The sequence below is a fragment of the Odocoileus virginianus genome, chromosome 30, assembly GCF_023699985.2.
Source record: "Odocoileus virginianus isolate 20LAN1187 ecotype Illinois chromosome 30, Ovbor_1.2, whole genome shotgun sequence".
In the NCBI taxonomy this organism is placed as follows: domain Eukaryota; kingdom Metazoa; phylum Chordata; class Mammalia; order Artiodactyla; family Cervidae; genus Odocoileus; species Odocoileus virginianus.
This window is the reverse complement of record NC_069703.1, coordinates 41,493,600-41,616,013: the sequence shown is the minus strand read 5'-3', so window position 1 is coordinate 41,616,013 and position 122,414 is coordinate 41,493,600. Positions and strand designations below refer to the sequence as shown.

The following is a 122,414-nucleotide window of genomic DNA, read 5'->3' as shown; positions in this document are numbered from 1 at the left end:
GACTCACCGGCAGGGCGAGTTTCCCTTCATTCCAGTTCGTGAGAAAGTCTTCTAGATTAATTGGCCACCACGTGGGGTCTCCGATCCAAGCATGTAACTGACACTATTGCCAGTGAAAATGCCTTCATTACATATATGATGTTTTTCTTTGCAACAAGATTTTTAAAAGGAGTAAGTCTCTAGCTCAGACATCTTCTATATAGCTAGCTTGGAATAAAGACAGTCATCTCTATGTGTCTGCAATCTGGTGACCATCATGGGGCTTCGGGGTTGTCCATGGATCCCAGTCAAGGTGATGCTATATCATAATCATCTTTTTTCTTCATTTCACAAGAGGCCCCAAGAGCCCTGGGTCCACAGTGCCTGGTACATTCCTAGTCCAGCACCATGGCAACCACTGACAGAGAAGGCTCTCTGGAGCAGCCAGCCAGGGTTCAAATCTCAGCTCCCTTACTAGCTGAGTGATCTCAGACAAGTGACTCAACTTTTCTGTGCCTGAATTGCCTTATATGTAAAATGGTGATACATGACCATACCTCTCGTCAAATTGTGAGGACTGAATGAGTAAATATAAAGTGTTAGAAGTGCCTAGCACATGGTAAATGTTTAACAAGTGTTAGGTACTGTTACTGGCATTTCACCATCAGCTGTGCCCTTGCAGGCCAGCATACAGCGTGGGTAGAGGAGCTGGCTTTGCCCTCGTGTCTATCATTCACCCCCAAGCCCGCAGGCAGGGTGATGTGTGCAGGGGGGAGTTGTGTGGAGTAGGAAGGGTAGGAGAGATTATGCAGCCCAGATGAAGGGCAGCTGGACCTACCCAGCTGGGAGGGGCGCTGGCTCAGTGTGAAGCTCAACAACCGAGGGGCCGGTGTGCCTCGGTGGTGGTGGGTCTAGGCATGCAGCCAGCTTCCCCAGTGTGAGAACTATGCAGCCCAACAGGGCCCTGCACTCAGAAGGGCCTCACTTGTGGTTTAGTGCTTGGAATTCTTACTAATTCTTATTTTTCTTTTTAAATTTTCTTAGCAACTTTTAAACAAGGGGCCCACTTTGCACTGGGCCCCACCAATTATGTCACCAGTCAAGGGTTGGGGATATGTGAGCAGGCGTCTGGGTGTGTACATGAGGTCACATGTGGCTGAGTTACTGACAGGTTCCTGGACTGTGTAATCTACAGCAACTGATAAAGAGGCCAGATGAGAAATTCAGGCAAAGTTTTACTGGCACTTGTGCTGCAGCAAGAGAGAGCAAAAACAAGAAACAGGTTCCTTTGCTCACTCCCTGAAGGAGGGCAAGCTGGTTCCTTAAATGCGGTGAGGGTAGGGATGGGTTCATGGGTCGGGTCAGAGGGGTGGCTTGGGTAGTCTGCTCACCCCCCTTGGTGGTGCTGTGTCCAGGGACCATGCACAACACCCTGCTTTTTGCTCTTGACACCTCAGATGTAGCAGCTGGATTTCTGGCCTTTTTGTATCTTGTTTTTCATAATTTGCCCCAACTGTGCATGTACACAGTTATTTTTAGTCTCTTACAGTTTGTATTTTTTCGCTTGAGGAGAAATTTGTCCAGGTATAAGCACTGCAACAAAGGGTCTCAGGTCCCTGATCCCAGCAGTGTGTGTCTGAGGTGTCTCTTCCTCTGGACTTGGGGACTAGAATGCTGGTCTTTGTGAGAATTTCAGAAATACACAAAAGAGCTACAAAAAAGATCTTCATGACCCAGATAATCACGATGAAGTGATCACTCACCTAGAGCCAGACATCTTGAAATGTGAAGTCAAGTGGGCCTTAGGAAGCATCACTATGAACAAAGCTAGTGGAGGTGATGGAATTTCAGTTGAGCTATTTCAAATCCTGAAAGATGATGCGTGAAAGTGCTGCACTCAATATGCCAGCAAATTTGGAAAACTCAGCAGTGGCCACAGGACTGGAAAAGGTCAGTTTTCGTTTCAATCCCTAACAAAGGCAATGCCAAAGAATGCTCAAACTACATTTTGAGTTTGATTGCACAATTGCTCTCATCTCACATGCTAGTAAGTAATGCTCAAAATTCTCCAGCCAGGCCTCAACAATATGTGAACTGTGAACTTCCAAATGTTCAAGCTGGTTTTAGAAAAGGCAGAGGAACCAGAGATCATACTGCCAAAATCTGCTGGATCATCGAAAAAGCAAGAGAGTTCCAGAAAAACATCTGCTTTATTGACTATGCCAAAGCCTTTGACTGTGTGGATCACCACAAACTGTGGGAAATTCTTAAAGAGATGGGAATACCAGACCACCTGAACTGCCTCTTGAGAAATCTGTATGCAGGTCAAAGAAGCAACAGTTAGAACAGGACATGGAACAACAGACTGTTTCCAAATAGGGAAAGGAGTACATCAAGGCTGTATATTGTCACCCTGCTTATTTAACTTCTATGCAGAGTACATCATGAGAAACACTGGGCTAGATGAAGCACAAGCAGAAATCAAGATTGCCGGGAGAAATATCAATAACCTCAGATATGCAGATGACACCACCCTTATGGCAGAAAGCAAAGAAGAACTAAAGAACCTCTTGATGAAAGTGAAAGAGGAGAGTGAAGTAGTTGGCTTAAAGCTCAACATTCAGAAAACTAAGATCATGGCATCTGGTCCCATCACTTCATGGCAAATAGATGGGGAAACAATGGAAACAGTGGCTGACTTTATTTTGGGGGGCTCCAAAATCACTGCAGATGGTGACTGCAGCCATGAAATTAAAAGACACTTGCTCCTTGGAAGAAAAGTTATGACCAACCTAGACAGCATATTAAAAAGCAGAGACATTACTTTGCCAACAAGGATCCGTTTAGTCAAAGCTATGGTTTTTCCAGTGGTCATGTATGGATGTGAGAGTTGGACAGTGAATAAAGCTGAGAGCCGAAGAATTGATGCTTTTGAATTGTTGTGTTGGAGAAGACTCTTAAGAGTCCCTTGGACTGCAAGGAGATCCAACCAGTCCATCCTAAAGGAAATTGTTCCTGAATAATCATTGGAAGGACTGATGCTGAAGCTGAAACTCCAATACTTTGGCCACCTGATGTGAACTGTCTCATTGGAAAAGACCCTGATGCTGGAAAAGATTGAAGGCAGGAGGAGAAGGGGATGACAGAGCATGAGATGGTTGGATGGCATCACTGACTCAATGGACATGAGTTTGAGTAAACTCCAAGAGTTAGTGATGGACAAGGAGCCTGGCGTGTTGCAGTCCACAGGGGTCACAAAAAGTTGGACACAACTGAGCAACTGAACTGAACTGAACAAGGAGGTAACCACCCCACCCCAGACACAGGGAATAGCCTGTCTTCAGTTTCTCCCTACACCCCTGAGCCCACACTCACGCCCCAACCTCTGTCTCGGAAAAACTCCAGTGTCCCACAGCACCCCTCCTCCCACCCCTGCGGGAAGATAGGAAGGGCAGTGGACCTTCTAGATCACCAGTCCCAGGGAGAGAGAAGCGGAAGCCATGCTGGCTGGGCTAACATTATGCACCATCATCTCCACATGTGTCACCGCTGTCCTCCCTACCTCCCCAGACCCAGAGATCAGGGAAGGGTCAGTCTCCCCATTTCCCAGGTTGCTCTGTACCTCTTGATCAGGGCTTCTTATGGAGCGAAGCTGAAACAGGTGATCAGGAGTCCCTGTTCTGGGTCTGGCTTTGTCCCCAACTCATTCTGGGACCCTGGCTGCCCTCCTGGGAACCCCAAAAAGTTGGATGTTATAACCCCTAAATTCTTTTCAGCAGTTGCATCTTACTGACTCTTGGGTTCCCATGGCCTGTGACGGCCACTCTCAGCTCTACACAGTGGGACCCTGACCCCAGGCCAGCTCCAAACCCCTGCCCAGTCTGACCCAGACAGTCACTGACTCCTGGGTCTGAGAGCACTCAGTCCCCTCAGACAGATGGTAAAGTGTGGTCCTGAGAGGGAATGTGGTGGCGGTGGTGTAGCCTCTAAGTTGTATCAGACTCTTGTGACCCTGTGGACGAGCCTCCTCTGTCCATGGGATTTCCCAGGCAAGAATACTGGAGCGGGTTGCCGTTTCCTTCTCCAGGGCATCCTCCCGACCCAGGGATCAAACCCATGTCTCTTGCATGGCAGGTAGATTCTTTACCACTGGGCCATGAGGGAAGCCCCTGAGAAGAAACAAAACACACCAGTTTAGTTGCAGACCACAGGCTCAGAGTAAATCTTCCTGCCAGACCACCTCACCCCACCCCACCCTTTCCAAGCCTCTGATGCCACACCCACCATCCCTGCCTCGAATTCCAAGCAGGATTCCATCTCTCTTGGGAAACCCAGCGCCAACAGCACCATCTCCAGCCCCACCTCCATCTTTCCTCCAGTCACAGAGGGTTTAAGGGCATCACTGCATTCATCCCTCATCATACAGATGGGGAAAATGAGACCTAGAGAGGGGCAATGGCTGCTCCAGATCACCAGTGGGGGTACCAGGAGCCTCCTGACACCAAATCTTGTGGCTCCCCTTTATTTCCCATCTCATCCTTTAACGTGGGACTCCAGACCCAGTTAAGCATCCAGAGACCCTGGAATCCAAATCCCTCCCTCCAGCACAGGGACCCCAAGGGGGCAGGGAGCACTCTATCTTTGGGAGTGGGGCTGGGACAGAAAGGTAGCCCGGGATGGGCTCTGCCTCTTTGCCAAAACTCCTTAGACACCCATCTCCCCACCACCATCTCCGCCCCCACCTCCAGGCTGCAGAAAGAACAGGCAGGGTGGGGCAGCCAGCCCTGCCAGGCCCAGAGACCCAAGTGTCCACCCTGGCACTCTTTGCATCAGCCTCCCCAGTCCCCTGGATGACATAAGTATGTTCCAGGCCTCTTCCCGGCTTCCACCAGTTCGGCCCCCTTTCACTTGTTTCATCTCCTGGACTTCTACCTAAAAATTTGTTTGCAGTGTTCTCTGTTGCAAAATGGCTCTCAAACCACATTGCCCCCTCATGCTATTCAGATGGGGAGACAACTCCAGAAGGCAAGTGGTTTGTCCCAGGTCACAGAGCAGAGGGTGCCTTGCCTGGGACCCCGTCTCCTGCCTCCCAGGGCATTTCTTTCTGCCCAGGGCTGCCTTTCAGATCTTCCCCTAAGCAGAGTCTGGAAGCGTGTGTGTGTTTGGGGAGGCAGGGGGCAGGGGGCGTGTACAGGGCTTCATGAAGGCCAGGGGTGGGTGCCAGGTCAACCAACGAACTCTGACAGCAGACTTGTCTTCTGTGGGGGACTATTGGTGCCCTGGAAAGGGACAGAGAGATCAGTGAGGCACAGCGTCTGCCCTCAGCAAGCTCTGCATCTGGGCCTGAACATGGGGAACACGAGTCCCTCCAAAGCTAACTCTAGACACCTCCCCACTCACACTAAGCTTCCCATCCCTGCCCACGAGCCCTCAACCTTACCACCCTGCCTTTTTCCTGAAGTTGCTGTATCTTCTCCCCACTTCTCCCTCCCACCCCAGTCCTTCTTGGCTCTCCTCCTCTCCCTTCCACATCAGCGTTTATCCCACCCTGTTTCACAGTCAGCAGCCTGGGAAAAAAGAGCACAGGCCAAACAAGGGAAGAGGTAGGACAGGCAAGTGGCCCAGCAGGACCAGACTGCAATGCCCCCACTTTCCAGGAGGGGGCGCACTGTCGTCCACAGCCACCCATCCCTCCGGGAGCTCAGCCCTGCAGGTGCAACCCAGATTCCAGAGCCAGGACAGACATGTCCTCTTCACAGTCACGTGGCAGGAAGGCAGGGATAAGTGATCCCCAGCTTCCAAATGGGAAGACCCAGGTCCAGAGAAGGGTAATGATGGACACCTGGAGTCACACAGCAGGTATGAGGCGGAGTCCATGAGCTCTGCTTCTTCAAGTACCATGGACTCAAAACTACCTACCTCCTCCTGGTCCTGGCCAGATCTACTCTTGCGAGTGGGACTCCATGCTGGGATGCTTCTGGAGCTCCTGGGACCAGGGGTAGTTTTTCTTGGCCCATGTATTCTTGAATTTTCTCCAAGATTGACCTTTCTTTTCCCAGGACCCCCCTGTCGTGCTCCCAGTGTCCTCTGCCTCAGCTAAACCATGGGGTTTAAAGGGGCTAAATAGTCTTGGGCACCCCAGATATACATCAGCCCCCAGGGGGATCTCAGCTCTGCCAGGGGACTCAGGCAGCACCTGTCCCCCAAACACTCCCTTCTCTTTGGCTTCTGCCAAAGACAGCCCTGGGCCTCACTATGTACCAGGCTCTGCTCTAAGACATGGTGTATTAGCTCACTGAACCCTCAGGTGAGGCACAGAGAAGGCAAGTTACCTGCCCACATGGCCAGTGAGTGGCAAAGCAGGACTTAAAACTCAGGAAGTCTGATTTCAGAGAAAGACTGTTAACCACTGTATCAGAGACCTCTGGCCCCCCGACACCTATTCTCCCCTTTTTCTAGACTAACAGGCAGTCCAGAATAATGACCACGTTTTCAGTCTCGCTTGCACATGGATGTGTGGCTAATTTCTAACCCGGAGAGAGGAGATGTGTGTAGCTACCAGGTCATGCCTTTAATTAGGAGAGGTGTGTCCACTCTGCTTCTTCCCTTCCGGCTGTCTGCCAGCATGGCTGAGCAGATCATGATGGCTGCCACAGCCTCCACACGAGTGCCAGAAAACTCCTCCCTTAATATGAGTCAGAGCGTGGTGCTGCCCTGCCCCAAAACCATCAATGGCTTCCCATTCTTTCAGAAGAAAAGCCACTTCCTCCATGGTGGGCAAGACCTTCTCCTGCCTAGCCCTAAGCTATCCTCCCTTCCCAGATCAATCGGCAGGAAAATCTCACCCTAGTTTAACTCTCCCCACTTCCCCTGCTTTCCCACTTCCTCTCCCCACACCCCGCAGACTCTAATGTATTCACCAAGACCCAGCCCAAAGGGTAGGTGGGCATCATCTATGCCAAGCCTTTCCGGGCCCTACTGGCAGAATGGGCGGCCCCCTCCTGTGGGTTCTCACGGTCTGTGTACAGCCCGCTGGAATAGTGACAGTCTTTCTGTATTGTCATAATCTGTAGATGCACCCACTCCTCCCATCTCTCAAGAATGAGAGTTAAGTCTGGGATATCTGTTGGTTGTCAGTGACCTGCACAGGTCCAGGCATCACACCAGTGGCAGTCAGGTTCAATGAGTGAGAGAGAGAAGGATACAGGGTGTGAGTGCGTGTGTGTGGTGTATGTGGGTGCCCTGAGTTGGCTGAAGGCCCAGGCCTCGGAGACAAGAAGGACGCCTAGGAATAGCCCTGTCCCAAGCCTCAGGCCTACTCTTGCCTGGAAAATCCCATGGATGGAGGAGCCTGGTAGGCTGTAGTCCATGGGGTTGCTGGGAGTCGGACACGACTGAGCGACTTCACTTTCACTTTTCACTTTCACGCATTGAAGGAAATGGCAATCCACTCCAGTGTTCCTGCCTGGAGAATCCCAGGGACAGGAGAGCCTGATGGGCTGCCATCTATGGGGTTGCACAGAGTTGGACACGACTGAAGAGACTTAGCAGCAGCAGCAGCAGCAAGCCCCAGTCCAGGCCTGGTGCCCAGATAGACTGACCCTGAGAAAGGAGGTGGGGGCCCAGGATGGGTGGGTGGAGAGGTGTGGCTCCAGCAGGCTGTGGCCCTGCTGTCCTCTAGGGTCTGCTAGCCAAGGCAGACAGGCCCTGCCTGCCTGTTGTCAGGCATCCTGGCACTCGGATTTCAGTGACCGCCCCTTCAGTGACCAGCAAGTATTTCAGGCTGGGGCTAAACATCACCTGCTCCCTTGGCCCCACAACTTGTAGGGCAAAGGGGAATCTACCAGTCTATCCACTAAGGAGGGGCAGGGTTGGGGCAGAGATGCTGGAAAAGTTTGTCCCCTCATCCCTCTAGCCCCACCTCACCCTCTTCCCCACTTGGACGTTCCTTTCTTGAACTACTGACTGCCAAAGGTTGAAGGATTAAAGAGATTATCTGGTCCAACTCCTGCCATGGAGTTGGGGACACTGAAGGGAAAAGACGCCCAAGTTTGCAGAGCAAGACAGGGCAAAGATGGTCACAGGGAAAGGCAATGTAGAATAGTAGTTAAGTCATACAAACTCTGATGCTGAAGCTCCAATACTTTGGCCACCTGATGCAAAGAGCTGATTCACTGGAAAAGACCCTGGTGCTGAGAAAGACTGAGGGCAGGAGGAGAAGGGGGCAACAAAGGACGAGATGGTTGGGTTAAATGGCATCACCAAATCAATGGACACGAGTTTGAGCAAACTCCGAGAGGTGGTGAAGGACAGGGAAGCCTGACGTGCTGCAGTTGATGGGGTTGCAGGGTTGGACATTACTGAGCAACCGAACAACAACATACAAACTCTGAAGAAAGTATGCCTGGGTCCAAACCCTCACTCTCATGTGTAAACAGGTGATGGGGAAAATGCACATACATCCCTGAGTCGTCGTTAGGGTTGTAAGAGCTGAAAGACAGAAAGTTGTTAAGTCCAGTGCGCAGCACTTAGTAAGGGCTGCACGGACTTTAGTGGTCATCTTCTACACCACACTTTACAACATACCAAGCTTCTCTACACCCAGTCTTGTTTCCCCCCTTCCGGCAACCCTGAAAGGTAGATATTACAAGCCCCATCACACAGAGGAGACAGGCACAGACACTGACAGGCCAAGTTCACATGGCTGATCCGTCTCAGCTGCCCACCAGTGGTCTTTCCATATCCAGCTCCCTGCCTCCGACAGTTCACATACTGGTTCATCAAATAGAGGTGACGTGGCGAGCTGGCCCTTGGCTCCTGGCGCCTCCCCGGGCTCGTCTTACCCCTGCACTGGATGACCCCGGTGCAGGGAAGGCTAACGTGCTCATCTGACATCCCTCCTGCCTCTGATCCCAGGCTTCTAATTCTTAGTCTTGCCACCCCCCACCCCAGAAGGGGAAACTGCTTGCCACAGGCTCTGGTCCTGGTCTTCCCCCAGCCAACACAGCCCTTCCCACAAAAGACTCTTTCCTTTTCCTATCTGGTGTCTGTTCACTACAGACCCCAGGGGTGCTGCCCCTCACTGACTCCCAGCCAACCCCAAGATCCCAGGCCCCTCAAAAAAGGCCCAGCCAGGCTGACAGCCTTGGCTCTGTATCTGCTTCCTGGAACATGCCTGGCCCCAGACTCCCGAGGCCAACAGCAACTCCCTGCCAGGCCCCCTGCCATGGCCTGCCAGCTCTCCTCACCTAAGAACACAATCCAGCAGTCACATGTCTGCACCAGCCAGGTTCGCTGGGCCTCCTGGAGCTGCTGAAACTTCCCAGAATCTTGGGCAAGCTACTCCTGAATGAAGTGCCCTCGAGGGAGTGACCACTGAACCACCTGTTTGGCACCAGGTCACATGGCACATGGACACGACCCAGAACTCAGGGTGGTGTGAGGTGCTGTTTCGTAAGCACTAGGTTTACCTTTCTAATTATATTTTACTTAATCCAATCTTAATCATCTGTAATTTTTCAGAGGCACATTTTCATCTGGGGAAGGAGCAAGTCTGGGATCTGGTTTATTTCCTGGGAGCCTGCCTGTCCCCAAAGAGACTTGGGCTACACCTGTGTCCAGAAGGGCACTTCTCTCCTGAGAGGACTTGGGGCCCTACTCTACACCGGAAATGGCCCTCAGGAATGGAATGAGAAAAGAAAGAGGACAGGAGATGGGATACTTTGGCAGGAAGAAAGTTGAGAGCAGTCGACAAGGTGGGGGTGGGAGGGGGACTTTTCAAACAGAGAGAATACTGACGAGGACAAGTGGCTTTCTTTGCTCGAGAGAGCTCGTTTGTCTGCTCTTCAAAGCCTTGCCCATCCCTGCACCAGGCCCTGTGGGCACAGGGGGAGCCTTCACAGGGTTTCTGGTTTAACAGGAAGACAGTGTGTGTGCATGCCACATCGCTTCAGTCCCGTCCGACTCTTTGTGACTGCATGTACTGTGTCCCACCAGACTTCTGTGTCCATGGGATTCTCTAGACAAGAATACTGGAGTGGGTTACCGTGCCCTCCTCCAGGGGATCTTCCTGACCCAGGGATTGAACCCGAGTCTCTGATGTCTCTGGCACTGGCAGGTGGGTTCTTTACCACTAGCGCCACCTGGAAAGCCTCAATAGGAAGACAGGTTCTGAAGCAAAAGGATCCCATGAAATTAGGATAAGTGCTATAACAGGGAGGTTTAGGGCTTCCTAGAGGCAAAGAGAGTTAAGCTTAAAAGCTGAAAAGTGAACAGGCATTAACTAAAAGAACAGGGCCTGGGACTTCCTTGGTGGCCCAGTGGCTAGGACTCCACACTCCCACTGCAGGGGGCCTGGGTTCAATCCCTGGTCAGGGAACTAGATCCCACATGCCGCAATTTTAAAAATAAAAATTAAAAAAGAGATCCCACAGGCCAAAATGAAGATTGAAGATTTTGTATACCGCAACTAAGACCGGGGGCACCCAAGTAAATAAAACTTGGGAAATAAAATAAAAAAGAGCAGGGCCTGGGATGGAAGAGTATTCCAGGCAGATAGCAAGTGAGAAACATGGTGCCCCTTCAAGGCACAAAAGGGCAGAGAGGCTGCTGTGTAGGGGCCACAGCTTGGGGGCTGTGGGGCCTGCCTCTCCAAGCAGGCTGAGAAGAGAAATAATTAACCTTTGTAATTGCATTCCCAATCCAACCTTATCGTCCCAGAGTCCTTGGGAGGTCAGCTGGGTGGGGACTGCTTTAGGCATATGGAGAAAGAGACCCAGAGAGACGGTGATCTAAGCCAAAGTTAGTAGGTAAATAACAAGGGCAGGATAGGAATGCAAGCGAGTCTCACTCCTGAGACCCTAAAGCTGGGGAGGCAAACAGATTCACTCACTCACTCATGCGTTCATACACTCACTCCCTCAGTGTTCAGTAGTCATTCATTCATGCCTACTATCTGCCAGGCATGCCTCCTAGAGCAGCACTTAAGCAATAAATTATGCTCATGAAACAAATGAGATAAGGCTAAAAGAGTTTGGGCTGATTCTACCAGCAACAGGGAGGACAGCAGGTTTCTGAGAAGGAAGAGTGACTGCCCTCCACCAGGAGCTGCATCCCATCCACCCCACCCCACCCAACCTCCCACAAGAAGAGCCATTGTTCTCCTTCCAGGGAGCACTCTGCCACAGGCAGCAGTTTCTCAAAAGCAAAGCAGTGTTGAGTAAACCTCTGTCTTCTGCCATCATTTGTTCTCTCAGACTCACAGTGTCTAGAACTCTAGGGGAACGAGGAAGTGATTTCCCAGTGACAGAAAGAACACTCCATTCCTCCCACCGTGGCAGCTGTCCCCCCGGCACTGTGAGTTCAGGGAGTGCAGAGCTGTGGCTCTCCTGTCCCCCTGGGTCCCCACTGAGCCCAGCACAGTGCTGGGCACAGGCAATGCTCAATTTATTTAGAGACAGACAGAAAGGGAGAGATGAGGAAACTCCTCTGCAGCATCTGAAGGCCCCCAGTGACATCAATGAGGAGAAATAGATATATTTGGGTCCTCTCCTATGGGTCTCAAAGAGCCTTGGTTTATTCTTGAGCACTGCTGGGTCAACTGCCCTGGGGAGGAGACCCCGAAAGAAGGTGTGGGGGTGTGGTCACCATTCATTGTTAGTGTGTGTGAGGCTTACCATCTGTTATTTCTTCCATCCTCATGACAATTCAGAAAAGTAGATGGCCTCCCTCCATTTGGGAAGAAAGGAGATTCAAAAGCGGGAAGGCACTAGTTCAGGTCTCTAGCTAGTAAGTGGCAGGCTTGGGATTTAGGAGCCAGGCCTCTTCCCAAAGATACTGCTTCTGAACAGACCATGCAACAAGGGAGGGGCATGTGAGTGCAGAGGGAAAGTCTGTCTAAGACTTGATTTAGTGGCAGGCAGAGGCAGAGAACCCCACCACCGTAACGAGCCAAAAAGGAAAATTCCCAGTTATTGGGGGTGGGCTGAGGGTGGTCAGCATCCACAGACTTAGGCCCTGAAGGGGCAAAGGGAGGGTCTCCACGTCCCTGGGTCACTAGAGCCTCCGAGCTCAGCTTCTTTGGCCTCTACCTCTCGCATCTCTCCTATGCCAGCAGCACATCCCCTAGCGGAGGCGTCCAGATGGCAGGGAGGGCCAGGGAACAGCTGAAGATGCTGAGTAGGCCTCCGTCGCCCGCCTTCCCATGGCCCCACGGATCATCCGGCGCTGCCGGCCCATCTCATTGGTTCTCTCCTGGTTACTCATCTCTCCTCTTCTCCATCTTTCCAGCCTGTGGTTGCTGTGGAAACAGAACAGTGACATCACTATAGGGCGAGGGCTGGGGTGATGCTGCTCTTGGCAGGGACTGGTCCCTGCTGCCTGCTAGATGTTAAATCCACATCTGGATTTACCAAGGGCAACAAAACGGGGGGACAGGAAAAGGGACAGGGCTCACACATTCCCTCCCCTTGCCCCGCTTTCCCCCAGTGTAGTGAGCACAAGAGGGTGGGGAGGATGCAGGTAATGAGAGGGATAAGAAGAAGGCTGCATATACCTAGAAGGGAGGATAAAAGTCCTGTGGGAAGGAGACAGGGTGTGGCTTGGGAGTCAATTCCAGTGAGCCAGGTCTGAGCATGTCAGGTGCTGGGCGGGCAAAGATGGGGTAGAACTGCAAGAATAATGGGTCTGGGGTTTGTCTAGAGTTTCTCAAAGCACAGCTTAGACAGGGCCCACGAGAGGATGCAAAAGACTTCTGAAGATCTCTAGAGCCCCCTCCTCACAGCTACAGCAGTTTCTAATCCTGTCTCATAAATAAGAAAACTGAGGATCAGAGAAGCAAAGCAATCTGCCTTGTGTGGCCCGGCAGGTCAGGAGCAGAGCTGAGAGCAGGTCTCAGGAGTCCAGAATTAACCATGGAGATAATAATAATTATCCTATAATGATAATAACAGCAGCAGCATTGAACACTGATTCAGTCTACCCTGCTTAGCATTTTAAATGTATTTAAGAGCCTCCAACACCTCTGTGTGGTAAATACTGTCATTTCCCCCATTTTGAGAGGAAGCTGAGACTCAGCGTGGCTTAAGTGAATTGCCCACATCCACATAGGCAGCACCCACTGGAATCAGAACTGGAACCCAGATTTCTCTGCCAGCAGCTGCTCACCCAGCCCCAGCTGTCAGCACTGCTTTATAAAGACCATGTAGGGAGAGCGCTCTGGCCCCTGGCTCTCCGGCCACTCTGTGTCTGAGAGAGGAGGCAGCCCTGTGTCTAAAGGTTGTGACCTTGGGTTAGAAACCAGCTCGATCCCCTTCTCCTCCTGCACCTGCTCCGGCAGTGAGGTCACTGGGGCTCGGTGCCCAGCCCTGAGGCCTGTCCCTGCAGCTTTGGCAGAAATAGGCCTGCTCAGTTCTGGCAAGTGGACCTGTCCAGCAGAACCAAGAACTTGGGGGAGAAAGGGCTCTTCCTCCCTGGCCTGCTTCCCAGAACGTTAGGGGAAGAGAGGCAGATGTTCTCCACTTCCACATAGAGAAGCAGAGGTCCAGGGAGGTGCCCCGCCACACTGTACGTGTGTGGCCGAGCTAGAGGGATCCCAGGGCTCCTGGGCCCCACCCTGCAGATTTCTGCTGGTTCAAGTGCAGTTGGGCACCATCCCCTTCTGTTTTGCGTTTTCCTTCGTAAGTGCGTGTCATGTTCCCAGTTGTCTCTCCAGAGCCTAGCCCAGGGCCTGGCACAAAGTAGGTGCTTTAATAACCGTTGGATTAAAAAATGAAAGGATTCCTCTAAACCTCAAGTCTGCTCCTTTGTAAAAGGGATAATAATAACACCTACTTCAGGAACTTGGTTTTAAAAGTTCAATAAGACAATGCACTTAAAGCCCCCAACATGCAATAAACAGCAACACAAGGTGGATCTTATTATTAAAAGTGCTTTGGAAACTGTAATGTCAAACAAGGTAGATGAATGCCAGTCTCTGAAAGTGCAGGCTGCCTGTGGAAGGCTGCTTGCCGGTGGAAGGTCAGAGAAAGGACGGCAGCTGGGGGCCAGCGGCAGTCAGGCAGAACGGAGCTGTCCTTGAGCCTTGAAAAGCCGGCTGGAAGGACGGAATTTCGGAAGAAGGGCGAGGAGGCAACGGCCGACCGACGGGAGCAAAGGCTGGGAGCTGTGCGCAGAGGTCAGAAAAGCCTGGCGCACCGGCAGGGCGGAGGTGGGAGCTGGACGGCTGGGCGGAAAGGCGCGCGGTAGACATTCCGCAGGGAGGGGCGAGCACGTGTGGGGCAGACGAGGCACGACGGTCAGGGTCACGCTTTTGCCGGGAGCGGGCGAAGGACACACGCTGCCCCCGGTGCCTCTCCCCGCCATCGGGCAGAGTGGGGAGCGGTGGGAGAGCGCGGGGTCTCGGACCAGCTAGACCAGGCTCGCCATCTGGACTCCCCACTCACCGTCTCCTTATTTCCTGCGAACTTGTCAGCCCCACGCTGAGTCTTGGCTCCCCTCAACGGTAAAATGAAGATCGGGATGATGCCTGCGCCGCGAAGAGTCGGCCAGTGCTTTCCCGGCGTGGGCATCATGCCCAAAGGCGAGTTTCCTTTCTCCTCTGGTCTCTCATCTCTGTTCTGACCCCAAGCTCTGGGAGGGACCAGGGGACAGATGTCGGTGGCCTGCGCCCCAGCTCGCGGGCACCGTGCCCCCAACTGCTTCCTTCTCAGATTCCGAAGAGCCGCCTTGAGGTCAGGGAAGGGAGCAGGGCTTACCAGCCCGGGGCAGGGACTCGGACCTCCGGACCCGCGCTGACGTAGGCAAGCTGGGTGACACCGGCAGCCCCTTCGCCTCTCGGAGCACTGGGGGATGGGCGACCAGCCCCCGGCGAGAGAGGGCCCGCTTGGGGCTCTATTTCGGGCGCGGGGGTGTGGGCCACGCCCCCGTCACGTGACACACGGGCCTTTTAAAGCGGCAGCGCGGGCTGGGAGCTGCTGGTCCCAGAGTCCTTGCGCGCGTTCTCTGTCGTCTCTTTCGCAACCTAGCCCAGCTTCACCATGGTGGACGCCTTCGTGGGTACCTGGAAGTTAGTGGACAGCAAGAATTTCGATGACTACATGAAGTCACTCGGTGAGGACGGCTCGGGATGCTGGGCTTGGGATGGATGCTGTGTTAGGGAGGGGATGGCCGCGTGCCCGGTCGGAGCAGTTCTCTAGCCCTGGCTAGATCTTGCACGCCAGCTGCATCCCTCCTGGTCAACGTTGGGGAGCCAGGGGACGCAGAGAAGGTGGGAGCCTGGGCTAGGGCATGCGAGGCCTGTTGCGAGGGGGCTTTTTAAAATTTTTTTGCTTTCCCGAGGCGCATGTAGGATCTTGGTTCCCCAATCCAGGATGAACGGTTGCCCCGCTGCAGTGGAAGCGCGGAGTCCCAACCCCTGGATCGCCGGGGAATTCTGGGAGGGGACTTTAAGGGTCTGAATTTGGTCAGAGAAATTCGCAGGCAAGGAGGCGCCAGGGGGCAGCTGTGTCGGTTGATGTTGGGGGGCAGGGAGGCACTTTCGAGGAAGTAGGGCTTATGATCTGGAGGTAGGGGTGTGGGTAAAAGAGGAGCACTGATTAAAGGTGAGGAAGAAAAAGAAAAGAAGCATGGGCAGTTTAGGAACTGGAAACTGAACCGTGAATGGGAATAGAATGGACGGGAAGTGTCCTAAGTAGGTTGTCCCCAGGAGAAAGATGGAAGGGGGAACAGCTGTGAACAGGCTTTGAGGAGGAGGTTAGATGGGCCTGCAGAGTTAGCAAGAACCCCTGCTCCTCTGTGTTGGGTTAGTTAGGGTAGATTGTTGCTGGAGGTTGCCCTCTTTCTCACCAACCAGCCTAGTGGTAGGGTAGGGCAAGAAGCCCCATCACCAGCTGCAGCCCAAGGATAACTGCTCATTGGGGAAGTATCTGGTTAGGGGGTGCAGCAAAAAGGCCTGGAGCAAAGCCAAGACCTAGTAATGGCAGGGAGGGTCTTTGGCCTAGGAGGGTGTGGTGCCAGGATGGAGGATAATGAAGATTCAAAGAATCTTGCAGAGAAGGACTCCAGAGGTCCCTGTGCCTTGGTTCAAACAGATGGAGAAGCCAAGAACCAGAAAGAGTAGAGACTTGTCAAATCAATTCCACAGAGCTGATGTGAATACCTAGATTTCTAAATCCTAACTAAACTCAGAGCAGTTCCCACTATAGGCCCTGGGGGTGGGAGTAGTAAGAACTGCTTAATCCATCAATGACCTCAGCCCTTCCCCTTCTGATATGAGCTAGAGGGAGAAGATCATATCACTTCTCTGGAATCTCCAGCTATGAGATTATCCCAGTTCCCCAAGCTGGGATGGGGAAAACTGGAATGTTCATGGTTGAGCTAGGTTCTACACCTTCCTCCCAGGGGACTGCTGGATTATAGTAGTTAACCAAGGAGGGAGGGGGTGGGGGCTTGACCCCAGGCACTTCCCACCTGTTCCTGACCCCTGAAATAAGGACCACAAGTATGGACTTTTGAGGCCAAAGTGCTCAACTGCCCCTCTATGCTAAGCACTATGCCCAATGACTCCAGGAAGGCAATAATTCTTGGAGAAGTAGGAGGCCCAGGGCCGTTGTTAGGGAAGATGGGATGCCCAGAGCTAGCTCCACACCCCCAATCCCCCTAAGTCTCTCCCAGCAGACATTAGAACTGAAGACCTAGGTCCCTGAAGTGAGTCGCACCATCCTTACCACCCTTGATCTCTTATTTTGTCCCAACTTGGGTTAGGTCTAAGAATTCACCCAGCCTGTTTGTTGTACAGATAGAAAAAATGAGAAGCCGTAGGGGAGAGAAGACCCCCCCTCAGCTCTCAGTAAATAGCTTCAGCTTCATTTCTAAGTAGAATCCATCTCTTCCCGAGTCTCCTAATTCTGTAACTTGTTCTTAGCTCAGTCCCTCACTGACTCCACAGTGACTTCCTTCCTCAAACACTCCACACCTCTGGGTAGGTCCTAAGTAAACAGAGCTCCTTGCGCAGTGACAAGGTCCTGCTCTGTGCTGGGGAGTGGGATTAGCCTGACTCACTCTGATAACAGGTGCGTGATCAGTCGTGTCCGACTCTGTGACCCCATGGACTGTAGCCCACCAGACTCCTCTGTTCTTGGGATTTTCCAGGCAAGAATACTGGGGTGGGTTGCTCTTTCGTTTTTCAGGGGATCTTCCTGACCCAGGGATTGAACCTGCATCTCTTGTACCTTCTGCATTAGCAGGCAAATTGTTTACCATGTGCCACCTGGGAAGCCCCTGATAACAGGGGGCAAGGCCAGATCCCTCAGTGGCCAGGCAGGGTGGGCCAGCAGCAGCACAGCTGCAAAGGGTGCCTGAGCCCCTCTTATGTTAAACCAAAAGTTCTCAGAGGACGAAGAGGCCCAGCCTAGTTAAGTGTCAGTGATCTCAGGCACACTTGGCGGCCTCAGGACCTGGATGAAGTGCATGCTGGGAAACAGGATGGCCCAGGAGGAATAGTGAACAGTTTTGGAGGCTAAATTCAAATTTAGATAAACCACTGATCCTTTCACTTTGGACAAGTCACTTCACTCTCAAAGCCTTGTTTGTAAATTAGGGATAATAAAGCCAACTGTTCAGGGCTCTTATAAACATTAAGTAAAACCACCCATGTAGCCAGGCACATCCAGGGACTTTCCACCCACCACCTCACCAAAGCCTCTGCTCTTGGAGAACAGCTCAGCAGAGACCGTTGGAAGGGGAAGTTGGAGGCAAAAGGCCAGATACCAGGGAAACCACGACCTGCAGGGCTCTTTGTTCCATGCTCTCTGCAGCATTGGGGAAGCCTTGCTGAGGCCGAGGGGAGTCCCCACAGGAGACCTGGACTGGAGGTCTGACTGCCTACCACTTCAGGCCTCTCCTAAAACTGCACACTGAGACCAACACTCCCTCTTGCCTACCTCCTAGATCATGAAGAGGTTTTGAAAATGTCTTTGTTATCATTTATGGGGGATGAGCACCAGTGCATCTCAGAGCAAAAGCTTTCAGAAGTGGAAAACCCTTGTCCATAGGTCCCAGAAGGCAAAGTCCACATTTCTTTCCTTTCTCCCTCAGCCTGTGCTTGGAAAGCTGCTCAAGTGCCCTGGACCAGAGCCTTGGGCTCCAGCCTTTTTAGCTGAGCAGTAAAGTGAGCTCTGCAGTCGAACATTCTAGATTTGAATTCCAGATTTGTGACCCTGGGCTTCAACTCACTCTCAGTTTTTGCATCTGTAGAGATACTAGCATCAGTCCTGCAGGGAGACTGGAAGGACTGAATGAGACTTAACACGTGTGGTTTTTACCACACAGGAGGCACTTAATGGTAGCTTATTCTGCTCTCAGCTCTGCCACTGACTTGCTGTGAGGCACGCTTGTCCGTTAAGTTTCTCATGTCTCGTGGAATCAGCAATGTCTCTTTACTGCACAGAGCTAACGGGAAAAACTGAATTACAAAACAGCCACGCAACGCCTTTTGAAAGTTCTCACCCGCCTCTTCTCCCTTCCCCACATTCTGGTCTAAGAGTTGGTCACTGGGCCCCTTGTACCTGGCCTCTCACTCCAGCTCATGCTCACACCCTTTCCTCTGCCTCAGGGGTCGGTTTTGCTACCAGGCAGGTGGCCAATATGACCAAGCCTACCACAATCATCGAAGTGAATGGGGACACAGTCATCATAAAAACACAAAGCACCTTCAAGAACACAGAGATCAGCTTCAAGCTGGGAGTCGAGTTCGATGAGACCACAGCAGATGACAGGAAGGTCAAGGTGAGTTGAGGAAGGGGCCATGGGGGGTGGAAGGCCCTGAAGGGGAATAGGGCGGCACCCTATTGTTGCACCTTGAGGGGTGGGCTGTTGTGGGGATTGAAGCTGGCCTGTGGAGTGCTGGGATGTCCCAAGTGTTAAAGAAATGTGAGTCCTGTCCTCCTGTTCTCTTCCCTCTCTTCTTGGGAAGCATCTACCTGTTGCCTGTGGGACTGGATTGCACAGAGCCAGGATATTCTGACCTCAGCGTCTACACTAGCTCCAGCTGGGTGACCTTGCACATGGACTGCAACGGCTCTGGCATTCCTTCCCCTTCCATAGATGGCGGGGAAGTTATGTGGACATGGCTGTGACCTCAAGTACTTTAGGAACAATGCCCAGAAGTCAGGGTCCTCAACTGAACAGGTGATCCTGGCTGCCAGGAGCCAAGGAGACAGCCGAGGACAAGAGGTGGAGACCTACTCAGATGCTTCTTCAGCCTCCGCCTCCTAGACTTGGTCAGTGACCCTGAGAAACCATTTCCAGTGCTGCCAGCCTACAAGGAAGAAAAGTTATCTTCTGGATGGAGCACTGTCTTTGGTGTGTGTGTAGGATCTTCTCGCCAAGCCTCCACCCCTCTCCCTCGAGGGAGGGAGAGGGCATCCACCTCCAGTCTCAGGACTTGTCTTGGCAGCTTGTCTGCAGGTGGCTGTCTTGGCTGCTTGCCTCAGGCCTCCCAGCCCGAGCCAGGCATGGGAGAGAGAAAACAAAGGGGTTTTGCCCTTGACATCGTGTTCCTCTAGCAGTACCTTTCCACTAGACCCTATCTCTTCTTCCTCACAGCTGCCCCCGAGGACAGGAGAGGGTCTAGTATCCTCCCTGTGGAGGAAGCTGGAGCCCAGCCCAGGATCACATAGGAAGCTGGCAGCATAGAGGGGATGGTACCCCAAAATCACAGGCCACCTTGGAGAGAAGTGCTAACCCTACCATATACCTTCACCTCCTTGAGCTAGCCTATCTTCTTGAAGGGCAAGAACCCCAATTAAACCCAATAGTAGTTCTCTGGGATGCCTCGGCTAAAAGTAACTTGCTCTGAATGGACCAAAAACTAGAGGTATGGGAATGAGGAGGAAGGTGGTGGTAAGGGTGCACGTCTACCACCCCTCAAGCCCCAACCACATACACGCAGCCTCTTTAGATCTGCTGGCCAGTCAGGGTCCCCCAGTCTGCCTTAAAGCCCCCAAATTTCTAGAGAGACCTGGGAAAAGTTGCCAGATGAGAGCCAGCTGATGTAGGCTGGCAGCACCCAGAAGACAAAGTGGACATTTGACCAAGGCTGTGGAACACCCCAAGGGACCCAGTCCCAGGACCTGGCAGTTGATGCTTACTTAGCTGGAGGGGAGAGGTCACAAGATATGGACCAAGGAGCATAGGAATATGGACAGGACAGTCTTCATTTTCCAATACCTCGCATCTCCAAGGTTCTTTTAGACACTATGTGTGATCACCATCAGGGAGTCTCAGGATTATTCCTCCTCACCGGTCTTTCCCAGGGATTAGGCTGGTACCCGCCTCCTGTATCTTGGAGGGACTGGGGCTGTGGGCATCACCCAGGGTATGGGATAAGTGCCCATCTTGAAGGCTGGTGGTACTTCTCAGAGCCAGACTGACTTCACTGTATTGCCTGCTTCTCCCTTCTTGCCCAGCAGCTGAAGGCCCCTCTTCCAGCCAAGCAGCAGTGGTGAGCTAGGTGGCTCATGGGACTAGGCTGGAGGTGGGCTGGCTGAGCTCTGGCTCTCACACCATCAATAGTTCGGGTTAGAGGCTAAGTCCCTTGTGGCCCCGGTGACCAGACCTCTTCCTGCCCCTCAGTCCCAGCTCAGATCTCAGCTCAGGCCTCCACCCTCTTTCCACAGTCGATCGTGACGCTGGATGGCGGCAAACTTGTCCACGTGCAAAAGTGGAATGAACAAGAGACATCACTTGTGCGGGAAATAGTTGATGGGAAACTCATTCTGGTAAGATGGATTAACTTTGAAGCCTTACCCAATTGGTTTCTACTGTCCCTTCAGCCAAGCCTGTTTTGCAAAGCCAAGGTCATGCCCTGTGACCAATGGAGGGTGGAGGCAGGCCTGGGTGGTATTAGGGCTCGTAATACCGTGGCTTTGGGCTTGTACATGCCTCTGCGTAAATCTCAGCTTATAGGGTACATGATTTTGGACAAGTCGCCTTCTCGAAGTCCAACTGTAAAGTGGGTTCTAATAACGACAACCTTGTAGGACTGCTGGGAAGTCTGAAGGAGAGAGTGGTTGCAGAGCACAAAGCCTTGCTGGTGTGGGAGGACTGCAGTAGGCACACTCCACAGCCTTCGTTTCATCCTCTGCACGGGCCCACTGCCTTGCCCAGGGAGAGGTAGAAAGCATGGCCAAATGTGATTCCAGCCCTGTAGGAGAGGCTCCCCTCTCCTAACCCTTTGGGCAGGGACAGGCTGGTGATGGGTTGGGCCCCGACAGCACAGTCCTTTCTACTTCATTCCAGGCTCACTCACCTCCTCTCACTGCTTTCCATGCCCGGCCTATTCCAAGTACCTGACTGAGGCCTGGGTTGAAAGCAACAACCAGGCTGTCAGATCTGTCTAAGGACCTCACTCAAAGAATGTAGCCTTGACTGAACACCCCCCAAGGGTAGAGACAGCAGCCACTTGTGGTCTCTGCCTCCTTATTCTGTAGGGTCTCAGGTTTTCGCCTCAGCATCTTCATTGCAGACCTTCTTGGGTCAGTGTAACCTGCTCACTACATTCTTGCACTCACACAGGGCAGGGGTCCCTGCAGTTTAGAGTGAGGTACCTGGCTCTGCTGGGAATGTGATATACAGGACCAAATACTCTCTGGGCAATCAGGCGATGGTAAAACCATGGGCCTGGCTGTATGATGCCAGGCAGGATGATGGGGGCTCTGGCCTCTGGCCCTAGCACCACCCCAAGTTTGGGAAAGAATGGAGAATAGGTGGCCTAAGATAGTCCTTTCCCAAGAGTCTCTGGACATTTTTATTCACCTTTTCATCTACTATGTGTAGGCACCTTCTTAGGCACTAAGGATGGAAAGGAATGGTACAAGGGAAAGAGAAACACTCTGGGATCTTGAAGTTGCCTCCTCCCTGAAAGCTCATTTTCCCAAATCTCTGCAAGAAGAATTACAATACCTAACTTAAAGACTTGGGTGGATTCCCTATCTGTCAAGTACCTGGCGTATAAGTAGGTAGGCAATAAATGAAAATTATTAATACAGCAGCAGCGGGCTCTCCCCATCAGAATGGAGTGTTCCCAGTACCTTCCATGCCCACACCCTTGCCCTAATCTGACTGTCTTTCTTCCAGACACTCACCCATGGCAGTGCAGTTTGCACTCGTACTTACGAGAAAGAGGCATGACCTGCCCTCTCCCTCCACTGACTGCTGTTCCGCCAGTTGGCTGCTCCTGGACTCGGCACCAGACTGCCTCATTTTTCTCCTCTGGCATTTTGTATAAATCCACCTTGACTGGGGAAATTCTCCTGGGGTCAGGTGGCACCAGCCTGGATCCAGTTCCGTTCTCATTGTGTCTGTTTTTTTAACTGCATCCAAAGGGTGCTCTGAGGTCAATAAAGCAGAGCCAAGGCCACCCAGTTGCCTTTCCGCCTTTGGTGACATGATTCTGGGAGTCTCAGTTTCTGTGTGTGTCAGAGAGTAGGCAGAAAAGACTGCTACTCAGGAAGCGGTATCGGATGAGAGACTGAATGGACAGCCTCAGGGACAGTGACAGTTGATCACCTCACACGTACAAAAAATAAAACAGCTGTACCTACACCCTGCCTTCACAGTGCCCCCCACCCCCCAAGTCCAAATGAGCTAGTCCAACCTGGACTAATTGCTCAGTGACAGGACTTCTGAACCATCACCCCTGGCCCCCCTGTACTGAATGCCGGGGGTCTGGACAGTTGCTCCTCTGTGGAATGTTGTGGTCTCTCTTCAGAACACAAGATCCAGGCTTGTGCCAGTGGTGGTGGGAGAAAATGCCCACTGGCCAAGATGACTGCTGAGCTTCTGCATATGTGCCAGGCCATGACTCATGGTTACAAATTCTTACTGGTTCTCCAATCAGCCCTGGGGGAGAGGTCATCTGATCATTACAGAAGTGAGGGCTTATAAGTGATCTCCTAAGAAGGCTGTGACCTGCTAGTGCCTCTGGCTCTGTACCTTAGCTGGGCCACTCTCCAAGGTCTAAAGTGACATATTAAATGTTTTCCTGTCCCCTAATGCAGCCTCAGTGACTTTTAAGTCTACAGGAACTTTTAAGTTTACAGGAAGAAGGATTACACTAAAAAGGACTCTCAGCAAGTTTAAAACCAGACACACTTCCATTTAGTACCAGGAATTTAAACAGAAACCTGAAATGGGACCAACTGACTCACGCTGTAGTAAAGACAAAGTAAAGCAATGATTTCGGCTTGAGCCGTCTGGTTCAGTGGTCTGGCGGAATGTCACAAACAAGCTAAGTCACTGCAAACAATGTTTTTCTGGCTGTGACCACTGGCTGTCACTTCTAACACAGCAGAATCATGTTGGGGGATGGAAAAAGTGAGCACCGCTTCTTACCGTGTTCTCCCTCGTACTGCCAATCTCCCTCTGCCCGTGTGCTGGATGTAACAGAGACCATCCACCAATCAGGCCAGGGCAGGCAGGCCAATAGGGAGGGGCCAATCACTGTTCAACTATAGCCAGACTCACCCCCACAGCAGCTCCTGTGGCTCTAGCCTGGATGGCTCTGGCAGTGGCAGCTGGAGAGGGTAATACGACCTCCTGCTGAATGAAGTTGGGTGAATGAATGGGTGAGCTGCAGGGGTCACTTGCAAAGGGACCAAGAGTGATAAGGAAACAACTCATTCAGGCAGATGCTTTTGATACCTAACTCCCAGACTTGCCTGTGGCACAAGGGGACGCCATCTCCCATGGGAGAGAAGAGGGTGGGAGGCCGTATTCTCACACTGGGTCTTTCTAGGAGCCAGAGCTTCAAAGCACAGGCTCCGGATTCCTTCTCTCAACCACCCTCTCTACTCTCCACTCTCACTCCTTGTGCTTCTTCTTGTGCTTCTTCTTCTTTTTCTTCTTCTTTGCTGCCTTGCTGTCCTTTGACGTGTGCCTTGCCCTCTTGCCTGTATCACTCTCAGAGTCTGAGCTGTCAGAGTCAGATGACTTCCTGTCTCTATGTTTCTTTTTCTTCTTTTCCTGAAAAAAAAAAAAAAAAAATTAACAAGTCAACATTATGTGTATTTGCTTTAAAAAAACATGGCATGTAATCATTAGGGGATAACAATAAATTAGAAAACATTTATAATAAAATAAACTACATCTTTAAGTACTAACAAGAAAAAGTGCTCAAAACAAATGGAAAAGGATCAAGTCATAATGCAGTATGTATTCTAAATGCCAAGGTATATAACATATATACATACATATGTAATATACATTTACATATATAAATTATAATATTTTGCACAGTAAATTATAATACACATATTTAACATACTTGAATATACTTAAAATCACAGAAAACAGTGAAAAGGACACAAACAGGCAACAAGTGTTAGCTCAGGAATGAACTGAATACAGGGAAGCTGGGGCCCTTCACTGTCCTTTTCCATTTTTTTAAAATAAGCATTTACTACTTTCACTTTTAAAAAGCACACTATATTAATGCTGAAAGTCAAGTCCTTAGAGATCACCTAGTCTCTCAAGAGACAGTACCTCACATGGCCGAGAATAAGAGAATAATAGATTGAGAACTCCTGACTCCCAGACTGGTTTCTATCAGACCCAGCTGCCCGGGGAAATAACCGCCATCAACTAATAAGGCCCTACCTGCTGTCCTTGAATATTTATCATCTCTAACTTTCACAACCAACCTTAACAAGAGTAAACTGATACATAACTTTCTCTACACTCCACCCACCCCACCATGCTGCCAAATTAACAGCACAAATGCACACAAAGAATGAGACACAGACCCGTGGGCTTCTGTAGGGTACTCAGAGCAATTTTTAAGCATTGCATAAACTTTTCCTTGGATTGCAGATGTGTATGTTGCCTTGGTAAGGTTTCTAAGAAGAAGAGATTATGGGAGGAAGAAAGACAGCAGAAGAGGACAAGGCTGCACCTCCTCCCCCAGGCTTCCAGTCAGCATCCTGAGAGCTGTGAAGTCTACCTGAGAGACCGGGTCTCGGGAGCTGGCTGTGAGCAAACAGTGGACCAAACACAGAACCAGGTGTTAGACCCAGACTTGAGTTCTGGCTTTGCCACTTACACTACTCTTATGTAACCTTGGGCAAATCATTTTACCTCACTGTGGCCTAGTTCCCTCAAATGCAAAACAGAGATAAGACCAGCACCTATGTCACACGGCTATGATGAAGATTTAAAGAGACAACATCTGTGGCTGGAGAAGCTGAAAACCACTTGCCCCTGATCAGACAGGCAGGGCTGGGATCTGCATATAGATCATTTGACTGGAAATCTGAATTTTTGTCTGTAGCACATGGCCCTCTTCCTGTACAGTGATGGGAGGCCTCATGGTAAATGGTGGTCAGAACAACAATTTTGGAACAAGACAGAATTAGGTTCAGATTTCAACTCTGCCACTTACTATGTGACTTAGAACAAAATACTTAACTTTTTTGAACTTAAGTTTTCTTTTCAGTAAGCTAAAAATAATAAATGCCCACTTCAAAAGATGCTACGAGGATTAAACATGGTAAGAACAGTCATTAACTATAGCTTCTGACACACAGTAAGTACTCAGTGATAGCCAGAAGTATCATACTATTCTCTCAGAGAATTCCCAGGATGTTCTGACAGTCTGGCCAAGTATCTATAGCAGATAAGTCAAAGTTCTGAGAGAAAATTTTGGTTTAAAATTCTTTCTTGGAGTCTCCAGTGGAGCAGAGAGAGGGGAAGTTTGCCAGGCCCTGTTACCAAGCTGTTACCATGTTACCAAGCTGTAGGAACCGTGGCTGGGAGAAGCTGAGAGTCAGCAGATCCATGGTTTGGCTTATGGTGTTGCAATCTCCTGGATGGCAAGATCATGGACGCCAATCACAGGCTATATAGGCTTGGCAGCCTTGTCAGTTTCTGCCCCTCAGGTAGGACAGAGTCCTGGAAAAGTAAATAAGCAAGTGCAGAGTCTGGCACCAACTCCCCCAAGCCTGGCCCACCCTGGATAAATAAATAAGAAAGGAGAGTAATAATGCTACTTTACAACCAAATAGCACTTTAGTTTACCTAGCTTTCCACATCTCATATCTAGTAATATTAATCTGGTAAGGTCAAAATTCAGGAATTATTATTGCCATTTTACAGAGGTAAAAACAACTGAAAGAAGTGAATTGAGCTACACCAAAGACAAGAACAGGGCTTCCCTTGTAGCTCAGTTGGTAAAGAATCTGCCTGCAGTGCAGGAGACTCTGGTTCGATTCCTGGGTCGGGAAGATCCCCTGGAGAAGGGATAGGCGACTCACTCCAGTATTCCTGGGCTTCCCTGGTGGCTCAGACAGTAAACAATCTGCCTGCAATGCTGCAGACCTGGGTTTGATCCCTGGGTTGGAAAGATCCTCTGGAGGAGGGCATGGCAACTCACTCCAGTATTCTTGCCTGGAGAATCCCCATGGACGGAGGAGTCTGGCAAGCTGCAGTCTATGGGGTCGCAAAGAGTTGGACATGACTGAGCAACTAGGCACAGCACACACAGCAAAGACAAGAACATTAAACTTTCTAATCCAGAGTTTAGCATTATTTGTACTTTGCTTTCTCTCAATGATGAATGCGCAAAAGGAGGAAAGAGAACAAATCACTAGAGAACCCTGGCATACTAGAATGTGGCCTCTAGCTAGCAAGGAGGACTCAGGGAGATGGTCTTCTCGACCTCAGTCTTGACATAGAGGCTCTTTTGCACTCTGAACAAAGAAAATCTAGTCCTCCAGCAGGCTGGCACCATTTTCACTGTGTGTCTAATCTTCAGCTGGAGAACAAAACTTACTTCATATGTTGTAGTTCAAGAGAAAAGTTGGGAGTTGGGGTAGAGACGAAGATGGAAAGTCAGGGTAAAACTAGCCTCTGGTCCCTCAACTGCATTCAATGGGAAAGAGGAGCATAAGACAAAGGGTAGTGAACCAGGGGTGTGAGCTCATGGCAGACAGGCCAGAAGGACAGGGAAAGAAGGCAATGCTCAGAACCACTCTCAGAAAGGCACACACCCTGTGCTACAGCAGTTAGTCCATCCACGTTCTCTACAGTTCTGAAAAAGGATAGCAGTAACCTAGTGTGAGATAAAAACAAAAACTGAGAAAGGGGAAATAACAGCAGGTAACACTTATTGAGTACCTAGTTTTCTAGATATTGGGCTGGGCACTTAGCGTACGTACCTCATGACCTTCACAACAAACCTATTAAGTGGGTATAATCATCTCTATATTTTTAGGAAAGAAAATTCTAACTTCAGAAAGGCTTACTGAGATACAGTGCCTTGCCCAAGTGGTAGAACCTGGATTCAACTCAGGCTGGGCCCCAAATCAGATGTTCTTCACATGGCTTCCCAGCTGACTCAGTGGTAAAAAATCTGCCTACCAACGCAGGAGATGTTGGAGACACGGGTTCGATCCCTGGATTGGGAGGATCCCCTGAAAGAGGAAATGGCAACCCATTCTAGTATTCTTGCCTGGAGAATCCCATGGACAGAAGAGCCTAGGATGCTACAGTCCATGAGGTTGCAAAAAGTCAGACACGACTGAGCAAATCAGGTGTTCTTTATAGCTCCGTGTATATTAAAGGCAGCACCTAAATTAGCATTTTTTAACCCAAAAGCACTGATTAGCCAGAAATCAAGCAAGCAAGCATATTATTCTTTTTTTTTTTTTTTGGTTGCACCAGGTCTTCGTTCCTGCACACAGGCTTTCTCAAGTTGCAATGAACAGGATCTGCTCTTTGTTGCGGTGCGCAGGCTTCTCCTGTTGCCAAGCACAGGCTCTAGGCACACAGGCGTTAGTGGTTGCAGCACAGAGCCTCATTAGTTGTGGTCTGTGGGCCCTAGAGTGTGTGGGCTCCCGTAGTTGCAGCTTGCAGGCTCTAGAGAGCAGGCTCAGTAGATGTGGCACCTTGGCTTAGCTGCCCACAGCATGTGGAACCTTCTGGGACCAGGGATCAAACCCATGTCCCCTGCACTGGCAGGCCGATTCCTATCCACCGTGCCACCAGGGAAGTCTTTTTCAATTTATTCTTAAGAACTATTCTTGAGAAAGCACTGGTTATTTATTCTCTTATTCTTGAGAAATGACTGATTCTCAAGAGAAAATCTGATTCTCAAACTGCTTCTCCAGGGTGAATTTCTGTAAGGTAGGATGGAAGGTGATTCCTGGTTAAGAATTTGCCTATAAGCCCCACTTTATCAAAGCTGGAAAGGGTAAGACAGGAAGGAAAAGGCTTATTAATCAACTCACAAATATTTACTGAACTTTACTACCTACAAAGCATTTTAGAAAGCCATAGTTACATACAATGTTGCTTAGGAGATAAGAACACACAGATTTTTAATATAATTCAGACAAACAGAGTACCTTCTAAAACCATAGTAGCAGATGCAAAGTAAACACATTTAGTAGCTCAGTAGTAGTGACGGGCGCCATTCTTCCAAACCTGAGCTAACTTCGTCAAACAAGGGAAAGAATAACTCCCTATAACCATACAGTACATTCATTCAACAAATATTTGTTGAGTACCTTCTATAAGCCAGGAATATCTACTAATTTATCTCTTGTAATACTTGAATGATGTTAGAAATCAGGGATCAGAAGCCTTCAAGGTACACACTAATCAAGGAGAAACACTAATTAAGATACTAGGCAATCAATGGAAGTGATGTAAGAAAAGTACAAGTCACATACCACAGACACATAAGGGAAAAAATCAATTATATCTGAGGAATTTGGAATGGTCTCATGAAGGACAGGTAATGTATTGTACTTCTAAAGGATGAATATGGCTTTGGCAGGTGGAGTAGTGGTGGTAATGCTGACAGAAGAAGGGAAGTGAGGGTCTTCCAGACAGAGGGAAGACAGATGAGGTAAATGCCTGAAAGATCCCATGTGGCTTATTTACCATGTACTGGGTCCCATCACTTCTTTCTTACTCAAAGACATCAGTCTAAGAATTGTCCCCTCTCTTCTGCATCAAATTTTCCTTTTTCAGTGGCTCATTCCTAGCAGTAAACAAATGTGCTCTTATAGTTCCCATTAAAGAAGAAAACAAAACCCTCCTAAGCAATTTTAACCAGGTTAAAATTGTTAACCTGGTTAACACCACTCTACTGAAACAGGTTTTGTCAAAGTTACCAATGATCTGCACACGGCCAAATTCATGATCAATCCTTAGGCCTCATTTACTTGATCAATCAGCTGCATTTGACGCAGTCTATCTTCCATAAAACACACTCCTCACTTAACTTCCACCACATTCTCTCACCCTCCACCAACCTCCCTAGCTGTTCTTTTTCAGTCTCCCTTGCTCATTCCCTTGCTTTATAACCTCTAAAAATTGAAACACTCTGGGGCTCAAGTTTTCCAACCTGTTCTCTTCCCTACATTTACTCTCCAGGCAATCTCACATATGAACTCAAATACCATCTATCTATAGATGGCTCCCAAATTTATATCTTACCTGAGCCTTTCCTTTGAACTCCAAAACTACACATCCAACTGCTCACTCTACACATCCATGTGTGTACATGATAGGCTTCTATGCCTCACCCCCTCCCAAACCTACTCTCCTGCCCCTTCAGCTTTCGCTCCCATTTTCATTGATGACAACTCAAACTAAACCCAACTGCTGTCCATTCCCAAACTTACTTCTGTATTCCTTCTCTTAGCTCAGTTAGTTAACCCAAAACCTTGCAGTCATCTTCAATTGTTCTCTTTCTTATCTCACATCTGATCACTCAACAAATTGTCAGCTCTGCCTTCAAAATATATCCACACTTCAACTCCCTTCTCACCACTTCCACTACTATCATTCTAGTCCAAGCCACCATCATCTCTCATGTGGATTATTGATACTGTCTATTATCTAGCTTGCTACTTTCACCTTTGCCTTTTGACCATCTAATTTCCATACAGTAGCCAGAATAATTCACTTAAAAGAGAAGTCAGATCATGTCAACCCTCTACTCAAAACCCGTAATGACATCCATCTCATTCCAAGTGAAAGTTGAAGTCCTCATATTCTCATATAAGGCCCCGGTTTCCTCTAACTCATTCACTTCCTATACTGGCCTCCTTGCTGTTCCTTAAAAATGCCAAGTTCATTCCCAGTACCTAGCTATCGAACTTGTTGAAGGGCTCTCTCACCACTTCTCTGAGTAGCTTGCTTTCTCACTTCCTTCAAAGATCAACTCAAATGATGCTTATGAGAAAAGCCTGCCATTACCACCTGTCCAGAACGGGAAGTCACCTACTCCCCTACCCTGTTCTACTACTCCCTCTCTCTCATAACCAAATTAGTTTCATCCATAGCACCTGTCGGGCTTCCCTGGTGGCTCAGAGAGCAGAGAATCTGCCTGCAGTGCCAGAGACCCAAGTTTGATCCCTGGGTTGGGAAGGTCTCCTGGATAATGGAATAGCTACCCACTCCAGTATTCGGCCTGGAGAATCCCATGGACAGAGGAGCCTGGAGGGATACAATCATGGGGTCGCAAAGAGTCAGACATGACTGAGCAGATTAACACACAACACACAGCACTTATCACTACTTGAAATGTTAGTATTTACTTACTAAGTTCATTATCTGTAACCCTCATTAGAAAGAAAGTGCCATGAATTTTACCTGTTTGGTCACTACTGTACCTGCAATGACTAGAACAGAGCTTGGCATATAATAGAAATTCTTTTAATGAATGAGGTTGGAGTAGAGTGTGTGACAGAAGGGACTGGTAAAGAGATGACACTGAGATGTTGGACAAATTATGAAAAGTCTTAAAGGAACTCGGACTTTTCCATAGAAAAGGGGGAATCATAGAAGGCTCTTAAGCAGACTACACTGGATGACCCTCTGTGCTCCAGAACAGGCCCAGGACTGGCAACCTCTCTCGAAGGCAGGCACCAGAAGTTCTCTGGACGAAAGAACAAAGCCAGCACTGCAGCCAAGGGATGGCATTTCTATTTCTGTTTTCTATATATAGTACAGCAGACAGTAATTATAGTAGCCGAATCAGAAGAAGAAAATTACATTCTGGATCAAATATAGATAAACTTCACTATAATAAGTGGGCAGCCTAACCCCAACCCCAAGGTAGATGCTTCCTCATAATAGAGCCTGATTTAGAAAGACCCATGATGGCATATGATAAGTGAAAAAGGCTAGCAAAGCACAGACCACAGGTTCATGGAAAGAGTATCCAGGGCTTCACAATAAAAGCCTCTATTCCTATTTTACTAGCCTCTTCATGGCCCATTTCCATTTGCAACACAGAGCTTCCTCTCGTTCTAATTATGGCCAATAAAAATGACTTGCAATTTTCAGACACTGGGATGAAAACTGTCATGTAATGAATAGGTATAGCACTGAATTAAATCAATGCATACTAGATTTTTGTATAAGGCTTCCCTGGTGGTCCAGTGGTTAAGACTCAGCACTTCCACTACAGAGGGCATAGGTTTGATTCCTGGTCGGTTAGCTAAGATCCCACATGGCATGCAGAGTGCCCCCCAAAAAAAGAAAAGGAAAAAAAAATTAATATATTTTATAAATTGTAAATACTAAACAAATGTAAGGCATAAAAGATAATGAAGGAATTAATGAAAAAGATAATGAAGCAATTAATGACAAAGCGAGAAGACAATGATGCTAGCTGTTTTCTTGGTAGAAACAATGGGCACCAAGGGGGAAGATTTTAGTTTCAATTCCCTTAGAGCACTTTTTAATCAAAGAGGACTCATGAGTCAGACGTTCATATACACAAAGGTACTTTAAAAAGTAGTAAGGTATGATGACTATTACTGCCACTGTTCATCAGACTATTTCTCTACTAAGTGAAGAGCAACGGAAGGTTGGATAATGGGTTGACTAAGCAGGTCATAAAGAGCCTCATACCTAGCAGATCCTTAATAATTATTTTGGAGAACTAAAATACACATCTCAAAGCAGCTTTAGAAACAAAGCAATAATTAATTGTACCAGCTGTATTAAGAAATGCAAAAACACTCAAAGACCCACAGCAGTGAGAAAACCACAGAACCATTTTAGGAATCTGACAAACACCATTTAAACTCTAAAAGGTTAAAAGAGAATGAAAAAAATCCCTGCAACATATAAATAGAATTCAGTTTAAAATCAAGCTCTACTAAAGAAGTAAAATTATCTGTCTATAGATACGATCTTTATGTAGAAAATCTTTAAAGATTTCACAAAAAACTATTAGAACTAATCTATGAATTCAGAAAAGTTGCAGGATACAAAATCAACATACAAGAATCAGTTTCTATACACTAACAACTAGCAATCCAAAAAGGAATTAAGAAAACAATTCCATTTATAATAGCATCAAAAAGAATAAAATACTTAGGAATAAACTTAATCAGGGAGGCAAAAATATTAATAATTCTACACTGAAAACTACAAAACAATGCAGAAAGAAATTATTCCATGGCAATTAGAAGGGGGAAAAGTAGAAGCAGTGATAGATTTGATTTTCTTGGGCTCCAAAATCACTGTGGACAGTGACTGCAGCCATGAAATTAAAAGACGCTTGCTCCTTGGAAAGAAAACTATGATAAAGCTAGACAGCAGAAATTAGAAAGCAGAGACATCACTTTGCCAACAAAGGTCTGTAGGTCTGTATAGTCAAAGCTATGGTTTTTCCAGTAGTCATGTATGGATGTGAGAGTTGGACCATAAAGAAGGCTGAATACTGAAGAATTGATGTTTTTGAACTGTGGTGCTGGAGAAAACTCCTGAGAGTCCCTTGGATTGCAAGGAGATCAAACCATTTGATTCTAAAGGAAATCAACCCTGAATATTCGTTGTAAGGACTGATGCTAAAGCTGAAGCTCCAATAATTTGGCCACCTGATGCAAAGAGCTGACTCGCTGGAAAAGATCAGGATGTTGGGAAAGACTGAAAGCAAAAGGAGAAGAGGATGACAGAGGATGAGATGACAGACAAGAGAATATATCACCATCTCAATGGAGATGAATGGAAATGAATTTGAGCAAACTCCAAGAAATAATGAAAGACAGGGAAGTCTGGCATGCTGCAGTCCATGGGGTTGCAAAGAGTTGGATAAGACCTAGCCACTGAACAACAATAGTTACAGAAGAGAAGGGAGTAATAAGACAGCCACAGCCTCAGAGCAGTCCACATTCAGAGTTAAAGCAGAGGGCAAAAGAGAATCAAGCAGTGAGATAAAGAAGGGTTTTTCCCAAAAAAATCAGATGTCCAGACCCAGGCCTGTGAACTTGGTACTCAAGAGGTAGAAGGGAAGCATGTATTTTAAAAATCTCTATGCACTGGGACTTCCCTGGTGGTACAGTGGTACCAGAATCTGCCTGCCAATGCAGGGGACTTGGGTCCAATCCCTGGTCTGGGAAGATTCCACATGCCGCAGGCAACTAAGGCCCATGCGCCACATATATTGAGCCTGTGCTCTAGGGCCCACAAGCCACAACTACTGAAGCCCACACACTGCCTGTGCTCAGCAACAGGAGAAGCCTGCACACTGCCAACCAAGAGTAGCCCCCACTCACTGCAACTAGAGAAAACCTGCACGCAGCAAGCAAGACCCAGGGAAACCAAATAGTAAAAAAAAATTTTTTTTAAATCTCCTTGGGCTAGTTCAGTAGTCAGAATGTAAGTGAGAGAGGTAAGGAGGAAAAATGCACAGTAGTAGGGGGAGTGGGAGGAAGGAAGAGAATTGAGATATTATAAGGCACCACAGACAGGACTTGGTGACTGATTATGTACGGGATAGAAAGGAGAAGAAAAATAATTGCACGTTGTTTCTTTCCTGGAGACCGGAAGGTTATGCTGTCATTAAAACTAGAAATACAAGATAGAAGGATAGAAGCAAGGGTTTTGGTTGTTGTGTTTTTACGGGGGTTGGGGTAGGAGGGTGTGTATAGTGAGAAGGGCCAAAGAAGAGCTAATGATAGCTGTGACAGGTAACATTAATTACAAACTTACTTATCAGTGCTTTGTATCTAATTTGAGGAGCTGGGCATCACTCTGCAAGGAGCACAGTTATCATAGATCACAACAATCCTACTTTGTCAGTTAAGGAACTGATGTTAGCAAACAGCACAGAAAGGCGTTATACTAGGTCTGACTGGCTCCAAGCCAGAGTTTGAGGTACCACTGGGATATTACTTAGTGACATCAAAGTTGTCAGGGCAGCTGAAGTCTTAGAAGGGATGTGATCACCCAGGGAAAGAATATACAGATTGATAAATTATCACCCACATATTGGGCTAATTCTTAATAATGATACAATGAGCCTTTTTCCTTGTCCAAAAATGAAGAAAATACTTAAATTTGTAAATAATGCCCACTGAGGGCAAGGACCTTATCACAGTTTTTATGTTCCTAGGTGTGCAATGCCTGGAACAAAATGACCACTTTTGTATAGATAGAAGACACAACTCAGTGGGACAGGCACTCTTATCCACTGCTGGATGCAAAATAAGTACTTTTTAGAAAGACAATTTGATAAGATGCATAGAGTCTTAAAGCCCTTATTCAGTAATCTTACTTAGGAATTTATCCAAAGAAAGGAATTAGAGACGTGGCCAAAGACTAGGTTGACGTATTCAAAATATCCCACAAAAAATACAATTAAATAAACCACCATTTAGCCATAGGATAGAGTATAGTATGGTGCTCTTAAATCAAGTTTGTTTGTTTGTTTTTTAAATCAAGTTTTTAAGAATACTTAGGGCTTCCCTCGGAGAAGGCAATGGCACCCCACTCCAGTACTCTTGCCTGGAAAATCCCATGGACGGAGGAGCCTGGTGGGCTGCAGTCCATGAGGTCACTAAGAGTCGGACACGACTGAGCGACTTCACTTTCACTTTTCACTTTCATGAGCTGGAGAAGGAAATGGCAACCCACTCCAGTGTTCTTGCCTGGAGAATCCCAGGGATGGGGGAGCCTGGTGAGCTGCCGTCTATGGAGTCGCACAGAGCCAGACACGACTGAAGTGACTTAGTAGCAGCAGGGCTTCCCTGGTGGCTCAGATGGTAAAGAATCTGCCTGCAATGCAGGAGACCCGGGTTTAATCCCTGGGTTGGGATGATCCCCTGCAGAAGGGAATGACTACCACTCCACTATTCTTGCCTGGAGAATCCCATGGACAGAGGAGCCAGGCAGGCTACAGTCCATGGCATTACAAAAAGTCGGACACAACTGAGCAATTAACACACACAAGAACACTTTAGGATACTAGAAAATGCTTTTTATAAATGTAATGAAAAAAGTAGGATACAAACTATACCTAGCAAGATGATGATTGTGCATTTATGTGTAAACACATACATATATATATGTGAAAATCATATATATATACAATTACATAGAGAATTATATATTTATATATATATATATATTTACCTAGAAAAATATAAGCATATTAAGAGTCTCACTGGGTGGAAAGATTACAAGAGATCCTAATGTTCTTTATGTTTCTTGGTATTTCTAAAATTTCTGCACAAAGTATATTTTTATTTTATAACTCAAAAAAAATATGATAAATAAAAAGCAAGATAGCACTCACCTTCTTTCTTTTTCTAGAAGAATTTCTCGTGGGGTCAGGTTTTTCAAACTCTGCTGACTTTGCCTCTTCTTTCTCCTCTTCCTCATCGGGTATCAGAGAGTACTTGGTCCCACCTGGTTGCATGAAACAATCCTTTGCAAAGTGGCCTGCAGAAGAGAAGTAGAAAAAGTAGGGAGGGAAGACGCAATCTCTCCCCTTAGCAGGTGGATCTTCCCCAGAAGCTCCTGAAGGGCTGGCTGGTTCAGGAGGTACTACTAAGTTCATTCACAGCAGTTGCTGCATTCAGAGCAGCTTGATAGCATTGCTCACTCAACCAGAGCCAGACAGGCAGCTGGTCCTAGAGCTGTGGGAAACACTGGCACTGCTTTGGAAATCGCCAAGAATGTGAGGATATAGGCTTGTGTTGCCCTCATTTGCAACTGGGTTCAGTAATTTTTAAAGGTCTTGTTGTTACTGTTTAGCTGCTAAGTCGTGTCTGATTCTTTTGCAACCATAGCTATGGACTGGAGCCCGCCAGGCTCCTCTGTCTGTGGGATTTCCCAGAGAAGAACACTGGAACGGGTTGCCATTTCCTTCTCCAGGGGATCTTCCCAACCCAGGGACTGAACCCACATCTTCTGCATTGGTTTTAAAGGTCTATTTGGAACCCATTTCTGACAATGAAAGGCTGCTCCAGAGAGCAGAATATTTGCCAGAGGGAGCCAAGTGGCAGGCAAAGAGGCCCTAAAGGAAGATAGCTCTTAGGCAGCAGGCAGGAACACAGCACTCAAATTCAAGCTAACACATACAGAGCCAGCAAAGTCACCTAGGGGCAGTCAACATTCACAGCCTGTCAGGTCCGGCAAGGCCTGAGAGATCATCAAATCCAACACTGCATTTGCATTAGATATGAAGGCCCAGAGTAAAGAAGTACCTCAAGGTCACACAGACAGCAGCAGAACTAAAACTTACCCTGGGTCTCATGTCTCCCTGCCCTGTGCTCTTTCTGTTGCACCCAAACCAACCACCTTTGGCCTGCCTGGGCCAAACTCTAATGTTCATTATTCCTTTCTGCCTCATGTAACACCTGGTGGAAACAAGTTGAAGGTAAGAGGACCTCATTCTCCCTGAGCCTACGTTACTATTAAGAGGCCCTGTCACAGATGCTGGGCTTCCCTGGGGGCTCAGACAGTAAATCGTCTGTCTGCAATGCAGGAGACCAGGGTTCAATCCCTGGGTCGGGGAGATCCCCTGGAGAAGGAAATGGCAGCCCACTCCAGTGCTCTTGTCTAGAAAATCCCATGGATGGAGGAGCCTGGTAGGCTACAGTCCATGGGGTCGCAAAGAGTCGGACACGACGGAGAGATGTCACTTTCACTTTTAACAGATGCTACACAGCTGGTTTTATGTGAGCTTTTTGTAGGCCCTGCCTCAGGGGCACAAAGAATTTGATAAGATCATCAAAAAGCTATGTATAAACCACATTTTTCCCTTCCTCCCTCTACAGTAATGATAAATCAGGACAAACCCCCAACCTCAACCAGGGCACAAATCTGCTACCACTCGTAGAAAAGTCAAGAGAGCAAGGTAAATGAAAGGTTAGGGAGACCTGGTGACAAATTGAGGTCACTCTGAAAGTGAGAAGATGGCAATCCCTCTCATTATAGCTCCAACAAGGGAAGTCAGGCTGAAAGAGCTCTTTAATATTTGAGTAGGACTGTAGGAAACTTGAGGAAACGAAGCTAAAAGGAAGTGACTAGCCTGTATTCTTTACTACGAAAAAAATACTGTACTCAGAACTCAGAAGTTATAGAGATAAAGGTAAAATAAGCAAGAAAGGATTGACTTGGATCCTTAAGGAATATATTTCCAAGTCACTTAATTTTTGCAACCAAACAATAATGGTCCTTAGAGATAAAATTTAGATTGTTGATAATAATCCAACACTCTTACCCCTCCTGTCATAGTATATGGGGGTCCTGCCCAGGCAGGGCATTGCCTATGGAGAGAGAGGAGTAGTGGTAATAGTAGTAGTATCCGGCAGGGCAGCATTCAGAAAAGGAAACAGAAAAAGCAACAAGTCATGAACTCTGACGTGAGTCTAGTAGGAACAGCAGATGAATGAGCAAGGGAGGCCAACACTTGGCTAAAACCCAGGGAGATCTAAAGGCACACTAGGTGGCCTCCCTCATCCTGTAAAGGGTTCATCCACAGGAGAATAAAATTGAAATGGCAGAGGCTTCACCCTACCTTTACAGCCACACTTCTTGCAGGTGGTGTTCAGGACAGCCTCAAGGGTGATCTTCTGCCCAGTGTAATCCTGGAAGGACCGCCTCCGCCTCTCTTCTTGCCTGTAATGAAATGATACTGACTGTTGGCCCTCTTAAGAGATGTGGCCAGAGATACTACTAGTTAATACTCTATGTTGGTTTTTTGTTTTGTTTTTGGCAGGTAGAAGGGAGAAAGGAAAAGCACTGGGCCTAAGGAGATAGGCAGTGAAAGCAACAACATGAACTAGACAATTTTTTCATTCAGGACAAGGCTCTGAATTGATTACTATGAATAAGACTAGATTTCATCTCACTGATGCACAGGGGATGAAGATACAATTACTCACCTTGCTAGGTCCCCTACAACCCTTACAAGGTTACTCCTGGGTGACCATCAAAGATTTCTTAGAAAATCAAGTCCAAATTTCTTATGCTGGTATTCAAGGCCTTTCACAATCTGTCTCTAACCTACTTTTCTGGCCTCATCTTTACTTGTACAATATGCTGGAGCCAAACCACACTATTTTACCTTCCCCAGATGGCTCATGCTTTTGCTTAGGCCCCTCCCTCTTTCTGAAATGCTTTTCTTCCCCCTTTACTCCCACCTCACCACCTAACTACACCCAAACGTGTCAAGGCTCGGCTTAGTTATTGCTCCTCCTTCTATCAAATTCTCCTCCTCCCAGCCAGAATTAATCTATTTGTTCATAGTCCCATGACACTTTTTAAAAATTCTAAATATATGACCAAAGAATAAAATACACACAGAAAAGTACTCACAAGTATACAGCTTGACTGATTTTTCACAATTTGAAATATCCACATAATCAGTACTCAGAGAAACAGAACATCACCAACACCACAGAAGCCCCTCCAGCCACTGTGCCTCCTCCAAGAACAACCACTCTTCTAGTTCCTAACAGAATAGATTAGTTTTACATATTTTTCTAAGTTAGATCAAGAGAATCAGAGTATGGACCCTTCTGTATCTGGCTCCTTTCACTGCTTTGTGAGATCCATCTAAGTGTTGTGTGTAGCTGTGGATCATTCATTCTCATTGCTATAAAGCATTGTTCTGTTGGTGAATATTTGAGTAATTTCTACTATGAGAGTGCTTCTGTGAACTTTTGGTGAACTTGTATATGTACATGCATTTCTTTTGGGAAACGCCTAACTCCAGGTAGGAGGGGAACTAGTGAGTTACCGGGCATCTGTCTCAGTGGACACTGCCATACAGTGCGTTTACCAGTTACACTGCTACCAGCAGAGCCGAGGCGCCCCAGCTGCCGCAGCTTTTGTTACCTTTACTATAATACACAGGACCTACGCAGAGTATTCTTAGAAAATGTTTAATTGAAGAGTATCACCCCTGATCACTCTTCCTTTCAGACCCAAACTGCATCCTATATACACTTCAATCCTAGCACATATCACACCACATAGTTATTTCCTTCTAGATATGGGCCCGTTTAAAAAATATCTTACTTGTCTTTGTTTCCCTGGCACCTCAGCCCAAGGCGTGGCAAGCAACAGCATCAATGGATGCTTGCTGAAATTTCTTTGTCCTTCATCCAAAATATTTTTCTTTACCTGAATGTCTTTAACTTTGAACTCTGACTTCACCTAGGCTTTTCTAACCTGTTCACTAGCAGGTCTCTCCAGAGTCCAGCAAAAGTAGAGAAATATTTTGCCAGAAGAGCCACATTACCCAGAGCAATGCAGGATAATCAAAGCAGAACAAAGCTACTCACTTCACAAATTCTAGTCAAGTTTTATGGGCAATGAGGGCTCAAGACAGGAAACAAAGTGGATCAAGATACTCCATATTCTGTCCCATTCTTCAAAGTTCAGCTCAAATATCACATCTTCTGTAAAATGCTCCCTGTTACCACAGGCAAAGTTAAATACTCATTTTATTTTACTAATTTGTTTATATTTTGCCTCACCGTCTATTCCACAACCTGATGTGAAAAGCCAACTCATGGGAAAAGACCCTGATGCTGGGAAAGATGGAAGGCAAAAGGAGAAGGGAGCAGCAGAGGATGAAATGGTTAGATAGCATCACCAACTCAACGGACGTGAATTTGAGCAAACTCCGGGAGATAGCGAAGGACAGGGAAGCCTAGCGTGCTGTAGTCCATGGGGTCACAAAGAGTTGGACACAACTTAGCAACTAAACAACAACAACTTTATCACAACCAGGGCTTGAGAAGTAAAGTCTATGTTATATTCTTTTCTATATCTGAGCAGACAGCAACCATCTAGCACACTGTTGTCCAAAAAAAAACACACAAAGCTATAAAGTTCTATAAATTTCTGTCTGTACTGCTGACTATTTACATCTGACTTTATGTCTATGGCTAATGAGCACTTCAAATGTGGTTTGTGATTGAGGAATTAGATGGTAAACTTTATTTACTTTCAATTAATTCACAATTAAATCGCCTGTGTGACTAGTGGCTTCCCAGTTGGGACAGACCACACAAGCATGTGGTTTAAGTTCTAAAGTCTGTTCATATCCCTAGCTTGTGCCCTAGAAGAATCTTACTCAAATGATAGAAGGTCAGCTGTCTGGTATGGGTCACAGGAGAGGGTCCATTCAAAGAGTGAAGCTTGAGGAACAAACACCAAGGTGAGGAGCATGAAGAAGTAAATAGTGAGTTACTTACCTAGGGTTAAAAAGTTTCAATTAAGTAAGATGAGTAAGTTCTAGTGATCTAATGCACAGCATTGTACCTATAGTCAATAATACTGTTAACAATACACTTAAATATTTGTTAAAAGGGTAGATCTCATGTTAAATGTTCTCACTGCAATAAAATTAAATTTAAGAAAACAAGGCAGGTTCTTGGGGATATAACTTGAACAGTCACAAAAACTCCATTGCTTTCAGATGTCATTTGTGGAGCTCAGTTTCAAGTGGCTATGAGTTGCAGCCTAAGCAAACCCTCATTATAATCAATTCCAATCTGCTGTAGATTCAAACATACCATAAGCCAAATCATACCTCCCACCTAACACTCAATTCAGCAAATATGGCACTCACTCCCTTTCTGTCCTTATTGCCATCAAGCTAGTTTAGGCTTCAGTACATTTCACTTAAACAGCAATAACTCATTTACTGGTCTCCAGCACACATAGCAGGATTAATCTTTCATTTTTAAGTTTAACTAATAAGAGGCAAACACCAGTGCTAGTACTAATGATGTGAGGAAGTATACTAAAGTGATAGGACATGGTAGAAAGAGATATATAAATGGATAATTACAGTGTGGTCATACATAAACGCTCTTTCTATACTATGCTGGTTAAACCCAACTGGAAACTGTATTTAGCCCTTTTCCATTTGCAGATTCACTTATTAATGACCTTGTTAATATTCAATACTTTGGGGCCTGAGGGAATGAAATATAAGACCGCTAGATTTTGATGGAGAATGAAAGGTAGTTGTCAAGCAGTGGGTAGCTGAAAACAACATGAAGATATTGAGCCTAACAGGGTGAAGCCAGAAAATGGGGTACCTGGAGAGAATCATCTACTCAGGAGTCTCTCCCATTCAAAGGCTTTAAAAACATTCATATTCTTTGACTGATACACAAAGCTGTCCACAGTCTGACTCCAACCTATCTTTCAAGCCCTACATTCTTGTACCTAACAATACCCTCTTACTTTCTTAAACAAGACTCTTAAAAGTGCCACATGCTTTCCTGCCTCATGCCTTTCCTGAAACTGTTCCTTCTGCTTGCAATACTATTCTTTCCCCTGCTGCCTGACAAAATCTTACCTATTCTTCAAGACTTAGCTCAACTGTCCCCTCTTCTCTGACCATCAAGGCCTGATATCAACTCTTCCTCTTCAAGCTATTTCCTAGAATCTTTCCTTTAAACCACTCTTTTAATATTTATTACATGTTGCCTTGTATCAAAGTTATTTGCATAATTACTTCATTACACTAGGCAGTAAGGTCCTTAGACAGAAACCCTGGTATTGCCATTGTACTTCAAATAGAATAGAAGTCCAATAAATATTTGTCAACTAATAAGTAAATGGATACACTAACTAAACAACTACTATACATCAGGGATTATGTGAGATAAGAAAGAAAGATAAGAGGTGGCCTCTGCCTCATGGCTTTTACTTAGTCTTTCAAAAGAAAGAGTGTGGGGGACTTCCCAGGTAGTCCAGTGGTTAAGACTCCATGCTTTCATGGCAGGGGGCATGAGTTCGATTCCTGGTCAGGGAACTAAGATCCCTGCATGGCATGCAGAATGGCCAAAACATTTAAAACAAATTAAAAAATAAAAAACAAAAGAAAAGGTATGATAATCTCAGATACTAGAGGAAAAATGAAGAAATATTTAAAAACATTAACTACAAGTAGTTGCTATATGTTAAATTTCTACTATAGATTAGACAAGAAAGTGAAAGTCGTTCACTCCTATCTGACTCTTTGTGACCCCATGGACTATACAGTCCATGGAATACTGGAGTGGGTAGCCTTTCCCTTCCCTTCTAAGCTAAGGTTCTTTCTAAACAAGATTTAATTTAAACCATACCATCATTTCTATTACACCAAGATGTAGGTGCCATTCTCTTCGTACAGTGAAGATATACCTTCACTGAGGTTCAGAAAGCCTAGGTAATCTCTTCAGGGTCATACACTAGCTTGGGGCAGAACCAGGGCTCTTTCTGATTCAAGTCTAACTCTAAAACCTGTCATCATTCCACTATAGCCTACAACAAAATACAAATAGTTTACAACAAAAGTTACTGTTCAGCCTTTTGGTCATTACTAGAAATAGCCCATACATAGAAACATGTACAACAGAAAACCAAGGGGTCCTTTCCTTTCGATTTTCTTCCCTCGTTGTAAGAAAGAGATGCAGCTCTTTTATCTTGTTTTATATTTTTACCCTTATAAGAGTGGCTTTAGGAAATTTCACTGCTTTTTAATGTGTCTGTATAGACAGGACTCTTTGGAGCAGAAATAATTTATTACAATGCAATCAGTAAATATCACACTTAACATTTCTGAGCTCGGAATTATAAAAAATTTCAAATGTCAAGTATTTGTCAATAATTAGCCCTACCAAAAAACAAAAAATCAGCCCTTCAAACCTGTCAGCATTTAGAGACTAAACTACAGTAATATGAAAAATTCTAAGTCACATGCAATACCTAGAAGCATCATGTGGGGAAAACAATATTAGTTTTAACATCAGAGAGACCTGGATTCAACCCACCATAACTTGTTATACAATCACAGGCAAGTTATCACCAAGTATCAAGCTAGAAACTAAGAAAATAAAGTAAAATGGAAATAATGCCCACTTTGCAGGTTTTTATAAGAATTAGACACATTAATGTACATGAATCATCTTGCCTAAGTCTGACATATAGTATGTATTCAATAAATATTACTTCCCTTCCTTCATATTCAAAATTATTTTTTTTTTCAGAACTATAAACATAAGGGCTTCCAAACACTGCGTTGGCAAGACCCCACTCAAACAACACTTTTTTTTTCTTATTTAAAAAAATTAAATAACATTATGGCCACTAAGAGCACCAAATTAGCATGAAATAAACAATGTGATATTTATGTAAGAAGCAATAAAATAATGTCATGGTCAACCTGAGGATAAACATATGATTTTAGTTGGCTTTCTGAAACACTAAAAACAGTTCATAAACCCCTCAGCCTCCTTCAAGGGATATTAAAGATCTAGGAACCCCTGATTAGAAACCACTTGTGAAGTGAAAGTCGCTCAGTCATGTTCAACTCGTTGCGACCCCATAGGCTATATAGTCCATGGAATCCTCCAGGCCAGAATACTGGAGTGGGTAGCCTTTCCCTTCTCCAGGGGATCTTCCCAACCCAGGGATCAAACCCAGGTCTCCCGCATGGCAGGCGGATTCTTTAACAGCTGAGCCACAAGGGAAGCCCAAGAATACTGGAGTGGGTAGGCCTATCCCTTCTCCAGCGGATCTTCCCAATCCAGGAATCAAACCAGGGTCTCCTGCATTGCAGGTAGATTCTTTACCAACTGAGATACCAGGGAAGCCCTAGAAATCACTGGCACACCCTAATTTTACTGAGCTTCACAGATACTGTGTTTTCTACAATTTGAAGGCAACCCTGAATTGAGCAAGTCTACTGGCATTATTTTTCCAACTGTATTTGCTCACTTTATGTCTCAGTATCAAATGAGGTAATTTGGCAGTATTTCAAACTTTTTCATCATCGTTTTTTTTTTTAATTTTTATTTATTTTTTTTTTTTTCTTTTCATTTATTTTTATTAGTTGGAGGCTAATTACTTCACAACATTTCAGTGGGTTTTGTCATACATTGACATGTATCAGCCATGGAGTTACATGTATTCCCCATCCCGATCCCCCCTCCCACCTCCCTCTACATCATCATTGTTATTCCATTTGTTATAGTGATCTCTGATACTACTATTGTCATCATTTCAGCACTTTTTAGTAATCAAGTATTTTTTAATTAAGGTATACATATTGCTTTTTAGACACTGTGATATTGCACACTTAATAGACTACAATATACTTTTATATGCACTGGGAAATCAAAAAATTCATGTGACTCACTTTATTAAGGCATTTGCTTTATGTGGTGGTCTGGAACTGAAACCACAGGATCTCAGAGCTATGCCTGTATTCAAGAAAGATTCTGAGACAGCAAATTCCATGCATCACCAGATAGTATCCTACAGAGGAAATCTATTCATAAATGAAAAATCAGAAGAGGCTGATTCATGTCAATGTATGGCAAAAACCACTACAATATTGTAAAGTAATTAGCCTCCAACTAATAAAAATAAATGGGGGAAAAAAAAAGAAAAGTCAGAAGACCTAGTGAAAGTAAGGTGTTGTGTTCGGGACACAGCACATCCCAAGATGCAGGGGTCTAAAACCCCACTAGAGTTGTCCCTTGTACATGGTCTCTGCCTTTTTCAGTCCCAGAGCTAGAGGAAAGGCAATTAACAAGTACCTCACAATGAATGCTTTTTGGCTAACTGGTTAAAGGGTAGAAGCAGAAAAAGAATAAGGGAAAGGAAACTAAATCATTGACAGAGCACTTCTATGCTAGGAGCGGCTTATTTGCATTTCATCTTAGTGTTATCTACAACACTTTCTGGGCTCCCTTGGTGGCTCAGATGGTAAAGAAGTTGCCATCAATGCAGGAGACCTGGGTTCGATCCCTGGGTCAGGAAGGCCCTGGAGAAGGGACTAGCTACCCACCCCAGTATTCTTGCCTGGAAAATCCCATGGATAGAGAAGCCTGGTGGGCTATAGTTCCATGGGGTCACAAGAGTCGGACACAACTGAATAACTAAGCGCGCACACACACACACACACACATAACACTTTCTACCTCTAAAAACCAAAGATCACATAATTCATCAATATCGCAGTCTACAAACAGTGGAGTTTCCAGGTGGGCCTGATTCACTCTATCATTCTGTGGTTTGAAAAGTTATTTTAACCATTCCAAACCTTTTACCTACTCAATGATAACGTTGTTGGGATCAAGGTCCTTCCCAGTCCCTTGGTTGACAACCTTCATGGAGAGGGATACTTTTATCCTATCATTTTTCATCTGAAAAATACAAAAGCAAAATCAGCAAAAGCTCAAAGTACATCATTTGGACTGTTGGCCTAAAATTATCTAAGAATTGGAAGTTTTTATCATGTATCTAACATTGAGTTCCTCTAATGGTCAAGGTCCTGTGCTAGGAACATTTTGGGTACTAATAAGCATAACAGGCAAATTCTATGGCAAAGGCATTTCTGGAAATGGTTTTCTTATCATTCTTGACCCTCCTTAGGGCAAAGACAAAAATGATTGCTCAGAAAGCCGGGGCCTGTGTAAGTAACCAAGCAAAAATTAAAGCTGTTTTTTTTTTATATAGTTCAGTGTAATAATCGGTTCAGAGATCCATGAGCATAGATTAGATTTCAGAACATTCCAGTGGACTAGATCTCCTTTTGGACTTTGTCTAAAAGCTTCTTAAACATGAAGTCAACTAACAGTGTCTTTAAATATGAAGACAGTTGTTAGCCACATTGGTCTTCTTTTGCTTCCTTCAGCACTTGAAGGCCTCTACAATTTTGAGTCTTTATCAGTTACTCTCTTTGCCTGGAATATGCTTTTCTCAACTTTTCACATGACTGGCTCCTTGTCCTTTGGGTCTCAGATGATATACAACCACCACTCACCCAAAAGTCTGTTTCTGACCATTTTATCTCAATCAACCTCCACATCCTTTGACCCTACTACAGCACTTACTATAACCTGTAGTTACTTTTAATTATTTTAGTTTGCTTACTTATCTCCTCTTGTATAGAATGTATATTCTACACAAATTCCATAACCACTGAAGTCATTTATATCTGATTTACTAACTCTTGTATCCCTCAGACCTAGTATATATTAAGCACTCAAATACTGTTGAATATCTCTTTCAGGACTGTCTCCTCTGCCATTCTCGGGGAGAACAGGTCTCAGTGTAAGTGAATATCACTCCAGTGGTCTGAACAGACCCACAAACCCTCAAGTGAGCTGCTGTTAACAGGGTCCTACAGCATTTTCTCAACTTTCCCTCACATAGCACGGTGTCAGGTATTATGAAAAATGACTGTAAACTCTATGTTCTTTTTTGTTTTGGTCCAAATTGAAGTGTATTTGGAAGTTTTCTACTAAAAGACAGTTTCATAGATTTAAGTTTTCTTCTCTCTTTTTGGTTCTTTTTTTCCCCCTCCATATCCATCATTTGGATGAACTACAGGGAGGAAAGTCTTATAGACAAGTACTTATTGGACCACACTTATTATAGTCCATACTATCCTTCTGAGTTTGCGTGACAGACAGACAGCCAAAAGGTTTAAATTCAGGTCAGATTATCAGACACAACTAACAACATATACACACTCATGAAATATCACCATGAAAAACTTAGAAAATCCCAGCTTTACTTAATAGTTTCTAACCAGTTAAAGTTGCACAGAACTTTACCTCTCGGCCAATTAGCTTCACCCACACTTTGTCTCCAACATCTACTATCTCAGAGGGCTTATCCACGCGACAGGATGACATGTGAGTTCGATGGACCAGACCTGGGCACAAGAAGAAGAAAAGTAGTGGGCATGTCTGGTATTCATACTCTAAACAACACAGTAAAGAGACAATGGAAGTTGGGGATTCACTGAAAAAGTTTTCATTAGTTCAAAACTGCAAATTAAAAGAATTTGAGATGACTTTTTATACCTAATCAACTAACAAATATTCTTTAAAATAAAATAATTATGATGTTAAGTGAAAAAAATAAAAATAAGGTTGCCATTTTTAATTTATTAAATTAGCAAAATATTTGGAACAGAATAATATCCAGTGTTGATATAAATATAGTAAAATAAGAAATATTGCTGAAGCTAACATAAATTTTTAGAAATCACTTAGCAGTGGCTATCAAGAGTGATAAAAATATTTAACAGAATTATCAGACATCATTTTCCCTGTCTATACAAGGTCATTTTCTGGGAGAACCACCTTCCTTACATTCTGAAATAATCTGGTCAGTCCTTGTAGTTTGGTTGGAGCTGATCCAACCCCCAACTGTGGGGATATGACACAAGCATCAAGGAACTTCATTCCCTAGGCCACAGCAACTGATTGGTTCAGGGACAGACGCAAGATACTAGCTAAATCAAATCTTTCTCAAGACTTTTGTCAGGATCATAAATTACAAGAAGTTACCAATGCCCATCTTTACCACCAGGTGGCAAGAGTCAGCCAGACGGAAGCAAAGAAGAGCCTGCATAAACAAGAGACAAAGCCCTGAAGGCATAAACTAAGCACCGGATCCAGCCCTGGTGGAAGCTAGATTTATTAATATCTTACACTGCCCAGGGAAATTAGCCAGAAATTTGCAAAATGTTTCTCCTGCATTTCTGTCCCTAGCAACCAAGAGTTCTAATAATTAACTTGACCCATAATCACTTCTGAGACCAAGAAAAAAATCTTATACATAGAAAAATCTACATGTACCTAGAAAAGTGATTTACATCAAAATCAACGTATTTTTAAGACAAAGAAAAAAATGGAAACAACCAAATACCCAACAATAGGGTAACAGCTAAGTCAACTACAGTACAGCTACTTGACAGTCCATTAAAAACAATGTTCAAAAGATTATGTAAAAATACATCAATAATTCATTCTCCTGCAAATATCTGAGTGCCTACTATGTGCCACTATGGCTTCCCTGGTGGCTCAGAGGTTAAGGCGTCTGCCTCCAGTGCGGGAGCCCCGGGTTCGATCCCTGGGTTGGGAAGATCCCCTGGAGAAGGAAATGGCAACCCACTCCAGTATTCTTGCCTGAAGAATCCCACGGTCGGAGGAGCCTGGTAGGCTACTGTCCATGGGGTCGAAAAGAGTCGGACACGACTGAGCGGCTTCATTTTCACTTTCACTATGTGCCACACACTGTAGGAAACAGCATTTCTCATTTAAATAATGAAAATGCTTAAAACAGATTCCAAAAATTAGAAAGGAATAATCCAAAATGCTATAGCAATGGTTATACTAGGGTACAGGATTACAGGTTAATTTTTATTTTCAAATGTTCTAATAATAGAGAAAACTCTATTCTGAGGGAAATGAATATAATAAATACTTATTCTGAAAGAAAATAAACCTGGAATCTAAAGAAAAAATAATAAGTCAAAGATTTCTGTCCAAAAAACTTGCCCTCCCTGAAGTTTCCTGAGAGAATTACTAACCTTTATTCTCAATCTCTCTCTCAGACAGGCATACACAAGGTTGTCAGCACATGCCTGTAACAAAGTATCTGCCATCTGTGTTTGAAGCTCCTGTGGGAAGCCACTCCTTTCCCTGCTCATGGTTACTGGGTCTCTCAGACCTACTTCAGCTGATTCTGGAGGCTGACAGTCTATCTTTCAGTACTGCCAGAGCCAAAGTGCTTTATATATATTATATAACCCATGTTTTAAATTTTAGACCATCATATAATCTTTAAATTGGATAAAATTCATGGATCTGGGATCTTTTCTTTTTCATGATCAAGTAATGAGCAGAGTAACCTAATTAGAAAACCCAGAGGAAATTCAGATGCCTTAAAGGAAAGGGAAACCTTTCATTTTGACGTCTTTTTGGCTGCAACTGTCATCTAATTCTAAACTTCACTTTTTTCCTGAACTGCAAATGGAAGTTGTGAAGGAAATTAATGGTGAACCTAACATACTTGAGAGAACATTTTCTTTCCTGAAACAGGTCTATTTATTGGAATACCACAAAGAAAAAATGAGTTAACCATTTGTTCTCCTATGTGATTCCAAAGTAGGATATTTTTTGGTCCAAGTATCTCTTAAATATGGCATTTTGAAAAGCATTAATAATGAAAAATTATAAACAACTTAAAATGATTATATGATACATGTGAATGATAAACTAATGCCATTTAAATGTTTACAAAAAGTATTTTAAAAGACAAAAAAATGTTTAACATTCATTAAGTGTAAAAGCTACAAAATATATACACAGGATATAATCTTAATTTCAGTATGTTCATTTCTTTTTTTTTCAGTATGTTCATTTCTATGTACATATGTGACTATAAAGAAATACACTGAAATGTTAACAGCACCTATCTCTGTGTGGTAGTAATGATATTTGCTTTGGTAGGTTCTCTCTTATTGTTCCACAAGCATGACTATTTTTAACCATAAAAAATGTTAACTATAAAAACCCAATATATATACATGTTTATAAACAAAATCCAAACATGATATGTACACTATGATTGAAATTTTGTAAAACTATGTCTCATGGACACAGATGAAAAGGGAACATAAAAATTGTTATACTAGTGTGTAGGATTTTTATAGTTGAAACTTAATGTCTTATCTCCTTTGCTTATTGGGTGAATTAAACAAGAGAAATGGTCGAGCCCACAGTCTTGAATGTAAACATCAGGTAGGCAGTTAGATATGTAAGTCCACAGATTAGAGGAGGGGTATAAACTGAAAATACAGTGTAGGAGTCTTCAGCATGCAGATGCTTATATACCAAAATACATTAATCAGACTGTCAATTTAGTGATTGGTTCAGAGATGCACACAATTCACCAAGTTATTAACTTACAATAGAAGATATACTTTTCTTATACCTGGAAGGTTCCAAGTCCTTATCTGGGAAAACTACTCACTGACCCCAGTATCAAATACCTAAAAATCAGATTAATGATTGGGAATTGCTTCAACACGGAATAAGAACAAAAGGGAAACAAACATTTTGCGAGATATTTCCTGTCCATGAAGGTTTGATGGACTTCCTCATAAAAGAATCCATCTCTCTAGTTCCTATTATCAGATTCATTTCTTCCTTAATAAGGTAAGAAACACTGCCAACTTCAGGCTCTCAGGCTTTCTTTTACTATGTTCCAGAGATTGATATCTGCTCATATAATCTCTCCCTAATAGAAAGATACAATCAATTAGATTTCAGTCTATTAAACTGCAATTTCATTCCAATTCTTTCTCCCTGGAATTAAACTCAGATTACCTTGTTGAAGTCTTGAATGTTCCCATCTCTTCAGTCACAGATTTATAGGCAATTACCTGGTATATTTCTATCTGTGGCTAATCCTATAGTCTGTATGGGGGATTCATCATTAGTTTCATTCTCAGCCTGAATTCTTGGTAAGTATCTCATTGTTAACCACACACACCACCAATAGTTGGATTAAGTATATATGGTCAGTCAGCTCAGTTCAGTCACTCAGTCATGTCCGACTCTTTGTGACCCCATGAATCGCAGCACGCCAGGCCTCCCTGTCCATCACCAACTCATGTCCATCAGGTCGGTGATGCCATCCAACCATCTCATCCTCTGTCGTCTCCTTCTCCTCCTTCCCCCAATCCCTCCTAGCATCAGAGTCTTTTTCCGGTGAGTCAACTCTTCACATGAGGTGGCCAAAGTATTGGAGTTTGAGCCTCAGCATCAGTCCTTCCAATGAACACTGAGGACTGATCTCCTTTAGGATGGACTGGTTGGATCTCCTTGCAGTCCTAGTACATATGGTAGAAAACCAAAATAAAACATGAGGCTCCCTCAGTTCGTACTGGATACCTCACTAGATACAGTATGTCCACGCATCCATTTAATCCTTCCTCACATTAGCCCTGTGACATAGGTTCACATGAGGAAATAGTCTAGAAGTAAATTGTCCAAAGTAACAAAGCTGATAAAGAACTGCAATTCAAATGTCTTTGACATCATATTGATACTTCTCCATTATTTTCTTTATTATCAATCTGTTATCTTTTCAATTAAAAAGAGAAAGACGATCCGCAACAATAGAAACACATCTAATTCTTTTCTAGCAAAGCCTCTAAAACAGAAATCACAAAAATGCTTTGCTCATTGTGTCACATGGAGGAAGCAGTCTGTATCTGGATCTCTGACATTAAGTCATAAATGCCCAAAGGGCATATCAAGTCCATCACCATATTCAATAAACCCACTGTGATACTTAAACAGAATGAGTCCCAACTGAGTGTCTGCTGGTAAAAGAAGAAAAAAATTCTGACAACTTGGAAAGAGTTAGAATCTCAACTGCCATATGAAAAAAACAGAATTAGCCTATTACAGTTTCCTTAAAAATATTTTCCAAACTGTTTTAGGTTCACCATTAATTTTACAAACTTCACTGACAATAAAGGAAAGAGGTAAAAATTAGAAACCATTAGAGGTCAGCTGCAGCCAAAAAACATCAAAATAAGGTTTCCTTTACCTCTGGGACATATGAATTTCCTCTCTAGACTTTTCAAGTTAAATTATTGAGCTGGTCAAAGAGTTTCGTTTGGGTTTTGTTACAGAAACACCCAGAATGAACTTTTTTGGCTAACTGAGTATCTTCAAACAGCGATTTACAACAATAATGTAAGCACATAAATTAAAGTGCTTGCACATCCTTTATCTTGTTGGTATTAGGGATTCATTCAGACATTTACTAAACATCCGCCATACTATAAGCAAAAATGGATCCAAGGATGAGTAAGACATGATCCTGCCAGTCAAGAAACTCTAAAAATAACACGCATGGTCCCATTTCACAGATAAGGAAACTAAGGCTCAAGGACTAAGCAACCTACTGTGGTCAAGAAGCTACTAAGTGGTAGAGCTAGGACTAGGATTTATTTTTTCATTTAATAAAATTGGCTGAACATCCCTTATATCTCAGTGCCTTATATCTCAGGCACTGTAGCAGGCCCTGACTCATCTCAGTAGCCTAACTATTACACAACTCAGAGGGTTGACTGAAACTTCACTCATTTTATTACACTATATTGTAATTTCTTTACACCTCTTGACTGTGAATAATCTGAGAGCAGCAGGGACTATGTTTTCTTATCTCTGTTCCCACATAACACAGTGACCGAAACATAGAACTCAGTAATCATTTGTTAAACCTGAATTCACTGCTAAAAATATTTGCACTTCTACCATAAGCAAGGCACTTTAAAAGTGCAATAATGAATAATCTCTACTCTCAAGGTTTTGCAGTTTAGTGCTGGTGGGAAGAGGATAGTAGAGAAAGAAATAACTTCATAAACATATAGGGCTGCACTGTCCACTACAATAGTCACTAGCTACAGATGTTTTAAGTTTGAATTTGATCAAAACAAACAAAGTTTAAAAGTCAGTACGCTACTGTATTAAACAACAGATGTGGTATAATATGAAAATATATTGGTCTTTGTCCCTGCTCCCTACACAGAACTCTCAAAACTCTTGGAATTTCCCTAGTGATAGTGGTGTCTTTGTAATTCATAATAAGCCTCTTTTGATCTTACTAGAGCTTATGCTAAAGAGGGGGCTTTTCTGTGGGGACCCTGGATAATTCTTGGATGGAGCTGTCACCAGAAAGACCAAGTGATGAAAGGATTGGAACTTTCAGCTCCACTGACCTCCAGGAAAGAGTGAGAGGGGCTGGAGACTGAGCTCTATAAAAACCCTTAAACAATGACAGCCAGAGAGTTTATGGGTTGGTGAACACATCAGCTTGTTGGAAGGCGGTATGCCAGAGGACATGGAAGCTCTGTGTACTCCCCACTCCTGTATCTTGCCCTATGCATCTCTGCCGTTTGTCTGTTCCTGCTTGCATTCTTCCTAATAAACTGGCAAACAAAAGGACAGTGTTTTCCTGAGATCTGTGAGCCATTTTAGCAAATTATCAAACTCATAGAGAGGAGATTGAGAGAACTCCTGATTCACAGCAAAGTACTGACTGGAGACATATTTAGTATGTCTTTTGTTACCCAAACATTATTGACCAGAAATGTTTCAATTCTCCAATCAGTTGGCGCCTGGAGAACTGGCTGGTGTTAGACAACACATCAGATAAAGAACATTTCCATCATTGTGGAAAGTTCTATCAGACAATACAAAAGAGGGGAAAGAAAATCTAGTTTACATCTGAATACTAGGAAGCAGTCTTTAACTCAGTAGTGATTTAAAAACTCTAAAAATAGAAATCGGAGAAAAATAACTCAAATTAGAGTCTACCTTCCTGACAGATGTTAAAATCTAGAGACCATTTATTTCATAACTCAGTCTTTTCGGGACTGGACTTAATAATCTTCTTCTATTTAAGGGCAGAGAAAGTACACTGTGGAAAAGTTAACTGCTCAAGTTACACAATGAACCTACAGAAGTGCCCAGGATTAGAACTTGTGGAGTTTCCATCTAATAGTTTGGCTCCCTGAGCTCTCCCACCAAGACTTAGCACAGTTGTCAGACTGACAGATTCACTTGTAAACTGGCAGCCACGATCTGACAGGCATCATCTGACAGGGTGTGGATATAAGTGAGTTGAAGACTAACTGCTGGAAGGTGGCAGGCCTTTTATCCTCACACAGTCACCAAAGTGTCACATAAATGCTCAAGTAAGGATGGGACTTTCAGGTATTGGTGGCTACGGCAAGTACACTGACAAGAAAATCTGTCTTCAGATCTAAAGAGGTGCACACCATACAGGGATGAGGATGAGTTTCATGTCACTAAATCTCAACCAACATGAAAGGAGAAATTTTATTACAGATTGCCGATTGCTGGCTTGGAAACTTAGAAAGCTATTTCTAATTAGCTAAGATGCAATTTGCAGCAGAGTAGTCTCCAAAGCTAAAGGCAAGGTCAGCTTTTATAAAACAACAACAAACATTTTTTTTTAAAATTACAAATAGCAAAAGTTCCTTTTTAAAAAATAATCTTATAGTATAGTTGATTTACAAAGTTGTGTTTAATTTTTGCTGTACACAAACTGTGACAGCTTCCTTTCCATCTCTCCTTTAGCAAACCAAGCTCCCCAGAGGTGACCACAGCTAATTTGTTGACTATTCTTTTAGACTTTCTTCTAAATATATACAATGACATTTAAAATACATAAATATATATTGTTGTGGTTAAGTCACTAAGTTGTGTCCGACTCTTTTGCAATCCCATGGATTTTAGCCCACTAGGCTCCTCTGTCCATGGGATTTCCCAGGCAAGAATACTGGAGTGGGTTGACATTTCTGCCTCCAGGGGATCTTCCTGACCCAGGGATGGAATACGGCACTTGCATTGGCAGGTGGATTCTTTACCACTGAGCTACCTCAGAAGCCATAGGCATATGTGAACATGCCTTAAAAGGGGGAGAGGGAGATAAGCAATTTGGAGTGATTGATAATAGGTTATTGTCACATAAGCATGCTCATGCTCAGTCGTGTCCAACTCTTTGCGACCCCACAAACTGTAGCCCACCAGGCTCCTCTGTCCATGGGATTTCCCAGGCAAGAATACTGGAGTGAGTTGACATTTTCTTCTCCAGGGGATCTTCCCAACCCAGGGATTGAACCTGGGTCTCCTGCATTACAGGCAGATTCTTTACCACTATACCACCTGGGAAGCCGAATAATAGGTACAGAGTTTCTTTTGTATGACAAAAATGGTATCAAACTAGATTGTGGTGATGATTGCAAAATTCTGTGACTATACTAAAAACTACTGAACTGTGCACTCTGAATGAAATGTAGATCTGTGAATTATATCTTAATAAAGCTGTTTAAAATGTTATATAAATGGAACCGTAATACAGGTAAACTTTTGGGATTAGTTTTTTTCACTCAGTATGATTCTCTGGAAATGAATCTAGATCATTGCATATTTTGATACTTCATTCTCATTCCTTTGTATTGCAGAGCAGTATTCCATTGTATGGATATATCACAGTTATATTTTTAATCAGTATCGAGAATGAGCATCTTCTAAGATATTTATTGTTCAACTGCTGTTTTTTCACCTATGAATTATCCTTTCATATCCTTGGCTCCATTCCTACTTTCCTCTTTTCTATTAGCCCTGTGTCATATGGACTGCAAATTCTTTTTTCTCATTTAACTTTGCTTATGATGATGTTTGCAATTATGTTTTTTACTTTTATATAGTCAAATATACCTCTATATTGACTTTTATGTAGTCAAACACTCTTCTATATTTTCTCCTAATAATATATTTATGTACATCTTTCACATTAAGATTTTTAATACATCTGCATCAGGAGGCCTGGGTTCTATTCCTGACCATGCTATAACCTAGCTCAAACATTCTGAGCAGGTCACCAGTCTATGGAATCTACTTAACACAATTATTTGGAGAAACAAATAAAACTATCGATACAAAAAGGATTCTCTAAAAATGTTCAATAGATACCTATCAATTATGAAGAAAATTTAAAGCATTTTATGTATATAAATTTGTACTGGTTACAATACTATTTCCTTTCCCTATGCCACATACTAGAAAACTCACAATGTTGGTCTCAGAGAATAAGTAGCTTGCTCTCCCCCAAATCCTAAGTCTAAAGAGGTCAAGTGACTCAACCAGGATCACAGGAGAAATTTCGGGAAGAGTTACTTCTAGAACTGAACACAAGTGGTTATGCCCCGTGCCCTCCCCAGAAGTCAGAAAAACACCATTCTTCAGAGTTAAGGCTTCCTAAAAATGAATTTTAATCAGTTGTCTGTATTTGTATCTTTATACTAGAAACAAAAACAAACTACTATCTGAAAAAAGTAGAGCTTATAATTAGAGGTGAAAGTAGACAGAGCTAAATGAGAGTGCTGAATTTCAAGTTATTGGTTCCCACCTTGCTTCCGACAGCCTGGGATTTTGATAAAGGCTCCATAGTCTGTGACCATAGCAACCTAAAAAAACAAACAAAAAAAAAAGAATCTTTGTCACACAAATGAGCTCTCACCTGTAGAATTTAACCTCATCTCTTTGAATTTTCACTTGGTACTGACTGCCTGTGTCTGTTGCAAAACTGCCTAAAAGTGATATTCTGTCAAACATGTTTTCTGTTCTTTTTGAGATTTAAACTGACAGGTATGTGTGATTTTAATAAAAACATTGGTGAGACTGGGGTTATGTCAGATGGTATGATAGTACTTGTTGTTCAGTCACTAAGTCATGTCCAACTCTTTGCGAGGCTTCTCTGTAGGCTTCTCTGTCCTTCACTATCTCCCTGAGTTTGCCCAAATTCATGTCATTGAGTTTGTGGTACCATCCAACCATCCCACCCTCTATCGTCCCGTTTTCCTCCTGCCCTCAATCTTCCCCAGCCATCAGGGTCTTTTCCAGTGAGTCAGTTCATTGCATCAGGTGGCCAAAGTACTGAAGCTTCAGCTTCAACATCAGTCCTTCCAATGAATATTCATGGTTGATTTCCTTTAGGACTGACTGGACTGATCTCCTTGCTCTCCAAGGGACTCTCAGGAGTCTTCTCCGACACAATTTGAAAGCATCAATTCTTTGGCACTCAGCCTTCTTTATGGTCTAAGTCTCACATCCGTATAAAGTTACAGTTTATATTATCTGGAACGGTGGTCCCCAATCCAAATAGATAAGTTTAATAATTTGGGTTGGATTGTGTAAAACATCTCTTTTCCCTGAACTCTGAACCAGTAAGACCATACAGCTTGCTCTATTTCACTCCAAACCAGAGTCTTGGGTTTTATCAAGACAATTAAAGAAAAAGTCATTACACAGACAACATCTGACAGAACTTGAAAAGATATAATCAGAAAGAGTTGTCTTTTGCAGAGTTGACCTAAAATAGAGAAGTAAGATGCTTGATGTTAGTCACTCAGTCATGCTCCACTGTTTGCGACTCCATGGCCTATAGCTCACCAAAATTGATGGAGAAGACTCTTGAGAGTCCCTTGGACAGCAGGGAGATCAAACCAGTCAATCCTAAAGGAAATCAACCCTGATTATTCATTGGAAGGACTGATGCTGAAGCTGAAGCTTCAATACTGTGGCTACCTGATGCAAACAGCCAACTCATTAGAAAAGGCCCTGATGCTAGGAAACACTGAGGGAAAGAGAAGGGGGCGACAGAGGATGAGATGGTTGGTTGGCATCACTGACACAATGGACATGAGTTCGAGCAAACTCAGGGAAATAGTGAAGCACACGGAAGTCTGGTGCGTGGTGCAGTTCATGGGATAGCAAAGAGTCAGACACAACTTAGCGATTGAATAACAACAACAAAAGAGGCTTGATGGATCTATGTAATATGCAGGCCATAGGAAACAAAAACATGAGGCCCAAAAGCCTTCTCAAACAAATCATCATCTCAGACTCTACCTCTACTGCTGTCCTCCCCTCTATCCTCTAACCCCTGCTTCCAATTGTGGATTGGGATTAAAGTTGCCACTAAATACTGTATTTATCACTAAATTCATTATTATTTATAAAATATTCAATACAATGTTACACACATAAACTTTGTTCTTTCCAGTGACTTTAAACTTAGTTGTTTCATCTTAGGCAATCACTGTTTATGCTTAAACATAACTAAAACAAGCGGAAGGAAGAAGGGAAAGGGGAAGATAATTTTTGCTGCACCTCTATTCACTGCTGCTGCTGCTGCGAAGTCACTTCAGTCGTGTCTGACCCTGTGTGACCCCATAGACAGCAGCCCAGCAGGCTCCCCCGTCCCTGGGATTCTCAAGGCAAGAACACTGGAGTGGGTTGCCATTTCCTTCTCCAATGTGTGAAAGTGAAAAGTGAAAGTGAAGTCGCTCAGTCATGTCTGACTCTTCGCAACCCCATGGACTGCAGCCTACCAGGCTTCTCCGTCCATGGGATTTTCCAGGCAAGAGTACTGGAGTGGGGTGGCATTGCCTTCTCCCTCTATTCACTAACATATACTAAATACTCACTACATGCAAAACACTATTCAAAGTGCTTTACATAATCCTCATGACACCATATAATGTTGGACTATTATTACTCTCATTTGATGGATGACAAAACTGAGGCATGGAGAGACCAAGTGTTCAGACACACAATGTCCAAAGCTAGTAAGTAGCAGAGCTGTAGTTTGAACCCAGGGAGTCCTTAATGACACTACAGCTGCGCGTGGGTTCCTTTTAACATAAAACTGTTAACAGCCAAAAGCAATGTGACATTTGTTATCCTATCTGCTCCTGGCAACAATCTCAGGGGTATATACAGTGGGCCCCCATGTTCCAGATGAGGCAAAACAGTTTAGATATAGGAAGAGCCCAGGCTTTGAAATGAAAGATGCAGCTTCTAATCCCAGCTCTGCCACTTCTTACCTGTGGAATCTTGAACAGAACTTGCTTTCCCATTTGTACTCATTTTGCTGCCGCAAATAACAAATCAGGTACTGGTACCTGGCATCCAAAGTACATTCAATAAATTGTAGCTTTCTATTAAAGTCTAAAACACTGAAGCACAAAAATGCGAGTGACTACTGGAACAGCAAAACAATTAACTTAGATACAGTAGGCACAGAATCTATATCCTTTGACTCATAATACAGTGCCTCATAGTCCACCAAACATTATCACTACTCACTTCAATGTTAGGATAGAAATAGATAAAAACTTCCACTCTCCTCATTCTTAAATGGGCACTTAAACTAACTCTCCAAGATATAGCATTTAGAATGGGTTAAGAACCAACATTTCTAAACTCCTGTTTTAAAATGACAAATATACTATGTTGGGGTAGAGACCAGGTATTCCCAAAGAAACAGGACAATGAGGCAAATACTGTACTTAAAATCAAGGCAAGGTGGGCTTTAGAGATTAGTTGATCCAATCCTGTCATTTTTCAAATGATGAAAGTGAAGACCAAAGACATGAAGTACTTATCCAAGTTCACAAAGCAAGTTGTTCTCCGTAAAAAGGGCTGCATGGATAAAGGAGATAAAACTTAATATTTTTAGCTACAATAAAAGAAAATCCCTTCTTCTTTCTGGACCAACTAAAGGCACTCTGGCTTTTGCTCCAGGGTTCTAGATAGAGGGCTGAAATGCTTCATATTGTGAAACATCATTATTTAAGGGCATAATTATCTAAACAACTTAAAAGCAGCATCTGGAAACTGAGGCCCAAATCACCTTACTGCTGTAAAAACAGTATCACCTTTCAGTCCTGAAACTTCACTGTCACTTTATGATCTTTTGTGGAAATAGCCTAACAGATCTTAATTTGGCCTATCCCAAAAGAGAAGGTTAATGTGCTCCACAATGAATGCACTCAACTGTTTAGTTAGGAAAACACATTCCTGCCCATTTCTAACACTAGGTGTTTCCATCACTGTGTCTCTTAGGGTGCAGTCAGACTTGAAATTAACAGAATGGCACCTGCCTTAGATGATTACACAGTCTGCCTGGTGTCCCAAGAACAATTAATCAAACAGCTAAGGGGAGAAAATTCAGTAATTATCTCAACTGAACTCAGGGCTTGGGTAAAATGAATTTACCATCTTCAGATTAGACGTTGCATCAGCCTTAAAAGTAGTTATTCCCATAATGTAAACGACGAATCTGAGGCTCAGAGACATAAGTTATCTGTCTAAAGTCACAAAGTTAGAAAGTATCAGGAACAGGTACAGAAGTTTTCTGACTTCTAGTCCAATGTTATTTCCAATTTACCAACACCAATCTTGCTTCAGCATTTCTTTGGCTATGGCTGGGTTAAGCCAAATCCCAAATCTCATTGCTATGCTTGTACCCCCTACCATGCTTAATGGATTCTGGCACCAAGATGCCTCCCAGAGGACAAAAGAAGGATAAATATTAGCTTGTCAGCAATCCTGTCACTGGGCCCCCCAACTATGCTGAGCCTGCTAAGAGAACCACTAGAATATGGGCCACACCACCAGTTTCTTCAAAGGGAACTGATCCTAAAAGGCTTAGATTTAAATTTAATTCAAACATTTATTTACCAAGCACCCGTATGCAAGATACAACATAAGGCACTATGGAATAAAATACAACGTTAAAAAAAGAGAGATGCTCAGTCTATTTTTAAATAAATTTGAATAACTTACCAAGATACATAAGATAAACATAGCCTCTGCTCTCCAGTAACACATATTCTTGTGGAGGAGACAGACATATACACGAGTAACCATAGTATAATATAAACTATAAATGTCATGATAGAGGTACAAACAAATGATGGTAGACAACAAGTTTACCATCTACCTTCCTCCTATATTTCCCAATTTAGTCAAGAGTTCTCTTTCGGATCTTTTGGTTCCACCACACATGTATTGAACAAACCCAGCTGCAGACTTGGAGAACTTGATTTAGAACTTGCCATTTATTAACCATCCGGGCAATTATTTAGCTTCTAAGAAATTTCATTATCCATAAAAATGGGATTAACAATTTCTTCCAAGAAAGTCAATGACACATAACGTGTGAAAGTGCTGACATACATCAGGCTTACAAAAATTTTTTTAATTTTAATGTAAATACTTCTTTATAAATATTAGGCACTCACTGAATGTTTGCTGGATGAATATTCTGAAAAAGTTTCTTCTTTTTAATTTATCGTGAAATTGCTCTTTCTCTAATTCCAGTCACTTCTAGGCATTTTTCAAAATGTGTTCCTGAAATACTAGAACTATAGTTTTAGTATTAAAACTATAAAGTTCTTTCTGAACATTACTCTAGCCCATACATCCTTGACCAATAAAATATAAAACCTACACTCAAGCCCTGTCTCATATAAAAAGATAAAGGTTAGGAGCCACTTTACCGGAAATCTGAGTCAGTTTGTGGAAAGAGCTCCTCTTTCTTTTGTGCACCTGACAAGTGAGGCCTTCATGATCAGAAAAATCAGTTTTATCCCCTGAGCTACTATTTCTTCTTTTCATGCTCTAGTATCTCACTGACCTCTGGAGATACCATAGGCCCTTTAGAAAGAGGACAGAGGTTCTGAAGAGCAGTTGTTTGCTATTTGTCAGAATGTTATCATCCTTTCTATCTTGACTTATACATTACCAGTTGGAATCCACTTAATAGAAGGCTAGAACCACATTTATCTATAATCAACCAACAGTCACATAGTCTGTCTTCAAAGGCCTCACATTATAAGGTGGTAAAACTTTTGTCAACCATAAAGTATGAATGCCATAAGAATGATATAGTTAAAATAGGTACTCATAAGACACTGAAAACAATCTCTTTTGCTTTAAAAGAAGGGAGATAACATTAGGGCTGAGACCTAAAAGATGAGAAGTTGGTGAGAAACCAGGATGGTTAGAGACAACTGCATGTACAAAAGTCCTGAGAAGGAAGCAGGCTTAAGAATGTTTGAAGCTAAAAGGAGCCAGAGTTAGCGTTGTTGTTTTAATGACTAATTCATGTCTGACTCTTTTGCAACCCCATGGACTGTAGCCCACCAGGCTCCTCTGTCCATGGGATTTCCCAGGCAAGAATACTGGAGTGGGTTGCCATTTCCTTCTCCAGGGAATCTTCCCAACCCAGGGATCGAACCGCATTTCAAATCACATAGACAGAGGAGCCTAGAAGGCTACAGTCCATGGAGTTACAAAAACATCAGATACGACTTCGCAATTAAACAACAACAACAAGACAATGAATAGAGTGAAACAAAACAACACTGCCAGAGTAAGCAGAAGCCAAGTCAGGTAAGGGTCATAAAAACAAATTTGGATATATTTAACTGTAATGAGAAGCCGAGAAGAGCTTCAAGAAAGCAGCTTTGTCCAATCTGTTTTTAAAATGATATTCTGCTGGTTCATAATACATTGGAATAGCCGGATCCAAACTAGAAAGAATAAGCTGTACAGGAATTAGTGCTCAATGTATATTGTATAAATTTGTTGAAATCTTTTGGAAAAACAAATAAATAAAATAAAAAAATAAAATGATATTCTGGGCAATTTCCTGGTGGTCCAGTGGTTAGGACTCTAGGCTTTCACTCCCAAGGGCTTGGGTTCAACCTAGTCAGGCAATTATGATCCTGTAAGCTGTGCAGTGTGGCCAAATAAATAAATAAAATGTTATTCCGGTTACAATGTGGGAAAACAGATTGGAAGGGAACTACAAAAGAAGTTGGGAACCCAGGAAAGGCTAGGAAAGAGATGGAAAACTTAAACTAAAGGGGTGCCACAGGGATAAAGAAGTATGGACACAAGAGACATATTTGGGAGGCAGAAAGATAAAACTTGCTAATAGACTGGAGAGAAGAAAAAAGACCAAATCAAGTGAAGAAATCAAGGATGATGCCTGCATTTCTAGTGTGGGTACCTGAATGAATACTGGGTTCATTTGCTGAGATGGGAAAGATCGAAAGAACAGATTTCTTGAGAAAATCAAAAATTCAGTTTAAAACATAAATTAGAGGGAGTTCCCTGGTAGCCTAGTGGTTAGCATTCCAGGCTTTCACTGTAGTGGCCCAGGTTCAATCCCTAGTCGAGCAACCAAGATTCCAAAAGACACGAAGCATGACCAAAAAAAAAAAATAAAATCCCATAAATCAGAGATGCTATGAGGTATCCAAATGAATATGTCAAGTCTGTAGTTAGAAGTCTAGAGCTTAGAGGAGGTACATGTGGGAGCCAGATGTTCTACTATCCCTTCCCATTTAAGCTGTAACGTTCAAGGCATTCTCAAGTACTCAGGAGCTCCAAACCCCGTTGCTTTTCACCCTTAATCTATGCTTAATGTAAATGGTAGGTTTTCAAAGACAAGAGACTATACCTCTCCTTGGAAAATAGTGTAGAGAGCAGGCAAGTTCTCCATGGTCTCGGGTCTTCCTGAATTCATCCTTAATGCTCTATGGTTCCTCCATTTCTCTTCTGCTAAAGCTAACTGAAGTATTCTGTTACAAAGAAATAAAACAAGCAACAATGAGAGACATATTTGTATTTAAAAAAAAAATGTGCTGCTGATCCATAGGTTGTCCCTACAGAATAATACCATTAGAGTTAACACCATGTACTTTTACGTAAACCTCTTGTCCACCGTAATTATGGGGAGTTTTGGAAACCTTGATCTTACTTCTTTTCAGTTTGATACTTACCCAAGGCCATTAGCCTATAATTTTTTAACTGTTATTACTGATACTCTTTTGCCAAGCAAAGGCTTTTGGTGGGGGGCGGGGGGGGGAGGTGGTGGTGAACGGATCTGTAAAAAAAGGAATAATAGTAATAAAAGCTAACATTTATCAAGCACTTACTATGTCCAGGCTCTATGCTAAGTACTGAACATCCACTATCTAATTTAATTCTCAAAATTCTCAAAATGTAGGTTCTATTAATTATCGTATACATGGATGAGATAACCAAGGCTTCCAGATGTCAACTTAATAGGTCTAAGTCAAAAAGCCAGAAAATGGTAGAGTTAAATTCTGGCTGACATCAGAGTCCATGCTTTTAACAATAATGCTGTGCTGTGCTCAGTTGTTGGGTTGTGTCTGACTTTTTGTGACCTCATGGGCTGTAGCCCACCAGGCTCCTTTGCCCATGGAATTTTACAAGGAAGAATACTGGAGCAGGTTGCCATTTCCTACTCCAAGGGATCTTCTCCACCCAGGGATCAAATCTGCGTCTCTTGCATTAACAGGTAGTACTGTACCATCTGGGGAGCCCTTTTAAAAATGATACTAGGCATTGAAATGACTGCAAAAAGAGAGTATAGCTTACTTTTTTCCCTAATGAAATTAAAAACATGCATACTCATTTTAAAAGTTCATATAACACATTAATAATGAAGAAAAGAAAATCATCTTTAATTCAGCCTGATTTATATCCTTTCAGACTTTTTATATGTACAAATGGGTTTTTTAATGGAATCATGAAACCATTAATTAATCTTAATTAATAGCCATTTTCTTCTATATTTTAATAATTCATACACAAATACACACACCTTTTTTTAATGCCTATATAATAATCCCATTGCTGGATGCACTGAACTTATTTATCTATTTATGAATCATATCAAAATGCAGATTGCAATTCAGTAGGTCTAGGGTGGTTCCCGGAGAAGGCAATGGCACCCCACTCCAGTACTCTTGCCTGGAAAATCCCATGGATGGAGGAGCCTGGTAGGCTGCAGTCCATGGGGTCTCTAAGAGTCGGACATGACTTCACTTTCACTTTCACTTTTCACTTTCATGCATTGGAGAAGGAAATGGCAACCCACTCCAGTGTTCTTGCCTGGAGAATCCCAGGGATGGGGGAGCCTGGTGGGCTGCCATCTGTGGGGTCGCACATAGTCGGACACGACTGAAGTTACTTAGCAGTAGCAGTAATAGGGTGATGCCCAAGAAAGGGCATATCTAACAAGCTCCCAGGTGATACTGATGCTGCCAGAGTAGCAAGTCTCAGGACTCTGAAGTTGGAAGAGATCTTAGAGGTACTCTTGCTCAGCTTTCTGGTTTTAAATAGAGAGGAAACTAGCAACCTAGTAGCTCTTAACCATGGCTCTTTACACTGCAGGATAAATCACTGCTGTGCTGTGTGCTGTGCTAAGTTGCTTCAGTGATAAGTCGGACTCTCTGAGACCCCATGGACTATAGCCCACCAGGCTCCTCTGTCCCTGGGATTCTACAGGCAAAAATATTGGAAAGGACTGCCATGTCCTCCTCCTGGGGATACTTCCAACCCAGGGATCAAACGTGCCTTTCTTATGTCTCCTGCATTGGCAAGGAAGGTTTTTTTTTTTTACCACTCACACCACCTAGGAAGCCCACAGTGCAGTACAATCAGTGCTTTTAAAAAAAAAAGTGATTAGGTTTAAAGTATTAAGAAAACAAGAAAGAGAAGAGAGGCCTGGGGGAAACAAGGAAGTTCAAAAGGTGACAAGCAGACCTTTAAGAATAAATGGAAGTCCTCTAGCAGAGAATACTGTTTGTTGGCCTCAGTAAGCATGTTTGATTCTTTGCGAGCCACTAGACATTAAGACCTGAAACTATTTCCCTTGAGTTTTCATAAGCAAATACTTCGTCTTCTCCTGAACCCTGAGCACATCCCCATACTTCCAGATAATTACTTCAGGTCCTACTTTTGGAAAATCTTCCTGATTTACAATGACCATCCAGTAACTGAACAGTCTCACTTAAAACAAAAATGAAAGAAAATTCTGTCAGCCTTTCAAATTCTAGTTCTAAAACATCCCAACACCCAGGAACATCCCTGGCCTTGAGTTCCATAAGACAACTCATATCCTTAAAATAAACTTGCCCTTTTTTGGTTAGGTCAGCCAGAGATGAGTTTTATTACTGATTTGACAGTTCCTGAGAAATGGCTGATAAATAGCTTAAATCTAAGCATCATAGCCTGATTGGATCCTGCCTCTTCCAATTTCCAAGCCATGCAGTCTCATCTCTAGTCCCTCCCTTCCCTCAGCCCAGCTTCCTCACCTCATATCCTAGAACAAAAGTTATTAACCTGAGGCCAATGACTCTTAACAAGAAACCTCAATTATCCCTTCAACTCTTGGACCACTACTGAGGTACAGACTCCGTACAGGCATCAGCAGCTAGGACATCTAAATTAAATTCAAACAACCTACTCTATCAACTGTTCTTCTCTAAACAAAAGTCACAGAAAGAGCTATACAACTTTAAGTTATTTCTTACAGATTTTTGCTGTGATAAGAGTATCAACAGCTAAGCTTAAAGCTCTCCTATTTGCTCCTTTTTTAGAACAGTAGCTTGAGAAACCCTATGAAATTCTTCAAGCAGGAAACTGGGATGCATTTTTGAGAGAAATCTTATTATACAACAGTAATAGGCTTACAATTTCAGGACTGTAAAGGGTTGCCATTTTTTTAAATGGTATTTAGATTTTTTTCAAATTATATTCTGCAGAAACCTAGGGTTTTATAATGGTTATTCAAATGGAATACAAATTGGAAAAGAAGTAGAACTGTCACTGTTTGCAGATGACATGATACTATACATAGAAAATCCTGAAAATGCTACCAAAAAACTACTAGAGCTCATCAATGAATCTGGTAAAGTTGAAGGATACAAAACCAATTTAAATACAAAGTAATATACAGAAATCTGTTGTATTTCTATACACTAACAATGAACTATCAGAAAGAGAAATTAAGGAAACAATTCCCTTATAATCGCATCAAAAATAATCAAATACCTAGGGAAAAATCTACATAAGGAGGCATGGTAGTTATCTAGAAGCTTCTCAATAACTCAAGTTCATTTTTAAAAAGTCTGTTCTGAGATATCTAAGGACCTCAAAAAAGTAGGACCGAGGCCAACCAACCAAAACAGAGTGTCCATGCTAAAGACGAGGGAGCACAAGCAAAATAAATCAGAGGAGAGGTCTCACCCCAGCAGTTGGGAAGCAAGGAGCCTCGCCCCAGTAATTAGGTAGATGCTGATCATCTTTTTTATTTTTTTTAAATATTTATTTATTTAATCTATGACTGTGCTGGGTTTTCCTTGCTGGGCCTAGGCTTTCTTTAGTTGTGGCACAGGCTTCTCACTGTGGTGGCTTTTCTGTTGTGGAACACCAGCTCTAGGGCCAGGCTTAGTTGCCCCACAGCATTTGTGAATTTAAGTTCCCAGACCAGGGAGAGAACCCGTGTCCCTGCATCAACAGGCAAATTCTTAATCACTGGACCACCAGGGAAGTCCTAAACACTTGATTATTGCTGATTCCTACTGCCCTCCCAGCTTTGGGATGTGTTATGGTGGGGCACGGGGTGGATTATAGGATGGGGCCTACTTTTAACAGTATGTTCTGCTTTGATCTGGTTTACCTATTAAGCTTTTTTTTTTTTTAATGTAACATTTCATTTGGAAAAAAACAGTTATGTTGCTTTTAAAAAGTTTATAAAACATTGAGATAGGTATAGTAGTCTAGTTCAATAAGACCAAATCTGTGGACTTAAAAGGCTTAGTAAATTGACAAGGAATGAGGTATACCATTTGGAGTTGCCTTGGAATAGTTCTAAAGACAGAAAATCTCCCTTAATTGTTTCATTGACTGCTTTAAGTAACTATGATAAATAAGGAAGCAATAGGGATCCAGTTATTTGCCACTTCCTTCCCAAAACAAAGGGCAGCAAAGAAAATATAGTGTGGGAATGGAAATGGGAACAGAAGGTGTAGCATGGGAATGGGAGGTGTAGCAGGGGAATGGCAGCCCAGAGTGAAGCTAGAGCCTATGCTGGGTGAAGAGGAAATTTGCAAAGAAGAGCAATCCAGTGTGGGGAGAAGCAGTATGATGAGGATGTCTGCACACTGGGGTAATCCAATGGAGAGTCAGTGCCCAAGGCTGGAAGAGCAAGGTGTGAGGATTTGAGGTAGTTAGGTAAGGTTAATTTTCTGATTTTAGAAGTTATATTATAGTTACACAAAAGAATGTCCTTGTTTGTAGAAAAACTAATTCATGGGAGACGGGGCAACAGTCAGCAACTTAACTTGCAAATGATTAATTAAAAAGTGTTTTTTGTACTGCACATCCATAATTTTGTAATTTTTCAGGCTTTTTTTTCATGTGCCTGCAATTGGGGAAAAAAATAACCACATCCTCTTCTCCTATCTCTCAAGCAATGAGAAGTTCATAGAATATTAAATTGGAAAGATACTACTATATAGCCACTTTGGAACTTGATTTCATGTGTCGCCTTACTGATCTGGCTCAAGATTACAAAACCATGCGTGATGGAGATGGGATTCAAATCCTATTTACTAATTTTTTTCTTTTTTTTTTTCTAGATTGTGAAATTCAAAGCATGCCCTTGTCTTGATCATCACCAGATCCTTTAAATCGTCAGTGCTTATCACAGTATGGAGCACACAGAAATGTATAACTGTCAACTGAATTACTGAAGTACTTAATTTTACTTGATTTTAAATTGTTAGTTAATTTATCAATTCAGCACCTTCATTGACGTTTATATGTCAGGCTCTGTGTTAGGCACTTCATAAACCTCCTTTCAATTCTTATAACAACTCTAAAAAGTAGATATCTCCATTTTAAAGGAATGAAGTAACTTGTCCAAAATTCACAGCTAGTGTTAGTCATTCAGTCGTATCTGACTCTTTGTGACCCCATAGACTGTAGCTTGCCAGGCTTCTCTGTCCATGGGATTCTCCACACAAGAATACTGGAGAGGGTTGCCATTTGCTTCTTTAGGGAATCTTCCCAACCCAGGGATCTAACCCAGGTCTCCTGCATTGAAGGTGGAGTCTTTACCACCTGAGCCACTACAGAAGCCCCAGAATTCACAGCTTTAAAGACACAAACTTTAGGCGGTGCCAAGAGACACACATACTTGCCACTAAACCATCCTTTTCATCACCATCTCTGTCCTCAGAAACTTCCTAGTCATGTAAGTAAGGATAATGGTGACCCATTACAATGCAGTAGATCGGTGCTTCAAAAAAGTGATTAGGTTCAAATTATTAAGAAAACAAGAAAAAGAAGAAGGGCCTGGGGAAAACAAGGAAGTTGAAAAGTTGAAAAGGTGACAACTGACTAGACCTTTAGTGATAAACGGAAGTCCTCTAGCAGAGAATACTGTTTGTTGACCTCATAAGCATGCATGCCTGCATACTCAGTTGTGTTCAACTCTCTGCGACCCCAAGGACTGTAGCCCATCAGGTTTCTCTGTCCATGGGATTATTCCAGTAAGAATACTGAAAGTGAAAGTCACTCAGTTGTGTCCGACTCTTTGCAACTCCATGGACTATACAGTCCAAAGTGGACTGCCATCTCCTCCTTCAAGGGGATCTTCCCAAACCAGGGATGGAACCTGCATCTCCTATACTGGCAGGCAGAATCTTTACCACTAAGTCACTTAGGAAGTCAACCTCCTAAGAAACCAGGACCTACTGACCTCTATTTTCTCCCAATCTATCAGCCTTCTCCTTTTTCTTCAGTTTCCTCCTTATCCAGCTTAGACTCTATAGTCCATCATTCAAATAACAGCCTAACTTCCCTTTAACTCTGTCTTTATAACTCACCTAACCAGCAGCACCTCTACGCTGATGGAATGCAGCAGATATCAGAACCCATTCTAACTAGGTTAAGCAGAAAGGGATTTACTGCCAGGTATTATGTGACTTACAAAATTACTGGAAGGGCTATAAGAAGTATTGGTAGAACTTCCCAGGAACAACTCCTAACCCACAAAACAACAGTTTTCACCATGATAAGAAAGTTATGGCTCTCACTACAGAAACTCACAGAATCAAAAAGCCTCTGCTTTATTTGTCAGCAAAACGGGGCACCTTTCACCCTCCTCCTCTCACTTCTAAATTCAATTCTCATCTTAGGTGCAAAGAAGTCCAGGAAATCTCTGGCTCTCAGTTCCACCAATATCCCAGTCTTCACTGCCAGCAACTCTCAACTAAGTGGTCTATCTGCATCTATCTCCACTCCAGGATATTCACACTACCAAGCCTGAGGCATCAAGCTGCCTTCCCAGCACCACCACCCACTCCAACCAGCAAAAAAAAAAAAAACAAAAACAAAAACCCCTGTGATTGCCCATTAATCTTAAAGTAAAAGATACAAAGTCTGGCCTCTACCCCCCTCCAGCTTCATCTTGTACCACACTCCCCTTCATTCTCTGTCCTGGCTACAATGGCCTCTTTGTGCCTTTTAGTCATTTTTCTCGCATTTGCCACAGGACTTCTGCACATGCTGTTCTAGATGGAACATTCTGCCTTCCTCGCTTCACCCAACTAATTATAATTCTTCCCTGAGGATATCAGTTCAGGCATATTTTCCTCAGAGAAGCCTTCCTGTTTATTCAGGCACTCAAAACACCACGTACCTCTCCTAGGTAGCACACACGTCGTACTTCACATTTCCTAGTGAGATCACAAGTGAGCATCTATTTTCCCCCAACCCCGGACTCAAAGCTCTTAAGTCAGGGGCCATGTTTGGTTCACAGTGTCTCCCCAGCACTCTACATTAGTTGGATGACGGAGAAGAAGGCCTAGTTCACAGGTCTGAGTCCGAATTTCTCAACAAAACTGTACTCTGGAGGCCAAGACTCAGACATTTCCTTCATCTCTATCTTTCTCAGGAGCACTGAGGAGGCGCTAATAAAGGCTGCGGAAACATGGCAGTGACAAGTCGGCCTCCTCAATCAGAAAGGACCCTGGTGGAGGTTAGGAGATGGGCCTTTTCTCCCTGGGAGCGCCTGGCTCAGGGCTCTGCACGGAAGGTACTGTTGAAGAAGTCAGCCATTGAGGGCCCCAGGCTGGTGCAGAGACTCCCAAAACTCTACTCCAGGCTAGAAAGGGAATCCAGGCTATGTGCTAAGTCGCTTCAGTCGTGTCCGACTCTGCGACGCCGTGGGCTGTAGCCCGCCAGACTCCTCTGTCCGTGGGATTCTCCAGGCAAAAACACTGGAGTGGGTTGCCATGCACTCCCCCAAAGGATCTTCCCCACTCAGGGATCGAACCTTCGTCTCTTAGGCTTGAAACTCAGGCTACTACACACCAGAGCTAGGAACTCGAGGCCCCCCTTTGCTCCTTGCAACCAAACCTACAGCTGAGAAGGGCCAGCCTCAGACCACACAACGGAGGCGCCTCCTCCAAATCCCACAGCCACCCGCCCCTCGACCTTTCTTGCACTTACTCGTAGTCAGCTTCTGATCTTCCCCTTGCAGCATTGCGCGAAACACCAAAACCCAGTCAGTGAGCTTCCACCCACAAGACACAGCGCGCCTAGGCGGGACTCCAGCTCCATCCACCAATCCTAAATTCGTACCCTACTGATGTCAGAAAGAACTGACCAATAACAGGAAAGTTCTCAGGGGGCGGTGCTGAGAGGTATATTGGAAGTCGATTGGGTTCTATCGGCCGGAAGTTCTACGGGAAAGACTAAGTCCGAGCCAATCGCGAGGTGCCTGAGGGTGTCGGCGCGGTCAGTGGCGGCCTGAGGAGAGCGGCTGCCGCCATGATAGAACAGCAGAAGCGTAAGGGCCCAGAGTTGCCACTGGTCCCAGTCAAGCGGCAGCGACATGAATTACTGTTGGGAGCGGCAGGGTCAGGCCCTGGAGCCGGGCAGCAGCAGGCGGCGCCGGGAGCTTTGCTGCAAGCGGTGAGTATAAGGAGCAGGCGGCCTTCGGCCCTCAGCTCATCTTCCTCTCCAGCGCTTGCACCTGGTGATCCTGCGCGGCCCTTAACCCGCACTCCCTAGCGGAGCGGGACTCTCCTTGGAGTTAAAGCAGAAAAACACAGTAAAGGCGGCGTACACCCAGCGGTTCTCCCTGCATTTCTCCCTTTGACGCTCGTTTTCAGCGTCTTGACCGCTCTGTGAGGAGGTGTTAGAATTAAGAGTTAAGGATCTTGAGCTTAGAACCGGGATTAGGGTTTTGACTTATTAAATGTTCCAGGGATCCAGTGTAGAATAAACGATAAACGTTCAGAAAACTTGGAAGATTGGATGGATGGATGGATGGATGGATGAACGAGAGAAGGGAGGAAATGAATGCCTCTGGCTCCTTTCGGGGACTTGGGACACTTGCTTTTCCCTGTGTTTCTCTGCACTGGTATTAGTAATAACCAAAGAATAGTTACCATCTATTAAGCCCTTGTGCTATGTAAATGAAAACTCCTTTAATCTCGGTAACTTCCTAAGAGTTAGGAAATATTATTATCTTATTTTGTAGACGGGGAAACAAATTTATATAGTAAGTGATAGGACCTCCCTCATAGCTCAGTTAGTAGCGTCTCCCTGCAGTGCAGGAGACCTGGGTTTGATTCCTGAGTCAGGAAGATCCCTGGAGAAGGAAATGGCAACCCACTCCAGTATTCTTGCCTGGAGAATCCCATGGACAGAGGAGGCTGGTAGGCTATAGTCAGTGGGGTCGCAAGAGTCAGACATGACTTAGTGACTAAACCACCAGGAACAGCTTTTAAACTCAGAATCCATGCTCTTAACTACATTTCTTGTGAAACTGAGGTGGTGATCACACCTCTCCCTCTATCCTGTTAGGCTCAGCTGAGGAAATATAGGTCTTCCCGTCCCCCCACAACTCCTCAACCAGCTGGTCAGCAAATCTTGGCACCACCCTCAAAATATATCCAGACTTGCTACCACTTCTACCACCTCCCGGCTTCCGTGGTGGCTCAGACAGTAAAGAATTTCTGCAATGGGGGTGACCCAGGTTCAATCCCTGGGTTGAGAAGATACCCTGAAGAAGGAAATGGCAGCCCACTCCTTTTTCTTGCCTGGGAAGTCTCATGGACAGTGGAGCCTGGCGGGCTACAGTTCATGGGGTCAGAAAGAGTTGGACATGACTGAGTGAGTGACTAACACTTTCTACCACCTCCGTCACTAGCTCCTGGTTTAAGCCATTATTATCTCATCTGACATTATTGCTGTAGGATCCTAATGGTATTCCTGTTTCTGTTCATGGATGCTCAATCTGTTCTCAACCCAGTAGCCAGAGGAATCCTTCTAAACATAAGATCATATTACCCCCTGCTGAAAACTTGCCATGGTTTTTCACATCAGTCAGAGTAAAACTGAAATCTTGGCAATCTTTTGCCCTCTTTGATTTGACCTCTCTGATCTACCAATTTTCCATTGCTCACCTTTAACCAGTCACAGTGGCTTCCATGCTCCTGCTACAAAGTCTTGCAGTTGCTGTGCTCTCTACTGAAATACTCTTTTTGTAAGTGTCCACATGGTTTACACACTCAGCTCTTGCCAGTCTCTGCTCAGATAACACTTTTCCACTTTCCTGACCAGCCTATTTTAAATTGCCATACCCTCTGCTCACCCACATTGCTGCTTTGTTTTTCTCCATAACACATGCCACCGTCTATATGTTCTACTTGTTTCTGCTCACCCTCCCTCCTTTCTGTCCTTCCCAGTAGAATACAAGCTTCATTTTTTATTTTGTTCAATACTGTTTCCTAAGTGCCTGGGACAGTATCTGATACAGTATTTCTTGAGTAAATGAGTAAGCTAGAAACTGCTAAAGAGATTTGCGGATTATTAATAGTGTACTTCTGTCTGACAAGAATATCAGCACAGGTTTCTTTGAATTGCCCACAACTATGTCTGGTCTTAATGTCCAAGACCATAATCAAAACTACTTTCTTCAATAACCTGTACCTTGCAGGGTTGTTGGAAACCTTAGTTCAATCATTCATTCATTAAACCAACTAGAGACTGGGAAAACAGTGTAATGTTACACTGGTAAGTTTCCTGCACTACAGAACTTTTCTTGTGGCAGAGCAAGGGAGAAAAATTGTAAACAAATACATAAGAAACATAATTTCAGATAGTGATAAGTCCTTTGAGGGAAAACAGTAGTGTTGATCAAATGCAAAAGAGAGGTTCGGTGCTGCTTGGGCTTGAGTATTCCAGGAAAGACTTTTTGGAGAGAGGGCATTGGAAAGGAACCACACACAGAAAGATCTTGGGGAAGAGGCCTCCTGTCAGGGGCAACAAAAGATCCTGAGGCAGAAATAAGTTTAACGTGTTTGAGGAATTAAAATTTGGCTATGGGAGAGCAAGTGAAGGAGGAAAGTTAGTGTAACAGACACTGGAAACTTCAGCAACAGAGTATCAGATCGGAGGCATAAGTTATATGAGAAGACTTGCTATTCTCTAAATCAGGAGAAATACACTCCATCATTGTTTCCATTGTCTTTTTCTTGTACTCCCCATTCCCCAACTTTTCAGTCTCCTTTGTATGTAATGACTACCCTGTACTTCTCTCATTTGTTCAGGGTCCTCCAAGATGTTCCTCCCTTCAAGCCCCAATCATGCTTCTCTCAGGACATGAAGGGGAAGTGTATTGCTGCAAGTTTCATCCCAATGGATCCACCTTAGCATCTGCAGGATTTGACCGACTAATATGTAAGGCATAATTTTTGAATCTGGAGTAATTGCTCTCTGCCAAATACTGATTATTTTTTAGAACTTTCAGTGCTAGGTATCAGTCTAAATTGATCACATAACAAACTGTGTGGCTGATATGCTAAAAGAGAGTCATGAAAATACTGAATGATTTTGGGTGTAGAACTTAGGGTCCATGTGGTAAATACAGTAGGAGTTATATCACCTGCTGGAAGGTGAGCTCCTCTAGTTTGGGAATTTCCTCTTCATGGAGGCAAATCTCAAGCCGATTTAGCAAGCCTAAACTTTAAGATCTATACTTTGAGGCTAATGAGAGTAAGGAGGAGAGAGAGAACTTTTTCCCCAAAGATATGAGGCTCTCTTGATCAATAGCCTCTGAATCTTAGCATTCAGGAAGGAAGGAGGAAATCCTAACAGGGCAACTCACTTGGATAATGTACTTGTCTCTTACTTGGATCTGCTACCAGATTCTCAGCTTCTAGTCAGGAACATCCATTTGGGGAAAATAAGTAGAAATCATATTGAAGAACTAATGAGAAAAAGCAAAAAAGAAGGTAACAGAAACATCTGATACTTTTTCCTCTGGCATCCTTTGCCACATTGTGAGATGAAATGGGTCCTTTTACTCCGTTCTTTTAACTGTGCCTCAGGGTGAATGATGTCTGTTTTGATTTCAGTTTCTAGTTCTGTGTTCCTTAAACTTACTGGTGGCCGACTCTCTGGAAGGCTTAGGGATCTTAGCTGAACATACTTTAACTACTGATATACTTAATTTCATCAAACAGACTAGAAGCAGTTTTATCATCAGGAAAATAACTCTTAAGTAGCTTATTATGTATATAGTGTTCTTTAATAATATTCATCAAACTTCACTCTGTGTTGGACCAAGCCCCCTGAAAATTGGAACTGTCTCTATTCATTTACCTTATTTTATCCCAGCACTTGGATAGGTATTTAGTACATGTACACTAAGTAAATGTAGTATAAAATCATTGCTTTGTGACCTTCAAGTCAGTTGCAGCTTCCAGAGTTTCCCGCAAGTACCATCATGTTGCAGTCTGCTTCTACTCATAGGAGACAACTAGCTATGAGTGCCAACTTTTTTAAAGTATGGGAGAAAAATTAAGATTTAAAAAATTATATCCATTATCTAAAATGTTTTTATTTTATGAAATGTGAAAATGCTGTGTTATTTTTGTTCTAATGTAAAGAAGATTGATATTGCTGATAGAATTAATAGTGTTTCAAAGGAGTATAATTTCAGAACTGTTGTTCTAGTGAATTCTTAAGTACCCTTTCCATGGCCAGTAATAGTTTTATTTTGCCTAGTAATGTTCACAGAACCCCTGTCTCCCTAACAGTGTTGTGGAATGTCTATGGTGACTGCGATAACTATGCTACATTGAAGGGACACAGTGGAGCAGTGATGGAACTTCATTACAACACAGACGGCAGGTAAGTGTTTTGCATAGTGGATGACAGCTGCTTCTTATATTAATTCTTGGCGTCCTTTCATATTTCATCCCTGAATTTTCTCTTAGGAGATTGTGCTATCAAAAATTACTGCATTTTGGACAACCACTTTATCATCCTATCACTGTCTCCCCAAGTAAGGTGTTTATTGTTCAATATGAAAGTCACTCAGTCACATCTGACTGTCTGTGACCACGTGGACTATACAGTCCATGGAATTCTCCAAGCCAGAATACTGGAGTGGGTAGCTGTTCCCTTCTCTCGGGGATCTTCCCAACCCAGTGATCGAACCCAGGTCTCCCACATTGCAGATGGATTCTTTACTGTCTGAGCCACCAGGGAAGGCCATTGTTCCATGTATGCATTCATAATATCTATCTAACATTCAACAGCCAGAAATTTTTTCCTTTTTAAGACATAAAATATAGTAGAAATTAATTATTTTTTATTATAAAAGTAATGAAACAATCTGTTTCAAGAAAACTAAAAAAAAGGCAGGAAAATGACAAAGTACACCACATTTTTACCATTCCAAAGATAATCGCTGTTAATATTATGGTATATTTCTCTCAAGATTTTTTCCTATTCAAAACAGTTTGATTTTTATGTACGTATTAGAACTACTTGTGTAAGTTCCCTGGCAGTCCAGTGTTTAGGATTCAGTGCTTTCACTGCCATGGCCCAGGTTCAGTCCTGGTTGGGGAACTAAGGTCCTGTAAGCCATACAGTCAAAAAAAAAAAAAAGAAAGAGCTCTTATACAATACAATCTTGTCTGCTGTTTTTTACCCTTAACATTATTCAACTGTCATTATCTGTTTTTTGTGACATTTATTATAAATATTTTATCAATTGAATAACTACAGATGATATGAAAATGTAATTCTACAAAGTTAATTAATCCCATTCAGTATTTCAATAAACATTTATTGTCTTACAGCTCTTACCTCTAAAAATTTTAGGGTTCCTTGAATGACTAGGTACATAGCCTTGTGTGTAGTTTTCCTGTTTGAGTAAAAAAATCATTATAAAATCAATCATAACTTAGAAGTCATTCTCAGAGGCAAAATAAAAGCTTTGATTTTTAGAGAAAGAGTTAGATTTACTGAGCCAGGAATTGCTACTATCTGTCTTACTTCTGCAACGGGGAGTGATTATGCATTTTCAAGTGGAAGGATGTGTAAAGTGTAGTATATCACAAAGAAGGGAAAGATTGAGAAGACTGCCATATTAGATGTACAATATGTCATGTGGACTGACAAGTGGGAAAATTTTTTTACATTTATTAGAGTAGACCTTATAATTGGGTCTAGACTACCATTAGGATTTTGGTACATTGGGTGAGACATTCCCAAAGCAGGTGCCAAACTGTCAGAGCACAGCATGTTAGTGATCTTGAAGACTTGGGTGCATTTTGACAAGTAAGGAAGATAGATTGCTATTCCTTGTCTTCACTTTTTTTTCTTCCTCTTGCTTTCTAGTATGCTCTTCTCAGCGTCCACAGATAAGACTGTGGCGGTGTGGGATAGTGAAACAGGCGAGAGGGTGAAAAGACTGAAGGGGCATACTTCCTTTGTGAATTCCTGCTACCCGGCCAGGAGGGGCCCCCAGCTTGTCTGCACGGGCAGTGACGACGGCACGGTTAAGGTGGGTGTCATCTGCCTCTGTGTTGAGGGTTTCTGAGGTGACGAAATGTGAAATTTACCTTGTCTCCCCACCTATGCTGTACCCTTCTCTCCACAACTTTGTTTGATCATACATTTCCAAAAACAGACACTTTTTTTTTTTTTTTTTCAGACACTCTTTAAAATACATTTCAGATACTAAGCAGTTGTGGTTTTTTTTCCTTCTTTGATGAATCCTACAGACTGTTACAACCATGTAGAACAGTTGTCACTTGGAATAAAGTAGACCACCATCCAAGAATAATTGGATTCTTGACTTAGTGTTTGTTTAATTATGTGACACTTTTATGATCCTCAGTTTCTCAGTCTTTAGTGACAATAATATAAATTTCTTATAAGGATGTTGTGAAATTTAAGTCAGTATATAAAAAGGTCAGTATATGGTTTTAGTTACAAAGGATGGGATGTTAAAGGTCATTTAACCCAATGAGTTTCAACCTTTGTGAATATCAGAATAACCTGAAAAACCTGTTAAAAATACCCAGATTATGGTTCAGTAGGTCTAGAATGGAATTTTTTTTTTAAATAAAGACTTTTTTTTTTGGCCACACTTCGTAGTGTATGGGTGTGGGATCTTACTTCCCCGACCAGGAATTGAATCCTGGCCTCTTGCATTGGAAGCATGGAATCTTAACCACTGGACCACCACAGGGAAGTCCCAAGGCTTTAATTTTTAGAGTAATTTTGGGTTGACTGCAAAATTTAGGGGAAGGTACAGAGATTTCACGTTTAACTACTACCCCTACCATGTGTTGCTTCCCCTACCAGAATGGTGTGTGTTTTACAGTTGATGAACCTACATTGGCACATCATTGTCACCCAAAGTCCATAGTTTACATGAGGGTTCACTTTCAGTGTTGTACATTCTATGGGTTTGGACAGATGTGTAATGACATGTATCTGGCACTATTGGATCATACACAGTATTTTCAATGCCCTTATGGCAGAAAGTGAAGAAGAACTAAGGAGCCTCTTGACAAAAGTGAAAGAGGAGAGTGAAAAAGTTGGCTTAAAGCTCAACATTCAGAAAACTAAGATCATGGCATCCGGTCCCATCACTTCATGGCAAATAGATGGGGAAACAGTGGCTGACTTTATTTTTCTGGGCTCCAAAATCACTGCAGATGGTGATTGCAGCCGTGAAATTAAAAGACGCTTACTCCTTGAAAGTTATGACCAACCTAGACAGCATATTAAAAAGCAGAGACATTACTTTGCCAGCAAAGGTTCGTCTAGTCAAGGCTATGGTTTTTCCAGTGGTCATGTATGGATGTGAGAGTTGGACTATAAAAAAAGCTGAGCGCTGAAGAATTAATGCTTTTGAACTGTGGTGTTAGAGAAGACTCTTGAGAGTCCCTTGGACTGCAAGGAGATCCAACCAGTCCATCCTAAAGGGAATCAGTCCTGGGTGTTCATTGGAGGAACTGATGTTGAACTGAAACTCCAATACTTTGGCCATCTGATGCGAAGAGCTGACTCATTTGAAAAGACCCTGATGCTGGGAAAGATTGAAGGCAGGAGGAGAAGGGGATGACAGAGGATGAGATGGTTGGATGGCATCACCAACTCAATGGACATGGGTTTGGGTAGACTCCGGGAGTTGGTGATGGATAGGGAGGCCTAGCGTGCTGCAGTTTGTGGGGGTCGCAAAGAGTCGGACACAACTGAGCAAGGGAACTGAACTGAAAAATGCTTTATATTCTGCCTAGTCATTTCTCTCAACCCCAGGCAACTGCTGATCTTTTTACTATCTCCATAGTTTTGCCTTTGTCAGAATGTCATATAGTTAGAATCATAAAGTGTATAGTCTTTTCATTTTGGTTTCTTTCACCTAGTAATACCATTTAAGAGTCCTCTGTGTTTTTTCTTTCTTTTTTTAAATTTCTTTGGCTGCGTTGAGTCTTAGTTGCAGCATGCTATGTCATGCGGGATCTTTCCTTGCAGCAACTTAATGCTTCATTTCTTTTTAACACTGAATAATACTCCTTTGTTGGATATGCCACAGTTTATCCATTCACCTACTGAAGGTCATCTTGTTTGCTTCCAAGTTCTGGCAGTTATGAATAAAGCTGCTCTATACAGCTGTGTAGGTTTTTGTGTGGACCTAAGCTTTTAACTCACTTTATATGGCTAGATAGCATCACTGACTCAATAGACATGAACTTGAGCAAATTCCAAGAGATTGTGGAGGACAGAATCCTGGTGTGCTGCAGTCCATGGCGTTGCAAAGAGTCTGATACGACTTAGCAACTGAACAAGTGTTTAACTCCTTTGAGTAAATACTGAGGAGCACAGTTACTGGGTTCTATAGTAAGGGTTTGGAGAAGGAAATGACAACCCATTCCAGTACTCTTGCTTGGAAAATCCCACGGACGGGGGAGCCTACTAGGCTACAGTTCAGGGGATAACAAAGAGTTGGACACGACTGAGTGACTTCACTTCACTCATTTCACTCACTTCATACTTATCCCTGGAGAAGGAAATGGCAACCCACTCCAGTATTCTTGCCTGGATTATCCCATGGAAAGAGGAGCCTGGTGGGCCATAGTCCATGGGGTCACAGAGAGTCTGACACGACTGAAGTGACTGAGCACACATGCATATTAAGGGTTTTGTAAGAAACTGCCAGTCTGTCTTCCGAAGTGACTACACCATTTTGTCTTCCTACCAGCACTGAATGAGCATTCCTTTGTTCTCCATCCTTATCAGCATCTGGTATTGTCAGTGTTACGAATTTTGACCTTTCTAGTAGGTGTGTGGTTGTAGTGTACTGTCGTTTTACTGTGCATTTCTGCAGTGATATATCATGTAAAATACCTTTTTTTCCAGTCTTAATGAGAAATAATTGACATATTTAACTGTATAAATTTAAGGCATGCAGCAGGATGGTTCGACTTAGCTTTATTGTGAAATGATTACCACAGGTTTGACCAGCAGCATCTGTTTTCTTACATAGATACAAGAAAAGGAAAAAATGTTTTTCTTTGATGAGAACTCTTAAAGCTCAGTTTTTGACCTGGTTGTTTGTTGTTGTTGAATTTAAGAATTCTTTGTACTTTATTTTAGATAACAGTTCTTTAACAGATGTGTTTTTTGCAAGTGTTTTCTCAGTTTGTGGCTTGTCTTCTAATTCTCTTAACATTTTCTTTCACAGAAATGTTTAATGTTAGTGAAGTTCAGCTTATCAATGAAAAGTTCTGGAATTTTAGTTGACATTGCATTGATCAGTATGATTGATCTATAGGTCAAATTGGGAAGAACAAACATCTTGATATATTGAGTCTTCCTACCCATGAACGTGGAATGTCTCTCCATTTATTTAGTTCTACTTTTATTTCAAAGTTTTCCTTATAGAACTCACATACGTATTTTGTTAGATTTGCACCTAAGTGTTTCTCTTTTTTGATTTTTTTTTTTTTTTTTTTTGGATGCTAATATCAGTGGTATTGTGTTTTTAAGAATAAGAATGTTAAATGTGTTCTCAAGTGATCTGATATAGCAGGTATGACATTCTGGGAGCCACCGATCTCCTCCAGCATCCTCACTTTATGAAGGAGGAAAATGAAGCCTAGAAATAGTAACTTATTTCAAGGGTACAGAGGACACACTGCTTTGTACCCTTTATTCTTTCTTTGGTACTAGTTTCTGACTCTGGGTTTTTTTTAATTAATGATTAAACAAAGGGATTTCAAAGGAGTACTTGTGAGAAACCACACTAAACTTTTGATGGTTGCTTTTTTAAATGAATTTGCCTTCAATCTTGCCCAGCATCAGGGTCTTTTCTAATGAGTCAGTTCTTCATATCACGTGACCAAAGTAATGGAGGTTCAACTTCAATATCTGCCCCTCCAGTGAATATTGAGGACTAATATCCTTTAGGATGGACTGGTTTGATCTCCTTGCAGTCCAAGGGACTCTCAAGAGTCTTCTCCAACACCACAGTTCAAAAGAATCAATTCTTCAGCGCTCAGCTTTCTTTATGGTCCAACTTTCACATCCATACATGACTACTGGAAAAACCAGAGCTTTGATTGGACAGACCTTTGTCAGCAAAGGAATGTCTCTGCTTTTTAATATGCTGTCTAGGTTGGTCATCATTTTTCTTCTAAGGAGCAACCATCTTTTAATTTCATGGCTGCAGTCACCATCTGCAGTGATTTCGGAGCCCCCAAAAATAAAGTATATCACTGTTTCCATTGTTGTTTCCCCATCTATTTGGCTTTGTCATGTGTAGACATTGAAATCTCTGTTTCATCAGCTCAGTGGTTCACAGATGATTCAGAAGAGATATCCTTAATCACCTGGTGGGGCAGGGAGGACTCTGCCAGTCTTTGTGGATCGGTTGTGTGGGTGTGTAGGGGCCTCCTTTAACTTCTCAGCCTGACAGTTTATAACTCTGTATTAGCCTTCACATCCTCTTGTGGTCAGCAAGAGGTGAGAGGTTAGGGCCTTCTCAGGTCTTTCCTAAGCATATGTCCAGCCATGGGCATTCAGGTGGCCTCCTAGAGTTCCAAGTATATGTCAAACCTTTTCAAAGCCTTTACTCTCCAAACTGTCTCATTCCCCAGCCTTTCCTATTTGCCCCAACTGTTATCCATTGCCTAGCCAGCAGAGGCTAATGTATTTGCCTTTAATTGTTTTAGACAAATGCCTCTGCCCTAGGAAATTTCCACAGTAGGCAAAATAAAGTCAAGCCCTTTAAGTTAGGAATGTACAGTAGTTTCAATATTCTTTGGCATTGCCTTTCTTTGGGATTAGAATGAAAACTGACCTTTTCTAGTCCTATGGCCACTACTGAGTTTTCCAAATTTGCAGGCATACTGAGTGCAGCACTTTAATAGCATCATCTTTTAGGATTTGAAATAGCTCAGCTGGAATTCGAGTACCTCCACTAGCTTGGTTCATGATAATGCTTCCTAAGACCCACTTGACTTCACACTCCAGGTTGTCTGGCTCTCGATGAGTAAACACACCATTGTGGTTATCCAGGTCATGAAGACCTTTTTTGTACAGTTTTTCTGTGTATTCTTGCCACTTGCCTTAGTCTCTTCTGCTCTGTTAGGTCCTTGCTGTTTCTGTCCTTTATTGTGCCCATCTTTCCATGAAATGTTCCCTTGGTATCTCCAGTTTTCTTGGAAAGATCTTAAATCTTTTGAATTCTGTTGTTCTCCTCTATTTCTTTGAATTGTTCACTTAAAAAGGCTTTCTTACCTCGCCTTGCTGTTCTCTGAAACTCTACATCCAGTAGGGTAATCTCTTTTCCTTACTCCCTTGCCTTCTTTTCTCAGCTATTTGTAAGGCCTCTTCAAGCAACCACTTTGCCTTCTTGTATTTTTCTTTGGAAAGGTTTTGGTCAGTGCCTCCTGTACAGTTACAGACCTCTGTCCATAGTTCTTCAGGCACTCTATCAGATCTAATTCCTTGAAATCTATCTGTCAACATCCACTGGATCATAGAGAAAGCAAGGGAATTCCAGGGAAACATCTACTACTGCTTCACTGACTACATATGCTAAAGCCTTTGACTGTGTGGATCACAACAAACTGGAAAATTCTTCAAGAGATGGGAATACCAGATCACTTTACCTGCCTCCTAAGAAGCCTGTATACAGGTCAACAAGCAACAGTTAGAAACAGACATAGAACAATGACTGGTTCAAAACTGAGAAAGGAGTATGACAAGGCTGGCTGTTGTCACCCTGCTTATTTAACTTGTATGCAGAGTACATCATGGAAAATGCCAGGCTGGATAAAGCACAAGCTGGAATCAAGATTGCTGGGAGAAATATCAGTAATTTGACATATGTAAATGACACCACCCTAATGGCAGAAAGCAAAGAGGAACTAAAGAGCCTCTTGAAGATGAAAGAGGAGATTGAAAAAGCTGGCTTAAAACTTAACATTCAAAAAACGAAGATCATGGCATTTGGTCCCATCACTTCATGGCAAATAAATGGGGAAACAGTGGCAGATTTTATTTTCTTGGGCTCCAAAATCACTGGACGGTGACTGCAGCCATGAAATTAAAAGACACTTGCTCCTTGGAAGAAAAACTATGACAAACCTAGACAGCAGATTAAAAAGCAGAGACACCACTTTGCCAACAAGGTCCATATAGTCAAAGCTATGATTTTTCCAGTAATCATGTACGGATGTGAGAGCTGGACCATAAAGAAGGCTGAGCACTGAAAATTAATGCTTTCGAAGTGTGGTGCTGGAAAAGACTCTTGAAAGTCCCTTGGACAGCAAGGAGATCAAACCAGTCAATACTAAAGGAAATCAACCCTGAATATTTGTTGTAAGGACTGATGCGGAAGCTCCAATATTTGGGCCACCTGATGGGAAGAGCTGACTCATTGGAAAAGATCCTGATGCTGGGGAAGATTGAAGGCAGGAGAAGGTGACAGAGAATGAGATGGTTGGATGGCAGCACTGAATCAATGAACATGAGTTTGAGCAAACTCCAGAGATAGTGAAGGACAGGGAAGCCTGGTGTGCTGCAGTTCATGGGATTCCAAAGAGTCAGGCATGACTTAGGAACTGAACAACAAAAACTTTGAGTTCATGTATCGGAGCCACCAAACAGTAAATTTTTTTTTTTTTTTTTTTTAATTTAAACCCACAATATTTTGAAAGTAAGATTCATTCTTCTTCCTTCGGTACTTAGGAACCTATACTAGGAATGTAGGCTGTTGTTTTCAGATCTATTGCTGAGTGAGGATGGAGCCAGGGTGAGTTAAAGCACTACAAAGCACTCTTACTAGGACCCAGCTGATTTTTATCCTCAGTAAGTATTTACCTAGTTGCTGTAAACTTTTAGTTTCTAGAGTTCTGATGCAATTGATTCTGAAAGATTGTTTGCCAGTTTTCTGCTTTTGTAGAGGGACAATCTTTGGGCACTTTGTACTCTGCCATTTTCACTGATGTAACCTCCTCTCCATATGTATATATATTTTTAATGCAGGTTGTAGCCAAGTAATGAATTAAGATCTACAATTTGAAAACATTGATCTCACCCTTTTAAAAGCACTCAGTGGGCCTTTTGCTGATGACCCGCTGAGCCGTCAAGAAAGGGCAGAGTGAAAACACCGCTTTTGGGTGAAGCGGCAGCATGTTGTGTTGGTTTACTTCAATCGATGGTGTGACAAGGTGTAGGAAAAAAAAAAAAGAAACATTGGTCTAATATCTTTTGTGTAGAACAAATGAACTAATAAACATGGTGAAGATGTCCACTCTAAGGGCATTTAATTAACCGCATATATTCACATTTTAACAAAGTCTGAAAATATAACCAAAGTGATTTATTCCACTGGCATTCAGATACTTTGGCAAAATTATAGTCGGTTCTCATGATGTTGATGGGATATTCATTCAGACAAATTTCTGAACAGGGTACCTTTACAGATGTTTTCACTTCCACAGTCCTTAGATTTATGGGTGTACTGTGCAGTTGTTTCTTAGAGTGATGTTACTATAGACTCTCTTGTCCTCTTTTTCAGCTTTGGGATATCCGCAAGAAAGCAGCCATTCAGACATTTCAGAACACCTACCAAGTGTTAGCTGTGACTTTCAATGATACAAGTGATCAGATTATTTCTGGTGGAATAGACAACGATATCAAGGTATTTTAGATGTTTATGTTCTATTTACTTTTCACCTGTCTCCACTTACGGAGGTAAGTCTTTCCAACTTCCTAACTTTGCACTTTATACCAGCTAAGTGAAAGATAAATTAGAACTTGTTTTCTTCCTGTCTTTATTGACTTTCTAAGTCAGGGTTGCATTACAACTTAATGGTCCCTGCCCATCAGGGACCAGGCAGTTTATAGGAAGTGAGAAGTCCCTGTGTGGGAACTCTGAAAAATGAAGAGTGCGTTCCCTGAGTGATGGCATTTGAAACTTTTTTTTTTTTTTAACCTGCATTGGCTTCATTGAGATAGCAGTAAATGAGTTTGTGATTCTGTACTTAATCTCTCAGTGTGTCTTTGTTTTTGAAACTGTAGAAAGGAAGTTTTGGTGGGGGTCCATAGCTCAGAATGTAAGAAGGTAGTGAAGTTGAAGAAAAGAGGCAATAGACTTCTTGATAGTATAATATAGCTCAAGCTTTCAAGTAATTGACTTCGGGTCTAATCTTAGTTCTGCTGTTCTCTAATTTTTTGTGACTTCAAACTAGTTCTTTAACTTCTTTCAGCTTCTGTTTTATCATGTGTGTAGTAGGGGTTAACAGTATCTATCTCATAGAGTTGTCATGGGCATTAAATGAGCCAAATGCATTAGAGCACCTAGCAGAATTTCTGGACATAGCAGATGCCAGTAAATATGAAATGTGTGGGGGCAGGGGGAGGCCTACTCAGTTTGTCTCTGCTTTTACTTATTGGCTTCCTTAGGTGTTTCAAAGACTTTGACTTACCTTATGCTTTATCATGAGAGTAGTAATTATTGAGTAAATATTCAACTTCCTATGTTGTCTCTATCTAGAAATTGTACTGTATTCCCATCTCTCCTTGTCTCCTTTCTGTTACTATGGATGGAATGTCCATTTATCTACAGTTCAGTTCAGTTCACTCGCTCAGTTGTATCTGACTCTGCAACCCCATGAACCGCAGCACGCCATGCCTCCCTGTCCATCACCAGCTCCTGGAGTCCACCCAAACCCATGTCCATTGAGTCGGTGATGCCATCCAACCATCTCATCCTCTGCTGTCCCCTTCTCCTCCTGCCCTCAATCTTCCCCAACAAATAAGTCAGCTCTTCACATCAGATGGCCAGAGTATTGGAGTTTCAGCTTCAGCATCAATCCTTCCAATGAATATTCAGGACTGATCTCCTTTAGGATGGATTGGTTGGATCTCCTTGCAGTCCAAGGGACTCTCAAAGTCTTCTCCAACACCACAGTTCAAAAGCATCAGTTCTTCGGTGCTCAGCTTTCTTTATAGTCCAACCCTCACATCCATACATGACCACTGGAAAAACCATAGCCTTAACTAGACGGACCCTTGTTGATAAAGTAATGTCTCTGCTTTTTAATATGCTGTCTAGGTTGGTCATAACTTTGCGTCCAAGGAGTAAGCGTCTTTTAATTTCACGGCTGCAATCACCATCTGCAGTGATTTTGGAGCCCAGAAAAATAAAGTCAGCCAGTGCTTCCACTGTTTCCCCATTTATTTGCGATGAACTGATGAGACCGGATGCCATGATCTTAGTTTTCTGAATGTTGAGCTTTAAGCCAACTTTTTCACTCTCCTCTTTCACTTTCACCAAGAAGCTCTTTATTTAGTTCTTCACTTTCTGCCATAAGGGTGGCGTCATCTGCATATCTGAGCTTATTGATATCTCTCCCGACAATAAGGGAGTCCCTTAAATGGAAAGATTTCAACCTTTCTTTCCTGTCTCTGGGACCTCATGCTGTCAGTTTTCTCAAATCCTATCCTTTTAACCAGCTGTATTGCTTCTTTATTAGCATTTCATCATGCTCAGGTCTTCTCTTGGTAGGGGAAAGAGTCTTCCTTCAGTTCCACATTGTCTTGTTATTGCCCTGTCAGTCTTCCCCTTTACAGCCAAACTTCTTTAAAGATGGTGATAGTGGTTATGATCACAATACAGTTACCATCATCCTCTAACACTCAAGTGTGTCAGGCATTGTTCTCAATGCATGCTGTGCGTGTTTGTCCATAAGTCATGTCCAACTCTTTTGCAAACCCATGGACTAGAGCCTGCCAGGCTTCTCGTCCTTGGAATTTTCCAGGCAAGAATACTGGAGTGAGTTGCCATTTCCTACTCCAGGGGATCTTCCTGATGTAGAGATCAAACCCGCATCTCTTGCATCTCCTACATCAGCAGGTGAATTGCTTACCACTGTGCCACCTGTTGTTCTTAGAGCTTTATATTATAATTATTTTAAGCTTCACAACAGTCCTATGAAATAAGTGCTGTTAATGGGCTTCCCAGGGTCGCAAAGAGTTGGATAGGATTGAGCAACTGAGCACACACACAATGCCATTTTACCAATGATTCAAAACCCAGAGTTTGGGCCCAGAGTCTTGCTCTTATTTCCTGTGAGAAATCCCCTGAATATTTTCTATACTCACTGTCTTTAATGCCTTATCTACCTTTCATTTCTCGATCCCATGCCTCCTGATCACTGCTCATCAGTCTGGCTTCTGCCTCCGTTGTTTTAAACTTGCTCTGACAATATACTTTCCTACCCTTTCCATCAGGCATAGCCATCAGATACCTCTGCAAGCTATTCAGTCTATGCATTCATTATATGTCGTTATTCCCCAAGGTTCTTTCCTCAGTGCTCTTATTATATGCCTTTCCCTGGGCAATTCCCATCTAATACTGTGACTCTAATTGTGATTTCTATGCAGATAACTCGATGTTCTCAACCCAGATCTTCAGCTCCAGACCCATATATACAGCCAGCTACTCAGCATCCCCATTTGGAGTACCTAAAAATTCACCATTTCCAAAATTCAACCTCATGTCCCTTTTCCACCCTATAACTCTTTGGAGACTACAGTCAAAACGTGGGTGCTTAATTAGATCACCTTAATAGCAAATACATTATTTCCCTGAGTGAAGTTTGGGAACCCACTATTATTAGAATCACTAGACAGCTTCTAATACACATGGAAGTGGATTAGTGTCATCTAGCCATGGTACTTTTCATACTTCTAAGTTAGTATTATGAAAATTTACATACTGTGAAATTAGATGCTCCCCAGTAGTCTAGTGGTTAGGATGCAGTGCACTCACTGCTGTAGCCGGGGTTCAGTTCCCAGTCAGGGCAGCCTTTCTCTGAGCTTCCCAGGTGGCACAGTGGTGAAGAATCCTCCTGCCAGTGCTGCAGACTTAAAGACACAGGTTCAGTCCCGTGTTGGGATTCAGACCCGTGTTCCCAGGTTGGGAAGATTTCCTCGAGTGGGAAATGACAACCCGCTCCAGTATTCTTGCCTGGGAAAATCCATGGACAGAGAAGTCTGGCTGGCTACAGTCTGTGGAGTTGCAAAGGGTTGGATACAACTGAGCGACTGGGCACACATATGAAATTAGCCTTTTTTTAGTATACAGTTCTATGGATTTTAATGCTTATGCAGATTCATGTAACTACCACAGACAGGACAGAACAATTTCCATCACCCCAAAAAACTTTATGTACTCTTCTGCATCAAACCCTCTACCCATTCCTAATCCCTCCAAACCATTGATCTCTTCCTTGTCCTATAGTTCCTATTCCAAAATAGCATATGAATAAAATCATACAACATATGACTGTCTGAGATAGACTTTTTAAACGATGAGAATTTGATCTTTGTGTATCAGCTGTGGGCATAGACTAGCCTAAGAATAATAATTTTGTGCTAGTAAGTCCTTCTTGCCACAAATAGTGTGGCTTATTCTGGCCTCTTTGTCTAAACTGTTTTGGGACCTTCTGTATACAAGTATGCTTCCCCGCTGGCTTAAACAGTAAAGAATCTGCCTCCAGTGCAAGAGAGCTGGGTCAGGAAGGTCCCCTGGAGAAGGGAATGGCTACCCACTCCAGTATTCTTTTCTGGAGAATTTCATAGACAGAGGAGCCTGGTGGGCTACAGTCCATTGGGTCACAAAGAGTCAAACACAACTGAGTGACTAGCACTTTTAACTTTCATAAACAAATATCTTTAGTTGTACTATAGTTCTGAAGGGACTGAGTTTCTTGGTTTTGAAGGTTTTCCATGTCTTCTCAGATACATATGTGTTATACCTTCTCTTGGATCAGTTTTTTCCTCTCATAGCTAATCTCAGTCTTTGTTGATATATACCAATTTTGTTCTGAAATCCAAATTTATCTCAAATATGAGAAATATATAAATAGAGTCCTATGAGTGCAGCACTTAACGACTCTTCATTATAGCCTTGTAGGCTTTTTTTATCTGAAGTATAGTTGACTTACAATGTTGTGCTAGCTTCTGGTGTACAATAGAGTGTTCAGTTATACATATATGTTCTTTCTCATATTCTTTCCCATTATGTTATATTACAAGATACTTAATATAGTTCTCTGCGCTATACAGTAAGACCTCATTGTTTATCTGTTTTCTATATAATGTGTGTGTTAGTCACTCTGTCATGTCCAACTTATTGCAACCCCATGGACTGTAGCCCACCAGGCTCCTCTGTCCATGGAGTTCTCCAGGCAGGAATATTGAAGTGGGTTGTCATTTCCTTCTCCAGGGGATCTTTCCGACCCAGGATTGAACCCGAGTCTCCTGCATTGCAGATTCTTTACCGTCTGAACCACTCGGGAAGCCTGTGGGTGCCATGCCCTCCTCCAGGGGATCTTCCAACCCAGGGTTCAAGCCCAGGTCTCCCTCATTGCAGGTGGATTCTTTACCAACTGAGCCACCAGGAAAGCCCAAGAGTACTGGAGTGGATAGCCTATCCCTTCTCCCGGGAATCTTCCCGACCCAGGAATCAAATCAGGGTCTCCTGCATTAAAGGTAGATTCTTCACCAGCTGAGCTACCAGGCGTATAGTAGTTTATATCTGCTAATCCCAAACCCCTAGTATATACCTTCCCCAGTCCCTTTCTTCTTTGGTAACCATGAGTTTGTTTTCTGTGTCTGTGAATCTGTTTTGTAAATAAGGTTATTTGTAGCATAGTTTAGATTCCACACATATGGGATATACATATACACACACATATATATGACTAGTCCTTTTGTCTGGAATCCCCAACATTGGATATTGCCGTGACTGACTTAGTGTTGTCTTTAAGTATGGGCTCAGACATATCTTTTTTATCTTTTTCTGGCTGCCCTGGGTCTTCATTGCTGCGCTCGGGTTTTCTCTAACTGTGGCGAACAGGGCTACTCTTCCTTGTGGTGCCCAGGTTTCTCATTGCGTTGGCTTCTCTCATTGTGGAGCACAGGCTCTAGAGGACATGGGCTTCAGGTGTTGTGGCCCACAGGCATAGTTTCTCCGTGGTATATGGAATCTTCCTGGACCAGGGATCCATCCTGTGTCCCCTGCATGGGCAGGTGATTTATTTAGTATTTTTGCCTGTCCTGGACCTTCTTTGCTGCACAGGCTTTTCTCTAGTTGCGGCAAATCGGGGCTACTCTCTTGTTGCAGAGTGTGGACTGTGGGGCTCTCGGGCTTCCGTAGTCGTGATGCACAGGCTTAGTTGCTCCACGGCAACTAAGGGATCCCTGATCCCTTCCCAGATCAGGATCACACCCATGTCCCCTGCATTGGCAGGTAGATTCTTTACCACTGAACCAACAGGGAAACCCAGCTCAGACATATCTTCAGAGAGGATTTCTGAGATGAAAGTAGGTGCTCCTCATTGCTATCCATCATATTACTCTTATTTTCTTCTTAGCGTTGTAATTTGGATCATTTTTCTGTTTCTTTTTTTCTCTAGTTTTATCGAAATATAATTGACGTATAACATTGTTTTAGATGTACAGCATAATGACTTGATATATGTATATATCTCTGATATTCCTAACACCATAGCAGTTACATAGTAAGTGTTCAGTACATGTTGGGTGCCATCATTATTATTTTACTTTTATTTATTATTAAAATATTCTATAGTTTAGTAAGTGGAAATCTTTTTTTTAATTTATTTAATAGGAGGCTAATTACTTTACATTATTATAGTGGTTTGTGCCATACATTGACATGAATCAGCCATGGATGTACATGTGTCCCCATCCTGAACCCCCCTTGCACCTCCCTCTCCATCCCATCCCTCAGGGTCATCCCAGTGCACCAGCCCTGAGCACCCTGTCTCATGCATTGAACCTGGACTGGCGATGTGTTTCACATATGATACTATACATGTTTCAATGCTGTTCTCTCAAATCATCCCACCCTCACCTCCCACAGAGTCCGAAAGATTATTCTATACATTTGTGTCTCTTTTGCTGTCTCGCATATAGGGTTATCGTTACCATCTTTCTAAATTCCATATATATGCTTTAGTATACTGTATTGGTGTTTTTCTTTCTGACTTCACTCTGTATGATAGGCTCCAGTTTCATCCACCTCATTAGAACTGATTCAAATGTATTCTTTTTAATGGCTGAGTAATATTCCATTGTGTATATGTACCACAGCTTTCTTTTCCATTCTTCTGCTGATGGACATCTAGGTTGCTTCCATGTCCTGGCTATTATAAACAGTGCTGCGATGAACATTGGGGTACATGTGTCTCTTTCAATTCTGGTTTCCTTGGTATGTATGCCCAGCAGTGGAATTGCTGGGTCATATGGCAGTTCTATTTCCAGTTTTTTAAGGAATCTCCACCCTGTTCTCCATAGTGGCTTATACTAGTTTGCATTCCCACCAACAGTGTAAGAGGGTTCCCTTTTCTCCACACCCTCTCCAGCATTTATTATTTGTAGACTTGGATAGCAGCCATTCTGATCTGCGTGAGATGGTACCTCATTGTGGTTTTGATTTGCATTTCTCTGATAATGAGTGATGTTGAGCATCTTTTCATGTGTTTGCTAGCCATCTGTATGTCTTCTTTGGAGAAATGTCTGTTTAGTTCGTTGGCCCATTTTTTGATTGGGTCATTTATTTTTCTGGTATTGAGCTGCAGGAGTTGCTTGTATATTTTTGAGTTTAATCCTTTGTCTGTTGCTTCATTTGCTATTATTTTTTCTCATTCTGAAGTCTGTCTTTTCACCTTGCTTATAGTTTCCTTCATTGTGCAAAAGCTTTTAAGTTTAATTAGGTCCTATTTGTTTATTTTTGCTTTTATTTGCATTACCCTGGGAGTTGGGTCATAGAGGATCCTGCTGTGATTTATGTCAGAGAGTGTTTTGCCTATGTTTTCCTCTAGGAGTTTTATAGTTTCTGGTCTTATGTTTAGATCTTTAATCCATTTTGAGTTTATTTTTGTGTATGGTGTTAGAAAGTGTTCTAGTTTCATTCTTTTACAAGTGGTTGGCCAGTTTTCCCAGCACAGTAAGTGGCAATCTTATGCTAGACATTTAGGCTGTTTCATGTGTCACTATCACAAATTATGCTGCTGTATACAATGTATCCAATATATCTGCTTATGAAGCTTTCCATATTTAATTACTTCCTTAGAATAGATTTCTAGATGAAAATCATTGTGTTAACAAATACAAGGATATTTCATGTTTTGGATACAGTTGCCAGATTGTTTTTTGATGATAGCTGTTAATAAAGATGGTATTTGAAATTAGGTTGCTTTAGTTATTTTATTTTGCTCCTGTAAAACTAAGGGATATGCTAGAGAAATGTGAAACCATCCATAGAATTTCGGTCTTCTCCCTATTTAACAGTATCCTGTTCTGATATGCTTAGGGATGAGTAACTGTTCTTGGACCCAGAAAGACTCTTAACAGTACTCAGGCCCTCATAAGTTTCTTTTAAAAATGCAAAAGGGAGGCTCCTTTTCCATCAGAAATAGACTTTGAAAATGTCAAGCCTGAAAGGGACTTTAGACATCTCATTATCTCTCTTATTGTACAGATGACTAAGGTAAAACCCTAAAAGGTTAAATGATTTGACCAAGATCAAATAGTCTGTGGTAGAGCCAGGACTCTCCAGAGGGCCAGTAGTCTTACAGCTCTATCATATTGCTTCTACTCAATTAACAAGTATCCTTTAAGCAGTCAGGGGCTTACCATCTTGAGCTTGCTTGATAGATATCTGCACTGCCTTGCTGTGTTAGGAAGTACTCCCGAAGAGCCTGGCTTCTGTTTGCTTCTCAGTCTCTCAGAGAGCACTGCCTATTCTGGGAAAGGAGGAACAAATAGGGAATGGAAGCCCCTCTTAAAATCTGGAGTGAGCAAATTCTGATTATAGTTGTGAACAAATACACAGCTCCTGTTGGGCTCTTGAGATTTTCTTCCTGGGTATAGGATTGTGGAGTCAGAGGAAAATGAATAAAAGAAAAACATACGCTTCTACTTGGTGGCTTGAAGATCTGGTTGGCATTTCTTGTAATCTTGAGCTCTAGTCAGAATGGGAGGTCAGCTGGTGATTTATTTTATTTTATTGTTTTAATGTAGTCCCATCTCTGTTCTCATCCTTACCAATTATTTGGGCCAGAAGGCTCTTTCTAGAATCTGACCAACTCATTCCACTACTCTACCCTTCTGTGGCTCCCCAGTGAGGTAAAATCCAAGCCAGTCGTTCAAAACCTTTCGTGAGCTGCCCTTTGCCTGCCCATCAACTCGGCCATTGTCTGCTTCCTCTCTGCCTGTTTCCCCACAACCCAGCAATTTTTTCATGTCCCTTTGCTTTCATGCATCATCTTTGCCTGGGAATAACCTTCTACTTTGTCTAAATAAAGAAGTACTTCTTGGGAATTCCCTGGCAGTCCACTGGTAAGGATTCTATGCTCTCACTGCCAAGGACCTGGGTTCAGTCCCCGATCGGGGAACTAAGATTCCACAAACTGCGTGGCTTGGCAATAAATCAGTAAATTCTTTTTCCATTCCCTGCTCAAGTGCTTTATTCTTTATGAAACCTTCCCTTTCTCACTTCCATCCATGTACCATGGCAACATTAATCCCTCTGCCCTCTTGGCTATTGCCCCTTGTGCAGGCCTCTCATCACTTGTCTAGCTCCTTGAGAACAGGAACAACATTTGTTTTATCTCCTAAAGTGCCTGCCACAATTACTGAACAGCTGATTAGGACATCTGCAAAATATTTTGCTTAAATTACTGCCCTACTCACTCTTCCTCTGGCAAATCCCAGATACATTTTGGGTATACAAAACAACGTGTGCAGGCCCCAGAGTGGAAAGTCTGGAAATAGCTCCCAAGTGCTGTGAAGGATGATGAATTTCATTCTCCTAAAGAGCTAAAGGTTTCAACAATGCCTTCTCTGAAGAGAGGAACAATGGCTTGAACAAAAAACGTCAACCACTTCAAGCTTTCCTGATTATTGAGGCAGCAAACATCCTGACACAAAGATGATTGTGTATAAAGTGTGTTGGGTTCCACACATGAATGAGTTATTGATGGGGAAAGTGGAGTTGTCTGCCATCTGTATTGCTTTGACAAACTCATTTCTAGATGAGGAAAGTGCCTTGCTTAAAGGGACAGGGGAATATTTGTTTAAGTTAGAAAAACTATGTGGCAATATTAAATCAAATTTAGATGAAATTTTGTATAATAACAGTGACCTTAACAGAATTGCTGTTCTTTTTCCATATGACGTTCCAGACCATTTCTATTGCCTTTAATGTATTTCTTTTATGTAATTATAAATAACTGTTTTATATTTTCCTTATTTGCTTAATAATAGTTTATTTATAAACATTTTTACATTCAATCTTCAGAGTGTTTTTAGGATTTGCTTAATAATAGCAACCAATTAGAGGGCCTGCTGTGTACCAGGCATTCTATCTGTAATCCTCACAAAAGCCATAAGAAGTAAATGTTATCCCTATCTTACAGACCAGAAACAGGCTCAGAAGGGTTAGTGGCCCAATAATATAATACATAAGTCTCTAAGTTGCAGTGACTGGTTCAGTCTGGCCCTAAATCCTCACTCACTCCACTCTGCTCTTCAAACTCTAGCATGAGAGCTCTTAGTGTTACAGTGTGTTTATGAGCCATAACTTAATAAACTATTTTTTTTTCTGTTTGACATTACGTTATTTTCAGCTGAACTATTTCTCTTACCTTTCCTAACCAGAAAACCATGAACTTACAATTTATTTTTCTTTTAATAAATATGCTTTTCCATTGTATATATGTGTGTATATATGTATTATGACATTAAATGAACATTTTTAAACCTCTGTGTTTGCATATTACTGTTATGTATGTTTTACATGCAATCAAAATGCCTTTTTCAAATGAAGTCATTTAACTGTTTTTATATAGTTGTTTGAAATAGTTTATTTCTAATTGCAAAGAATCATAGATTGTGTTTTAAAAGCTACTTTGTTTTTTTTAATTCCTAGTACATTTTGTTATGAATTGAAAATAACCTCTTTAAATCCTCTTGTATTTTGTTAAACTTAATATTTGACAGTCATTAGTTTATATTCTAGCCAAACTTAGTAACTTTAACTCTGTTTTTAGAAAGACAAGAGTTTTTCCTTCTTTGATAGAAATTCTGTATTTTGTGGTAAAGTAGTGCTTGGCCTCGAGGCAAATTAAGAAGGGATACCAATTTTCCCAGGCAGTTGGCTCTTTAATAACTCCGTTTCTTTGCTGTTCACTGTTTGATTTCTGGGAGTGTCACATTGTTTTGTTTTGTAGGTCTGGGACCTGCGCCAAAATAAGCTGACCTACACGATGAGAGGTCATGCAGATTCAGTGACTGGCCTGAGTTTAAGTTCTGAAGGCTCTTACCTCTTGTCTAATGCAATGGACAATACAGGTAACTTTGAAAAGGAAAACTCTCCACGTCAGTCGCTGTAGACCCTAAATAAAATGGGCATTAGGTGCTGGGAATATGTGCTGAGGTAAAAGAGAGTCCAAGGAAAGAGCCCAAGATGGCTTGCAGGTGTCCACCAGGGCAATTAGGAAAACAAGTTGTAATAGAAAATGCTTTAGAAGAAATGACCAGGAAGCCAGGATGAAAGTCCCAAATCTTCCATCTAATCCCTGAGCATCTTTACACATAGCATTTGTTCTTTCTGGGCATCAGTTTCTATACTGATGATGTAAGAGAATTAGATTTTACTTTTCAAGCCCATTTCAGTTCTGGTATGCTATGAATCCAAGGACTGTGGATTTAAGCATTGCACAAAAAACTCATAGAGATTAGTTTATTGAGAAAGATGAGAGTCTGAAGATCCATCCAAGGCAGTTCTCCAGCATTTTCAGAGAGTACCAAGCTCAGATGATCAAAAACCTATTGATATCTCAGTTGTACTTTTTCTGCCAGTCCGTCTTCCCTCCCTACTCCAAAAGCATTAATGTGACGACAAGTCCTCATTAAAACACCTCAATAATCTGGATTTACACTAACACACTTGTCCTTTCTTCACTTGTTTTTGAGTTGTTGGGTGGGAGGATGTGTTTTCCATAGTAGAAAAGGAAAATGACATCTTGGATTATATGCTTAATATTTTTTGGAAATGCCCCTCTGGTATACTAAAATGTTTTCACTAACATTTTGTAATGAAAACTGCCTAACACCCAAAGTGAAGTGGAAGTCGCTCAGTCATGTCCAACTCTGCAACCCCATGGACTGTACAGTCCATGGAACTCTCTAGTCCAGAAAGCTGGAGTGGGTAACCTTTCCTTTCTCCATGGAATCTTCCCAACCCGGGAGTGAGCCCAGGTCTCCCACACTGCAGGCAGATTCTTTACCAGCTGAGCCACAAGGGAAGCCCAAGAATACTGGAGTAGGTAGCCTATCCCTTCTCCAGGGGATCTTCCCAACCCAGGAATCAAACCAGGATCCCCTGCTTTGCAGGCAGATTCTTTTCCAACTGAACTATCACAGAAGCCTAGCACTCAAGGGTTGCTCGATAGATATTTGCTGAATGAATGAACTTCCTTGCCTTCTGGCTGTATTCTCATCTGAATAGCAAACTTTCATGTGTAGTTTTGCCTTTTTATGCCTGTTTGACTTCAAGGATTGTTGGCTTTTTTCCCATACTCAAGTAAAATGACATCACTCAAATTTCACTGTGCATTTAGCTTTAGTTAACAGCGGCTGTGGCCGCTGCTTACTGTGGGTATTTATATCCTACTTCATTAGATTTTCAATTGTCTAATTCTAGCATTGTTTGTTATAAGGAAAGGGAAAGAAAGAAATAAAGTGAAGTCACTCAGTCGTGTCCGACTCTTTGTGACCCCATGGACTGTAGCCTACCAGGCTCCTCCGTCCATGGGATTTTCCAGGCAAGAATACTAGAGTGGGTTGCTTTTTCCTTCTCCAAGGGATCTTTCTGACCCAGGGATCAAACCTGGGTCTCCTGCCTTGTAGGCAGATGCTTTACCATCTGGGCCACCAGGGAAGTCACTATAAGGAAAGGTGAGATTCCCTAAATGGTTATTAAAATAAAAACAAGAATTTCTCGTTATAGGTATATAATAAAAATTACAAATTCTTTTTGTTTATTATTTATCACTGCCAGTCTTAAAGCCCTTTCATGTATCATCTTATTTGACCTTTAAAATATTCTTATTTTTTAAAAAAAGAGCAAGTGGCATTCTCATTTTACAAAGGTACCCAAAGCACAGAGAATCTCACTATCTTCCTGATATTTTCCCCACATATTTATAGCAGAGTTAGAATTGGATTCAAAGTTCACTTTTTCTATATTGGCCTTGTTTACAATTAAACTGTCAGATTTTCCTGTGAGCGTAATTGGAAAAGTTTAGTCCTGAGTTTGACTTTTATAGATTGATTATCACAGTAGTCAGTGGTATTTAGATTGTCATGTTGAAATTTTGCTAGATGTGACTCAGGATTGGCAGAGGAATCATCTGCAAAATGTTTTGTTGAAATCAGTATCACACTCAACTACTTTCTGTTGCAAATCCCCAGCAGTGTGTTTGACATTTTCCTTTCCTGCCTTCTCAGTTTTCCTCTGTGTCTTTAGTCCCTGTTAATGGAACTTGGATGCATTTCATTCCCATTAGAAAAAGAAAAAAGGCTTATCAAGTAGCATTGTACCATGTTGATCTTTCTCCACCCAGGAAATAGCATCTGTCATTGACATGATCCTGATTTCAGCTGGGTTCTCAGGTATCTGAGAACTCAGATATCTCAGGTATCTGGGTTCTCAGGTATCCCGCTGTCTGATAACTGTTTTGTTTCGTTTGTTTGAATTTGCAGTGCGGGTCTGGGATGTCCGGCCATTTGCACCCAAAGAGCGATGTGTGAAGATATTTCAAGGAAATGTACACAACTTTGAAAAGGTGAGTGCTGCATAGCAGAGGAATTTTACTGTCCATTTGACTGAAAGAAACATTTAAGATGATGCTAAGGATATAGAGAGCAATAACTCTACTGAGAAAGAGCAGAATTCCAGTAACACTTTTGTCCATCAAAACTGCTCTTGCCAGAAATTAAACTGACAGCAACATAGGCAAGAAGGCAATCACATAGGCAGATAGTGATGGAGTCCTCAAATTTAGGACTTCCCACTTCAACAGGATGCTTCTGTCTTCTTAATTTTTGGGGAATATTGACTCTCACAGGTCATTGTTCCATATGGAACTCAGACTCCCATGGCTGCTACCCAGATGACCTCCCTCACCCTCCCAGTGACCAGGTATTAGAGTCCTGAGATATGTTCCTTCCCTCAGTAAGAACCACGGGCCAAGCTCTGAGAGACTGAAAATTTTCCTAAACTTTCAGATGAACTCTTCAAAACAGCTTTTCCTCCAGACAGTTTGTTAATATAGACTAATGTTTTCCTTTTGAGAACCCATTAAGGTTCAGTTTCACTGAATCTTTTATTTGATTTAAAAATCAAAGAATTTTATTTAAAGATAAATCAAATTTTACCTTTTGTTATTATTGACTTTATTTTTATTTTCCTTCAAGATAAGCAAAAAATTTATTGAGGATCCAGGTAAATGAGCAAAAAAAAGCCCCCATTTGTAGGCATAACAAAATTTTATAGCCAGGTCCACTGTTAATTTACTGTAAATTAAGCAGTTTCTCAGTTGGTTTTTATATGGTTTGAAATATATTAAAATAGGCTGTCTTGGGCCACAGGGTATAAGACAGTTGTTGATTATATGTTGCAGAGAATACTCTGCTCAAGAGGAGGAATTCTCTAGCAGTCCGGTGGTTAAGACTCTGCACTTCCACTGAGGGGAGCACAGGTTCATTCCCTGGTCAAGAAACTAATATCCTGCAGGCCATGCAGCACAGCCCCCAAAAAACAGAAAACAAAAAACTGTACCTAAGAATTTAAAATCTCTTAGTGATGCTGTAGTCTAATAAAGAGGGGTACATACATTTGGTACATTAATGTATTCATTGGATTCCTGCCTATTCATCATTACAGAATCTTCTGAGATGTTCTTGGTCACCTGATGGAAGCAAGATAGCAGCTGGCTCAGCTGACAGGTAAGGATTACTGGACGTGAGGTAAAGAATGATGTAGCTGCAGGTGTCTTCTCATGTTTAATACATTAAGTGCCAGAAATGAGCCGGAGCAGACGTCGAGTTATAGCTGCACTCAGAGATGAAGCTGTATGTAGTGCATTCTGAAGGGTTTAGAGATCATGTGGACAAATACATCATTTCTACCCTCTTTGGATACATTTTAAACCTGGAAGATAAACAGGTGTTTTTGGTTGTTAGATTGCCTTTGCCAGTGTAATAAAATTCAAACTCCTAATCTGGCTCCAGTTCCCTTCATGAGATTCTTCTGCCATGCTTCAGTTCATTCACATACATGTTGTGTTATTACTTACTCCTCCCCCACCATCAATCACCACAGTGCTTCACTCACATGGAACTTCTCCTGTTCTTACATCCCTTCTGCCTCCTCCATTATCCAAACTCCTGTATCTCCCTAGTAATCTACCTATATTGTATTTATAAACTTACCTGGCCCTCTCTCTCCCTTACCTGTTGGGCATTGCTAAATTGCTCTTTTTCTGGGTTGTAGTAACATTATATACATCTAACCTTTATTAGCAGTTATTGCATCTTACAGTAAGACAAACATAGTGGGGCAACTCCTACTAAATTATTTGCTCCTAGAGATCAGGAGATGAATCTTACTCATCTCTGAATCCAAGGCAGTGCTTGACCTATTCTAAGCAATATTGCATGAATGAATTCTAGCTCAAGGATGGTCAGATTTTGCCCTGCATATCAGCTCAGCTCTTGGTAATAGCCGACTATGTTGGGGATGATTCAGAGCTGGGTCTGAGTTCAGTGGAAAAAGTGTCAGGATTGCTTGGTGAGGGCGGAATGTGGGCTAGATATTTTCCAACGACTGAGTGACTTCACTTTCACTTTTCACTTTCACACATTGGAGAAGGAAATGGCAACCCACTCCAGTGTCCTTGCCTGGAGAATCCCAGGGACGGGAGAGCCTGGTGGGCTGCCGTCTATGGGATTGCACAGAGTCAGACACGACTGAAGTGACTCTGCAGCAAGCTGAATCAATGTAAACTGCCTGAAGAATTAAATGATAAATGAGAAACAGAGAAGGTAGAGAATTCTTCATTTGATATGCCTCCGGTGACCTTATTTGGGAGGGAGTCAGATGTTGAATAGGAATGTTCAAGTGCCCAGGCTTTTGGGCCACAGTGTGGGATGGATGGTAAATAATGACGAAGCCCTGGGGACTTAACCTGGAGGCCCAGTGGCTAAGACTCCACTCCCAATGCAGAAGCCCAGAGTTCAATCCCTGGTCGAGGAACTGGACCCCACATGCCACAACTAAAGATCCCTCGTGTCACAACTAAAACCTGGCGCAGCCAAATAAATAAGAATGACTATTTTATTTAAAAAAAAAATGATGAGGCCCTCAGATGGCAGGCTCCGGGTTTAGCTCCCATTGGAAAACATTGTTAGCCCTCTTCTGCTTAACCCCATCTTTCTCCCAACTTAGAGATTTTCCTGCTACTCAACGAAAACAGGCATCATCCTATAAGCAGTAAGCCTTTCCCAGGCTAGCTTGGGCTTTCAGCATATTCCAGAGTTTTCTCCCACTTGGGGCTCTGGCACAACCCTAAAGAAGCCTCACTTTGATCTGTTCCACACCCGACTTGTGAACAATTCTAAATATACCCAGAGATTCCAGAATCCACTTTTTTTCCCTGGTGTGTTTAACGCCGGGGGAAAATGGGTAAATATTTGAGTATTTTATGGCAGGGGAAAGGACCCAGATAAAACTGTGCTGGTTTGAGTCCTGGTGGTTTAGTGGGTGACCTTGAAGAGGGAATCTAAAGGATTTTCAGTTGCCAGGTTTCTAAAGAAGACCTTGAAAAACAGGCCCATGGCTCAGCTGTCTTACATTCTGACAGAGTAAGAACCATTCTAAGTATTTGTACATGATTTTCAGCAGAGATATATCTTTCCTATATGATTAAGCTTTTAAATGATATCTACCTAGCTGTTCTAAGCAGTTTGTTTCTGACACTGGCTCTTTCTAGCTTTCAGTGTTCTCTCTTCTCTCTTTCCCTCCCCACTGTTCCTTTAAACCTTGCATGTGGAAGCATGGCTCTGGTCTAGGGAAAAGCCTGTCTGTCTACCTGCTGAGGGTTGGCCACATTTCACAGGCCACCTCACCAATTAGCCTCAAGTCAACAAGCACTCTGTTACATAAGGAGCCTGATTCCTGCCGAATGTTGCCATCCCAGAATAAGGAGAGGATAAGGCCCCTCTAAATTTAGTATCTAATTGGCAGCCATGGAAAGTGAGGCCTTAAAGTAAACCCTTGGAGATCTGGGCTTCTGCTGGCTTTTATGTGCCTGGATAATGTATCCTTCTCAGAAAACTGCTTTTCAGCTTGGCCTGAATTTGGCAAATTTCCCCTCCCTACTTGCAATTCACCTAGCTCCTCCTGTTCAGATTTGAAACCTTTGAAGAGTTCCTATCAAGGACTATGAAATGACTGGTCAGTCTTTGCTGTGAGTGATTTATTCAGTGTGTTGATTTCATGTGATTCTGTTTTGATAACTATTTATTCATCATAACATTAGCTATCATTAATTCTGTGTGCTGGGCACTTTGCATACAAACTGTGAGATCAACATTGTCACCATCATTACTCCATCATTTGTCTAAGAAAAGAGGCCCTCAGAGAAGTTAAATAAATGTCTAAAGGCTATGTAGCTATTAAATAGTTGAATTGAGACTTGAACCCAGAACTTAACACACTTTTTCACTATGCCACATCACCTTAGCTGGATTAATGAGGACAGTTGATGTGTGTGGCAAGAAAGACAGTGGGGGAAACCTGAGCATTAGAGCCAAGGAGTCTGTAGACAGACGGGGTTCCCTCTCTTCCACCTTGCATGGAGTTTTTATTTAGCTCCTATGGAACCTAAACCTTGTGAGCTACACTGTAATTAAGAAGTTCTTTTCTTTTCTTTTTTCTTCATTTTAAACTAAAAATGTAGTGTTCAGAACTAGGCATTTTATAGTCATGTACTGATGAGTGTACCCTTTTAGGTGTTGATTGAACAAAACAAATATGTGAATAATTGGTATAACCTGTTTGAAAATCATCAGCTTTTAAAATTTACCAGCAGATTTTCTTTGCATGGTCATGTGAAGATAATATCTATTTATTTTACCTTCAGCTTAAAATAACCCAAGCAAGGCTGAAGGTCAACGAAACTTCTTTTGGCAGGGGTAAAGGGAGTGAGAGGTGGCAAGGGACACAAGGCATTTGAAGATGATAAGAGAAAGGAGAGTACTGGAATATATATTAAGAATGTTAATTTTAATTCTGCCACTGAGCCACTAATGAACTGTGTAACCTTGGAGAAGTCACTATACCTTAGTTTTCTTTTCTGTAGAATAAGTTTAGACTAGCTAATATCTGTTTGCCCTTTCCCATGCTAGAATTCAGTATTCTTTCTGCCCATGAGTTCAGTGTAAGATCTGGATCGAGTGTGTATTTGGGTTTTGTTTATATAATGCAGAAATTTCCCGTCCCTTCTCTGGATTTTGTGATTTGAATACAATACTAAGAAGTTCAGGTCAATCTACAACCTGGTCTCCCAACCTGCCACGAGTTAGATTACTTTTAGAACATTCCTAGGTACATATGAAGTTAACTACACCCTAATTATATTTGGTGCTCTTTTTTATTTAAAATATTTATTTATTTATGGCTGCATTGGGTCTTAGTTGCGGCCCTCAGGATCTTTCATTGTGGCATGTGGGCTTTCTAGTGGTGGCATGCAGGCTCAGTAGCAGCAGCATATGGGATCTTAGTTGCCTGACCAGGAATTGAGCCCATGGTCCCAGCATTGGACGGTGGATTCTTAACCACTGGACCACCAGGGAAGTCCCTGGGGGCCCTTTAAAGATTTCTGTGTGGGAGCTGTAGGAAGAACCATTTGTCTGTCTTCTCTGTGATCTTTCCTACTTTAGAAGCTTGTGTTGGAAAATGCTGATAACTTAGCTATTCCTGTTTCTCCACTCAGTTGCTCATGGGCAGGATCCATGCCTTATTTGTAATCTATATTCCTAGTTTCTAAACATCAGAGCACAGTTCAATAAGTATGGAGTGACTAAATAAAAGGTTGCTTCCACTTCCCTTAAAAACCATACTTCTTCCTTACCCTCAGTTCCAGGATGCCTTAGCCTTGCTCTTCATAATATTTGCAGGTTTGTCTACGTCTGGGATACCACAAGCAGGAGGATTTTGTATAAGCTACCGGGCCATGCTGGCTCCATCAATGAAGTGGCTTTCCACCCCGATGAACCCATCAGTAAGTCTGTCCTGACTGGGAGTTTACTTGCTTCAGGTCTATGATTCAGTGATATAGTTGGATAAAAGAATGATGTTTCTTAATGTTCAGATATAAACTGGAACTTAACTTACCTTTTATTGGCTAGCTAAGCTAAGTAATGGGACTTGAATTTTTGAGAAAATACAACTTTTTCCAGGGCTCAGAATAAAAAGCAGAAGCATATTTATAAAATGACTGGCATAGACATTGATTATTCTCTTCTAGAATGATTGAGGTCTTTTTCTTAAGGCTTGACTGACAAGGAAAATCAAGATTTAGACCCAGATAATGTATTTCCCATAGCACGGTCCACCCTCATGGTTTTGAAAGAATTCAGATTGAAAAGCCAAGCTATAGTTTCCTGTGAATGGTGATTTAGGAGGAGGGGAATTTAAGCTAAATCCAGTTGCTCTTTTATACCAAAATTGCCTCTTGACATAAGAGCCCTTAAACACCAAGTCTCCTTGAGCCTTCATTATTTCCAGTTATCTTCTCTGTTCTCTTCACCTCAGTTCTCTCAGCATCCAGTGACAAGAGACTATATATGGGGGAGATTCAGTGAAGATATGGAATGAAAACTCCACAAGACTACTTGACCCTGAGACCTCAGACAGCATAAGTGGCATCAAATGATGTCCAAGCCAGCATCCTCCCTTCAGATGAAGATTGTTAGCAGCAAGAAATGAGGAGGAGGTAGCCATGTTCCAAACCACCAGTGTCCCAGTTCACCGGGATGACTAAGGCAAGCTTCCAGTGGCCTCTTAAAACCACCTGCCAGATTTCAGGGATTGTTTGATTTTTTTCCTCCTTTTTTTTTTTTTAATAAGGTTTCTTCAAAAGGACAGACATTGGTTGGTTCATCATTTCCTGTTTCCTAATCCAGGATGAAGACAGGGAATGTGACTGAAATGTATTTGTCGGGTTTTTTTTTTTTTTTTTTAAGTTCAATAACTTGTATGATATTTTCTTTCTTTGTTTCTCTGACTCATTTTGTATTAAAAGCCAACTAGATGTCTTTTTACAGGAGCCATGTGGATTGAATTTATTGCTGTCTTTTCTCTGAGGCTTGATCGCTGTAAATCTGAGAGCATGGTGTGACCAGGGGATACATACAACCCACTTAAACTTCCAAGAAGCTGAACATGGTCTGTGTCTCCACTGCCAAAAGCACTTTTCTGAGCAGCAATCAGCAGTCCCTACCCTCAGATTTCCTGAAGTGGGCAGATTTGCAGCATTCTCAGCCAGTAGCGATAGCATTGGCTAGAACAGCTCAGTTCAAAAGGAATATGAGAGGACCTCCCTGGTGATCCAGTGGTTAAGAATTCGTCTTACAATGCAGGGGATACTGATTCCATCCCTGGTCTGGGAGGATCCCACTTGCCATGAAGTAGCTAAGCCCGTGCACCACAACTGCTGAAGCCCACACACTTAGAGCCCATTCTCCACAAGAGAAGCCACCACATTGAGAAGCCAGTGCACCACAACGAGAGAGTAGCCGCCACTCTCTGCAACTAGAGAAAGCCTGCATGTAGCAACCAAGACCCAGTGCAGCCAAAAGTAAATAAATCTTTTTTAAAAATTGGTGCTACTGAGCCATGACATTGTCTAAGGCTTAGTTACTTTCTACCCCCACAGCAGGTTACTGCTGTCTCTGGATGGCAGGGTGACTATGCCCAGCACACAAAAACCAGCACTAATGAAGCCCATCTGGCACTGGGGACTGGAGTCTTCTTTTCTGAATCTCCTGTCTCAATATAGAGGTCTTCACACCTCCAGCCTTTTCTGAACATGTTTGGTTTTATACTTAGAGCTCACAAACTGGATCATCTATTTACCTTAAGTTAGAAAGAGGATGGAGGTTTTTTGGGATCTTAGTTCCCAACCAGGGGTTGAACTCATGCCCCTCTCCAGTGGAAGCACAGTGTCTTAACTACTGAACCACCAGGAAAGTCCAAGAAAGAGGATGATTTTAAATGAGCATATGTTCAAGATTTAACTCATTAATGAAGCAACGAGCGGGGTGATAAACCTATCAAACCAATTACTTCTAATACAGAGAATAAAGTACACTGGAAACAGAAACTACTGTTTCTGAGAGTTAAGGGGGTTTGACAGATTATGTGATTGTGCTTAGGTTGGGACTTAGAGACTGAGGAGTAGAACTCTGCCAGGTGGGCATGAAACATGTGCATTCTAAGAAACAGCAGGCACAAGTTTGAAAGATTGGTGTGTTTTATGAACCAAAAGAACTTCAGCGTGGTTAGCAGTGGGGAGCTGCAAAATTAAGTAGGAGCCACATCCTGAAGAGCTTGTACTTCATGTAACTGATCTTACAGGTTGAGGTTTCCTCAAGTGTATTCCACGGAACACTGTGTCCCAGGTATGTTAGAAACATTGGGGCATAAAGATGCCATGCTCAAATGAGTTCAGGAACACTTGGGTAAATAAAGTGAAACAGGTTTCTTTACTTCAGGAATGCTTGGAACGTCTATTAAGTACAGAGGGATCGTCAAAAGGAACAGTGACTCAGATTTCAGATGTAAGCAATAATTATATGTATGGTTATGCCTTTTGCCAGACGAGACTTGGCCAAAGATGGTTTGCAAGCTACTTCTCACACCTCTGTCACAATCACAGGTTACTCCCTAATCCCTTATAGATACCTAGTCTACATACCTCAGAATTAGTTCCCTCAACCCACCTTCATCTTTCTTGGCTTGGAATAAAACAAGACCTGAACCTTGACAGTGCTCTTTTAGAAGCCTACCAATCCCTTGAGACGTTGGCAGTGATTCGGAAGAAGCAAGGCCCTGGCAACTTCAAGGGCTTTCCTCTAACTTTAGCCTCTTCACTCCTTCCAAGAGCCTTCTTCAAAGGCTGGGTAGAAGCCATTAGCAGGAAACAGCAGCACCAGTTACAATTTGTAGGGAATAGGCCCTAGCCTGGGGAATAAAGTTTGGAGTGTAAAACATCCCTAGAGGGTGCAAATTGTATTCTCACTCTGGGAGAGATGGATTGCTCCCAAATGAGTAATGGCATCTCTGGTTTTCAGTTAATTTCCCTTTATGACTTCCACAGTCTTTGGCACTTAATACCATTGGCACTTAAGGAGCCAAATCTTTTTTTTCACTGGGTGGTTAAATTTTGTGAGTTGAATTGTCAGGGAGGTGGATTTGGACAGGTTAGGGCTCTTAACAGAGTTGCTTCTTCACAACAAAACTAGAGAGTTATTTGTTTCTCCTGATAGACCTAAAATCTGCTGCTTGTTAATATCTCACGGTGTGTGGATAGGAAAGTGAGATAAGAGAGAGCCCTGAGCACTTTGGGGCTGCAGGCAGTTAAACCTAAGGGACAGGCCGTTTGAATTAGGACAGTATTTCGCCTTACAAGAGATTTTAGCTGCATCCCAGGACAGAAGGCGCCAGACTTAAAAAGACAGCCCCTATTCTGGTGGGACCAGATAAAGCCAGGTCTGACTTCTGAGCCTACCCTCTGCCCTCTGGTCAATTGTCTCTATGTTGCAGACCCATAATGATCCTTCTTCAAAAAAATAGCCCTGGACGGGTATCCAGCCTTTCCACACCAACTCTGAGCTGTCTCAAACTCCTCCTTTCTTCTAGGCTTCAACTTCTTTTCTTCACTTGCCTCCGTAACTCACCTACACTCTTAGATTCTTCTCTAATTTATATCCTCTAGAGCAGTAGTTCTCAACTCTGTGCAATTTTGCAGCCCAAGGGACATTTTTAGTGTCTGGGGACATTTTCAACCATCACAGCTGGAGGGACACTGCATATCTAGTGAGTAGAGGCCAGAGATGCTCAAAGAAGTAGGTGCTTGGGACTTCCCTGGTGGTCCACTGGTTGAGAGTCTGCCTGCCAAAACATGGGTTTGATACCAGGTCAGGAAGATTCTACAGACGGCGGGGTAACAAACCTGTGCACCACAGCTACTGACTGAGTCCTTGTGTCTGGAGCCCAAGTTCCATAAGAAGAGAAGCCACTGCAATGAGAAGCCTGGGCAAAGAAGAGTAGCCCTGACTTGCCAAAACTAGAGAAAGCCCAAGGAAGACCCAGCACAACCATAAATAAATACGTTAAGTATATAAATAAGTAAATGTTTTTTTATTTTTTTAATTTATTTCCAAAATGTCATTAGTGACGCTGTTGAGAAACCCTGCTCTAGAGCTGTGATTCTCAAACTATGGTCTCAAACATTAACATCAGCATCTCCTGAGAATGCACTATAAATGCAAACTCAAGAGCTCTGCCTCAGACCTACAGAATCAGAAACTTTAGGGTAAGAAGGTGTTCAGCAATCTGATTTAACAAGTCCTCCAGGTGACTTCCCTGGTGACTCAGATGGTAAAGTGTCTGCCTACAATGAGGGAGACCCTGGTTCAATCCCTGGGTTGGGAAGATCCTCCTGAAGGAGGAAATGGCAACCCACTCCAGTACTCTTGCCTAGAAAATCCCATGGACGGAGGAGCCCGATAGGCTACAGTCCATGGGGTCACAAAGAAGTGGACACAACTCAGTGACTTCACTTTCACTTTCACTTTCCAGGTGATTCTCTAGTGGTAAAGCACCCTCCTGCCAATGTAGAAGACATAAAAGACCAGAGTTCTGTTCCTGGGTGGGGAAGACCCCCTGAAGGAGGGCGTGGCAACCCACTCCAGTATTCTTGTCTAACGAATCCCCATGGACAGAGGAGCTTGGCTGGCTACACTCCATAAGATTGCAAAGAGCAGGACACGGCTGAAGCCACTTAGCATGCACACACCAGGTGATTCTGATGCAAGTTTGAGAACCACTGCTGTAGTCGCAAAAAGTTTTCCTCTTTCCTGGGAGAGCCATCAAGACTTCTGTTTACTTAGTGATAGTTTGTGTAACTGTTCTTTTTGGCTTAAGTGGTTTATCTCACTTGTTACATCTGGGACAAAACTTTCAAAGAGGAAGAGTAACAACTAAGACCAACCAGCTGATACGTGGGGAAGCCAAGGCATAAATCCAACTGGAAATCTTACCTTATCACCACAGTGTAGGCCTCGGTGACTTTTAACCTTGAACGTACATTAGAAGCAACTGTTGTTCAGTTGCCCAGTCATGTCTGACTCTGCGACTCCATGAACTGCAGCATGCCAGGCTTCCCTGTCCTTCACCATCTCCTGGAGTTTGCTCAAACTCATATCCATTGAGTCGGTGATGTCATCCAACCATCTCATCCTCTGTCATCCCCTTCTCCTCCTGCCTTCAATCTTTCCCAGCATCAGGGTCTTTTCCAATGAGTCAGCTCTTCACATCAGGTAGCCAAAATAGTGGAGAGTCAGCTTCAGCATCAGTCCTTCCATTGAATATTCAGGGTTGATTTCATTTAGGATTGACTGGTTTGATCTTGCTATCTAAGGGACTCTCAAGAGTCTTCTCCAGCACCACAATTCAAAGGCATCAATTCTTTGATGCTCAGCCCTTTTTATTGTCCAGCTCTCACATCTATACACAACTACTGGAAAAAGCATAGCTTTGATAGTACAGACCTTGGTAGGCAAAGTAATGTCTCTGCTTTTTAATACACTGTCTAGGTTTGTCATGGCTTCTCTTCCAAGGAGCAAGCGTCTTTTAGTTTCATGGCTGCAGTCACCATCTGCAGTGATTTTGGAGCCCAGAAAAAGTCTGTCACTGTTTCCATTGTTTCCCCTTCTGTTTGCCATGAAGTGATGGGACCAGATGCATGATCTTAGTTTTTTGAATGTTGAGTTTTAAGCCAGCTTGTTCACTCTCCACCTTGGTCACGAGGCTCTTTAATTCCTCTTCTCTTTCTGTCATAAGGGGTGGGGAATGAGTGAATTTAGTTCAGATGACCATTATATCTAACTGTGGACAAGAATCCCTTAGAAGAAAAGGAGTAGCCCTCATAGTCAACAAGAGTCCAAAATGTAGTACTTGGGTGCAATCTCAAAAACAACAAAATGATCTTGGTTCGTTTCCAAGGCAAACCATTTGATACCACAGTAATCCAAATCTGTGCCCCAACCACTAATGCCGGAGAAGCTGAAGCTGAACAGTTCTATGAGGACCTACAAGACCTTCTAGAACTAACACCAAAAAGAGATGTCCCTTTCATCAGAGGGGACTGGAATGTAAAAGTAAGAACTCAAGAGATACCTGGAGTAACAGGCAAATTTGGCCTTGGAGTACAAAATGAAGCAGTGGTGATGGTTTAGTCACTAAGTTGTCTGACTCTTGCAACCCCATGGACTGTAGCCCGCCAGACTCTTCTGTCTATGGGATTCTCCAGGCAAGAATACTGGAGTGGGTTGCCATTTCCTTCTCCAGGGATCTTTCTGACCCAGGAATCAAACCCAGGTCTCCTGCATTGCAGGCAGACTATCAACTGAGCTATGAGGTAAGCCCAAAATGATGCAGGGCAAAGGCTAACAGAGTTTTGCCCAGAGAATATGCTGGTCATAGCAAACACCCTCTTCCAACAATACAAGAGACAACTCTACACATGGATATCACCAGATGATCAATACCGAAATCAGATTGATTATATTCTTTGTAGCCAAAGATGGAGGAGCTCTCTACAGTCAGCAAAAACAAGACTTGGATCTGAGTGTGGCTCAGATCATGAACTCATTATTGCAAAATTCAGACTTAAATTGAAGATAGTAGGGAAAACCACTAGGCCATTCAGGTATGACCTAAATCACGTCCCTTATGATTATACAATGGAAGGGACAGATTCAAGGCATTAGATCAGATAGCGTGCCTGAAGAACTATGGACGGAAGCAATTTGTGTGGCAATGATCAGTGATCAAATTGTAACACTGTACAGGATGTGGTGATCAAAATCATCCACAAAAAAGAAGTGCAAAAAGGCAAAATGGCTGTCTGAGGAGGCCTTACAAATAGCTGAGAAAAGAGAAGCTAAAGGCAAAGGACAAAAGGAAATATACCCATCTGAATGCAGAGTTCCAAAGAATAGCAAGGAGAAATAAGAAAGTCTTCCTCAGTGATCAATGCAAAGAAATAGAAGAAAAGCAATAGAATGGGAAAGACTAGAGATCTCTTCAAGGAAATTAGAGATACCAAGGGAACATTTCATGCAAAGATGGGTACAATAAAGGACAGAAACAGTACAGACCTAACAGAAGCAGATGATATTAAGAAGAGGTGGCAAGGATACACAGAAGAACTATGTTAAAAAGGTCTTAATGTCCCAGATAATCACAATGGGTGTGATCACTCACCTAGAGCCAGACATCCTGGAATGTGAAGTCAAACGGGCCTTAGGAAGCATCACTAGGATTAAAGCTAGTGGAGGTGATGGAATTTCAACTGAGCTTTTTCAAATCCTAAAAGATGATGCTGTGAAAGTGCTGCACTCAATATGCCAGCAATTTGGAAGACTCAGCAGTGGCCACAGGACTGGAAAAGGTCAGTTTTCATTCCAACCCCAAAGAAGGGCAATGCCAAAGAATGTTCAAACTACTGCACAATTGTACTAATTTCATGTGCTAGCAAAGTAATGCTCAAAATCTTCAAGCTAGACTTCAATAGTATGTGAACCTAGAACTTCCAGATATTCAAGCTGGATTTAGAAAAGGCAGAGGAACCAGAGACCAAATAAGCTGAAACTTACAAGTTTGTCCAGGAAGCAGAAGTTGATCCACTGTGGTCATCTCTGTCTGATTGACTATTGGGCAGAAACAGTCCTTTGTACAGAAGAATGACCTGTGACTTTCCTTCAAAGTACAGCATCCAAAAGTATTAGAGCCAGAAAGGACCTTACAGGTACTTAGGTCATCTAATCCAACCGCATCTGCAGAAGGAGAAGCTGAAAGTATATCCTTTACACAAGGTCACATGCGAATTAAGTTAGAGGTTTTGTTCATTCAGGAAACATTAATTCAACAGGCCTCTGTGGTGGGCCCTGTGCTGTGCCCTGAGAATACAGAAATGACTGAGGCATAGCCTCATCTTTGAAGACTCACAGGGCAGAACAGTGGGGAGAGAAACAAAAATCATGGCTTCTCAAAAACTTATCCACATAAATGCCTTAATGGCAGAGGAGAATGAACTGGAGCAGGAATGAAGAACTCCTAAAATTAACAACTTTGAAATTTCACCTTGAATCTACAAAAATGTATGATTTTCCCCTCCACTTTTAAAAAAGTTCCAAACATAAAAATTGAAATATTAACATAGTATATATGTATGTTCCGCCTAGATTCAATAATCTCTTCTGGTAGCTTTGAAATATATATACTGCCATGTGTAAAATAGATGGCTAGTGGGAAGTTGCTGAATAACACAGGGAGCTCAGCTTGGTGCTCTGTGACAACCGAGAGAGGGAGAATAGGGAGAGGGTAGCTCAAGAGGGGATATATGTATACTTATGACTGTTTCATGCTGTTGTCCCACAGAAACCAAAACAACATTGCAAAGCAATTATCCTCCAATTAAACAAATTTTTGAAAAAAACTTTCAATGACTGTTGAAAGTAAGATGCAGTCATCATAATTCTTTACTCCCAAATATCCCTAAATGCTCCAGTAGGTCTCTCCTGAAAACATTCTCTCTCATAGCCACAATACAATTACCACCTCTAAGAAAATTAACAGCAATTCCATAATATCTAATGATCATATTAAAATTTCCCCATTAAAGTATCTTTTATAGCTAATTTTTCAATCTAGAATCAATCAAGTTTTATGCTTTGGGGTATTCTATCTCTCCAATGCCTCTTAATCTAGAACATTCCTCCATATTTTTCCCCCAGTGAAACTGACTACTTAAATGTATATGATTTTGTATGCTGCTTCATAATATAGCTGTGCTAGTTTGATGATAATGAATGTTTCAAATGAGGAACCAAGTGAAACTGGTGCCCCAGGAAGATGTGCCACATTTACGTGAGTTTTGTGTCTTCTTGTGTTCTTGTTTTAGAAACAAATATAAATAAGAAATTCAAATTAAGTCTCATACATATTGTCAGAGGTATGCCTGCAAGCTAGGAGGCAGTGGCTATGGAGAATTTAGACAAGGTTTTACTGAGGAAATGATGCTTTAAGTGAATCTTAAAGGAAGATGGGAAATTGAGGGAGAGAGATCTGAGAGGGGGATTAAGTACTGTTTGGGCAGCAGACAACAAACTGGTGTGATCAAAAATGACACACAGCACATGGTGATGTTAACAGTTTATTTGGGGAGTGACAGATGAGTAGAAACCTTGGAAAGTCTTGGAGTCAGATTGCAAAGAGTCTAAAAACCAGGTGGGCAGCTTTGGGCTTCATCGTATGGAAAGGAAACCAGCAAAGTTTTGGTACTCTGCATAGGAGGTAAGCCACTCCTGAGGCTGCTTTTGATTCTGGTATCGCCTCAAAGTGCAGAGCCAAGACAAGAGGATTATAAGAAGGCAGATTTACACTCAACAAAGAAAGCAGTTGAGTCAGACCTGTCCACACACAGAATGGTGGAGAGGTCCTCCGCTCTGGAGTGTACAAGTAGAAGCTGGGTGACCATTTGACAGGAATGTCTGTGTTGTATTGATTTAGATGGTTAGAGCTGCTCATCAGAATCCCTGGGGAATATATTCTTAAACTACCTGTAACCAGGTCCCACCTGCAGAGATTTTGTTGGAGTTGAGCTGGTGTGGGGCCCTAATGTAGATGCAGGTGGTCTGCACACTAGTATTTGGGAGCCGCTCGGTCAGAGGACCACTGTGGTCCTTTCTAACTCCACTGTTCTGAGTTTACATGCTGTTTACCTAAGATGGTAATTTTAGAATTCAGGGAATTGTTTGTTGTGAAAGGATGTCTGGTTGAAGGTTTATGGAAAATGATAAGGGATTGAGAATCCCATCAGAGCATTTGGGACCTGCAAGAGGGGCCAGGCCTGAGCTGACCCTGTCTGTTTTCCTATCCCCAGTTGGCCCTTGGGCAAACCCAGCGCAACGTAATAAAGGCCCAGGGTATTATGGGGCCGATTGGAGAGAGCCTCCTGCCATCTCTCAATGTCCCCAGCTCAGCTGGCCTGAGGGCAGATTTTAACTGAAAGCCCATGTGGCCTCTAAAGGCTAGTGAAAAGGGAGATTAGTCTTAGCTGTTGGCAGATTCTGTCCTAGGCATTCTGGGCCCAAACAAGGAAAGTCAACTTTCTAAAGGCTTTACTGCCATCAGAGCTATTTAGGATTTCCTGACCTAGACCCTGCCCATTCATATACACCCTGTTCTTCCTCTTCCTTTTTTCTCAACCATTCTTTCTTATCAGAGATTTTTCTTTTTTCCTCCAACCAATTTCCTTTCAGGAAATTGGAAAGGAGTGGTGATAGGAAGGAGGCAACAGGCAGTAAAAAGTATGTGTAGAAATCAAAGGGAAGGGATCATATCTCCTAAAAACAACTTGCTGTTAAACACTTCTGTGTTGGGACTTCTTTTTTGTCTAGCAGCCCACATTTCAGGCATCAACTTTTCTCGAAGTTTTCCATCACTACCTGTACCCAAGCAGAGTTCGTCATTTTTTCCACTATTAATTTTCTGTACTTCATTGGCACTTTGCTATTCTGTGTATCGCTCATAACGATCTGTTTATTCGTCCGCCTCACCCACAGGCCCAAGAGTCACAAACTCAGATGCCATCAGGGCCCAGAGAAGAAAGGCAAATGGGTGAAGCTGCTGGGTTTAGGGAAATAAGTATTGTACAATGTCATGCTATAGGCCAGTGTGCTAACTCTCTAGCCTTTAGCCCAAAGATTGTCAGGGGCAGCTACCCCATTCATCTTTGATTCCACAGTTCATAGCTCAGTGCCTGACACTGTAATGGAAATGACCTGGAGTTCTTGAGATACAACTCTGCCTTAATGTGCTGTGTGACATAACAGAACTCACTCAACCTCTCTGCTCTTCTGTCTTTCAGGTTCTCCATTTGGTTTTTTTTTTTGCCAGCCATGTGGCTATGAAGGATCTTAGTTTCCTGACCAGGGCTTGAATCTGGGCCTAGGCAGTGAAAGCACAGAGTCCTAACCTCTGGACTGTGAGGGAATTCCAGGGATCTCCATTTCTTTATGTCTTACCTCTTCAAAAAAGGCATTTTGCAGATCATCTCAGCCAGTGGATTTTTCACTTGGTTCCTGACAGACTTTGGCTCGAGGTGCTGATCTGGGGCCTTCACAAGATGAGAGAGCAAACTGAAACAGCAAGCTGCCAGTCCTCTTTCTCCACCCACCAGAGGGCTCCTATATTCTTTTTTTTTTTTTTTTTTAGTTTTAAAAATGTATGATTTCTTTTGAAGAGAAGAGTCTGCTGCTAAAATGTATGAAAACCATAAGGAATGCAATAGGTTCTGCCTGGATTCAAATCCTGATTCTTCCACTCTCTTGTTGTATCAGGCAAGTGATCTAACCTCTCTGAATCTCAGTTCCCTCTCCTAGAAACTGCAGGTGGTGATAATAGTACCCATTTCGGAGAGCTTCTGTGAGGTTTAATGAGTTAATTCGTGGAAGTGGCTCTGAACAGTGCCTGCGCAGAATGCTTGAGAGGTGTTAGTTACTGTGTCATATTGAGTTACTGTGCCTAGTCCTGGCACAAAACTTGTAAAACCCTTGCAGTGTCCTCAGTGATAGGGAGTGTCTTCTTATTCACAAGTCTCTTTTGATCACACCTGAGTTCATTCTAATGAGGTGACTCAGGATGAGACCCGTAGACAGACCAGAAAGACCAAGTGACTAAAGACGGAAATTTTAGCCCCTCCTACTGAGCTCCAGGGCTTCCTTAGTGGCCCAGATGGTAAAGTGTCTGCCTACAATGCGGGCGACCTGGGTTCGATCCCTGGGTTGAGAAGATCCCCTGGAGCAGGAAATGGCAATCCACTCCAGTACTCTTGCCTGGAAAATGCCATGGACGGAGGAGCCTGGTAGGCTACAGTCCATGAGGTCGCAAAGAGTCGGACACGACTAAGCGACTTCATTTTCTTTTCTCACTGAGCACCAGGAAAGAGGGCAGTAGTCAGTGACCAAGCTCAATAACAACTCTTGAACACTGAGATCCTGAGAAGTTTCCAGGTTGTGGAATCAGCTGAGAAGGTTGTGCACCACAGCTCCACAAAGACAGAAGTGCCCAGGACCCTTCCAGACCTCACACTATACACTTTTTCATCTGTCTGTTCATTAGTATCTTTTATAATAAACCAGTAAAAGTAAGCAAAGTGCCTTTCTGAGTTCTGTGCACTGTTCACAGACAAATTATCCAGCCTGAGAAGGAAGTCCTGGGGGGACCACTCTATAGCTGGTTGGTCAAAAGTAAGGATGGCTAGAAATATGCAACTAGCCATCTGAAGGAGAGGCAGTCTTGTGAGACTGAACCTTGATGCTGTGGGTCTGTGCCAACCTGGGTAGTTAGTGTCAGAATTGAATTGTTGGATCATCAGCTGGTGTTGGAGAATTGGTTGGTGTCAGAAAACACCCCAGAAACTGTAATTAATGAGCATGTTCAGTCCTCTAACTTGGAAGGAAAAATTAATAGCATTTCCTCTATCATATGAGTGAACTTTCTCAGAAACCTTCAGTGTTTCAACCCACAGAGGGATGAATGGTGGAAGATTGAGACACAGCATCTAGGCTTGGCTTAGGTCAAGGGAAGAATGTAACACCTCAGAAATTTCCTCACTTTAGCTGCTCCTGATGCATCTCTCTCGGGGGCCGAGCATGATCCTGCCTTCTCACTCCGGAAGTGTGGGTATATTCTGAGTCATCTCTGTCCTTTATTCTAAATCCTGCTTCATTTCCTCCACATTCTTTCCCTAGTCCAAGGGTTAGTCATCTTTTGTGTCAACTACTCCAAGCCCCTCCTGACATCATCCTCAGCTCCTAACACCCCAACTTCTCACCAAAGATGTTTCTGTCTCTACAATTAGATTGCCTTCCCCCTTAACATCCTGGACTTCCTGGTGGTAAAGAGCATGGATATGCTATGGCCCAAGGCAGAAATATTCTTTCACCACGTATTTGCTGACTCCTGACACGATCCAAGCTCTGTGGGCTATAGAGATAATTTATGACATAGTCATGGTTCCAAATAACAGCAAGGAGAGATAAGAAAGCCTTCCTCAGTGATCAGTGCAAAGAAATAGAGGAAAATAATAGAATGGGAAAGACTAGAGATCTCTTCAAGGAAATTAGCGATACCAAGGGAACATTTCATGCAAAGATGGGCTCAATAAAGGACAGAAATGGTAGGGACCTAGCAGAAGCAGAAAGTATTAAGAAGAGGTGGCAAGAATACACAGAAGAACTATACAAAAAAGATCTTCATGACTCAGATAATATTAATGGCGTGATCACTCACCTAGAGCCAGACATCCTGGAATGTGAAGTCAAGTGGGCCTTAGGAAACATCATTATGAGCAAAGTAGTCCAGGTGATGGGATTCCAGTTGAGCTATTTAAAATCCTAAAAGATGATGCTGTGAAAGCGTTGCACTCAATATGCCAGCAAATTTGGAAAACTCAGCAGTGGCCACAGGACTGGGAAAGGTCAGTTTTCATTCCAATCCCAAAGAGAGGCTATGCCAAAGAATGCTCAAACTACCACACAATTGCACTCATCTCACACGCTAGTAAAGTAATGCTCAAAATTCTCCAAGCCAGGCCTCAACAATACATGAACCGTGAACTTCCAGATGTTCAAGCTGGTTTTAAAAAGGCAGAGGAACCAGAGATCAAATTGCCAACATCTGCTGGATCATCAAAAAAGCAAGAGAATTCCAGAAAAACATCTATTTCTGCTTTATTGACGACACCAAAGCCTTTGACTGTGTGGATCACAATAAACTGGAAGATTCTGAAAGAGATGGGAATACTAGACCATCTGACCTGCCTCTTGAGAAATCTGTATGCAGGTTAGGAAGCAACAGTTAGAACTGGACATGGAAAAACAGACTGGTTCCAAATCAGGAAAGGAATATGTCAAAGCTGTATATTGTCACCCTGCTTATTTAACTTATATGCAGAATACATCATAAGAAATGCTGGGTTGGAAGAAGCACAAGCTGGAATCAAGATTGCCAGAAGAAACATCAATAACCTCAGATATGTAGATGACACCACCCTTAGGGCAGAAAGCAAAGAAGAACTAAAGAGCCTTTTGATGAAAGTGAAAGAGGAGAGTGAAAAAGTTGGCTTAAAGCTCAACATTCAAAAAAAAAAAAAAAAAAGCTCAACATTCAGAAAACTAAGATCATGGCATCTGGTCCCATCACTTCATGGCAAATAGATGGGGAAACAGTGGAAACAGTGGCTGACTCTATTTTTCTGGGCTCCAAAATCACTGCGGATGGTAACTGCAGCTGTGAAATTAAAAGACACCTACTCCTTGGGAGGAAAGTTATGACCAACCTAGGCAGCATATTGAAAAGCAGAGACATTACTTTGCCAACACAGGTCTGTCTAGTCATGGCTATGGTTTTTCCAGTAGTCATGTATGGATGTGAGAGTTGGATTATAAAGAAAGCTGAGCACTAAAGAATTGATGCTTTTGAACTGTGGTGTTGGAGAAGACTCTTAAGAGTCCCTTGGACTGCAAGGAGATCCAACCAGTCCATCCTAAAGGGAATCAGTCCTGGGTGTTCATTGGAAGGACTGATGTTAAAGCTGAAACTCCATCTGATGTGAAGAACTGACTCATTGGAAAAGACCCTGATGCTGGGAAAGATTGAAGGCGGGAGGAGAAGGGGACGACAGAGGATGAGATGGTTGAATGGCATCACCAACTCAATGGACATGAGTTTGGGTGAACTCCAGGAGTTGGTGATGGACAGGGAGGCCTGGCATGCTGTGATTCATGGGGTAGCAAAGAGTTGGACACGACTGAGCAACTGAACTGAACTGAACTATGGGAAGGAAACCAGCAAAGGTCTCTTGGTACTCTGCATAGGAGGTCAGCCACACCTGAGGTTGCTTTTGATTCTGGTGTCCTCTCAGAAGAGGAGAGGAGATCAGTCCTGAGTGTTCATTGGAAGGATTGATGTTGAAGCTGAAACTCCAATACTTTGGCCACCTGATGCAAATAGTTGACTCATTTGACAGGGAGGCCTGCCGTGTTGCAGTCCATGGGGTTTTAAAGAGTCGGACACAACTGAGTGACTGAACTGAACTGAACTGAACATGGTCCTCATAGACCTCACAGTCTATGGGGGGAAACAAAATCATACAAGGACAGTAAATCCCAGTAAAAACTCTCATGGAGAGACAAGTGCTCGGGCCTGGTGCACTGGGAAGACCCAGAGGGATCGGGTGGAGAGGGAGGTGGGAGGGGGGACTGGGATGGGGAATACATGTAAATCCATGGCTAATTCATATCAATGTATAACAAAAACTACTGTAATGATGTAAAGTAATTAGCCTCCAACTAATAAAAATTTGAAAAAAAAAAAAAAACTCTCATGGAGATAACAATGGCCACAGGTCAACCCACAGGAGAGTGCCTCCTTGAGGCCATAGTGTTAAGGAAGGTCTGAGTTTGGTGGGGGGGTAACAAGTGAGCTGAAATTTGAATAGGAGCTCCAGCTCCATGAGCTAGACAGAACAACACATGCAAAACATGGAAGTAAGAGATGGCATGGTATGTGTGTGGTGTGGGCAAGACTTTGAATGAAATGACCCAGGGGCAGAGGCTAGTTCTGCTGATGTCAGGCCATCAGCCCTGGTCCCATAGGACAGACTTAAGAGTAAGTCAGCCTGTCCTTGGAGCAGGGTGTCACAGGCATGATGTGATACAGCCAAAAGCCTGGCAAGCACAGGTCATAGCCCCAGTGGAATCCGCTGTTATTAGGAGTAAATGAGATAGTGTACGTCAAGTACCTGGCTCAAAGCAAGCACTCAGTAAATGGAAGCTATTACTGTTATTATTACTGAAGTGCATTGTTAGTGTCATGAGGGAACTGGCAGATGCTGTATGTGGAAGGGGCTCCAGAGAGGATCTGCTAGAGAACTGTTACATCTGAGCTAAGACTTTGCCGGGCTGGTTCTTTTTCTTTTGTGGGAAATGGACTCTGGAGAATCTGATGAAACCTGTGGACCTTCTCCCAAGAAGAAGACACATCTGTTCAGATGATGATTTGTGTATTATTTCAGGGACTTCCCAGACTCCTGGAGGCCTGTCTAGTCATGGAAACTGGTTGGACACAGCTGTTATTTGCCAAGCATGGCTGAGAAAAGAACCCACTCTTATCTCAGCTTATTATTCTAAGTGAAAAACCTCACCTCACATAATTTCTTTTTTTTAAATTTTTTAAAATTAATTTTTGTTGGAGTATAGTTACTTTACTAGAGAAGGGAATGGCAACCCACTCCAGTATTCTTGCCTGGAGCTCCCCAGGGACAGAGGAGTCTGGAGTCCATAGGGTCGCAAAGAGTCAGACACGACTGCCTTGACTGAACACACACATAGTTGCTTTACGGTGTATTTCTGCTCTGCACCAAAGTGAATCACTTATATGTATACATTTATTCCTCCTTCCTTGGTGGCTCAGATGGTAAAGAAACTGCCTGCAATGCAGGAGACCCAGGTTCAATCCTTCGGTCAGGAAGATTCCTGGACAAGGAAATGGCTATCCACTCCAGTATTCTTGTCTGGAGAATGCTGTGGACAGAGGAACCTGGCACGCCACAGTCCATGGGGTTGAAAAGAGTTGGACACGACTGAGTGACTCACATTTTAACTTTATACATGTGTTCACTCTTTTTAAGGTTTCCTTCCTATTTAGATCGCCACAGAGCATTGAGTCGAGTTCCCTGTGCTGTATAGCAGGTAAGGTCCTCATTAGTTATTTTACACATGAAGGGAAGTGAAGTCATTCAGTCATGGCTGACTCTTTGCGACCATACGGACTGTAGCCTGCTAGGCTCCTTCGTCCATGAGATTTTCCAGGCAAGAATACTGGAGTGGGTTGCTGTTTCCTTCTCCAAGGGATCTTTCCAACCCAGGGATTGAATCCAGGTCTCCCACATTGCAGGCAGACTCTTTACCGTCTGAGCCACCAGGGACGTATTTTTGTCAGTCTAAATCTCCCAGTTCATTCACCCCTCTACATAATTTCAAATCTAAGAATCATCCGTGTGGTTTTTAAAAAAATAATTAAATTAATTTATTTTTAAAATGAAGGATAATTGCTTTACAGTATTGTGTTGGTTCCTGCCGAACATCAACATGACCCAGCCACAGGATGTATACCTACATCTCCTCCCTCTTAAATGCTGTGTGCTTGGGATTTCCCAAGTGGGGCTTCCCTGGTGGCTCAGAGCTTAAAGTGTCTGCCTGCAATTCGGGAGACCAGGGTTCCATCCCTGGGTCGGGAAGATCCCCTAGATAAGGAAATTGCAACCTACTTCAGTATTCTTGCCTAGAGAATCCCATGGACAGAGGAGCCTTGTACTCTACAGTCCACGGGGTCCCAGAGAGTTGGACATGACTGAGCGACTTCACATTTTAACTTTGGGACTTCCCTGGTGATTCAGTGGTTAAGACTGCCTTCAAGCTGTGGTACATATACACCATGGAATATTACTCAGCCATTAAAAAGAATTCATTTGAATCAGTTCTAATGAGATGGATGAAACTGGAGCCCATTATACAGAACGAAGTAAGCCAGAAAGATAAAGACCATTACAGTATACTAACACATATATATGGACTTTAGAAAGATGGTAACGATAACCCTATATGCAAAACAGAAAAAGAGACTCAGATGTATAGAACAGACTTGTGGACTCTGGGAGAAGGCGAGGGTGGGATGTTTCAAGAGAACAGCATTGAAACATGTATATTATCTAGGGTGAAACAGATAACCAGCCCAGGTTGGGTACATGAGACAAGTGCTCGGGCCTGGTGCACTGGGAAGACCCAGAGGGATCGGGTGGAGAGGGAGGTGGGAGGGGGGACTGGGATGGGGAATACATGTAAATCCATGGCTAATTCATTTCAATGTATAACAAAAACTACTGTAATGATGTAAAGTAATTAGCCTCCAACTAATAAAAATAAATGGAAAAAAAAAAATGAAAGGAGTAAAACTGTAAAAAAAAAAAAAAAAAAAGACTGCCTTCAAATGCAAGGAGTACAGATTTGATCCCTGGTTGGGTAACTAGGGTCCCACACGCTGTATAATACAGTTTAAAAAAACACAACTATGAGGCAAAAAATAAAATAAATTAAAATACCTAGTGGCATGCTGCCAGGTGGTGGAGGAGGGAGGCCCGTGAAGGGGCCATTCTAATCGTCCAGGAAGAAAACGGGGCTGGCTTCAGGGACACGCACCCTCTGCAGTCACGTGGGACCCTCCCAGTGCTTATTCTTATGTTCTGCTGTGTCTTCATTCCTAACGAGCCAGAAGGAGCCTTGCGCTTTCATTTGGCACCGGACTCCACAAATATCTTGCCAGTCGTAGGAGAACTTATTATGCGTTTGAGTGCTCACTCTGCGTTGTTCAGTCGCTCAGTCGCGTCCAACTCTTTGCAGCCCCGTGGACTGCAGCATGCCAGGCTTCCCTGTCCTTCACTCTGTAAGCTGCACGAAAGTGGCAGAGCTGCACCTGGACCCCAGGCTGCTTGGGTCCAGAAGCATAGGTCTAGTCTATGTCATTGTGCCTTGTGTGTCCAGAGTGCTAGTGAGACTGGAGAAAAGGTGAAAGAAGAAGAAACATTCATTCTTGGGGACTTTCCTGGTGGTCTCACAGTTAAGAATCTGCTTTGCAAGGAAGAGGATTGATCCCACAGGCCACTCAAGCAACTAAGCCTGCAGTGC

The 122,414-nt window shown here is 43.0% G+C and overlaps 3 protein-coding genes and 1 non-coding gene across 5 annotated transcripts; 3 read left to right on the top strand and 1 right to left on the bottom strand.

Moving 5' to 3' along the window:
- Positions 1–14,265: 14,265 nt before the first annotated feature.
- On the top strand, positions 14,266–22,400 carry FABP3 (fatty acid binding protein 3). Its single transcript, XM_020882766.2, has 4 exons — positions 14,266–15,087; positions 18,590–18,762; positions 20,655–20,756; positions 22,114–22,400. The coding sequence occupies exons 1-4, from the start codon at positions 15,015–15,017 to the stop codon at positions 22,165–22,167; spliced, it is 402 nt and encodes a 133-aa protein (XP_020738425.2). The 5' UTR covers positions 14,266–15,014; the 3' UTR covers positions 22,168–22,400.
- Positions 22,401–23,110: 710 nt separating this feature from the next.
- Positions 23,111–70,943, bottom strand: ZCCHC17 (zinc finger CCHC-type containing 17). Of its 2 annotated transcripts, XM_020882765.2 has the most exons (8): positions 70,836–70,943; positions 62,965–63,085; positions 56,056–56,113; positions 46,863–46,963; positions 45,355–45,446; positions 37,805–37,905; positions 35,576–35,721; positions 23,111–24,000 (listed from the first exon to the last, which is right to left on the bottom strand). In XM_020882765.2, exons 2-8 carry the CDS (start codon positions 63,028–63,030, stop codon positions 23,839–23,841), a joined length of 726 nt encoding a protein of 241 aa, XP_020738424.2. In that variant the 5' UTR covers positions 63,031–63,085; positions 70,836–70,943; the 3' UTR covers positions 23,111–23,838. The 2 variants fall into 2 exon arrangements, with proteins under 2 accessions (XP_020738424.2, XP_070315174.1); XM_070459073.1 differs by lacking the exons at positions 56,056–56,113; positions 70,836–70,943 and having other exon boundaries at positions 62,965–63,043.
- Positions 70,944–71,099: 156 nt separating this feature from the next.
- On the top strand, positions 71,100–104,644 carry SNRNP40 (small nuclear ribonucleoprotein U5 subunit 40). Its single transcript, XM_020882764.2, has 10 exons — positions 71,100–71,300; positions 73,946–74,075; positions 75,437–75,530; positions 77,028–77,193; positions 84,730–84,852; positions 95,480–95,600; positions 98,016–98,098; positions 99,199–99,260; positions 103,494–103,597; positions 104,131–104,644. The coding sequence occupies exons 1-10, from the start codon at positions 71,157–71,159 to the stop codon at positions 104,178–104,180; spliced, it is 1,077 nt and encodes a 358-aa protein (XP_020738423.1). The 5' UTR covers positions 71,100–71,156; the 3' UTR covers positions 104,181–104,644.
- LOC139032261 (small nucleolar RNA SNORA21) lies at positions 84,245–84,380 on the top strand. Its single transcript, XR_011484798.1, has one exon. It is a non-coding gene; the product is annotated as a small nucleolar RNA SNORA21 (small nucleolar RNA).
- Positions 104,645–122,414: the final 17,770 nt, after the last annotated feature.

What these genes read in the sequence shown, in the direction of transcription:
- ZCCHC17 (XM_020882765.2), bottom strand. Translation starts at nt 63,030, where the DNA reads ATGAATTCAGGAAGACCCGAGACCATGGAGAACTTGCCTGCTCTCTAC. An exon ending in CCCAGGCTGTCGGAAGCAAG is followed by an intron (nt 46,964 to 56,055) that starts GTGGGAACCAAT and finishes TCTTGTGCCCAG; the next exon opens with GTCTGGTCCATCGAACTCAC. An exon ending in CCCAACAACGTTATCATTGA is followed by an intron (nt 37,906 to 45,354) that starts GTAGGTAAAAGG and finishes ATTTCATTACAG; the next exon opens with GCAAGAAGAGAGGCGGAGGC.
- FABP3 (XM_020882766.2), top strand. Translation starts at nt 15,015, where the DNA reads ATGGTGGACGCCTTCGTGGGTACCTGGAAGTTAGTGGACAGCAAGAAT. An exon ending in TGACTACATGAAGTCACTCG is followed by an intron (nt 15,088 to 18,589) that starts GTGAGGACGGCT and finishes CCTCTGCCTCAG; the next exon opens with GGGTCGGTTTTGCTACCAGG. An exon ending in CAGATGACAGGAAGGTCAAG is followed by an intron (nt 18,763 to 20,654) that starts GTGAGTTGAGGA and finishes CTCTTTCCACAG; the next exon opens with TCGATCGTGACGCTGGATGG.
- SNRNP40 (XM_020882764.2), top strand. Translation starts at nt 71,157, where the DNA reads ATGATAGAACAGCAGAAGCGTAAGGGCCCAGAGTTGCCACTGGTCCCA. An exon ending in CATTACAACACAGACGGCAG is followed by an intron (nt 75,531 to 77,027) that starts GTAAGTGTTTTG and finishes CTTGCTTTCTAG; the next exon opens with TATGCTCTTCTCAGCGTCCA. An exon ending in GCAGCTGGCTCAGCTGACAG is followed by an intron (nt 99,261 to 103,493) that starts GTAAGGATTACT and finishes TAATATTTGCAG; the next exon opens with GTTTGTCTACGTCTGGGATA.